Source organism: Ochotona princeps, chromosome 3 (assembly GCF_030435755.1).
Source record: "Ochotona princeps isolate mOchPri1 chromosome 3, mOchPri1.hap1, whole genome shotgun sequence".
In the NCBI taxonomy this organism is placed as follows: Eukaryota; Metazoa; Chordata; class Mammalia; order Lagomorpha; family Ochotonidae; genus Ochotona; species Ochotona princeps.
In genome coordinates this window covers 77,263,312-77,390,660 of record NC_080834.1, presented here as the reverse complement: position 1 = coordinate 77,390,660, position 127,349 = coordinate 77,263,312, and the positions used below count along the sequence as shown (strand labels likewise).

The 127,349-nt window shown below is 40.3% G+C and overlaps 2 protein-coding genes across 2 annotated transcripts; one reads left to right on the top strand and one right to left on the bottom strand.

Moving 5' to 3' along the window:
* Positions 1 to 15,343: 15,343 nt before the first annotated feature.
* On the bottom strand, positions 15,344 to 87,416 carry CD96 (CD96 molecule). Its single transcript, XM_058661337.1, has 14 exons — positions 87,122 to 87,416; positions 84,896 to 85,252; positions 78,782 to 78,903; positions 65,311 to 65,518; positions 59,930 to 59,985; positions 50,797 to 50,887; positions 48,353 to 48,541; positions 45,532 to 45,600; positions 27,130 to 27,189; positions 26,239 to 26,310; positions 20,395 to 20,460; positions 19,567 to 19,656; positions 17,397 to 17,520; positions 15,344 to 15,502 (listed from the first exon to the last, which is right to left on the bottom strand). The coding sequence occupies exons 1-14, from the start codon at positions 87,180 to 87,182 to the stop codon at positions 15,376 to 15,378; spliced, it is 1,692 nt and encodes a 563-aa protein (XP_058517320.1). The 5' UTR covers positions 87,183 to 87,416; the 3' UTR covers positions 15,344 to 15,375.
* On the top strand, positions 53,174 to 53,763 carry ZBED2 (zinc finger BED-type containing 2). Its single transcript, XM_058661152.1, is given in 3 exon segments — positions 53,174 to 53,329; positions 53,331 to 53,527; positions 53,529 to 53,763. Coding segments are annotated over 3 exon segments (588 nt in total).
* Positions 87,417 to 127,349: the final 39,933 nt, after the last annotated feature.

Below are 127,349 nucleotides of genomic sequence, written 5' to 3'. Positions count from 1 at the left end.
CCACGTGGGGAGCAGGAGTTCTTGGACCATCTGCTGCTGCTGCTTTCCTCAGGAACATTAGCAGGGAGTTGAGTTTGAAGTGGAGCAGCTGGGACACAAACTTTAGCTCATTTTGGATGCTGGAATTGCAAGCTGTTGCTGTACCCACTGTACCACAGAGCTGATTTTGTTTCAAGATTGATATTGTTAGGTAAACCACAAATTTGACCTTGTTATGTCCATCTAACAGTGTCATGGAGTAAATATCAAGGTAACTGAGAGTATATATTTTTTATTTTTTCTCAACTTTAAAAAAAAATACTTCATTTTATCTGAAGGCACAGAGACAGAGAAAAGGAGCAGAAAGAGATTTTTTAAATCCAAATGACTGCGATGGCTAGGTCTGAGCTAGACCAAGGCAAGGAACTGGAGCTAGCTGTTTCATGAGAGTCACGGGGAAGGATTCAAGTACTCGAAATATCACTTGTTCTCTTACAGCGTTCACCAGGAGGGCACCCTGGGCCAGAGATCCAGGAACTGAATCAGATACTCCAGTACAGCATGTATTCTGCTGGGCCAAACACCCATTTCCTACCCCGACATTTTATATGTTACCATATAAGTTTGTGCAAACAACTTTGAGATTTTTAAAATGAAGTGAGTTCATTTCAACGTACATGGACATGTTGAGTCATTAGTGTTAGGTTGTGGCCAATAGACACTAATGTATTGACTTTGCTGATTGTGGCTTTAAGGAATTTTGATGCTATGTCTCTGCAGCTAACCACCCAACCCAGCCACAAGGCCGGTGCTGTTGTTTCCCGAACTATGACAGCTTCTCAGGAAGGAAGTCATGGCTTGTCTCAGTGGCCTATTCGCACTCTCAACTTCCTCATCTTCTGAGTGGCGTAGGCAGAATCTGCAGCGGTCAGTGTAGGCAACATGATGAGGCAGAGCAGCAACTACGTCCCTGCTGCTGGAAGCGTTCAGGACAAGCAAGAGCAGTGCAGTAGCGGAGTAGGTGCTTTAGTGGAACACTGAACCAGATGGGCTCTGTGAGCTCCTCAACCGTACGGCTTTTCCCCTCGGCCTGCCGCACTCACGCTGTACCTCCACTTGGTTAAACATTTCTTTCCTTTCCTCACTCAACCCCGTGACTCCTTTTGTTGGGACTGAGAATATTAGAAGTACTTTGTATATATTAGAATATAATATATTCTATAAATATATAATACATAGAATATATATTAGAACATGTGCTCTATATATACACACATATGTGTATATATAAACATACGTAAATATATAAAATATATACGTATGCATATATAAATCTACGTGCACATATAAAGTATATACATATATATATAAATATATAGAGAGGTCTATTAATTTTTTTATTTGAAAAGCATATTTATATGGAGAAGAAGATAGAGGAAGAGAGATTTTCCATCTGGTGGTTTACTCCCTAAATGGCCACAATGGTTGGAACTGGACCAGTGCTAAATAAAGATTCAGAAGCTTCTTCTGAGTCTCCCAATGGGTGCGCGGGCTCAGGAACGTGGGCCTTTTTCTGCTGCTTTCCCAGACCATAAGCAGGGTGCTGGATTTGGAGTGGAGCAGCTGGGCCGTGAACTGGCCCCCAAAGAGGATGTCAGCATCACAGGCAAAGGCCTAATCTACCACGCCAGCCCTGAAGAGTTTCTGAAATATGAACATGGACCTGAGGGTGTAAGACGCTGCCACCGAAGTTTCTAGTAGATCCTTTTGCTGTTACACATTTTGGCTTCTGTGAACATCTTGCTGTTTTCTCTACCTTCCACCTCTACGCAGTACCCAGGCTGAGACCGTTTATCTTCCGGAATCTAGCCTGGGAGTGCAAATTATGAATGGATTGGAGACAGTCATGCTCAGCAAACCCCTCACTGGAGCCGAGTACATACATGTTATGCAGAGCTCAGTATGGCAAGCTTAGATCCCGTCATTTCCCTCAACAACTTGAAGGAGATTGTTGCATAAATGTCTTGTTTTTACAAAATCATTCGAATCTTGTTAGCTGTGTGAATGTGTGTGTTGCATAATAATACAACCACTGTCACCCGTGAGCATAATGATGTTCCAGATGTGCTTTCAGTCTTTGCACATAGCCATAATCTTTGGGTGTTTATGTGAAATATGTTGGTTAGGCATGAAAAAGTTCTCTTGGATCGCCCATGGTCTCACCAGTTACAGAAAGGTGAAAGACTGAAGGTGGGTTCAGATGAAGACTTGAGATAATATCCGTTTGCTCAAAAGAGGTGACAAGGGGCAACCGCAAGTGAGGAATGAAAGATACAAGAGAAAATTTCTCCCATCTGAAGCATAACCACCTGCTTGAACAGAGCAGAAGGTGCAGGAGTTTCCACTCAGGCTCCACCAGGAGGAAGTTTTAGCTGAGGGTTCTGTCTGTCCTTCTGGTACCACATGCACAATGTTACGGCTGGATCAGTGCACACGAGGAGGCAGAGCAGCAGAGGCCTGTGCTCTGGGTTCCTGACTCCTATGGCTTCTCTTTGGCCTACAAGACCTGCTGCTGCTCTTGGAGCTGCAGATCAGTTTCTTACCTGGCTGGACTTGTGCTCCGCATCTACTGACTTCAGTTCTCTCATGCCTTGGACCTGGCCGTTTCTCTGCCCCTCTGGATAGTTTCCTGATTCTACCGGTCCTTGCTAAACAGGGGAACTGATCCAGCGGCCTCTTCACTTCATACCAGCTGCCAAACCTCGTAGATTTAAGCCCCAGCCTTTCCTAGTCAGACTGGCTGCGGCAACGAGGACATTCTGAGGAACAAAATGGACATAGAATAGATGAATTGGTCAATGACATGAAGTCGGAAGATGCTTAACTCACTTGACTAGAGATTGTCACCTTTTTTTTTGTGATTAATGCTCTGTTCTGTGGTGTGTTTGCCTTGCTCTCTTTGCTCATCCTTCATCACACAGTGCCTAACCACTCACTTGTGCCAAGCCTTGCTCTCTCTGGGGGTGCTGATGTGTGAAAGACAACTTACCACCTTTAAGAACATTTGGGTCTCCAAGAGGAGTTCACAGATTACAACTTTTTATTTAAACAGATTCAAAGCAACAACAGCAAATGAAAAACTTTCCTTATTGTCATTTTATCTTTAACTGCTTATAGAACAAACAAATAGTCATGAAACCATGTGTAAGAAACATGAAGTTATGGATACATTGCTCCAGGAAAAGGGGAAAGGGTTAGGGGGTGTGCTGCCCCAGCTCTTGCTGTAAGCAGGAGTGCTAACTGGACCTCCGCATCTGCCAGCGCTGAGCGTGCAGGATCCCCCAAAGGGGCTGATGTGAACCTCCAGTTTCCACACTTTCTGCAGTAGTGGCAGCAAGTCACGCTGCCCAAGGGACTGGGGGAGGAACGGGAGGCTGCAGCTTGGCAAAGTCTGGGAAGACACAGCTTAGCTGCCTTTGGTAAGAAGTGGTTTACTAGTGAGAGGAAGTTCACCCTGGAGTTTTGAGAAAAGTATTCGTTTCCTTAAGACAAAAAAAAAGATTACAGTTTTGAAGGATTCCATCCAGTACCTAAGGCAAGACAAGATCTAGAAATAAAACAAAACAAAAAGTAAACTTGCAGGACAAATTCCCCTTTACTTCCTTCTGAAATGTCAGATTAAGCAATGCTCAGAGAAAAGAGAAGGAATGTTTGCTCCAAAGAAACAGATCCTGACATTTTGTCACAGCTAACGCTGCAATATTAATTAGTCTGGTTTTGAATCGGATTTATGATCTTTAAATAAGGCTTGCTTAAGCATTTTTTTTAAAAAAGATTTATTTTATATTTATTGTAAAGTCAGATATACAGAGAGGAGAAGAGACAGGGAGGAAGATCTTCCGTCCGATGATTCACTCCCCAAGCGGCAGCAATGGCTGGAGCTGAGCTGATCGGAAGCCAGGAGCCTCCGCAACTTCTCCCACGTGGGTGCAGGGTCCTAAGCCTTTGGGCCGTCCTCCACTGCTTTCCCAGGCCACAAACAGGGAGCTGGATGGGAAGTGGAGCCTCTAGGATTGGAACTGGTGCCCATATGGGATCTCAGCGCGTTCAATGTGAGAACGTTAGCCACTAGGCTATTGCACTAGGCCCGCTTAAGCATTTTTAATTTGAACTTCCAATTTGGAAATAATTTCAAACTCAGAAAGATTGAAAAAGTAAACAAACTTCCCATCCATTTCTTTTACCTAGACCCGTCTATTTTGAACAGTTCACCCTCTTTATCTTCTCCATCTCTATTTGTCTATTAGTGTGTGCACATATGTAAGTGTGTATAAATGATGAACAGATGACATCATGGGCTGACAGATGTGACGCCTGAGAAAGACGCTATCCTATTCCATGTGCATACATCTCACACACACACACACACACACACACATCTATTGAAGAAATCCCCAACATATATTCCTATTTTCAATTTGAATACATGCCAGCATTCTTTGCTGTCTTCCTTAATTCTGTACCTCTACAAGGGGTCTTGGATAAGTTCGTAGAGACAGTATATTATAAATAAGACGAGGCACAGGATTTTAAAAAAAATTTTTGTTCCCAAATAAACTTACCCTCTAATCCAATTTCCAACAAACTTTTCAAAGTGCTTTCATTTATCTTGGCCTTATATTGCTAAATATCTCCATTTATATTTCATAGGAATATTATGTAATACAAATGGGTTATCAACACTTTCATCAAGTCTTCTGCACACTCTTCAATGTTGTCAGAGGATCTAGTGATGTCCTGTATAGCATTTTTTCGCTTCCATTTCAGGGTCCAGTCTAGAGTCAGGCGTTGCGATTGATTGCATTGTCTCTTCAGCTTCCTTCAACCTAAAATAACTTTAGAGCTTTCTTTGTCTTTTAGTAGCTGTCATTGTGGGAAAATGCACTGCCTTTATTTTTTCTAATTTTTAATTTAATTTTATTTTTAATATTCTTTACATTGTTTAAAGGGTTCAGTTTTTTTTTTTTTTTTCTGTGTCTACTGGGGAGGAGAGGGCGGGGGCCTCTCCCTGCTGTCAAACTATATCAGCCGCTGGGAACCGGGGACAGTCATTTGATGAAGCCTTAGAGACACGAATGTGGAGAAGACTGTTCCAAGGTTGTTACGGGACTAGTTTTGTTACTTTTCAGAAGTGCTTGGTTATGTTGCTCCAGGGTTGAGAAAACGTTTCCAAGGTCAGCCGGTTGACGAAGTCCACCTTCGTGAATTCACAGAACCAGGAACATGCTTTGAAGCTTCGCCAGAATTGTCCAACTGTTCTGCTTTTCATCCTCTGAGGAGGCACTCGACATCTCCTGCTGGCCTAGAGGAGCAGGCTGTCCTATATCCCATGTGCGTCTGGGCAGCAAGTTGCTCATTGCACAGGCATCAGCGACTGAGCAGGCCTGGTCCCGATACATGCAATCCAAGGTAGGGCCATATATTTTGTGATTTTTCCCTGTGACCAGATTTTGAGTCTAGTAGCCTAGTAGTGCAGTCCCCCAAGAAACCTCTCCTGGGCAATCTCAGACTTGATTCTTGTGTGCCAGTCAGTGCAGGGTCAGGTTCAGGTTCTCACTTGCACCAGCTAACACATACGCTGGTGGATACACGCTGCTTAGTCGGTCCTGCCTCAGTCCCACATCCCATGTGAACCAGCATGTGCTGTGGCCCAGCTCATACAGCTTACCACAAACCCAATCGTCATGCTTACAAGTGGGTGCCAAGGCCTAGCCAGGGTGACCTCCAGTAACTCCACCAGACCTGCTCCTAGACCTGGCTTTTTATGCATCCCATCTGGTTCTCGTGCATACCCACAGACGCAGCGGCTTGGCTCAGTCTGACCGTCCCCCAGACCTGGGTTCCACATATGCCAACAGGTGCCACTGTCTTGTCCAGCCTGGTCCAACTCCGGCCCTGGTTTTCATGCTCACTAGTGGTAGGTACAGCTGAACATGAGCGTGCCCATAGTTCCCCTGCCAGGCATACTCCCAGCCCTGGATCTTGTACCTGCCAGAGGCTATTGCGGTCTAGCCTGACATAACTCACATTAGATTTGCCTGCACCTACCTTGTCTGGCCTGTACCCATTCTAGTTCTTGTGCATGCCAGTCTTCAGTATGATGATTAGAAATTAGTACCTTCTGAATGTCAGCCCTTTCTCCACACTCCCTTGTTTCCTGAGCATCCCTGCTTGCCCTGCTTCTCCTTTCTCTCCCTCTCCCTCAATGGTCTATCTACATACTTATGTATCTATCAGCTATTGCTGGTTAGGGCTCATGAACTCTTATTTTTTCTTGGTTGTTCCTATTTATAGTATTTGTATTGTATTGTTTCTATTTCTTTGTTGTACCAGTGATATTTGACATTCAAATTACAATAGATTTATCCAGTGGAAGTCTCTCTAAGCTGATTCTTGCATTTTTCAGACATACCTGCTGGACCACATGGCCTGTGTTCTTATTTTTCAGATGTAACAAGGTATACAAAGGTCATTTTAAAATATTTTTGCCCTTAACCAGGCATTTCTGAGAGAAGTTATGGTTCCTTTTGCCAGGGAATTGTGAGACTGACATCTGGACACTAGATGTATTCATTACCACTAGGAGATCTTTGCATCTTGATTCTTTGAAGATCCAGTTCTAGGCAACCCAGGCATATATATGTACAATGTAACATATACACATTCACACACACGTGTAGACTCACACAGAGAAGATAGAAATTCTAATCATCAGGGACAGATGAACATCATAGACGTCCAGATGTGGTACTTGAGAGGGATGCCACGTTAGCCCATGCATATGTACAGACACACACACACGCACACACGCACACACGCGTGCGCACACACACACACACACACGAGAAACCATGAGTTCACAGTGATATTTCTAGTAGGAATCCATCCCTGCATCCATTCAGGGTCATTCCTATAATCCAATATTCCACATTATTACAAAAGCTTTTCAGAAATGTCATTTAAAATATGTGCTGTGAAAAGACTGCATGAATTTCTTGGCACCAAAATAAATCACCTTTACTGCCATTTTTCTACCAATTTTTAAGCTCCTTCTTGCAGGGTGAGAGTAACTGGTATTTGTATAGGTAGGCATGCACAAATCAGGGATGCACAGGTACTTGAGAAAATATGCCATTTTCTCTGAAGTTTTTTTTTTTTTTTATAAGGAATATATTGTGTCAAAGAATCTTTGGAGGTTAATCTGCTTTTCCTTTTTTTTCCTGGCCTCATCACATAAACAATAAAATATTCTTCTACCACTGAATTTTTGCCTTCCTGGTGAAATCATTGTGCAAGGTTTCCCATTCACAGCACTGCATCTCAGACCCCAGGGGCTCGGCCGTGTGTCCTAGCCTTTCATGACAGCTCCCTTGCTGCAATCTTCTGAAGTAGTTCCTACACTCTCTCTTACATGATACCCTTAATAAAAAATTTATTTCTTTATTTTAAAGCCAGGGCGAGGAAGAGAGAAAGACAGAGAATCTTCTATCTTATGGCTCACTTTCCAGATGGCTACAATGGCCAGGACTGGGCCAGGCCAAAGCCAGGGGCCAGAAGCTTCATCCAGGTCTCCCATGTAGCTGGCAGGGAGCTGAATTGGAAATGGAGCAGCCAGGACAGGAATGGTGCCCGTAACAGGTGCTTGCATTGTGATAGCTTTTTTTTTTTTTTTTTTTAAAGATTTATTCATTTTATTACAGCCAGATATACAGAGAGGAGGAGAGACAGAGAGGAAGGTCTTCCGTCCGATGATTCACTCCCCAAGTGAGCCGCAACGGGCCGATGCGCGCCGATCCGTTGCCGGGAACCTGGAACCTCTTCCGGGTCTCCCAGGCGGGTGCAGTGTCCCAAAGCATTGGGCCGTCCTCAACTGCTTTCCCAGGCCACAAGCAGGGAGCTGGATGGGAAGTGGAGCTGCCGGGATTAGAACCGGCGCCCATATGGGATCCCGGGGCTTTCAAGGCGAGGACTTTAGCCGCTAGACCACGCCGCTGGGCCCGCATTGTGATAGCTTTAACCAATATACTATGCCAGCCCCAATACTCTGTTTCTAAAATTCTATTCTTTCTGTATATACTTTTGTCTTTATATGTATCACTCTAGTAGTTCTTAGATTTTTTTTAAAGCATCAATTGTTGAATGTGGTGTTTCAAACCTTAAACTGGTCACCCATAAAAGCGTTCAGTAAAAATGCTTTCTACAGTTCATACTTATGCTTATATAATTATATTAGATCCAGAACTAAAAGTCTTCAAAGCCAGTCCCACTGAATTAGTACAATAGCTGTGTGTATGGGAAAAATCCAATGTGACCAATTCCCTTTGAGAGCAGAATAATGCGTATTCCAAACCAGTGAGACAAAAATTCTTCTATCAGAGTTAAAATTCTCAAATCCCACTAACCTTTCCTTGTATATTTGTGTTTTATAGAAAGCGCAGAATATGTGCAAGTGCCATGGTTGAAATGGCGTTCCTTTACTTTCAAGTGCTGGCATATGCATGTAGATGCTGGTTCGTGTCCCAGCTGCTCCACTTCCCATCCAGCACCCTGCTACGGCTTGGGAGAGCAATGGAGGATGGCCAAAGTCCTGGGAACACTGTTACCACATGGAAGACCTGAGGAAGTTCCTTGCTTTGGATCAGCTCAGCTCTGTCTGTTTGAGGAGTGAAACAATAGGAAAATATTTCTCTCTATCTTAAATCTGCCTTCCAAATAAAATTAAATAGTTTTTTTTTTTTTTTTTTTTTTTAATTTTTAAGTAAGTAAATTCTGGTGCATGGGTCTTGGGTTCTCAGGTCCACTGAGTCCATTGCATTCATTTCTGTCTGCTGCGGACAGTGTATGAGAAACAGGGTGACAAAACTCTGAGCACACGGGAAGAGGTCCCTGTACATGGACCCGATCATGTTCTTTTCTTCATGATGTGAGGTGTCTTTCCTGTAGTCACAAGCTCACAAAGCCTTTGAGCAAACTTGAGGAGCCTGGCTGAGCAGGGCCAGCAAAGAAGATCAAAGAGACAGAAAGGTGTGAAATGCCAGCTGGGGAGAAATATTTTAGATGTTGCTTTTCCCATTTCTCTGGTGACACGTACCCAATGAATGTCAAGACTCGTCACTGACAAACCGGATCAGAATTAAGATTAATTCTGAAACTGTTCCTTGATGTTGACATTACCTAAGGTCTTGTTCTGCTCTCTGCTATGCTTTCCTGGGGGCAGTAGGCAGCTTGTAAGTAATCACCAAATCCGAGAGGACCGTCTCTTTGCAGATGACAGGGTCTAAGTTGCACTAACTCCCACCATGGCACCATGTGTTTCTGGCTAGAACAATAGTCCCTCTTTGTCAGTTAATGTGCTGAGTGTCCCTGGTGGTAGCTTTTGTTCACTGTTTCTGTATTTCCTGCTGGATACTCACCCTTTAACTTTTGGTATAACTTTAACTGTTATTGCTAAAACCTTCATCACACTCAATATTTTAGCCCTCATCTCAGAAAGAGCAAAGTGTCTGTGTCTCTGCAGATTGAACCACTGGGATCAAGCCAAACACACTCCCTACTTGCTGGTGCCAAGAGCAGTGCCTCAAGCACCTGCTACCCAGCCTCTGGGCACCCTTCTCTTCACTGCCTGCCCTTGTTACATTTTTCTGAATTTTATTGGCTGATTCTGAATTATCCCACTATTTTTTCATTTTATAGTCCTTTTTTCTCAACATTTTCTAGGTCATCATATCTCTAGGAGCCAGTCATTTCTACTTTTCTTTGTTTTCTGTCAAAATTTTTGGAAAGTACTATCTGGGCATTAAAAAAAATCAATACTTATTTAAATACATGTGAGGCAGCTCTTGTCTATAAAAAAAGCGACACTAAAGTAATTAGAGGGCCTGGTGCGGTAGCCTAGTGACTGAAGTCGTGACCTTGAATATGCCTAGATATCATATGGATGCCAGTTCTGATCCCGGCGGCCCCAGTTACCATCTAACTCCCTGCTTGCAGCCTGGGAAAGCAGTCTAGAATGGCCCAAATCTTGGAACCATAAATCCACATGGGAGACCCGGAAGAGGCTCCAGGCTCCTGGCTTCGGATTGGCTCAGCTACAGCTGTTGCTGCCACCTGGGGAGTGAATCATCGGATGGAAGATTTTCTTCTGTCTCACCTCCTCTCTTTATATGTGACTGTGCAATAAAAATAAATAAAATAAAAAAAGTAATTAGAGACTGATCACTCTCTAGACAGGAAGTCGGAAATTTTGGTTCTAGTGTAATTGTGCAATCTTGAGTAAATGAATTACATATCTTTAACTTATTATTCACAAAGTGATCTTTAATAGTATGATAAAACTCGAAGCACAAGTACATAGGTACAGGTTGGACACTGCTTTAATGATGTACAATGCGAAGTTAATTAATGAAGTCAATATCATTTTCAAGACAGACCAAAACAGGCATGCTGGATGAACAGTGAAGTCCCCAGATTTGGAAAAAAAAAGAGTAATGGAAATTAGATGCATTGAAATGGGGTTAGGATACCTGCTTGTTTACATACCAATTTGTTGCTGTGTGATGCATACCACAAACATACAGTCCTATATACACAGAGGCTAAGCTGAGAATGAACTCACTCTTAGCTCATACAATTTTATTTTACTTTTTAAAAGATTTATTTATTTTTATTGGAAAGTCAGATATACAGAGAGGAGGATAGACAGAGAGGAAGATCTTCCATCTGCTGATTCACTCCCCAAGCCTAAGTGGTTTGGATAGTTCTGAAATGCTGCTATTTTCAACTATTGTCACCCTCCCCATGTCCATTGGCTGACAGAGTAAACCTCAAGTCTCCATTCCCCAAGATTTTTACTGTCATCATTTGACAGGGGTAGTTGTCCAGTTTGTTCTGTTCTTCTTCTGCTATGGCATCAAATGAGTTGCCATATTCTCCTTTTATAACAGGGCCTGTGTCTACTGCTACATCTTTTTCATTAACTAAGACATGTTCTTGCAGGTGAGCCCAAGGATCCGGACTAGGCATCCCAAGCCTTGCTGGATCGCCCACCCCTGGGGCTTGTAAACCCGGCACCCACCTCACAGGCAGGCCTGATCCAGCTTTTTGCTACTGTGCGTGGGAAGCCAATGGAAAATGACTCAAGTATTGTACCTTTGCCATCTGTTTGGGAAACCAGGATAGAATTCCTAGTCTTGGCTCCAGCTGGGTTCAGACCTGAATTTGCTGTCATTTGGGAAAATGACCCAGCAGATAGAATGTTTCTCTTTCCCAGTCTCTTCCTCTCTCTCTTTCTCTGTGACTCTTTCAGATAAATATTTTTTAAAAGTCTTTAAGAGTAGCTTCCTCTTGGTGAAAATTCAAGTGGTGATGAAGACATATACAGTCTTCAGTAGCAGATTGATACTTATCTGCAGCACAATTTGATTCACTTCTAGAGAAGTTGCTGGTTTGAGACAGGCGCTATAAATTTTCTTGCACATAATTTAGGGTGCAGGTGACAGAGTTACCAAGTTCACAACATTTCCTGAACAGCATCTTAAATTCTTCTAATTTTTAGGTTTGTGATAAGTTGCTTGGAACAATTGACCAAGCAACTATATATAAGCAACTTTTCACTGTGTTCAAATGGTAGATGGCTTTGCAAATACTGAAGAAGAACTTACATAAGAACCTCACAAGACACTTGTCATGTGACAGATAAAAAATATTCAAAATTGAACCCAGCGGCGCGGCCTAGCAGCTAAAGTCCTAGCCTTGAATGCTCCGGGATCCCATATGGGCGCTGGTTCTAATCCCAGAAGTTCCACTTCCCATCCAGCTCCCTGCTTGTGGCCTGGGAAAGCAGTGGGTGATGGCCCAAAGCCTTGGGACCCTGCACCTGCTTGGGAGACTTGGAGGAAGCTCCTGGGTCCTGGCTACGGATTGGCGCAGCATCGGCTGTTGCGGTCACTTGGGGAGTGAATCATCAGATGAAAGTTCTTCCTCTCTGTCTCTCCTCCTCTCTGTATATCTGACTTTTCAATAAAAATAAAATAAATCTCTAAAAAATATGAAACTATCTAGTACTGCAACACTGTTTCTCCCTTTACTGAAATAATCTACACATCCCAAGTCTTTGTTTTTCCTTTCTACTTCTGATGATTCCATGTTGCCTAGTAGTACAGCAAAAATAATATCACAATGAGTGTTACACAAATTGCTGATAATTAAGCTATACTAAGTTAAAATAACCACACAAATGAAGCAATAGGGCCCGGCGGTGTGGCCTAGCAGCTAAAGTCCTCGCCTTGAAAGCCCCGGGATCCCATATGGGCGCTGGTTCTAATCCCGGCAGCTCCACTTCCCATCCAGCTCCCTGCTTGTGGCCTGGGAAAGCAGTCGAGGACGGCCCAATGCATTGGGACCCTGCACCCGCGTGGGAGACCTGGAAGAGGTTCCTGGTTCCCGGCTTTGGATCGGCGCACACCGGCCGTTGCGGCTCACTTGGGGAGTGAATCATCGGACGGAAGATCTTCCTCTCTGTCTCTCCTCCTCTGTGTATATCTGGCTGTAATAAAATGAATAAATCTTTAAAAAAAAAAAAAACAAATGAAGCAATAGTCATGTAATGTGAATCTAGTCTTTGAAGACTAATTAGAGTTAAGGCAAGTATCAGCTTTTTTGTTCATAAATTAAGTCGTATTAATTGTGTGTTGCTCTGTAACAAATGGTATACAGGTATGGTGGTATTAAAAAATAGGCATTTATTATCCATGGTGTCTGTGGGCTAAAAATTCAGAAGAGGTTTAGCTGGGAGGTTGTGGATCACGTGAGATCCCACCAATAGATCGATGGAAGTATGGTGGCCCAGTATGCAGGTGGATGACCTGCACTGCCAGCATCCCATATGGGCACTGGTTCTGTGTCCTGCTGGCTCCGCTTCTGATTCAGATCCCTGGTTATGACCTGGAAAGAGTAACAGAGATGGCCGGAGTTCTTGGGCCCCTGAATCCATGTGGTAGATCTGGACGAAGCTCCTGGCTTTGGATTGGCTCAGCTCTGGCTGTTGTGGCCATTTGGTGAGTAACCAGAGGATCTCTCTCTCTCTTTCTCTCTCTGTCTTTCCCTGTCTCTGTGATTGTGCCTCTCAAATCTTTCAAATAAAAACAAATAAATGGTTAAAAACACCTGTTCAACAGAGATCATGAGTATTTGAAGGCTCAGCAGGTGTTCCTTTTCCAAGATGGCACACTTACATGGCTGACTTTCACAGAAGGTGTCAGCTCCCTCAGTTGGATGTTTCATAGTACTGGTGGAATGTCTTCTTGATGGACGTCTAGCAGAGTCAGAGATCAGCCTGATCAAGGTGCAAACTGCAATGTATTTTGCCATCTTGGAAGTCAAATTCTGTTTATTTCTGCAATATTGGTTGAGACTGAGAGTGACAGTAGTTGTAAGTATGTGACTTTGTGAATATTTTCTTAAATTTTGCACCCTAGAGGCAGTGTTTGCTTGCCATAAGAATGGTTTTGGGTTATTCAAGTCAGTGTTGCAGGAAATAATATAGGTTATGCCTTTCAGAAAACAGGAATCACTTGGAGTCATGTTGGAAGTTCATCACTATAAGAGTTAAGTCCCTAAGATTCTGGTCAGTGAGTAGGGACTTCCACAGTGTCAGTAATTCTTATCTTCAATTGAACATGAGTCATCTGAGAGTGCTTATGTCTGTCTTATACCTTTGAGATTCTGACTGAATTGATCAAAAGAACAGCCATGGTAATTAAAAAATGTATTTAAACTTCTTCTCATGTACAGTCAGAAGGAGTTGTGTTACAAGTAAACTAAGGATTCTTTTGCAGACCGAAGTCCATGTAAAATTTGCCTATCATTTCCACTGCCCATAACATCTGTTTTCCCTTCCTATGGAAGAGTGTGTGGGGGATAGGGAGACAAGAGTGAGCAGTAATTTATTCACTGACAAACTATTGCTGAATAGAGAAAATCTAACTTTCTCTGTCATTTGTAAATTCTGCTTGAATTGCTTTGTGAAAAATCGGTTGGAGCAGGATTAATTTATCGGTGTTAGTCTCCTTTGAGTTTATTTGTTTAAAGAGAGACCAAATCAGGCATGCTGGATGAACAGTGAAGTCCTTAGATTTGGAAAAAAAAAAAAAGAGTAACGGAAATTAGATGCATTGAAATGGGGTTAGGATACCTGCTTGTTTACATACCAATTTGTTGCTAGTGTGATGCATACCACAAACATACAGTCCTATATACACAGAGGCTAAGCTGAGAATGAACTCACTCTTAGCTCATACAATTTTATTTTACTTTTTAAAAGATTTATTTATTTTTATTGGAAAGTCAGATATACAGAGAGGAGGATAGACAGAGAGGAAGATCTTCCATCTGCTGATTCACTCCCCAAGCAGCTGCAACGGTTGGGTTTCAGCCAATCCGAAGCCAGGAGCCAGGAGCTTCTTTTGGGTCTCCACGTGGGTGCAGGGTCCCAAGTCTTTGAGCCACCCCGACTGTTTTCCCAGACCACAAGCAGGGAGATGGAGGGGAAGCAGGGCTGCCAGGATTAGAAGTGGTGCCTATATGGGATCCTGAGCGTACAAGGTGAGGACCTTAAGCACTACGCTACTGTGCCAGGCCCAAGCTCATACAATGTTAGAAACCAGCAAAGTGTTGTATCTTCCAGGCTACTTTATTGTTGACTAGCTATCTCTTTTGCTCCTTCTTATTCTGGTCTGTGAGGCAGGAGACAGGACTGAGCACAATGGAAGAAAAAGTGAAAGGAGACTCAGAATGTGGTTCTTGTCTGATGTGTTCTATTTTCCTCTAGTGAAAATAAACAACAAAATCTCTGTTGAAATACTGACTGTACTGTTTCATTATTGTTAACTCTTGCTTGAAATTTCAGATTTTTTCTACTTGTAATTCTCTTGGAGAGTGCAACAAAGTTCCAAGATCATAATTTCACAATAATTGGGAATGCTAGAAGATGTTTGAGGAGGGTTGAGTAAAGCCATATAATTGGAACTATGATTGTTCCTTTAACTAGAAAAGTAAGTTAATCACTGCAGGCATTTTTAAATTGCAGCAGCCTAACATGCACCTTTTACAAAAGCAAGGAAATTCATACAGATGGCTTTGGGTGTGAACATGACAGAGCCGCTCAATCCTGTTGGAATTTCAGGCATACGCAGGTAAAAGAAGCTGAGTTGTTGGACAAACAGGTTATTCAGTTCTGAAATGCATTCCATCTGCAGCAGAGGCTTGGCTGGAGGGTGATTATTTTTATGTAGCATAAAATACACCTTCTCAGTAGGATTGCAGGAGAGATCCACAACTTCATGATGTCTCAAAGGACCAGAGCGGCTCCATCTCATGACAAGGCAGACCATAGCCAATGGACTCTTGAATGCAGGTGTACTTGACAGGAGGTGGAGGTGGCTTGAATGGAGGAGGTCTTTCTATGCTAGGAACAAAATATAGCTGTTTGAATGCTAAGTGAATTGAATATGAAGTGTTATTTATTTTCTAAAAGTAGGAGATTGGTGAAAAACAGATATCCTTCCTAGTTCTTGTAGAATTAAGCTTTACACTACAGTCCTACCAGCCATTTAAACATTCTTATCGTATCACCAATTGATACTGATACTGATTTTATGGTTTGAACATATTTATATAATACTTATTTTGCATTTGAAAATTGAGTATCACTGTCCTCATTCTACAGATAAAACTGAGGTTGAGCGGCAAAAACAACAAGTCTAAGAGAATCAGCCCAGCAATTGAAATCTCTCAACCTGTACCATTATTCTCCATGGAAGTTGCCTCCTAATATCAGATGTTTTTCTCTTATACAAGGAAATATTTGGTTTTCCTTAACAGATCAAATTTTAAAATTAAATTTAACTTAAGACCAAAGCTTTATAAATAACCCCTTTGCCAAACCTATCAGCAGCCTTGACCTACATGCTCGCTGTGTGCTTTGAGGAGCTGGTACAGGCAGGAAGTACAACTCTTCTGAATCTCCATTGAGTTGGTTGCTACTGGTGGGCTAAAACCAGAATCTCTTTTATCTGGATTAGTGAATATTCTCAAAATCATCATTGTATAAAATGCTGTTCTGTGTTAACACAGCTTATCTTTGTTGGATATACACTGAGCACACAAGTTAGTATTGAACTTAGCTGTACAAATGCTCCAGATGTCTTTTTCAAGGAGTACGATTTTATATGTGAGCATCTTACATCAATGACTCAAGCACCTATATGCCATGACAGTTCAAAGTATTAATTTTGACAGAGCAGAGAGAGAGAGAGAGAAAGAGAGAGAGAGAGATCTTCAGTTGGTATGTAGTACAGTTGACTACAGAACAATTTACAAACATCAATTCAGATAGTCAGATTCCCATTTGCCCATTTTAATTTAAAGACCCTCTAATCTTTATCACTTTGTTTTGATGCTTTATCAGAGATTGGATATAGGGCAAAATGTGGATGAAAGTCTGAGAATTTGCACTTTTGTCTTTCTTTTAGAGAAATAATGATTTTCATAAATGGTGACCAAAATGTAGTCCTTGGACAAGAATCCAGAATTTCCAATTTCTAACTTAGTGCTTTATTTACCAGAAACACTGTTATGGAGTCCTCAAGGATACGTTCTAAAAGGCAGAAGTATTACTGTACAAGGTTAAGTGTTGTCTTAGTAATATTAAGACACGGACAATCCTGTCTGTGTAATGTGGGCTCTCCTCTGCACATAGCATAATCTAGACTGATCCACAACAGAGAGTCAGAAAAGTGAGTTTAGCCTTACAAGCCATTTCTAAATGCTGAGTGGAGAAGAGTTTTGGAAAATAATTTAGTAAGACAAGCCGAATGGCGGTAAGTGAATGTTTAATTGCTTTACCTCTTATGGAAACAAAGGAAAAAAGTACAGCGAAAGACCACTTTGATGAATAATATGTTGGAAATCTCTTAAAATTACCTTTCTTACTCAATTTCACACTTGAGCATCTAAGCTCAGCTCAGGCAGAGCAGTTCAAAGATGCACAAAAATGAAAAAAATAATGAAGATTAAAAGAACAATTAGTTTTAGTTTTGAGGTAAGGTGAGGCTCAGTTCTCATTTCACACCTGCTGACTTGCTCCATATTGTGAGTATTACAGCTCAGGCAGCCCAGTGCAGGCAGGACTTGTGCATTGCATCCAGACTGTGTGATGTTGGGGAAGATAGATGACCTATCTGAGAGCCTTCTACGAGCATTGTTTTTAAGGACAGCATAACAGGATCTCACATTTTCTGCTCAGAAAATACTTTGTAATACAAATTATCAGTTCCTACATATCTTACTATTATACTCACATTTCTTTTTGGTATTGGCACCATTTTCTTATCCCAAGACCAAACAATGATATGCAGAAAAAGAGTAGAACTGCAACAATCGCTGGCCAGGACATCCCATCTTTAGGCCTATCAATCACAACGCCTGCAAAGGACATTAAGAGAGTGAGCTCAGGGTGGGCTGCTCATTGACCACCATCATGCTCTGAGGCTATGCATCAGCCTTGTCAACGAAGTGTCTCACCAGACATTTTTATAAATATAAGGCATCTAAATGTTTTGGGACCATTTTGTATCTATTTGCTTATAAATGGGAACGTACTATTGATGCTGCTTTGCTCCTGGCCTCTTCAAAAAAGAATTATTGGAATACTATCCACAGCAATGCCTACAGATTTACAGCATTTATTCAATAATTGGATAATTCCCTAATGGATCCACCATAGGTCCTTCAACTGGTCTTTTAACATTAAATGATTAAATCGTTTCCTAGACTTTGTCATTTCTAACTACACTCCAATGAAACCCCTAGGGCATTACAGACAAATCTGTAGATACTTAATTTACATAGACCATTTGGGCAAATTTTATTTGGATTATCTTCATCACTATGTTAAATGGTAAAGTTTGTATACGGAGAGACAAGGTTTTGATTCTCTTTTACTCAGTTGTAATTTATTATTATTAATTTTGCTTATTTATTTGGTGGAGTGAGAGTGAAAAACATACAGGAGAACAAACATTACAGTCTGTTGATTCACTCCTCACATGTCCTCACTGGCTGGGAAGCCAGAGCCTAGACCTGGGAGCTGAATCCACATCCAAGCATGTGTTAGCAGGAAACTGGAGTCAAGACATGGAGCTGGGGAGAAATCTCAGGCACTCTGATGTGGAATATGCTTAGAAGGTTATTTGTTAGACCAAATGCCCCGCCCTGCCCAATTTTTATTATATTATTTTTCATTACCAAAAAAATGAAAAGAAAGGAAGGTAAATAACTATTTTGGAATATGTCTGTTTTTCTCCTGGTTTGTGTGGTTTAGATTGTAGCTATTTCTGGTTAGTGAGTGCAGAGGATTTTTCCTTTACTACAACACACATCCAGGGATTCATGGCCATTTTGTGTGCTTATCCTAACCCACTTCTAAGTAGATATCCATATAAGTTCATGTGGTCCTATGTTACACAACCATATGCATTCTCATCAAAGCATGAGGCTAGAGCGTTTACAGCTCAAGCCTCTAGAGTAGCATATGATTACACACACATACATACACATATCACACAGATGGTCATTACAAGAGTAAGTTTTATTTTTGTCAAGCCAAAATTTTACTAGGCTCCACACTGCAAACGTGCTAAGATATAACATGTTGTCTCCAACACTTTAGAGAAAGTGAAGAAACAAAAGGTTTAAATTGATCTTGACTCAATGCCTTAATTGTCTTCCAATCAAATGAAGAAAGAGAAACATCGGCTTCTGGAATGTTCAACGGGAGAAGTATACATCCAGAGTTGCTTTCCCTCTAAACTGGACAGCTCTTTAATGCATGAGTATCTTAACTATGTTGGTAGGCCAATAGAGCATTGGTTTGCAACTCAGTTGTCAAGATGTGTGCACCAGAATGTCAGTGATCTGAAGCCTTTAACAGGTGGGAATTTCATCACCTGATAATGAGATTTCTACCCCTGAAATGAGAGCTAATTATGCCTGTAAGTTTATAATGCTGACCTGCATAACTTATCCAGTTCCTTGTTTTCTTATTATAAAAAACAAGGAACTACATTATGCATCAGCAAATTTTATTAGTTAAATCGTAGGAATATACTTTTTCCCAAACAGTAACTTCCTTGTTTTGCTGTGTGTTCTTGCTGCTTTTCACATGTCTAATTGCTATTTATTTTTCAGATTTTAATTTGAATAGCATATCCTCAGATAGTCCTTTCTCAGTCTTGAATTACAATCAAATATTTCTGTTTGACTGTCAACACCTTATCATAATGATAGTCAAAAATAAACTTAATTGTATGGTAATTTACAAGTAAATTTAACTATATGATGATTGACTTATCATTTATAGTAGATTATACTCTTCAGAAGGTCAATGTCTGGCAAGTGGTAGATACTCAATAAATAATTTTTGAGTGAGCAAAACATCACAGTTGCAAAAAAACCTAATAAGTAATTTACCAGTTATATGGGTGTGATTATTTTTAGTAGATCCACTGGCAGTTGTGGGAACTTCTGTAAATGGTCTGGTAGTGCTGGTGAAGATATCATCTGGGAATAGAAAGGGAATGGTTGAATGATCTGAAGAACATCTCACCTGATCTAATTGTATAAGGTGATGATTAGGTTTCCTGTGATGTTAGCAAGCTCTGTATTGGAATGGCTAGAGGGTGTCTAAGATGTATGTAAAATTTACTAAGGACAGGTTTATATCAAGGCTGGTAGATAACAGCAAGCTGAATGAAAGAAGTTTTGTATTAGTTTAGAGAAAAGAGAAGCTAAACAATGCAATTATATCGTTAAAGGATCTTCATGGTGCAGGACGATGCCGCAAGTTGGAGTAACTGAAACGTAAGGCTAATCTATTTTCTGCCAGAGTATCAGAGATACAGCTGAACAAAAACACCTGTTCTTCCTGTCTCAGTGTGTTTGATATGACCCATAAGGACTCCTTTGCAGTGTCAGATCAGACATATCTATGGTGACTAATCTCTCCATTTTCTAAGGGAAAACGAAGAATTGAAGTTTTTTTTTTACAGATGTAATGGTATAAAAAGTGCTATTTGTTACATTTCACTCTGAAAAAGAATAGAGAAAACTCTAAGACTTATTCTCTTTTTTCTTTGAATAACTGGGAAGAATTCTGATTTTATTGTCCTTTCCACCTTCAAGAAACACTTCTAAATACCCATCTGAGATTGAATTATCATTGATTATTGCTTTATTATCTGACCCAAATAGAAAAGATCACAGCTCTCAATGTCCCCAAATCTTACCCCAAGTACTCACCCTGAAGAGTGGATCCTGTGCTGGAGGAGGGTGAACTGTGTATTTCACTGGATAGCCAAGAAACTGCTAAAGGAGTAAGATAATGGAAGATTCAAACTATGTAACACTAGCTTTTTCATTTTGTCTTCATGATCCCAAGTTGACCCTAATAAGTATGAAGATATTAATAAAGGCTCACAGCAAGATCATCAACTCAACTGTATTGTGGCATACATTGGAATGTTCCACAAATGAGTGGTAGTAAAGGTGATACTGTGTTTCCAGATGTCTCTAACATGGAAGGTTTCTGAATATGCTATGATTTGAAGGTATCCCCTCTACAATTCTGATAGTTTTGAGAAGTAGTTCTTTGTAAGAGGTTATTAGAACAGAAGGACTCCTTTCATGAATGGTATGAAAGTTCCTACAGAGATTTATTTATTCTTATTAGAGAGGCAGATCAGATTTACAGAGAGAAGGAGAGACAGAGAAAGATCTTCCATCTACTGGTTCACTTCCCAAATGGCCACAACAGCTGGAGCTGTGCAGTTCTGATGCCAGGAGCATCTTCTGGCTCTCCCATGCAGGTGCAAGGTCCCAGGACACAAGCAAGATGCTGGAAGGGAAGTGGAGCAACTGGCATACAAACCAGCTGCCATATAGGATCCTATCACTTGCAATGTAGCCATTTGGGGAGTGAACCAGAAGATAGAGAACACATTCTCTGCTTCTCTATAACTTCACCTTTTAAATAAATAAGTATATATATATATATATATATATATATATATATATATATATATATAAAAGATAAAGCAAGGTGCTAATCAAACAAACATTTGCTATGGAGATGCCATGAAAAGAAGCACCTAGGGCTGCTCATCACAACAATAAAATAATGATACTGAAGACATTCTATATGTCGTCCAGGCTACGGGACACATCACAGACCCAAAATGGCAGGGCTTTAGCCCCAAGCATATTTCAGACTTCACATTGCTCCTTGGCAGCCCCAACTGTGACAACATTTGAAGTATTTGAATGCAAACATATATACTGTGAGAAGGACATGAATCTGTTCGCCAGGGTTGGAATCCTATAGCTTAAATACATCTCCTCTAAAATTCAGGTGCTGCTAATGGGATGGTGTCAGGAAGTGGGACCTTTGAAAGATTATCTGACCACTAGGGTTAAGAAGTGGAAGTCTTCACGGAGCATTTATGCATTCCTTTCTGCTTTCTGCTGTGTGAGCAGGCAGTAAGAATGCCTTCCCTAGATTCCAGGGCCTTGATATCAGCTCCAGAACTCTGAAAAAATAAATATCCATTCTTCACTGATGATACAAGTTGGGATATTCTCTTTTAGCACTAATGGACTAAGGAAGCCACTTGGAAACAAGAATGATTGGAAGACTAACACATAGAGACAGCATGTTCTGACTGTTCTCATGCATACCCCATAGATGAGCCAGAGGGATGGGCAGAATGAAGGCTCAGGTGTCTTATGGCAGGCTTGAGTTGAGAAAGACATACCAATAGCATTTGAAGCACTCGTTAGAATACCCATGAGAGGAAGGCAGTTCTACTTGTGGGTCAGTTGGCATTCTTGCTGGACTATGAATACTGAACTGTGTTTGCAGTGAATTATTAGAGCTCTGGGAAGCTGATGGGTTAATTTTTTTTGAAGCATTGGGAGGCAGATGTTGAATTGATGGTAACAAAGTCAAGCAATACATATGGCTTTCAAAAACAATCCTGTCAGCTTGCATATTGCCTTATTTCAGCAAGAAAGCCCCACTTCTTGGCAGGTCACACATATCTGTTTTTGATAACAGGCATCCAATGCAATGCAAAGCAATGTAATTCTAGTATTTGACAGCAATCAGAAGAACGACATCATGTTCTCTTATTTAAAACATTAGCATACATGATTTTCCTGCTGAGTACTTTCTTGATTTCTTGAGTGTCAAGACAAAAATGCAGGTGCAAAGCCAAAATGAAACACATACACACACACACACACACACACACACATTTAAAAAATCTCTTCTTTCTTGTTACATAATTCATTCAGGTTACCAAAGGGACAATAATTAAAAGTGTGTAAATTTTATCTTAAATTATTAAATTGTGCAAATTTAATAAGAAATAAAAATTCTATAATCCTTTCTTCAAACTTTTGTGGGACAAACGTTTGGTGCTGTGATTAAGACATTGATTGGAACGTGTGCATCCCACGTCAGAGAGCACAGGTTCAAGTTTCTGTTCTACTTCTGATTCAAATGCTTGTTAATGATTGTCAGGGTGAAATGTGTCCCAGGATGGCATTAACTTTATGCATTTTGAGTATTTATGTAGTGAGACTGAACACACCATTTCGAAGGTGATTAAATTAAATTAGCCTTTTGTGTCTTTCAGATTGTAGTGAACTCAGGAACCTGAATTAGGATGTAGATTCCAATATTCCTGAACCCTAGTCTAAATCTCAAATTGATACACAAAATGACAATGAAAGAATACACCAAAACATATGCTCATAAATGTAGAAAAACACAATACGTTCAGACCTATGCAGCAGTATACAGATATGTGTGAGGTATGCAAAATGCGTGCAGAAGCCAAATTTCATAGAACATACTCACAAATAGCAAGGGCCCTAGAAACACTGATGGTGGGTATGTGTCACCAGAAAACCATTACCATGTTTTTGCTGCCTCTGAATATTTCATAGCTATATAAAAAGACCAAGGGAAAATATCATTACCAATGCCTGTCACGTAGCTTGCCAAAAGCATCATCCAATATTGGGTGTCACGTTATAGACTAAGTCAACAAGTAGCAACATGTTTCAGAAACAATTTTAGAGTTAGCAGTTAATACTAACTTGTATCCTAATGTGTTTTTGTGAACCACTATAAATAGAATGATGAACTACCGGGGGGGTTTCTTCCACCAAGCTTGTGGATAAAAAGTGATGATGAGTTAATGAGCTCGTCTCATCCTTGCCTAAGCAAGCACTCGTGTCCACTCTGTGAAGGAAAAATCCTTTGTTGGGCTTAAGCCTCCTTTCTTAGATTTCACTATGTCTAAAGCTACTGTTACAATAAGGATGGTAGACATGTCTGAGTATAAGTGAAACTCTCACATGGCAAATGGAAGAAATGTGAAGGCTCACAGCCAATTTATTACATTCTGATGGTTATCAATAAAACCAAAGCCATTCTGTGTAAGTAATAAACCCAAACTCTTTCAGTTCCAGAATTTTGGCAAGAAAAATACTTTGAGTAATCTCAAAGCCCCCGTATTGACACACAGGATGGCAAACATTAATTTTGTCATTTGCAGTACAAATAACATTGAAATGTATACATAGTTTTTCATAATAAAAATGCCCATGAACTTTTTGAAGATCTCCACATGCATGGATTTCATTTTGATATGCACAAAATGAACATCCTTTAATTCTATTTTCCAATAATTTTTGAGGCATCCTTATGTTATAACATCAGTTTTTAATGAGATAGACAAGCCCAAAGTTCAAAAAAATTCCAACTAAACGTGCTGTTTTTTTCTCACTGTGTGAAATAGGACTCAAATTTAGACACCCCAATGTGGGGAATGGTTGTCCCACTGAGCCTTAATTGATAGGCAAATATCTGCTAGGATTATTTACCTATTTTAACTCAAAGCAATGATATCAAAATTCATTTATATACTTATGTGTGGTTGTTATCTACTCTTCGTTGCGCTACCTTATATTATCTTTTGAGCATACACAATTTATTCTCCTGAACATAGTCACTTTGATTATTTAGGAGCTTTTCTAAAATTCAGTGTTTTCCCCCAATATTTGTGCACATATCTTCTGTATGCATGCATTAACTTCTGATACATATATATGTGTGTGTGTGTGTGTGCGCGCGTGTGTGCGTGTGTATAATTTTTGAGCTCTAAGTTAGGTACAGATACAGCTTTACAGTATAACACAAAGTGATGGAAAGCATGGTAATAATTCTGACTCCCACCAGCATCATATAATACATCATATTGGTAGGATGATGAATAAATTCTACTCATCAGTTGCAAATACCAAAATGCTTACCTTTTGCTAATTGATTATGGGTAGAATGGCTTTCTGATTCTGGTCCCTATCTACAATTTATGATTAGAAGAGGGGCTGAACATGGATTTATTTTCTTATCAATTTACAGTTCATGTATTACTTTTGCACATTTCCTATTTTTTCATATTTTTGTTACAGATGTGTAGGAATTCCTTGTAAACTCCTGATTTGAGTATTTCTCAATTTCGTCTTCATTTCAAAATTTTTGTTGATATAAAGGAACAGATTTCATGTGCTTCATAGCTATAGTTCTAAGAAAATAACCATATTTCACTCCTTTCTCTTCTTATTCACTCAGTACTCCTCCTTCTTTCTTTTTGTTTTTATCTCTTTATTTTCTGTAAAAAACCAGAATTTCAATCCACTTTGTACTCACAGGATTAATTTACTACTAACTGTAGTATTCAAAAAGTAAAACCCAGGAAAGCCATAGTTCTGCAGCAATATAAACACAAATTATATGTGTGGCAAATATCTTCTTGTAGGTTTTAATTTCCTTTTAGTCTTTTCTTCAATATGTCTTTATAAGCACAGACATCTCAATTCTGTTTTAATTATTAAATCTTTTTGCTTGATGCTTGTGTCTCTGTTAAAATCTTTCCCTGTTCTAAATCCAGGATGAGATTCACCTTTATTTTATTAACATGTTTTGCTGTTTTCTTTTGATATAACAATCTTAAAATATATGGAGTTTATTTTTATATAATGTGCACGGTGAGGATGCATTTTAATGTATTTTTTCTTGTAAATAGCTAATATTTCCAGGTTTACTTTCCCAAAACTCCTTCAGCAACCTGCTGAACCACTTTCAATATACATTTTTGATCCATTAATGTATAATGAAAAAGTACATGACAAATTTAAGATTAAGATAAATTCAACCCTTTGTGCCTGAGTTCTACCAAAGAAATAAGATAAATAATGTCACAAGGAACAGTATTAGACATGTGTGTTTTCTCCATCTCCCAAGGACAGGTTCCCTGTGGTAAGATGACAAGGCCAGTAGGTATAAACTTTTTTTGATGGTCTTAAGTTTGTGACTGTGTGTGAGCTGTCCTTGCCAAAAGGACAGATGCATTTCTTTATGACAAAAGGCCTAGCTGTTAGATTCTAACATCTACACATTTGGCAGGAGGCATGTTGTGTCCTTTTTGCTACAAATTCATCACTGCTTATGCATCACACAGAGCATTTTCTCATTACCATGAACAGGCAGACTATTTTCTCTTCAGACCTTAGCCATTCCTGTGACCACAGTACCCATAGACCTGATGGCTAGTGGCTTAATCACAGCATCAACAAAACCATTTTTGTCTTCCATTGGGCTCCCTCTTCCCATTTTCATTACTGTTTTCACTTTATCCCCTCCACACTTATAGTTTACTCTTTGTGTTTCATTGCTTGTATCTTTACAGGAATGCTTGTCAGGAAGACTTTGAAAGACCATTCCATTTAAAATGGTGACCTACCCCCACCTTTGCTACCACCTACCTTCCCGGCTTTGCTTTCCCTCATCACTATTTGCCATTTGTTTGTCCTTTCTCCTCTAGCATTTGGAACTTGAATCTGTCGTGCCCAGAGTTTTGCACTCAGCATCTATATCAATGTTCCAAATATGATAGATGCTTCCTCAGTATCAGCCCATTTGAATGTGTAACAACACACATAGTGATTGTTCAGCACATGTGCTGAGTGAATGAAAGTGACGCAGAAGACTCTGTAGGGCCCACGGTTATACTTAACATTTCTTGGCATCTGTCCCACTGGAGGTCCAGGAGTAACTGATGTCTTGGGTAGTCACATGGGAATTGCTGGCTGAAAGACAAAATTATTTTCAGAAGCCAACTTTTTATACAGCTGTGATTTAACATTGCCTTGATGTGCTGAATTTTTAATCTATATGACTTTGGGGAAATCTGAAATTGAAAATGTCCTTCTCTAGCAGCAGTGCTCTGTGGCATATTAATATGGAGCAAAAACTCTGCAGTTTATGTTTAATGCCAGCTTGCTACCCCATTTGCTTTCTTTCTCTGTTCTTGTCACCATCTCAGATCATTGGGAATACTGTGAAAATTACTTTCTTATTACCTAAAAACCCCTTGACAAATGAATATTTGGTGTGCAATAACAAACCAGCAACTCTTATTTTTAAGATCACAGGAATTGTCATATCAATATGTAGTCACTATAAAGTAATTTAAAGCCAAAATATCAGCATAAAATGAGCAAATGCATCCTTTACCCAAATCTTAATATTGTAGAAAGTAAAGATTGTGCTTCTCTTTCATTTTTTACAAATATATTTTCATATTATTTGCAAAGGTGAAAGATTATTCACATGTTCATTCACTCCCCAAATGTCCACAACAGCAAGACGAGGAACGGCTCAAAGCCAGGAGTCTAAAGTTCCACTGGGGTCTCCCGCACGAGTGAATGAAAGCATGGGTTCCATTTTTGCTGGTTTTAGGAATGTGCCTCAGCAGGATGCTGGACTGGAACTCGAGGAGCTGGGAAATTGGACCAGGTGCTACAATATGGATGTGAGCATTCTCAACAGTGGCTTAATTTCTGAGCCACACAACTAGCCATGTTTTTCTTTGTTGAACCATGGGAAACAAGGTTTGTTATACTCACTATGAGAGATGGTAGATGCACTCATGTCTAATGGGGTCTTTGAAGATGTAGCTGGATATCCTATTTTAAAAATGAAATTGTTATAAGTATTTACATTCCCATGTTCATGCTATTAGATTCAACAGGAACATGAATGATTAGGGTTGGAAAGAATTTTAATGGATTTATAATATCATAGCATCATTTTATAACTGATGAAACTGAATCCAAAAGGTATATGCTTGTGATTACCTACCAATATTCAAGACTATTCCTTTGCTATTGATCTATTTCTCTTAACTCCTAATTTGTTGCAGTGGCACATTCATGCTTTTTTTTCCCAGTGTTCACCATGTGCCACCCTTTACATGTTGGAGATTTTGCAATAAACAAAGTCCTTGTCCTCATTAAACTTACCTCACAGTGAGCTAATAGTATAAAATAGACAGACACCAAATGCAGCTTTTCTTATTTACTTCTGTTCCTTCCCCTAGACATTTTTGTAGAGTCAGATAAAGAAATCATTTACCTGATGGTTCACTCGTCAAATGCCCACAACAGGCTAGTGTTGGCCAGGCCCAGGTCAGGTGCTATGAACTCAAATTGTGTATCCCATACGGGTCGTAGGGAGCCAACTGTCTGAGCAATAATCCACTGCCTTCCAGGGTTTACATTACCAGGAAGCTAGACTCAGAAGCAGAGCTGGGTCTCTGGTGTGCAGTGCAGATGTCCCCCAAAATGACTTAATTATTGTGCCAAATGCATGCCCCTACTTTTCAGCTTGTAACGTTATCTCTATCTTTATACTAGCCATAATTTTCCAGTCTCTACTTTTCCTTCTCCCACTCAAAACAAAATATAAGTTCATGTTCATTTGAAATTTTCCTGGAGATAAACCAAGTTAGATAATTAAGAAGAAAAATATACACCTACACTCATTGTTTGAGTCTCCTTAAATGGCCATTTTTGGGTATATTTTATCTATATGTTTCCTCTCCAAAGCACATTTAGGATTTCCTACATAAATATGCAGCATAATAATTTAAAGACACTGAGTAGAAAGGGGAAACAAGGACAAGAAAAATAATTGGAAAAATGCTGAGTCCTGTTGCAATTAAGTGGGGACAGTATATAAAATGCATTTGTTGATGTTCTTTATTTTTTCAGTGTGTATGGCCCCACATTTCTAGCAGTAAATACTGTGAAATAAGGAGTACATATTGTGTGTTTATGATCATCATAAAATAAAAACAGTCATTTTTCTTTTTTTCCTTTTTTATTGCTAAAGCAGTCATTTTTCAAACCTATTTTTGGTGTAATTAAAAGCAGTCTTTTCCTTTGTCTTCATAAAAGGAAGACTGTATGTATGTTCAATGTCCTCAACAATCTTGTTTGAGAGTGATAGGCATTATGCCTATTAATTTTCAAGTTTCAGTTAGTTCATGGTATCCCACCTTCCCCGGTTTCTGAATTCTTGGAAAAGGTATATCTTAAGTAGAAAGCACATGGTTAAAAAATGTCCTAAATACACATGCATGGTAAATAAGTGAATTGACATTGTGGTTTGTGCTTCCACAGGTAGTTTCCATCCAGAGACAGTCACAATCATTGCTTTAGCAAAGCAGCCCCGTAATGAACTCCAAAGAGACACTCTCTCTCCACCATGACTCCATGAGAAATGTCAGATGTGGAACATGTGTTAGAAGCTGCCTCATAAGATGTACAGGAGATATATAAATGATAGACAGCAGAGGGAAAGAAAAAAGAGAAGTTATGCACAGTGATATGCGTGAAGTCATTTATTCAACAAATATTTATTGAGCGCCTACTATAGACTAGTTGAAGAGCAACAGAAACTTTGCTCCTGCCTGCACAGAGTTTATAGTTTAGTGAGAATTAAGAGTCACTGTGGCAGATGACTGGCTGATCACCAAACCCATCCCATTCTGGCACAGATAAATGACCGTGTTCAGAATCAAATGCTACTAGGTGTGGTGTGTGCTGTGTTCTATTTAATGGAATGTGAGTGGGTGTGGTGGCTTTCATTTTATGCTCTGGCCATGAAACCTCCCTTAAGTGACCCTACCGGTTACTCTAGCAGGGACTGTCATGGTGGGTGATTGGAAAGTGACAGCTTGAAGATGACAATGCTTCTTGAATGACCAGATGGAACAGAGCAGTCACCCACTGGCCTGGTTTTGACTGGTTCTTTCATTTAAGGATAAATTAGATTATATCTAAGTGCGATGGACAAAATTAATCATTATTGTAGTCTGCTTTTATTTCCTTACAAACATTAAAAAGTATAATTACAGCACAAATGCCATGGTGGAGAAATTTGAAGTTTTGTGGCATTTCAAAGGAGGTGAGCTCAGCCAAGATACGGGAACTTCAGGAATGTTTTTCTGACAGAAATGACAGTCAAATAGTACCTGATTGATAATCAGATAAAGAAAAGTTGGGAGTGGAGAAAAGGAAGAGGGAAATAAACAGGGGGAATATAAAAGATGGAAGGAAACAGTAATCAATTCAGAGATTTCAGGCATGCTGAGGTAAGGAAAAGGACAATCGAAGGTGAGAAGTAAAGAGAAGTGCTATTCCATGGACTCTGTGGAGAAAATGCCACAGGTAAGGCAGGAGAGGGTCTGAACCTCGCTGAAAGCCATGGGAATGAACATATGCAAATAAGCCATTAAAATTATGAACTTAACAGGCGTACAGGATGGTCAGATTTGAAAAATAAGGTGGAAAGTGATTTCCAGTTTTCTGACTTGGGAGGCTTTTCAGAGAAAGGTAATATTGATAGGGAAAATAAACAGAGAGTAAGTTCTGGAAGGAGCTGGGAGAAACAAATTGACCTAAATAGACAGAATGGTTTTGGGGCATATGAGAATTCAACACAAACTTGACCATGGGAGTTTAAATCTTAGGAGTGCAAATTGGCCTCAAATACATGGTGTGAGGCAACAGAATGTAGGTGAAACTTACAGTAATTGACAGAACCATGGAATTTGGGTATAAGGAGAAGAGAAATGGTCACAAGATCAAAACAACCAAGAGCTACATTTCAGTGTAAGGAATGTGTGCAGACACAAGTCGAAAATGGCAAGCCAAGGAAGCAGGAAGATAACCAGGGGTATACGGTGTTATGAGGTCAAAGTGATTCAGGACAAGCCAGTCCAATTCAAAAAACACTTGCTGGTGAACGGTATGTGCTGTATGGTGGGTCAATGCGGTCCAACACTACCAAGGAGACATCTTCACATAGCTCTTGATGACTAGAAATCCACCTAATGAGTCCCGCCTGAAGCCAGTCTAGGGGACAGATTTCTAAACCACTTGAAGCTTTGCAAAAGCAATATAGCTTAGCTATTAAAAACATGGATTTCAGAGCCAGATTTCTTTTGTTTGAACTCTGGTTTATTAAATTTGCTGTGACATTGGTTGACATTTTCTCTTCCTCAAATTCCTCTTCAAAGACTTTTTTTTTTTTTTTACTAGTGTGATAGTGAAAAAGAGCCATATATTGAAAATATTTAGAAGACTGGCATGAGATAAATGCTAAAAAGACTATCTTAGAAGTTGCTAAAGAGGTCATCTGTAATTTAGGTCCATGTTGATAATGTAAGTACAAAAGGCAACTTGAATCTCATTTTTTCACATAAGTTATTGATAATTTATTTTTCAAACATTTAGAAGAAAAAAAACAATGATTAAGTACCTCTTTTTGGCTGGACACTGAGGAGAGCAGTATCAAAGACAAAGCCCCTGTCCACATGCAATTTACCCTTCATTAGGCAGACATTAAAGATGGAGCTCAGCCACAGAATGGCAGATGATGTATGTAATATGGAAAAATAACAGGATAGGGGAAAGAGAATGAAGCCTTGCTGGAGAACATTTTAAAGCTCAGTGCCAACCATGCTATGTGCACTGATGATTTTCACACTTAACTCCATTTCCCTTGGGTTTTGTAGAAGGAACTTGATGTAAAGTAACCAAATTCTCTTTCCTCAGGCTAGCCCATGTTGAGAACTACATTCAAAGATGCTCTACTGGAAAGAGGCTAATTGTCAGGAATGAGTTTAAAATAGCTTGCTGGTACCTTTGACATACTCTGGGATAGTTACTTCTTGCTGGCAGTCACCTATCAATCTCCTTTTTCACTTAAATGAGCCAATAATACCAGATTCGTATGAAATAATTGTAGCTTTCATCTTAATGTTTTTCACTACTCATCAAGGATTGCAGTAGAAACAAAGAAAAAAAAACTGCACTTGTAGATTAACAGAGTGTTGGTACCATATTCCTGCTTCTACAACCTTCAGCACTGCCTTTCCCCACTGGTGCACACTGCATTGCAGCCTTGTTGCCTGAATACTGGGGCAGCCACTCTCCACTTGGATGAGACTGTTGTTTGGGCTGTGCTCAACCACAGCCACAGAGGAAGATCCAGGTAGTCTCTGCACCAGAAGCAGCTGGATTTGGGGATGACCAGCTTATGTCACAAAACTGTTTGGATCATGGAAATGAATTTGACTTATGTCTCTCATTGAGATAGTTTTATTATTGTCTCTGTAGCAGTTTCTTCAGTTAAAATTTTTCTTGTTGCATATTTTAAGTTTTTTTTTAAGTTATCCACATTTGCTATTGAGATGAGACAAGGGGAAAAAAACCGTAGAAGAAAATAAACAACCTAATCATGAGCAATGTTCTGACACAGAGGCGCTAAGAGACATGACATGTTCATCACTGGTAGAGAGCCCGGGTTCTTTCCTCTTGCTTTTTCTTTCTGTGAACATCTTCACCGATATCTACTGGCTTAGGAAGTGAATGCAAGTAAGTGGTTTTAACAGCGCTGAGACGATAAGGATAGTCTTTGCCATAACAAAGAAAAATCTGGGAAACACATATGAGGACTTTGTGTTATTCACAAACTATAATACTGTGACCTAGGAGTCTCAGTCTCACAAGTGTCTGCCTTCTGAGATTTCTGTTAACTAGAAGCAGCAGATCCTTCCCTTGGCACTGCAGTCACTCACACTGGGTGCCAGCCCTCACTGGTACCGGGTGATTTAAGTCTGGCAGGAGTCACATGAATCCTGAGGAAATTATATATAATTTGGGCATTTCATTTGTGCTGAAACAATTGATTAAATGTTCTCTCTTGGAGGTCAGAGAAGAATGTGACATAAATCCTCCCTCAAGGTTTACTACAGGGGAAGCAGCATTCATTATTTGGTTCATTTACCATGTTGTTGAGGGACCCCGTAGGGGGCACACCTCATGCATGCATGCCTCCTTGTCTTGCTGTGTCTGTTCCCAGCTAGACATCTGTGCTGTGGTACCCGTCACCCCCTGGCAGGACTGTGCAGTATGCTGAGGGCTAAGAGCATGCCAGCTGCTGGCAACAAAAGGATCAATGACACCCAGTCCATCTCCAGAGAGTGCCAGGTTATTTTGATTTTATTGGACTATGGCTGAATTTTTTTTTTTAGGATTTGACTTAAGGGTCTGTACCAACTTACACAGGTTATTGCTAGAACGATTCCTGTACTATAGAACCTCATTCATCATGCAGAAAAGTTGAAGCCACTGAGAGAATTATTAGTTCTCAGGTAAATCAGATCCATCCTTGCCAGTCCCATGCCCCTTTTACCTTGTTTCAAGGTCAAGGCCCCTCCACATTCTATGGCCTGACCTCCAACAGTCTGTATCGTCATCTTTTGTGACTCCCTACATCTGTTATTTGCTTGGTAATTATTTGGGAGACTACGTTTTTCAGGTGTTGTGCTTGGCTCTGGGAATACTACTCTGCTGCAATTTCAGTTCATACAGACAATGGACATCAAGCACAGAACTGTATGTTCTGATCCAAATGTGAGAACATACACAAGGGAGGAAGGCTGCTTTGGAGTCCCAGGAAGACTTTGCAAGGGAGTGTAGTGGGAGAATGGGGGCAGGAGGGAAGAAGTGACAGCTGCCAGAAAGGGGACACTCCAAGAGCGAAGGACCTGAGTGTGACTGGAGTGGGTTAGAATGAGTCACGCTGGCAACTGTCCATTCCAGGGCTGGGCCTTTCTGAGTCCTGGGTGTTGAGCTGAGCTGGGTATGCTCTGTGGGGCGTTACCTGTCATGGTGAATTTCCATGACATCAGCAGTAACAGGAGAACAAGCGGGGATGAAACTGTGGTATGTTGGTGGCAGTAACATGGCTGTTTATTAAGGACCTTTTTTTTCTTTGTAAAAAGAATTCTTCCCTAGAACTTAACTGGAAGATTCTGAATCTGCAAGAGAACAAATCAGCCTGTCTCTTGATAACAAGTAGGGGATTTTAGAAGAATATTCTTTATATTTCTCTTATTTAAGCTTTTGAAATGTCAATACTGACCATATATTTCATCATGTTCATAAGAAATCTTGCTTTTTGTCTTTTTGGATTCAAGAATGTTTCTATTTTATAACACAGAAAAGTTTCTGCAATATTACCAGCTACTGTTACATCATGGGATACTGTTATACAGGCAAGTAACATACGCTAGATCCATTAGAGAAGTGCTTACTTTGTTTGCTAGTTGTTTGTTTCTTCATCAATTAAAGATTTTTGCAAGCATTATGTATAATGATCCTATATCCTAAAAAAATGGTTTAGGGTCAGTTGTTGTGGTGCAACAGGTTAAGCTGTCACCTAGTTTACTCTCCAGGTGGCTGCAATAGCTGGGGCTAGGTCAGGGCCAAGCCAGGAGCCAGAAGCTTCATCTGGGTCTCCATGTGGGTAACAGATTCAAGTTCTCAGGCTGTCTTCCACTGCTTTACCTGGGCTATTAGCAGGGAGCTCACTGGAAGCTGGGACTCAAACCAGCACCCATATGGAATGCTGGTATTTCAGGAAGTGGCTTTATCTACTATGCTGCAGCACTGGTCCCTAACACTAGTTATTAGATGAAGTTATAATTAAGCTGAATCAATCCTGACTTTATAAGGTAGGGAAGCAAAGATCTATATGAGCCAATTATGGTCGTCTGCACGAGACTGCTGATCAGAATAAAGCAGAATCAAGTCTCTCTCGCTCCTTTCTAAAGGCTTGTTTATTTTTATTTGAAAGGCAGATTTACAGAAAGGAGAGAAGAAGAAAAGGATAATAATAAGAAGAAGATTAAGGAGGAGGAGGAGGTAAAGAAGAAGGAGAACAATGGGGGAAGAGAGAGAAATCTTTCACCCACTGATTCACTTTCCATGTGACCCCAAAAAACCAGAGTTGAACTAATCTGAAGCCAGCAGCCAGGAGCTTCTTCTGGGTCTCCCATGTGGGAGCAGGGTTCCAAGGACTTGAGCCATTCTCTGCTGCTTTCCTAGGCCATAAGCTAGATGGGAAGAGGAACAGCCTAGACATGAACTGGTGCCCATATGGGATTCCAGCCTTTGGAGGTGGAGGATTGGCCTACTGAGGTATTGTTTCAGCCCCCAGAATCAGATATTTTAATTCACACTTTGCACATCCTCCCAGTAACTGTCTAGTTACATTGGCAGAGAGATAGAGTCAAAAGCAGAGCCAAAATCTGAATGGATCCGAACACAGGTGTCTTAACCACTGGGACAAATGCTCATCCTTTGGGTGTATCATGGCTTCGCAGATGCTTTTTATGAAATTTCACATTGGCTAAAAATCTTATGAAATAAATATTACTCCCATTTTTGTAAGATAAGGGAACAGTATTAGAGAAGTAACATAAACTTTTCTGAGTTATATTTCTAGTAGCTGGCAGAAAGAGATTCTGAACCCAAGCCTATTTATTCCTTTCTGGAAACCTGATAGAGTTAGCCTTGGTGCACTAGCATCTTCAGAACCAGAGGTAGCCATGAAACTAACAAGCAACCCACCCAAACAGAGGATATCTGATAGCCTCTGTGTCTGCTCTCCTCCTGTCATCTCATCTCAAGATTCCAGCTGCAAGACTATACAGCTAGGGAAAGAGTGTCATTGAGGAAGTACAACAAGAAACACAGCAGCCCCAAAAGCAGTTGACCTCCAGTAGCCAAGGCTGCAAAAGGGAAGTAAGAGGAAGATTGCTAGAGAGGTGTGGTTTGCATCAAAGAGACGGCAGCCCGGGGAGAGTCAGGGATCTCTGAGAACTCTGTCACCTGTCCCAGGAAGTCAAGGCAACCAATTGCATTTTCCTCATAAAGAGAGCGCCTAAGTCGATTTTACAGCCAACCTGTCAAGTGAGGTCACACCTCACCTGCCTCTCTCCTCTGCTTCCTACCACGTGCACCTCAAAAATGGCCCCAACAATCACTTGAGAGTGGAGGAGAGGATAACACCAGGCTGAGGAATCATTCTGATTTGCCGTTTCCTCTCCACTCTGCCCACCACTGCATTGCTTCCTTTAGACGTAGAACACAGAGCTTCACACGCCACAGCCATTTGAGATGAGACAGACCCACTTGTGGCTGGAGCGACATACAGGAAAGTTCTGAACTGAATTAACTTTTGTGAGTTACATTACATTTGACAAGCCTTTAAATTATTGACATAAGTCTGTTCCAGTGCCTAAAATAGACCAGACATTTATTATATGAAAATCACCCCAAATGTCAAGTAATCTGTCTGTAATTTCTTTTAGAGGCCAAGAAGAAACTATTCAATAGAGCTCATTTGAACAGGGCATGATGAGGAAAAGTAAAATTACTTTTTGCTGACCTTCCCAGTTCAGCTGATTTAATCAACTGAGTATGAAGGTAAAAGTCATTTGTAAGTTCAGGATGCTCTTTGAGTGATCTGGTTACCCATGCCTCATTATAGAAAACTGCCTTCTTCCCCTGTAAAATTGAGCCTGTTAATTTAGCTTGTTTTAGCAATATTTTCACTTGGCCTTCTGCTGTATCACTGTAGCATACATTGATTGGCTTATCTTATCAAGACTTATCTACTCACTCTCCTTGACAAATGTGAAATTGCTTTCCATCAACCCATTTGCACCATAAAAAATATTTAAAAGCTATAGTGAGGTGACAGCATTGTGGTATAGAGGGTAAACCTGCCACCTGCATTCCATATGAATGCTGATTTGTGTGATGTTTGATTCACTTCTAATCCAGCTCCCGGCTAATGCTCCTGGCAAGGTAGTGGAGTGTGACCTGTTTGGAGCTCTGTTACCTATGTGGGAGACCCAGGTGAAGCTTTTCATTTCCTCCTGACTCAGCCTTGGCCATTGTGACCATTTGGCAGTGAATCAGCAGATGGAAGATCTCTTTCTGTCTGTTTAACTCTTTCAAAATCAATCAATCAGTCTCAGAAAAACCTTGTGATGATGCTAACTGGAGTTGTACTTACAAGAGGAAAGACATGTGACTATTATCAGGCTCATCAATCCCATGTGTAGCATAAGCTAACGATGGACTTTTGACTCAGCATAAAAGAGCTACATGGTATAAAATCCTCCTCTGTTCAGGTGGGAGACAGATTGTTTTGGACCTATTCTGGCTGAATGGGTAAGAGAAGTGGGTTTCAGAGGGTTAGTGGTCCAGAAAATGTTTCAAGACTCTTGGGAATGAAGATCACAGTAAACAGAAGGTGGCTAATCATCCATCAAGCAACACATCTATAGACACATATTAATTATTACAGAAACTGAAAAATAACTCATCTGATACTTTTATCCATTATCCAGAGGTACCTCTTTCCCAAGGGGGGAAACTGAATAAACAAATGCCCAAAGTTAACTCATCCTCAAGAAGGCTACCGCTGATTTATGAATGATGGGATGGGATAAAATGAGAAATTCTTTCAGTGTGTAATTGTACGTTCCAGTTGAACATTTGTGGGCAAGCCATAAGGAACAAACTCTCCTGGGATTCAAAAACAGTACTGTTTTATATGACTTCTGTGGATTCCTATCTACACGGAGAATTATCATTTTGTTGATGGTGGGAATAGTAGTGAAGGAAGGAGTGTCCCTCTCTCTAGTGTACTTCCAGCTGAGGAAATGTGAGTCCTACTCTCAGTGGCTGCATTGCTCAGGAAAATACAGGTGGAGATAAGGAGGACATGAGCATGGTCAGTCTTTAACAGCTCGACACCAGCCCTGTGCTGGGAGGGATCTACTCAGTGTTTAAAGACATGGGGCACTAGCCTTACGTGCTCAAGGCAGCAGGATTTAAGGCTGCTTTGAAGGCAGTGGTGTGGGTTCCATTTGGTTCCTCTGCTTTGTGCATGACATTGGACAACCTGTTTGAGCATCTAGCCTCTTTGTGACTCAACATCTTTCTTTGTAAAATGAGAATCATAATAGTACCTATGGTATTGTGTTGTAGGGAGGACTGAATGAACTCATTTGAGTATAGTTACTAGTTTAGAACAGTTCCAGTTTCATGCACATTGAAGGGATTCACAAAATATTATTTTTATTATGTAGTACTATAGTACAATTATGACCGTTGGTAAAAATGTTAGGTAGTTGGTTGCCAGAAATGAACCTTGCAAAGCCCTTGTATAAAGACTTGTGTAAGTCTTCTATCTTTGCCCTATATTGAGACCAATATTGTTGGTGAGAATTATGAGGCATCTTCTCCACTTTTGTAAATTCATCAGATTGTCAACCACCTGGACCATTGAAAATTGCTCCCTGCTCTTACTGCTATCATCCAGCACACACAGGACCTTTATTTTATTCACTGAAAAAGCCTCAGTGGCTGTTTGTTTATTGATATTCAGACCACAGCTAAAATCCATTGTCATCATTTAAAAATAATTTTTACTTTTACTGGTTTATATTTTTGAAAGAACATGTTTTAATTTATGTAATAGTCAAAGGCTTAATCATTGTCCCTTAATCTGAGCTTATTTCTCCTATCCCCAATTCTGCTTTAGCCAGTCCACCTTGCAGTTGTCTCTCTAACAAGCACTGACACTACTCAACCTCCTTGTTTTCTCATGCCTTCTACTCTTTCTATTTCATCTTTGCTTAAGCAATAATCTGAGAATCCATCTCCCATCTCTCTTCCATCTGAGTTAGCATTTTTCCCCCAAATTCCCCGTGTAAACTTCCCTGATTCTATTCCCTTGATTCCAACACATGTTGACTTTTTTCCTTTTGCCTATCTGGATATGCATTTCAAAGGCAGAAAGTATGGCCAAGTAACTGAGCTGTCCTGTGGGCACCTGGAGACAGGCATGGTATAACCAGCAAGAGGATCAGAAGCTGCTGTCATCAACAAATCACCAGGGACTTTTCCTGGCTTTGCAGAATCTCTTTGGGCTCCCCCTCTTAACTCTAGAACCAAAAGTTCAGAGCTATCATTGATTTATGATTGGTTTATTCTCCACTTTCTCTAGGGACTTCTTCCAGATTGGCTTGCCACCCATTTCTGACTTACTTATTCATAAGACAAAAATTTTACTGTGTTCAAAGGGCAGTTGCTTCCTTTTCTTTGTCCCCTTCAGTGTCTGACTATCCACTTGCCAGGCATAAACTGTATTCAGCCAGGGAGAAGCCAAAGTTAGAGTCTTATAGGACCTGATGTTTTACTCGAAGTGTTCAGATGCATTCTAAATGCAACCAGTTTAACTATTAAAATAGTAAATCCTTGGATGATTATTATACTTAAGATTGGCATTTGTGAGGCCTGTTCTCTTAGGCTACATAACTAGCAGTCAACTCATAGTGAATTGAAAGGCTCAGGGCTCTCTAAGGGCAACTGCAGTACCACCCGAAATGTGTCAGGTGTCTGGTTGTTCCATGTGAACTTGTCTCATCTCACCACTGAGCATGTCAGCCTCCTGTCTTGTCTTAGAACAGTGCTGAGAATGCAGCTGGGACTCAGCAAACACTAATTGGTTCTGGTTGGTTTGAGCGAGGTCTCCCTGGATAACTCTTGGCAGTCTGTTATGAGTTACAAAGTTCTCCTCCTGTAGTTAAGGAATATTCATATGTCTTCCGTGACCATCTACACTTGTTTAAAAATATTCTTTCAGTAAGGATGAAAGAAAAATAATTTGATGCAGCAAGATATATAGTTTCATAGTTATGACTGAATAACCAACTTTTTGCATTCTAAAATTTGGAATGAAACCCTGGCCTTTTGAAGTTGGTTTCCATAACATGCTCCATCTAGCTTCCTTTAATAAAGAAACTTGCAAAAGTGAATGTTACCAGCTTCTCAGGAGGCAAGTCACTATGTTACTTCACAATTACCCTGTGGATTGCCTAGACAAAAATATGGATTTTTTTAGCAGCAATTCAGATAAACCATATTTAGACAAAAGCACCCATTTGGTAAGTACTGTTTCTTTTTTTTGAACATACAAAATCAGGCAAAGAATTGTCCCCAAAATGTAAGCTGCTGTGACCATCTTGACAGAGATTCAGATATGGTTTTTAAAGTGGAAATGGCACTTGATTGGAACAGGATTCAGCATAATTAACATTTTGGACCATAAAATTATTTGTTATCAGGACTGTCCTGTACTGTGCTATATGTTGTTTAGAAGCACCCTGACCCCACATCTGCTAGATGCCAGTGGGACCATCTAACCTTCATTGTGACAATAAAAAATGTCACCAGACATTGTCAAATGTCCCTAAGGAGGAATATATTACTCTGGGTGGAAACCTCTAACCTAAAAGATTCCTTAGGTTCAATGCAGCACCTTGTTTTAGAGTCTTGATTATTTCAGAAACTTCCAAATTGTATGATATGTATGTTAATGTGATGGCTGATTCAGTAGCATTTTCCTCCCTATTTTATGCATTTTATTTACTCAAATATGTTTTCTTTCTCATGTAATACTGGACCCATAGGAAGTTGTAAGCTCCTTCAGGGTGACAACTATACTTCCTGTTGCTTTGTGTTTCCCCACAGAAATAAGAAAGATGTTTGGTCTAATGGACAGGCTAGCTTCATAGGAAATTCAACCATGAGACATTTGTATTTGTTTCCAGTTAGCCGAATGTGTTCTTCATGAGGACATTTCCTCGCTTTTTTGTTCACCACTGATTCCAAGCATCTCCAAGAGCACCTGATACAAGTTTGTACCCAATAGATGGCTGCTGAATGAAAGTTATCACTTTGTTTCTAAAATCCTGTTCACTCGGGGTCCTGTCCCATAGCCAAAGGGTAACATAATAGTCCTCAGACATCCACACTTTCCAATATTAATCCCTTCCCTGATACAGTCCTACTTCTCAGAGCCAAATTTATCTATAATTGTTTTCTCAAATGCCCATGAGAAAATTGGTCTATGCACAAATGCTTGTTGTTTTTTTTGTTCAGCATTTTCTTGTCTCCCTTGAGCCAATGACCACATACACTCTCAAGATCAGACATCTCCTCTCTTTTAGGTAGCATTTTTTAACTTAACGAATCCATAAAGCCTTTCCTAATGCAAACTTTAACACTTTCTTATAACTACATCTCCTAGGGCATTGTAATTCTATAAGACATTCTACCTTTAGCATTACCATTTTGAATTGTTATATTTGATTACATGTTATCTCTTTCAAATAATCTGAAGTCGTTTGAAGGTAGGAAAAAACCTCATTGTCTTTTCATTCAATGCCATAGTGTAGATTAAATAACATCTACATAGTGAGGAAATATTGTCCCTATTCGTTTTTAAAAATCATGCATTTGTTCAGCTAATTTTTTTGACTACACACTTTGTGTTAAGCATTTGCTTGGAGGCAAAATAAATATGGCTTATGACATGTTTAGACAAGTTGAGAATATGTTATCTAGATCAGTGAAAACCAGATTTAGGGTCAGGGAACTTCAGTGTAAATGCTGACTTTGTACTTATTAGTTGTACAATAATTTAAGCTATTAGTGTCTCATCCAGAAAATGGAACTGGTAATGCTCTGTCTACTGCTCCTAACAAAGGAGATAAAAGCACATGATACTTTATTTGCAGACATCTCTAAATGAAGAAATATAGTGACTTAGTGACTTTAATTCATCTGCAAATTATTGTTCCTTTTCCTTTTAATGGATGAACTCTAATTCTCCTCCACTTGCAGATAAATAGGACCAAATGACATCACTAGTGAATAAAGCAGAAGTGCTGGCGTAGAGTTTTGGAAATTAAGTAATAAAAATGCACTGTGGCTTTCATCTTTGTCATTGTGCTTCTTTAATTGTTTGGAAAAAGCCACCTGTACATTCTACGCGAACTCAGCAAAAGCCCCAAATGGTGAGGAACTATGGAGCCCTTAAGGTCAGGAAAGATTCCTCATCTTGGGTCCAGTCTTCAGACAACTGAAGCTTCAGCCAAGAGCATGGCCTCCCCTATGAAAGAACCTGAGTTAATGCCACTCAGCTAAGCTATTCCTGAGATCCTAATCTCCAGAAGCCATATGATTCAGTGTGTATCTCAAATATTGCTAAGAGTTGATGCTATTTAATGAATTATGCAGAGTTCTTTAGAGATTTGACGTGTTTTCATAGAGCATGCTACTTGTTGAATGAAGAATGCCATATTGGGTCTAGGATGTGCCGGGCTTGGCTAGACCCCAACACCTACTGCTGCTCGTGAGGACCAGGGTAGGTGTATGATGGGCTAGGCTAGGTTTTTGCCCTTGCTGAGTTGAGTGTGAGTTGTGTCTGTGTGTGGACCAAGCTAGACTTGGCTATAGCACCCAACAAGAACCAGAATGGGTGAGGGCCAATCAGGAAAGGTCACTATTCCTGTGGGACAGGAGGTGGACTAAGTAGGGCTGGCCCATGGATGCACCGGTTTGGGCGAGATGTGGCACTGGGCGAGATCCTGATGGAGGAGCTTGGGTAACTTCTCTGACATGCTCTTTGCAGGTGAATGCAAGAACCAAGATGGGAGCAACCCAAGCCAGGCCAAAATATAGTACCCACCAGCATACATTTGCACAGGTCAGGGACAGGCCAAGCTGGTTCAGTTTATATCAGCTGCTTGTAAATCTGAGTGCCAGAATGGAGAATGGAGTGTGGGTCAGGACAAGTTGGGATGCAATACCAGCTAGTCCACATTAAGGTGGGGACTGGGGGCTGGTATTACTGGGCTAGGCTGTAGCCCCCACCAGTGTGAGCTGGAACTGGGGGTGGGCCTGGCCTGGACAGGCTAGAGCACCCATGGCAAATGCTGAGGTGAGGCAGGCTGTGCCAGACTGGGTGGCAGCACCCAACCAGCACATGTGAAACCCGGGGTGGGGGGCGGTGAAGATGAATCCAGTGGGTTGGCTGAGGGGACCCCTCTATTGTTCCACTACTCCCACTGGTGAGCATGAGAGCTGGGATGGGGGCAGACTAGGCCGGGTAGGGCTACAACATCTGATAGCCTACATGTGAGCTGGATCAGTGAAAGCCAGGCTGGGCTGACTGTGCTTTCTGGTGCATGTGTGAGCCAGAGTGGGTGAGGGCGGGTTAAGCTTTGCTGCAGCATCAGATGGCAGATGCTGGTATAGGGGGGGCAAATTCTGTCAGGCACAGGCATGGCTAGATTGATGGTGATACCTGCTGGCACCAGTGTGGACTGGATAGTGGGGCTGGCTGGGATGAACTTGGCTTCAATGCCCATTGACATGTACAAGAGCTGAATGGGATTTGGGACAGAACGGACCAGTCTGCTGTACATACTGGCAAGCACGAGAACCAGAGTAGGGGGTGGGCCTGGTAGGGGTTATTGCCGGTTGCTCCAAGTAGGCTGCTGCTCACACTCGTTTGCATGAAGGCTGAGTATGTGGTGGGCAGGATAGGGCTAGACTCCAACACCTTTTGGTTTGCATAAAACATGGTCCTGGAGGTAGAACTGACCCAGCAATTGCAAATACCAATGTGTGTATAGGCTGATTTGCTTGATGGACTGTGCCGGACTCTGTATTGATAAACACACACAAGAATCATATCTGGGATGGCCTCAGATGTGTTTTCTTTGGTGATTCCATACCAACTGAACTGCTGGACGCAGAACCTAACCATGGAGAGATTTGCAGCTTCCGTGGGCTGACCATGGAGTACATGTGTCAGAGCTGGGCCTCTTTAGTGGCTCAGATGGCGCAGTGGACAGTGTATCCAAATGTACACGGAAGATATGGCAGTACATTGGAGCCTCTAGAGGACACCTGGTACCATGGCAGAGGACGGAGGACAGAAAAAATTGATCAGCTACTCCAACCAAGCGTTGGCAGTGAATATCCAGGCAGACGGAGACTTTAAGGTGGACTATAGCAGCCAGTGGATTCAGGAGAGATTTCATTGTGACTGGAGTGGTGGAATAGACAATTCAGGACTGTTGAACTATCAAAACCTCTTGAGATTTTCATGGCGTTGTAAATGTCTATTTTTCTTCCTGCTGTGGATTCTGTTTTGTGGCTTTTCATTTAAGGATATGTGTGGTAACTGTGAAATGGAGACTATCATATCCAGATGTGAGGATGCAATGCAGTATGCATTTCTACTTCCAGATCAAAGAAGGACTACCAATGAAACTGTTAATTATATCTTGACAATAGGATGCTAGACTCTGCCATTTGTCCATGCCCGCAATGATGGACATCTGATTGTTTAGGAAGAACAATAATATAATAATAATATAGGGGAACTCAGGGGGAGGGAATTTGGGGTGTGGGTAAGGGAAATCCCATGGCCTATGGAACTGTATAATAAAATAATAATAGTAATAATAAATTAGTTAAAAAGGAATACCATAATCAGCTGTGGCTTATTGCTGAATGATGAATTAGAATAGCAGAAAAATACACTTCAGAAAAACAGCAGTTAAAGAAAAATTGCAAAACACTAACACCATGGTAAAATCAGGGGTATATAAAACTTGTGATGAGTGATTTCCCACCTTTGTGTGTGTGTTGTTGCCACTTGTCTTGTTTTCTGAGAGCTATTCACTTCTATCCACTTGTGACAGTGACTGCCAGGTAAACCCCAAAGGATACCTGCTGAAAGGAATTGCTCATCTCTACATACTTCTTTAGCTTTATTTCATTTTCATTTCCTATTTTGAGTTAAAATGGATGGTTTTAAGAAAATAAATGAAAACCACACTCTGCTGTACACAGAATGGAGAAATTTTATATTAGAGATGTCACCATGGTTCTTCAATAACACAAAGGCCATGGGCTGGGAATTTATGATTTGTTGGCATGAACACCAAGTTCTGAGAGCAGTGCTATTTCTTTGCCATAGCAACGCTAACCCAGGCTGAGCTCCATTATTAATGATGCCACAAATGAGAGGTTTGAATTCATCGTCCTTACCAGTCAACTTTGTCAAAATTAATTTGAGCCAGAGCTAATTTAAATTTAAAATGATCTAACTACATTTGGCACACAAGATCTCTACTTACAACTGATTTCTTAACCTCCCTAGTGAGAATATAGTTATAGAGGAAGACCGTCAATTCATTAAACTGTTTAATAATGGATATAGATTTTAAATTATTTACTGAATATTTACCCTGATTTTCCTAGTGTTTCAAGTGAAGGAATTCAGGTAGCTATAAAAATGGCACTTAATATGTTTATCTAAAATGTTATGGCAAAGAAAAGGGTAAATTTACTAAAAAAATAGTTATCTGCTTAGTTTGAAAGATTAATATCTCAGGAAAAGAAAAATGTTCAAAGCAGCATGTCCAAGACCCAAGGTTCTGCCTTTCGTTTCAACCCAGCAAGAGCAGAACTTCCAGCTCTGAAGTTTCTAGTTGTGCTTTCAGGGTACATCATCCCCACATTGCCTTTTTCCTTGTTGGTGATCAATCACGAGTTCTCAGAATTACTCTACTGGGGCCTCTCTGGGCCATTTGCATTAGCAAATCTCCTGTGCGCTCTGCCTCCTGGTATCTGTAGCAGAGTGGAAGATGTTGAGTGCCTCTTCCATGAGTTGTCAGAGGAGAGGTTCCAGGATACACACAGCATCTCTTGAAAATGCAGAATCAGTACATCAGCTGCATCCTCTTCCCAGATGCCCTGGAGTTATCTCAAGGTCAACGGGTCAAACCATGATACAAAGACACCACTGTAGCCCTGAAGAAGAACCTGAACCAGGCCTGTTATCATGCTCTGAATTCTGTTTGTTCAACCCCCATGTCTATGCCTTCCTGGAGAGCCACTCCACAAATGAAAGAACAAAACTCATCAAGAAGATGATAACTAACTGACTGTCCTCTGAACTAGTGGCCCCCAAGAGCAGCTGGATAAGTGCCTTTTGGGAAGGTTCACCCTATAGCCTGATTAGGGATTGACAGAACCCAGTGTCTTTAAGTGGGTGTTGAATGGCAGTTCTGAACTTTCAGATATCAATTTTCTGCCTGAGTTGCTCACTCCAGCTACTTGACAGCTTTTTTAACTATCCTGGAGCCTTCTCCCAAAACTTGCAATGGAAATAAAGGTATTTGTAGCAGCAGGGAAACACGGATAGAAAAATCAATATGGAAACATTCTTACCTGTAGGAGCTATGCTGTTGGTAGATTCTGTAACACTGAATGTAGTATCTGCTGGGGAAGTTGTGGAATCTAAAAGAAAAGCACATTTACAGTGAATTAAAAACTGTAATAGAAAGATACTGAATTAGTTTCTTACTTTAACTTATACATCATCAAATTCCTGTTATGGTCAAGGCAGTGGAAAAGGATGGTGAATTAGACAGACATGGGCTTTCTGTAAAGACATAGGTCAGAGTGTGACCACATTGTGAGCTATAAATTATGGTAACCAAACCTTTCAACATATATTTTTAATATTTCTTCATAAATAATAAAAATATGCTTGGCAGTTTAAAATTAATCAGCTGCTCAGATCTTAAAGTATGAAGGGGTTTCCTATAAAATTATGTGATAGACAAAATATTTGAAAATAAGAGGAAATCCTATGATTTGATTAGGAGTTTCCTTTTAAACTCATGCAGATATCAAAGTTTAAGCCCAAAAGTAGTGAGCCAATAGCACTAACAAGGTGTAACTGGGATGTGCCTTCAGAACAGTTTTCATGAGCATCAGTTATGAGTTGGACTCACTGCTCTGTTCTCTCTTCCCGGCGTCCCTTAAAATATTTGGGCATTGGGCCTAGCGGCGTGGCCTAGCGGCTAAAGTCCTCGCCTTGAAAGCCCTGGGATCCCATATGGGTGCCGTTTCTAATCCCGGCAGATCCACTTCCCATCCAGCTCCCTGCTTGTGGCCTGGGAAGGCGGTCGAGGACAGCCCAAAGCTTTGGAACCCTGCACCCACGTGGGAGACCTGGAGGAGGTTCCTGGTCCCAGCATCGGATTGGCGCGCACCGTCCCGTTGCAGCTCACTTGGGGAGTGAATCATCGGATGGAAGATCTTCCTCTCTGTCTCTCCTCCTCTCTGTATATCTGGCTTTCCAATAATAATAATAAAAAATCTTTGAAAAAAAAATATTTGGGCATTGCACCATCCTTCACCAGACATGGATGTTTGATCTCAGACTATGAATCTCCAAAACCAAGAGCTCAAGCTTTTCCTCATTTTTGCAATGATAGCTTGTAATAGGTATTTTGTTATAGTAATCAAAATCTAACACACACAGTGGTCCGAGAGGTTGATTGCCCCATGAAGCTGTAATACTGCCTTGCAAATCTATTTAAACTTTATAAGATTATTATACAATTATTAAATATGCAGTATAGATTTCTTTTTGTGAGTATGCAGTCACTATGTTTGTTGAAAGATTTCTTCTGATATTGTTAGTAAATCTCCATTATTTGATCTGGTTGTAGACCATCACTATTCTGATTAGTCAAATGTTGTAATAACCAGATTGATCTTATATATCAATTTTTAATTCATAAAAATTTATGTGCCAGATATAGTGATTCAAGCTAGGAGTACTGATACCATTAAGATATAGCCCCCATAATTATGATATTTATATTGCATACATAATTTAGCCATTTAAAAAAGAATTACTTGAAAGGCAGAGTGACACAAAGAGAAAGTTAGAAAACTTTCCATTCTGATTCATTCCCCAAATGGCTGCGGTGACTGGGGCTGGGTCAGGCTAAAGCCCAGGGGTCATAACTCCATCCAGGTCTCTCCTGTGGTTGGTATTTTACACTGCTTTTCCAGGCACATTAGCAGGAAGTTGTACAGGAAATGGATTGGCAAGGAATTGAGTTGGCACTCTGTTACAGAATGCTGGCACTGCAAAAAGTGGCTTAATTCAGTTTGGTACAGTGCTTGCTCTTATCCATTTTTAAAAAAGGATTTATTTATTTTTATTGGAAAGGAAAATTTACAGAGAATAAGAGACAAAGATTTTCCATCCACTGGTTCACTCCCCAAGTGGCCACAATAGCCAGAGCTCTGCTGATTCAAGGCCAGAAGTCAGGAGTTTCTTCTGGATCTCCCATATGGATGCAGGGTCCCAAGGCTTTGGGCCATCCTCTACTAGTTTCCCAAGCCACAAGCAAGTAGTTGGAAGGAAAGTGGAGCATCCAGGACATGAACTGGTACCCATATGGGATCCCGACACATGCAAAGTAAGAACTTTAGTCACTAGGTTACCGCGCTGGGCCCTCTCATTCATTTTTAAGTATTACAATGATGCATTCTCTATATAATTTAATATTTTTAATGAACCCAAAGAGATTTTAAGTTAATTTTAATCTCTTGGTTATCAGTGTTAAGTGCCATTAGGTGATAGATGAGCAAAACCATTAGTTAATTAAGAGTTAGGGAGGAAGCATTTGGTGCAGTGACTGTCACACCGTTTAGAATGCTTACATCTCATCTCAGATTCCCTTGGCCAAGTAGTGGCTCTGCTTTCAATTCCAGTTTCCTGTTAGTGTGTATCCATGGGAGGCAGCAGATGATGGGTTAACAACATGGGTCACTCCTGTGGAAGACTTTGATGGATTCCCGGCTACTGGCTTCAGCCTACTCCAACTCTAGTTATTGTGAGCACTTGTGGGAGTGAAGTATTGTATGAAAGATGTTGTTCTCTTTGTTTCTGTCTGTCTTTCAAATATCTAAGATGAAAAATTAATGGAACTTGAAAAGCTTACTTTGTTCAACAGAAATTCTCTGTAGAAACAGGAATCATCTGCTTGTTATTGAAGAAATCGTTTTCAGTAGAGTCATAATTTGTCAAAAATATTGGATCTTTTGAGGTTTACAAATTTTGGGTGAAGTACAGAATTTTCTAAATTAAAACACTGTAGCAGTAATGGGTGCTTTCTAAGATGTGTTTTGAATGTATGACAAGTTTCGCAAAAACTTTGTTGACATTTTTAAACAGAGAACTCACCCCAGGAAAAAGTAATCTTTTCTGAAGAGAGGTTGTATACATTATTGTCAGGGGCTGAAGACAGAGCTTCACACCAAATGGTCAGGTTGTTGGCCTGGGCTGATTGGTTACCATGCATAATTTTTAAAATAGACGTTAGTTCTAAAAGTTTATCTTTGCCTTTTCCCTCTTCATTAGTGATGTATATTCCTACAAGACAGAGAAGAACATGAGTAGTCATCAACATTTATGGTCAAACTATGAAACAAACTGATTAATCATGCTACTTTGTGCAAAAGGTTTTGGTGCAGATGGTCTCATTTCCTCAGCTTTGTTTATTGATAGGAGTGAAGAGTGACAATTCACACCATGTCTGAGTTTGACTCTGGGAAGTCTCTTCTGGGGACTTTGGTTAAGTATGTCCAATGTCCTTAAATGACACAAAATATCAAACAACCTTGATCAATGTACATGTGGGGCTTCCTACCTGTGAGTCTCCCTGTGCACATACTGGTGGTTCCTAATCTGAAAGACAACATCCAATTGTACATGGACCTCACAAAGGGAGGACAAGGGCACCTCATTTGACTTCTCAGTACTCCTCGCCATAAGTGTAATATATAAAATGTTATTTTATTTATGCTGCTACATTGTATCTTTTCCTGGAATTAGCAATAGATTTGTAAACATTGTCATTGAAGTTTTGTGACTTTTTAGACATCGGATCCTGTCTAGTTGTCATTGTTAGTAAAATCTACAAACCACATATGTGACATCAGATGATTAATGTAAAACCTTCTACCAGCATAAGCCAGAACCTTCTGAATTCTATAAGTTTCTTCACATTCAGGGTCATTGGGGCTGGCATTATGGCTCAGCCAGTAAGCCTACTGCCTGTGAAGTTGGCATCCTGTATTAAAGCTGAATGAATGCTTGTTGCTCCACTTCCAATCCAGCTCCCTGCTGTTGCTCTTGGGAGAGCTGCGAAAGATGGTTCAGGCACTTGTACCCCTGTTTCCCATACTGGAGACCTGCATGGCGTTCCAGGTTACTGGCTTGAGCCTGGTAAGCTGTAGCTGTTGTGGACATTTGGGGAGTGAACATGTACATGAAAATTTCTCCCTCTCTCTTCAATTCTTTCAAATAAGTAAATCTTAAAAAAAAAACCCTCAAGGCTATTTTTTGCATTTCTGTCTTGCTAATGTATTATCCATAGTTATGTTCTAGTGGAATTCTGAACTCTGTGTCTGACTTATTGGTTGGGAGTGCAAAGGGGGCATTCAATTTGGGTGCTTCAGCCCAGCACTGTTTATTTGTCCAGAGAATACATTTGTAATACATTTAATAGAGAGTTGAGATCTGGACTGTGTCACTGTTGTAGAAAAATGTTTTTTTTTTTAAGTGAACCAGTAACAAGACCAATAAACAAAACCATCAGGTGATTATTACAATCATTCTTCAATATAAGCTTTTAATTATAACAATTAAAAATAGTCTTGCAGCAAGAACTGTCTAACTCGGTCATTGTTGGAAATTAACTGATTCAGGAGAAAAGCTCTTGTTCTGGCAGCTGATCACTGCAATTTTCCTGCAGAAGCTGTCATGGTTACCACCTGTGAAAAACATGGCTTTGTGAGTTATCAGCTGAGCGGTGTGCTTTGATTCTCCTGGTGAGTATGTCTTATATTAACGAGCCAAGTTATTCACAACCACTTCCTCCAGGGTTCCTCTCCACACTTGCCCCCCATTTTTTTAACCAAAAAGATAGGAATCTCTTAAAGACTGATTTAAAGCAGAGATGCTAACTTAACTGATCACATTATAGTGAAATAAGAGAGCAATGGGAGAATAGTTACATTCCAAAATCCTGGATGTTAGTAATTGTATATTGAATTAAACATTTTTACTTTCATTTAAAATATCTATGTAAGTTTTAAAAAATTTGTTTCAGAGTCAGAGAGAATGACAGGAAGAGATTGCCCACCTAATGACTCGTTTCTTAAGTTTCCAGGATAACCTAAGAGTAGGGAAGAAGCAGCAGTCCAGGCAGATGTGGAAGGAACCCAGTTATCTGAGTTCTTGCCAACTGTCTCTCAGGATCTGCATTAGCAGGAACTAGAAACAGAATCCAAGCCAGAACTGGAGCCAGATATCGAACTCACATTGCCCAGGTACATAGCTATGATCATCTTAACCATTAGCCCACTCCAGGATACCTGCTTTCACAAGCAACAAAATGAAAGTGTGTGGTTTGATGAAGTCAACTTTATTCTTTCATTCTGAGAATTGTTATCCTTTATTCCCTTGCAGGAGTCAGATAAAGTATTAGAAACTGGCACCTCATGGGTAAGATGATATTTTTCTTGGAATGAGAAGTGTTCTCAACTGCAAAGATCAATCTGGAAGATGATAATTGCCCAAGTTCTTTCTTTGTTAAACCAGTTTCCATTGATTTGTTTTCTTACCTTCTTTTTCAGCTTCCAGAGATCTTCCATCTATAAACCATGTGAGATTTGCTTTGGGAAATACATTCTTTAGCAAGCAGGTAAATGTTCTCTGAAGTAAATCAGATAGGGAAAGAATTATTTTAAAATTTGAAAGAAATTAATATATTTCTTTTTCATCACTATTCAGAAGAAAAATTGACAAAATTAATTTATCCACTTGAGTGAATAATGCACGTGTTTATTGAAAGACAGAGACTCACAGAGAGCAGAGAGAGGAAGGGAGGAAGGAACAGATGGAGAGAGAAGGAGAGGGCAAGGGAGGGAGGAAGAGAGAGAGAAGGAGAGAGAGTTGGCTTCTGATTGGCTTCTGAAATGCCCATGATAATAGCTGCTGAGCCAGGCTAAATGTAGGAGATGTGAACTTAATCTGGAGCTCTCCAAAGATATTTATTTATAGACATAAAGCTGAAATTGGAAGCAGAGCCTAAACTCAAAATCTAGCACTGTGATTTGGGATGCAAGGATTTCAAATGCTGCCTTGACCTCTGCGCCAAACTCCCTGTCAAACAGGATATCTTCAAGGTTTACCTCCAAGAGAGGTTATGTTCACATGTGGATTATAAATGTGTCATCTGCTCTAGAGATGCTGAGAGTGTATGGCTAGAATCCTAGATTAATAATTTAGGACTATATTGGTACTAAAATGTAGATCCTCAGCTATAGAAAAGGAAAACTGTAACTCCTTGTAGTTTGAATAAAAGAGTACTGTGAAAACAAAAGAAAAAAATAGAAAGAAGGCATCAAAGATGGTGGAGTGTAGAGGAGAATACTTGTTTAGATTAAATGCTGAAAGAAACCCACACATGAGTTCTTCCTCAAATGATGCTAAATACTACTTGTAAAAACAACCATGGAAACTACTTAGTATAAATACACCACTCCAGTTATTTAGTTTTTATCATCTTATTCCTATAGAAAAGACACAACGTGACATTTTGTTATGCCTTATTGTTGTTTCTTGACAACTAGAAAAATCGAGGTAGTAAGCAGCTAAAGAAATGAAAAATAGTTAATGACACAATTAGGAACTCTGTCTCCTCAATCCTAGTCCAAGATATTTTCTGATAAAAACACATTGTTCTGAAATAAAAAAGAATTGAAAGAACAGGTATAAGTACTGAGATATTTGTACAGAGTTGGTTATTATTTTGTTTTTAAATCAGGATACCAACCACCCCACAGTTATATTTTATTTCTATATATACATTATATATTGAAGTGCAAGTGTCCTTGAGGCCTGTGATTTCCTTTTTGTATTTCAGTCTTTCGCTCTCTAAATATCTTTGTTTAAGAGGACAGCTAATCTAGTCATGAGGCTTGACAGATTTTTTTGGTTGCATGGCATTTGCAAGGAATATTTTTTGGACTATGGAAGGGATGAGGGAATGATTTACATCTGTGTCTAAGTATTGCAGAAAAACCCAACAGAGGCGCACCCACTCGGAGAGGAACTCTTCTGGAAGTAAGAGGAAACAGGGACTGGAGACGTCCTCTGCTGCAGTTAGAAGCCAATGAATAGCCTCCAAGGATGTGTGCTGCAGCTTATTCAGTCTGCAGCAGAAGGATCAAAAACAAGTTCAGAGCCTTGCTTGCCTGTAAACACTCATTTGTGGCTAGGGGATAATTTTCTAACTGTTCGGGGTTGCAAAGCTTGATGGATAAAGTGTTCATTGACTGAATAACTGATGTTAGAAGGAGGGAAAACTGGCTTTTTAAAAAATATGCAGGGTAATTGTCCATTTGCATGTTTGGAACAAATAAGCCACAAATCTGTCCTTAAACTGCTTTAGCAAGATTGCCTTGGTTCTTGGCTTTACAGGTGGTTGTGCCTGGAAGGTGGTATACGGTGAACTGTCTGCTGAGCACAAAGCAGCAACACTAGGCCTGCTGCTAGGATTTCTTAGAAGGCCAGTTTTAAAGGGACCACTCTGCATATAAAGTGACCTCCTGTTGGCCACCGGGCTCCTGGCAGCTTTTATAGCATCTGGACTGTTCTTGGGAAGCAAGATTGTTTCCTGCATAAGCATCTCTGCACTCGCTTTTCATTATTCTCAGGAAGACCTAGTGAGGTCCAGCCTGAAAGCCTGAACCTTGAGACTGTTTCTCCTTTCTCCAAAGCAAGACGCACAGAAACAATGGGATCGGGCAGGAGGAGAGTTGCAGGAGCCTCTAAAAAGTTCAGTATTCGAAAATGCATGTTGTGCTGACTGATGTCAGGGGCATTGAGTTCACTAAGGAGCTTTGCAATTGCTGAACATAGAAGATTGTTGCTACAGAAACGGCATGCGTTTTTCTTTCTGGCCTTGTCAGACCGGGATCAATATATAGCTGGAGCATGCCCCAAAACAAGGGGTCCAGGTTTTCTGAATCATGGGAGTAGTTCCACCTGGCCCCTGCTCAAACTGGGCACTATACTAACTGATACGCTACCTGTCATCTGTGTAGCAGGTAGGTGAGCCGTGGTCCTGGAGTCAATGGGGGCACAATGACCCTTGGGGAAGCACCTGAAAAGCATGCACAGAGAAGAGCTAGAAAGGAGTGGGCAAGGGCAGACTGGGCAGTTCCAGGATTCAAAGCCCCAAGTGTCTCAGCTCCATATGGTCATTGAGGGTGACTGGGCTGGGGCAGGCTTCTGGAGCAGGTGGGGAAGCCTGAGGGAAAAGGAGGTGCTTAGGAAAGAGAGAGCAGCTGCAAGAGGAGAGGAGGGAGTTAACTCTGGGTGAGGCGGAAACAGCCATCCTGGAGATGAAATGGAAGGTGAGGGCTGGGAATGAGATACACTATAAGGACAAAAACATACCAAGCTTGTTCTATGGGACTGCACTGGAAAGACACAGAAGCTTGGGACAGAGAGACTTAGATGCCTTTCCACATGCATTGGTTGCTCCTAGTGCTGCAGTATTGTATCATATATGCTTAGATTAAAATTATTTCATCAGTGGAACCCACCAGAGTTCTGTGAATTTGTTCACCTAATGAAGGCCATGTGAAATTAGCAAAGGGAAAGTTAAAGATTTAGATTCAATTGGTTTAATCTTCAAGAAATGGAACTATCGGTGGTCATTTAGATTAATTGTTAGGATGCTGGTTAAGATATACATAGCCTATGTCAGAAAGCTTGGGTCCATTTCCTAGCGCTTCTGACTCAGGCTTGCTGCTAATTCAGACTGTGTGAGGCAGCAGTAATGGCTCAGGTGATTGGGTTCCTAACACTACATGGAAAACCTGGTTTGCATTCCTAGCTTGGAGCTTTGGTCATTGCCCGGCCCCAGCATTTGCAGGACAGTGAATCACCAGACAGAAGTTCTGCCTTTCTGTCTCATGCCTTTTTGCTGCCTTAATTAAAGAAAAACAATAAATAATACAAGAAACTTGAACTTTAAAAAAAGTCTAAGTTCATATGGAGATCTGACTTGGGATAAGGGAGTTAGTGCAAAAACGATGCATAAAACCCAGCCAAAGTAAAGTAAAAAGATGAGGGTGAGTTAGGGAAGACTAGAGATGAGGAAGTAAAAGAGAGAGAAAAAGGATGAGATCTGTGAAGGCGGGGAAGAGAGACTGTGCCTTAGGAGGGAGGAGGTCATAATCGTCTGTGAGTGAAGACCAAAGAATGATTTCTTAGAGCTGGAGGTCAGTTTTAAATGAGTGAAGCTGGATTTGTTTTGTAGCCTCAAATGAGCAGTAGGCTGCAGATTTTACTTCTGCCTCGAAATGCTAACTGCAGGAAATCCATTGTTCTCTGATTTTTTTTTTAAACTATCCATCTTAATATGTACAGGGATGCTTTTAAGAATGAGAGCCTAATAGTCTATAGGGAGAGGAAACTTTTCAAGACATCTGAGGTTATTTTAAAATGTCAAAGAATGGAACAAAATCTAACTAGAAATATCTCTGGCCTATGTATGCACTGGCACTGACTTATATTCAGGGACATTGCTCTAGAATCTTTGGCTTTGTTTTTAGCTGAATTGAGAGTGGGTATGTGAGAGGGTCAGGAGGAGATAAAAACAGCCTTCCATATCTTAAGGATTACCCCTGCACCTTATGAGTGCCTGCCTCCCTTCAAGTTGACCCCATCCTGATGTAATAATGGCATCCGGTTCCTTTACGCCTCACCGCTGTGGCTCAGTGTCACTGCTTCTTAGTCACGACAGGCAGTGATCCCCGTCAGACTGCTCTCCTCTGTAGGCTCTTGTGAAACGACATTTGAGAAACCTCAAGCTACGCTGCCGTGCCGCGTGTTCTCTTAGAAGTCTGCTGCCTATTGATGTTTTTACTCCCCTTGTTCCTCCCTGCAGGGATATGCTAGCTTTTAGATGCCTCTCCATTCGTCGTGAAGACACAGGTGCTCACCAGCATAAGTGATGATGGCTTACTTGGGGTCACAGAGTTACACCTTTGGAGTCAGGGCCTTCTTGTGCCACAAAAGATGCTTTAACGAAAAAGGATGTAAAGTTTAATACAACATAAAACTAAAAACAAAAACTCACAAAAACGCACATCTTTGAAAGGGGAATGAAGAAAGTCAGAGAATCCACAAGAGTTCAAACTTTGCAAAATCCGAATCAAAGAACTTCAGGTAACTTAACTGTGCAAAAAGTTACCAGAACTTTGCTGTCAGCCTCCGATGCTAACCACACTGTGGTTTTTAGATTAAGGTGTCTGTTAAATGGTTCTTATTATTATACTCTCTTCCTCCTTAGGTATCTTAACCTCAAACCAATTTGTCTACCATGTTTCATTTTAGTTAGTTGTCTTTAGCTTTTATTTTTGATGTCGTCGTTGTCGTTGTTGATGTTCTAAATTTTGTCAAACATAATAAAAGCAGAGAGTGACAAGGATATTCAAGAAGATTATTAGGGTATAGCACAAAGCACATGGGTGAAATAGAGATGCTTGTGTAAAGGCTGAACTGTTGAATCCACTTTGAAGTTTTTTTTTTCTCTGTGCCTTTGTTATATTATTAGCTGTGAACGAGATGCGCTTTGGGCCAGCATCATTTGCTCTAAAACAATAGTCTCATCTGGGGAGAATGTTTAGGTCATTGTCCAGCCCTAGCCTGAATGTTTAGGTCAAAGACTCCCCACCCATCTTAGCTGCAGGAGTGAAACTGTACTGTGGTGGAGTCTTCGTGAAGTCTTACCCTGACAAATGCACATAAACATGACATGTGCAGGTGTGACACTCTCTTTCTGTGACTTCGGATGTGAAGTTTGAGAGGCATCATTATTAGAACAAACTATTTTCCAGAAAATCTAAGTCAGCCATATAAAAAAAGCTAAGAGGCCAGAAAGACAGAGCTTGAAATTGACCATGTTCTCAGACCAGTGAAGGCTGCCAGTGATGCAAATAAGTAGCAGAGGGGAAGGAAGGGAGGCCAGGGCTGGACCTGTGCGGTTGCCAGGTAGTAGGTACCGTGATGCATTTACTTATTTTATCCTCACATAACTCTGGTGTGGTTGAAATTCCTGACCCCACTCACAGTGAGAAATATTAGGAACTGAAGACTCAGGTGCCTGTGAGAATTCAAATCTAGTTCTGTCAGAACCCATATTCTGCTCTGGTTTTTTCATTATCACATACTGGCTCCAGAATCTGTGACATGGTAGATTCATGAATGTGTATATAGAGGAAGCAAGGGGTGAAACATTGTGGGTGAATGATAAAAATAGAGGAAAGAAAGAAATACCCTTAAGATGTCTAACTGTGTGTCAGAGGCTCCAGTACAATGAAAAAAATTAATTCTAAAAGCCCTGCGATATATTTATTTTCATCCCAGTTTTAGAGATGAATTAGCTGGGACTGGTGGAAGTCAGCTACTTGATGATAATATAGAATTAGCAAGTGGTCAAATTAGGACTCGCCACTGCTGCTCTCTGATCCCAAAGTAGGGTTGCCATCTGCCATACCCTCCTGCCTGGTTAGTGGCCACACAAATTATTAGAGATTCTCCAGGCTGCATTTCCTCATCTGTAAGTGCCAGGTGCTGCACCTATTTCCAAGGCTCATTGAGAATGCCACAAGATAAAACTGTGAAAGAGCTTTGAAGAGTCAGTAAATTATTAAACATAGAAAGGATTACAAGGATGTCAAAGTGAAGAGTCGCTGACATTTGGCAACATCTTAAAAAACTCAAAACCAAGTTGTGTCCTGCAGCTGCTAGTGCTCATCCAGAAGGGGACTATTTACTAATTCCTCTGGAAGGAAAGTTCTCTGATTTTCCTAGATGGTACTTATGCAGGCATAGGTAGGAAAAAAGAAATTTTATGGCACTTCAAGCAAAATACTTTTAAAAATGGGAATTCTTGGGTCCCATGTGTGTTTCTACATATGGATTAAGCCTATTTTACCTGCAAACATTGGCACCAAGAATCTATAAGAATCTGTAAGTAATCCTTTTAGGAAATAAAAGCATTGGCCAGAAGTTGTATGATCAGATTTTTTAAAATTTAAACTATTAAAACCAAGTAATAAACTTGGAAGCCCAATTTATGAGAAAAATTTTAAAATCTCTTTTGCATACTCATAATAAAAACAATGGTTACTTAAGAGACCGATAAATGAAATTAGTAAGACAGAAATATTTGGGCAACAACTATACACTGGAATCAAAAAAATCATCCCACAGATCTGAGCTGTGATTTGTATGCATCTGTCATATTATATGACTGATATTCAGCAGGGCCAGAAACTATAGGTTGCTTTATGCTCTTGGGGTGAAAAGAAACTAAAATAAAATCACCTCTTACCGCATGTAACAAGATATATTTATGAACTAATAGGATATTTATTTTATGTGGGATTCTGAAACGGTTGGGTAAAGTCATAAGGCTCTCAGCTGATTAAAAAATATAACAGTAATAACCAAAGCAGCAACAGTGATGTTTATTGATACTTAATATATGCCTTACACTGTACTAAGAACTTTAGTACTTCCATTTAAACAATAATGATATGCAGCTACAATTACCCCCTTCACATAGACAAACTGCTGCAATGATGTGAAGTAATTTTCCCAAAGTCAAGCCAGGGATTGAGAGCGGGTCTTGATGTCCTGGTGACCACCTACAAGAAGCTAAAGCAGAAGACTCTATTTTTTTCTCGTTCTTCTCCTGCTTTTCCTTCCACTGACAAAAATAGCCAGTGTGCTCCAGGAACACAAGAGGGCACCTTTTCTCTTGTCACTTTGAAGCAAAAACAATAGGAGACCAGATAGGAGAAATGGATTTGTGTGCATTAAACTTCAGCCAACCTAAAGCTTCAGTCCTGCACCAGGACTCACACTACTTCCTGCCCTACTTTCTCTCACCATTCATCTCAAATTTTTATTAAAGATGAGTTTAAATAATTGGAACTTGTTTTTTGCAGGAATTTAGGCACTGCGGATGCAGTACGCACATTCTGAGAGTATAAATCTGAAAGTAAGGATTCCCATCGGGGTTCCACAATCAACTCAGCTTTCTTTTTTCCCTATAATCAATTCATTGGCTAAGGACCAAGGATTAAGGCTCTTTGAGGGAAGAATCTTGGTGCTAGGCAGCAACACAGCTTGCATTGTAGAATCTTTTTTTTTTTTTTTTGAGCTGATTTACATTGCTTTATTTTTTTTAAAAAAATAAAGCAAACATTTATTAAACTGTAATAAAAACATTCCATCAAATTACAAAAAACTGAGCAAGAAAAACAAACGGCACATGCTTAACTGTAGTTGACATTCAAATAAAATTTGCATTCTCAAAATATTATACAGTAATTAGAAAATACCAGCCAAAGTAATATTAGGATACTTTTACGTGCGATCTCAACAAATTTGAACAGAAGCAAATTTTAACAAAGGTAAATTTTACAGTGAAACATAGCAGTAGATTAAGGATCTTAACATGTTTATTTTTCTGCTATTTGACACTACGATACAAAAATAAGAGGATTTACTTGACATTTTTAATAAATATCTCATGGGCTGTTGAGTGCCTTACTGGTGAAAAGATTTAACTGGCTAATCTCCTCAATCCATTTTGTACATTTAGTAAGCATCAACTCTGCCCTACATAACTCTTAATGCAATTCACAGCACACAAATGGTTATCATATTAAATACATAATCAACTTGGACTTCTCAACAACGAGGAAATTAGTAAACCATCAAATGGACTGCTTACCATACACTTTCCTCATAACTAAATAAACCCTGTAGCAAAAGGGGCAAAGGAAATGAACAGACGTTTCTCAAAAGAACAGATACAAAGAGCTAATAAACATATGAAAAGATGCTCAGGCTCTCTAGCCATCAGAGAGATACAAATGAAAACCACCTTGAGGTACCACCTAACTCCTGTGAGACTGGCCTACATTCAGAATTCGAAAAACAACACATGCTGGCATGGATGTGGGGAAAAAGGTACCCTCCTTCACTGCTGTTGGGAGTGTAGGCTAGTACAATAATTGTGGAAATCCATATGGAGAGTGCTTGGAAAATTGCAAATAAACCTGCCATATGACCCAGCAATCCCGCTCTTAGGAATATACCCAACAGAAGTGAAATCTGCATACGAGAAGGGGATCTGTAATCCTATATTCACAGCAGCACAATCCACAATAGCAATGTCATGGAAACAAACCAGATGTGCGTCTAAGGAAGAATGGTTAAAAAAATTGTGGTACATCTATTCAATGGAATATTATTCAGCTGTCAAGAAGAACGATATTATTCTATTCAAAACCAGGTGGTCCCAACTAGAAACTATTATGCTCAGCGAAATGAGTCAATCACAAAAGAATAAATACCATATATTCTCTCTCATATAAGGAAGTCAACATGGAAAGGTGGAGTTCATCAAGTGCCCATGGAGTTCTGATCTAAATATAGATTGCTGCAAGTCAGGTCCCACGGCAAGAGAAGGTGAAAATTCTCTGTCCTAGGCATGTAGGCATTCCATGGATGACGTAGCAGCAGAGTATATTTAGCATGTTGTGAACATGAATATGGCAAATTGGCAGTTTCCGTCAGTTGCTGGCAATAGTTTAGAGTGATGACAAATATTATTTTGATTTTTTTGTATTGTAGAATCTTAAAGGATTTATAGCGACTCACCTCTCTCCAAAAGCTCAAGGAGTTGTTTTCCATGATCACAGGCTTTTCTGGCTTAGCTTAAAGGCAAATAGAACAGTTAACAGCACTGAACACCATCCTGCTTGGCCATTAACAAGTGTGAGTATACTCAGGTGCATGTGTGTAAAAGATGTATCATTCATTTAATGTTTGTCATTAAATACTAGACACATAGGAAATAAAGGTGGGCAAATCATATTCACTGTCTTGAAGAAATTTTCTGTGTCATTGAAAGTAAACAACTAGGGCCCGGTGGTGTGGCCTAGCGGCTAAAGTCCTCGCCTTGAACGCCCCGGGATCCCATATGGGTGCCTGTTCTAATCCCAGCAGCTCCACTTCCCATCCAGCTCCCTGCTTGTGGCCTGGGAAAGCAGTCGAGGACGACCCAATGCTTTGGGACCCTGCACCCGCGTGGGAGACCCGGAAGAGGTTCCTGGTTCCCGGCATTGGATTGGCGCGCATCGGCCTGTTGCGGCTCACTTGGGGAGTGAAACATCGGATGGAAGATCTTCCTCTCTGTCTCTCCTCCTCGCTGTATATCCAGCTTTCCAATAATAATAAAATCTTTAAAAAAAAAAAGAAAGTAAACAACTAGAAGTTATAATACACTCAATGACGTTTTTGGAAAAATGTGATGTGTATGTGCTGCCTGAGTGATGATCTGTGCTGAGCCAAGTGATACTGGGGTTGTGAAAGAGTGGAGGGGGAGGTGGTAGGGAGAGAGATAGTAAGTGTGTTGTGCATGGCCTTATAAACAGGCCATTATGTTCAGGCCCCCGAAGGAGACCAGAGAAATAGTTGCTACTCATTTGATTGTTTAGCAGTAGAAAATATCAAGCGCTATTTTCTTGCTAGATTGTAAGTGCCTCAAAGCCAGAGTATGCGGTCCTTCCCGTTACATTTCCAGCAGTGCTCTGAACAAAGCAGACATTACGTTCACTGAAACAAATTAGCTTCATCACAATCTTCAATTTTTCTCTATACTATTAATATAAAGAGAACAGATTCTATGTATTTAAGTTACAGTGCTAAGATATATCTCCCTCCTCCAAATTCCCCTTTTTCCTCTTATTATTTAATTATTTTTCACATACATAATTTTAAACCCACTCTTTAATCACAGTCTTAATTTATCGTTAATCATAATCGTCAACAAATAAAAAGTGTGAATATCACATTTCCGTGGGAGTATAAACAATGGGGCTGGTGACATGGCGGCAAAGGTTGGGACCCATATGTGCTTCAGTTGGTGTCCTGGCAGCTATACTTCCCTTCCAGCTCTCTGTTTATGGCATATGAAGGCCATAGGATGGCCCAAGAGCTTTGGGATCTTGCACCTATATGGGGGACCCATAAGAGAATCCTGGCTTTGCATCAGCTCAGATCTCTCCATTGTGGCCATTTGGGGAGTAAACCAACAGATGAATGACTTTTCCCTCTCTGTCTTTCCTTTTCTCTGTAAATCTGCCTTTCCTATAAAAATAAATCTTAAAAAAATAGTCTAAAAAAGGGCTACAACCAACAACCATATCAGGAGATGTCTGTTTCCATAAGACTTCTTGTCCTGAGGCGAGTGCTGTGGCATGGGGGTTTGCAATAATGGCTTCTTGTGCCAGATTGTGGGTTTGAGTCCCTGTTATGCTGCTTGTGACCCAGCATCCTTGCTAAGGTTTTTATGTTTCTCACATGGCAGAATGACTAGATGAAAAATCTTTGTTTTTCCCTTTCTGTTGCTCTGCCATTCAAACAAGCAAACAGTAGACCATCTTTGAAAGAGGACTGTCTGTCCCATATGATGCCATTTTCTGTTACATCCTCTTGGTCTCTACCTCTATACACAGAAGGATTACTGTTTTACTGGAATGGGAGTACACACAATCCAAAAGTAGGAAAAAATTGGAAGTCCCTGGGAGTTAATGATGATGACAGAGGGGTACTTGGTGGATGAACACCAGGCTTCCTTGCTCTTCGTTTGGAATAGTTTTGACCAGTATGTGTTCTTTCCCAGTTGAGACTGAGCTCTGTGTCCACATAGTGGTAACTGTTAAGTTTTCTTCTTTGAATCACTGTCCCACTCCTCTCCTCAAGTTTCATCGGATGGCCACTCAAATAAATCGATTTACTCAAATCCTTACATCTCTCTTTTATTTTATGGGAATTCAAACCAAGATTCAACCTGACATACTAAAGGGGTGAGGAATATTTTGAGCTCTACCTAATATATACTGGTAGAAAGAAGGACATTAGAGAGGGAACAATCATGAGAAGTCCCAGGGGTGAGAGAGAGACAGATTTTCAGTGTGGCTCAGGACAAATTCAGATTACAGTTTTGGAGTGGGAGAACAAAATTTGGATGGATGAGTGTCTCTCTGCCACAGAGTAAAAGTAAAAGGAGACCAGAGAAGGACAAACAGGATGTAGCCATGATGCGTGTGTAACCTCTGTTGGAGGATGAAGATCTCGGCAGACAGGCAATTTGGGAATAAAAAACTGTTGTGAGGCTGGTGCGATTATTCAATTGACTAATTCTCTGCCTGCAAGTGCTGGCATCCCATATGAGTATCAGTTCATGTCCCTGCTGCTCCATTTCCCATCCATCTCCCTGCTTGTGACCTGGGAAAGCAAAGGAGGACCGATCAAGAGCTTTGGGATCCTGCAACTGTATGGGAGACGTGGAGAAAATTCCTGGCTCTTGGCTTCTGATTGGCTCAGTTCTGGCCACCTCAGCCATTTGGGAGTGAAGCAGTGGATGGAAGGTCATTCTCTCTCTGTCTCTCTTTCTCTCTATAGATCTTTCTTTTCAATAAAGAAAATCTTTAAAAACTGCTTTAGAGCTTGTAGAATGGAGCTATAGTACATCTGGGTATTTATTATAAGGCTTTCATGTTTTGTTCTTTGCCATTCCTGTATGCAGAACAACAACAGTATGCAAAGTGAATACTTGTAAATTAGGAATTTTATCTTGTGTCAGGGTCACTGTAAAATATGTCTGGGGAAACACCTAAAAATAGACTAAAGACTGAATGAGACAAACCAAGCACAACCCACTCCATTTATGAACTGGAAAATCCAAGAGGCAGCGAAAATATAATTCAATGAATAATCAGGCAGATAATCTTATTTTTAAGCATCTATTGGCAGATTTCAAAGCAGAAGCAAGAGAGATATAAAGACAGGATGATGTAGAATCAGATAAGGTGATAAGAGTGAAAACTAAATGAGTAAAAAACATCCAAGAGCAAGATGAAGATGTTCTAATTCAGCAAAGAAACCCAGTGCACAGTTTCAATGTTGACAGGGCAATTAGATCATGTTATAGTACAAGCAAAGCTGGCTAAACTGGGACACAACTTGCCTAATGTAAAAGTGATATTTATTTCCACATTCTGGATGGCTATCTCTGTTGATCTGTCAAGAATCAGAAGAGGCAGTTTCATGTTTATGCTAGGATAGTCACACTCTGCTCAATGAGCAGAGGAGATGAAATCTATGTCCAAATCTTCATAGGACAGAATTGAAACTCAGTAATGAACTTGATGTGTGTGTTGGGTGTTATTAAAACCCAGTCCATCCCTGAGGAGACAGGGAGGTGGGTGGAGGGGAGGAAGGAGAGAGATATTAAGTACCACGAGTCCAGTTCAGGGAGATCTGCGGGGGAAAGCTGTGAGCGTGAGACTTTGATTTTAGTCAATTTTGGTTGTAGCTGTTGAGATAGATGCTTATAACAGAGGGAAAAAATGGGGTGCGAACTCACAGACAAATGTATTTATTAAAGAAGATTAACTTCATCAGGGACAGGCAACCGCTGGTGTGCAGACAGAGAAGACATATGGCAGTGGCTAGTTCCTCCAGCACACTGAGTCTTATGTATGTTAGAGCATTGGGGGCTTTGGATTAGTGGAGGAGTGGTACAAGGTGAGGTAGATTTTCCAAGGCTTTTCAAACTAAGTGTGGCTTCCTCTATTGGCTGGGTGGGGGAGCAGGGAAGAGGGGATGGAGGGATAGGTAACTGGAAAGGAATGAAGAGTATTATGTAGGGAGTAATGCAAGGCAAGGGTTAGACTGGTCTTTTGAAATGCAGGGCTAGGATCTCTGTGGAAACTGGGTCTGTTAACAGTCTGGGAGCTGTAATAGCTAGGAACTAGAATGGCTCTTTACAAACAACTTGGTGATTTCTTCAATTTTTGACCTCTCATAATGATGTGGTAAGATTCTAAATAAAAACATATTTTTGTTTGTTCTGCTATTCAGAGAACTGAGGAACAATCTAGATGTTTGTACCCTCAGGTTTTATGAAGCAATTTTCATTTTGTATATCTCATTTGCAGATACAACTTATTGCTCATATATCACTGCTTTTTAGATTTGCCCTTCTTGAAGCATAACCCTGTTATAAATGCTGGTCTTGGTTACACACCGCTCCTCACCCCCGCATCCTAGCCATAGCTGGAGGACTCTGTTCATTGATATTTCCTTGTACTGAGGCAAAACAGAATGTCTATATTTTCACCCTGAATTTGCATACTGCAGAGGCTCTGCATTTTGAATGAAGCCATAGTTGACTTTCCAACTCAGCTTTGCGCACTGTGCAGAACGCTGGTCACAGAGCTAGCCCTGCAGGCTGCTTTGCTAGAGGCAGGATATCTCTCACTCCAGCTGGCCTGGCAGGAAGGAGGGGAGCTCCTGCAGTTTCTCTGGGGCTTAGTTTATCACCTTCAGCACTCACACTGGCCTTATTCAACCTTGTCTAAGAAAGATAATTAGACAATGAGGCAATTAGATTTTGGCAGTTTTAACTAAAGTTATTAAAATTGTGAAAAGGTAGTGGTCACTAGGAAACTGACCCATGTATGATCTTAGTATACTTTAGCCTATTCAGCATTGAATCATCATTCCTTTTCTTCCTCTTGCTCTCCTCCCTTAATAAGAATGACAAATATTAAAATAAACAGACTTCCAGAATATTTTCTTTTTAACTTGAGAGTTAGAAAAAATATAGACAAGAGGATAGGGGAGAGAGATTTCATCTGTTGGTTCATTTTGCACATGCCCACAAGGACTAGGACCTTGCTAAGCTGAAGCTGGGAGCCAGGAACTCCAGTTGGGTCTCTCACACGGGTGGCAGAGTCCCAGGTACTATAGAACTACATTAACAGGAAATTGGAATAGACAGGTGAGCTGGGACTCAAACCCAGGTACTCTGTCATTGGGTATAAGCATCTTAATCCCAAGCCCAGTTTCTAGAATATTTGGCCTTCTGTGGTTCCTCACCCCCTGCATAAAAGGGGAGCTTCTTTTCTGGGGAGAGTGAAGCAAAAACAGTGATGAGAAGATCACGGAATTCATAGAGCAAAAATCCTTACCAAAAACTTTGACTGTGGTGGAGCTCGTTGCCATTTTGCCGGAACTGAGTCTAACTTGGCAAGAGAATTTTCGGTCATCATCTTGGATTTGGACTGGAGAGAGGTAGAGTCCGTGGTCTGCGTGTAGCTTGACTCTGTCTTTGAATAATGCAGACGTGCTGTTGGGACGTTCTTGGGAGATAAGAGTTTCCTGAGTCCCATTAACTTCCTGGTAAGAAGGAAAAGAGTTCCAGGTTATGAAGCATTTGACTGTGCCAGCCCTGGACTATGTGCTTCACAAGCATTAGTTCATTAATTTCTGGTAAAATAGAGAGGAAGAATGAAGAAATGGAAATTAGAGGTGTTAAGCATGTTATCAGAGAAATAATCATTGCCTTTGATGTTCTGTTAAAACCATAGAAAAAGGCTAGTGCTAGCACTCAGCTCTCACTTGGGAAGTTCTGATATATCCCTGCTAAGACTCCTCCCAGGCTATCTTAGAAAAGGATTCCTTGTGCAACGGAGACTATCAAGTCCAGATGTGAAGATGCAGTGCAGTGTGAATCTCTACTCCAGACCAAAGATAGACTAGTAATGAAACTATTAGCTGTATCTTGACAATGGGAGGCTAGACTCCGCCATTGTCCATGCCTGCAATGATGAACATGTGACTGTTTATGAAGAGATATGTTATAGTAATTATGTAGGGGAATTCAGTGGGAAGAGGGGATTTTGGGAGGAAACAGGGGAAATAAAAATAAATAAGTAAGCAAATTTAAAAAAAGAAAAATAAATGAAAAATAAATAAAGTTAAAAAAAAGAAAAGAAAAGGCTTCCTCTATTATGAGTTGACCAAATCTTTCACAGAAATGAGTTGGAGGCCAAGGCATCTGTATTTACCAGCCAAAACTGCCAAAAGTGGCAGCCACGCAGCGAGATGGTGATAAACTACTGCTCTGAGCTTCCAAAGTGAAGGGTTTTTAAAAGATCAAACCACAAGCTGGGTAATAAGAAAACCAGATAAGGCAGTAAAAAACAAGACACTGTAAATCAGATAAGAGCACAAAAGGCACAGGTGGGAGCCATAAGCAGTTTACAGAAACAAAAATAGTATTATCAGGGTGTTGGGGTTACAACCAAAAACAGTCTCTTAACCAGAACAAACATGAATCATGGGTCATTATATCTGGGACTTATCCTTTTTTTTTTTTTTTTTTTTTAAGATTTATTGTATTTTTATTGCAAAGTCAGATACACAGCGAGGAGGAGAGACAGCGAGGAAGGTCTTCTGTCCTATGATTTACTCCATAAGTGACCACAATGGCTGGAGTTGATTTGATCCAAAGCCAGGAGCCAGGAACTTCCTCTGGTTCTCCCACAAGGGTACAGGATCCCAAGGCCTTGGGCTGTCCTTGACTGCCTTCCCAGGTCCCAAGCAGGGAGCTGGATGCAAAGCGGGACTGTAGAGACCAGGACTAGTGCCCATATGGGATCCCAGTGTGTTCAAAGCAAGGACCTTAGCTACTAGGCTACCACATCGGGCCTGGACTTGTCCTTCTTTAAGGTCTTGTTCAAGCGGAAAATCTGGGGATTAAGATGGAGTCACAGTTGTTTACAGTTCATTAATGTCCTCTAATGGGGTGGGGTAGGTATAGGAGTTCAGAGAGGTGGTCCATGACAGTTGCTCCCTTCACAGGGAGGGTACGATGAGGGAAGGAGGCACAATGCATACAAAATTCAAGGACGCACTCCCTCTCGTGATCTTTGCAAGGGACATCAGCATCTGAGAGTGAGGACCTCCCTCAGTTTCATGCCTCACATAACCCCTCGCCTCTATCTTATCTTAATGCTGGTTCTGACACTTCTTGCCTTGCTTCTGTGTTTGCACCAACTACATAGAGGACACATGAAAAGCAGGTTGTAAATGTGAAGTTGGGTAAAAGATGAAATTTCAACTCGAGATTCCTCTACTTCATATCCTTCCTTGGGTCTGTGAAGCACAGCCTCTATTACTGGTGCAGTGTGTCCATGAATAAGCTCACTGGAATGTAACAGTACTGATTGTGTCAGCGAATGTGCTGACCATGAACACAGCCAGGGGAGGGTTGCTGGGGCACACGCGAGTGGAGGAGCAGTCTTACATTCCTACATCCCTCTGTAGTGTAATTCATATTCTCAGTCGAGTTGCTCTGAGAATGCTCTGCTGCACATGCTTCTTCTCCAGAGAGCCTAATCTGACTGATTGCTCTATTTGATTGCAACGTGTGCAGGAGATCCAAGGCTGAGAAATACCAGGTTAACCATAAGTACCAGCTGGATCATTGTGTGGGTTTAAATGGAGGGAGTGAAAAGTAAGAAGGGTCCACCAGAATGCATTTGATGGGGAAAGTCACAGAATGATGAAAACAAACATTTGTGACCATTTGTGAATGAGACAGATTCGAGGCAGAAGAAAGGCAGGTAAATGGATGAATGCTAAGAGGCAGACACACAAAAGCAGACTTTTTTTTTTTTTAAGATTTATTTTATTTTCATTACAAAGTCAGATATACTGAGAGGAGGAGAGATAGAGAGAAAGTGGAGCTGCCGGGACTAGAACCAGCAGCCACATGGGATCAAGGCGAGGACCTTAACCACTAGGCCACGCTGCCGAGCCCAAAAAGCAGACTTTTAAAATAGTTTATACAGGGCCCGGCGGCGTGGCCTAGTGGCTAAAGTCCTCGCCTTTAAAGCCCTGGGATTCCATATGGGCACCGGTTCTAATCCCAGCAGCTCCACTTCCCATCCAGCTCCCTGCCTGTGGCCTGGGAAAGCAGTCGAGGACGGCCCAAAGATTTGGGACCCTGCACCCGCGTGGGAGACCCGGAGGAGGTTCCTGGTTCCCGGCATCGGATTGGTGCGTACCGGCCTGTTGCGGCTCACTTGGGGAGTGAAACATTGGATGAAAGATCTTCCTTTCTGTCTCTCCTCCTCTCTGTATATCCGGCTTTCCAATAATAATAATAAAGTCTTTAAAAAAAATAGTTTATACAGACATGTAGACATATATGTCACGGAGAGTTCCAGAAAATACTTAGCAGCACGTTCTCTGTAGGACACAGTTCTATAACTTCCTCTGTGTAGGCTCTGAGTCAGCTGCACATAAAGATGGTGGAGCGCATGCAAAGAATCATACTCTGCTCAACTCTCACCCCAGGGACAATATACCCCCCAAAAGCTATAAAGGTAAGTAAGAGTCTGTGCTATTGTCAGTCTAGTAAAACAGAGCATCAGAAAACCAAAGGAAGAAAAATTGTCTACCCGAGACAGGGCTCCAAGAGGAGCCTTGAGGACTGGGTGGCTTAGGGAGAAAGAGCTGGGATTTGTTTCTCCCATCCTGGTGGACTTGGAGGCCATAGTTTGCGAAGCAGTCTCCCCCTTCAGGTCCTTCAGCACAACATCACACACCTGACAGCCTTGTGTGCAAATTTTGTGAGGCTTTTGGAGGCCAAATTTGCCTTGGTCATTTAGTAAATGATTGTCATTTGAACTACTACCATCTCTTAATTTGTTGTGGGAAGAAGGGCAATCCTTGGCACAGGTTTGAAACTGGTGAAACTGCTTTTACCTTGTTAAGTAACAGGAAGTGTCTGGCCCAGCAGTTTAATTGATAGAGGAAAAGACACATTTTCCCCATTCCTTTCTCCAAACTTGATCAAAGGTTTTATGTTACTGTTTCTGCACAATTGATTATTGCAGAGAATAGAAGCTTTTCCTTCATCAAGAAAGGTGGGAATCAACCGCAAGGAGGACCCTCGAGGCCACAGCATGAGAGTTCCTAGAGTCCAGGGACAGATGCAGATGGCTATGTATGAAGGGATCCATGAACTGGCTGTTGCAGGTGACAGAACGAACTGGATCCAATAGTGGCTGGCACACAAGAGTCAGGTCTGAAGTCACCCCAGGCAAGGTTTCTTGGGAGACTTCGCAACTAGACGGCTGGACTCAAATTCTGGCCACAAGGAAATCATAAGAAATGTGGTCAGTCATGGAATGCATATGTCAGGACTGGGCCTCCTCAAGTTCTGATGCCTGTGCAATGGGCCGCATGACCAGATGCGCACTGGGAACATGGCAGCTAGCTCATCTAGGACAGCTGAGGATACGGAGTGCCTTATCAAAACACGGAAATCAGACTAGGTTGAATGACTTGCCTGTCCAAGCTTTGCAGCATGTTCCTGGGTTCTGTGGATGCACTGTGGTGGACTTGGTTAGCCAACAGACCTTGGAAAGATTTTCTTAACCTTGGTGCCGTGAAGTCAACAACTTCTAAGAACTATCAAAACCACTCAAGTAACACCCTCAGAACACTCATCCCTACTTCGGGTCTCCAAGGTGTCGTCAATGAATATCCCACATCCCCAGGTGCTGACGTAGTTTGACCGTAGGAGTGGCCTCCTCCCCATCACTCCTTGCAGATACAGGAGAGAAAAAAGAAACAGTGTCCCACCCACCTACCTTCCTCTATACCTCAATCCTCCCCACCCTAATTAAGGTTCACATGGGTATACATTCCACTCAGCGATGCGAACAATATTAAAAATTAAAAAAATTAAAAAAAAATAAAAGGAACCATGGCAAGAACCTGCATGTGAATGGCTGCCCTCACAAAACAAAATTAAGCAGAGAAGGAACAGATTCCCAAATGTAAACAATGAAAAATCTAGCAGCTGGAGAGGGAGAAATACTACCAATATGCTATAACCACTTAAAATTTTATGTTCTCATTAGTTACAGCTTAAATTTGTTCAGCACCTACTATTTTGTAGGCATTGTACAAAGTTCTTTCAAGTGTTATTTACTCCTTACAATAATTTGGAATTAACTCAGGGCCATACAAAGTAAGTTTAAATGAGAATATAAAAAGTAAGGCTGCTCAGAACCATGGGCAGATAAACACCAGAGATTACTTGCGCTAGTAAAAACCAAATCAGTAAAAAAAAGTAATAAAGCAGCTTTCTGGCTTTCTGGTATGAAACATTTAAAAGTTTGAGAAATCCAAAAATCTCCACAGAAGTTGTGGATTGCAGTGGTGTGGGCAGCTTTCTGGTTGAAAGCTTTTAGATATATTGATCCTCTCAACAACAAGAGCCATAGAGCATCCTTCAATTCCTTCCTGATGATAATGATGTTAGTTAACTTGGTCTACAGGCAACAGATAGGGTTCCTGTACAAAGCATTTGTTTCTACTTATGTTGCTCTTCTTATTTTCAAACTAACTTTTAGTATTTCTAAAACGTTTTGTAACATTCAAGGCATCACCTTGGAAGCAGGGAGATTAATCTTGTCCCCAGGATTTAAAACTTCTCAGATTCCAGAATTACTGAAAGCATAATTTTCTGTGATTTATAACCACTCTCAAGCATTCTGGACACAGAATGGACTAAGTCAGTGATAAAAACCATGCGTTAGTCAACCTGGTCTCCTATTGCTCTCAACTTGTGTATACTTCACTTTTGGTGTCACCACAGCTAATGAAGGATCCTAGGGTGACTGGAAAATACTGTTCCTAGAAAAATACAAATAAAGCAAGATCTCAAAATAAATAGCACCCTGTCTTTACATCCTTGTCTTTATATAATATTTTGATATTTGGGGAGGGGTTTTAGATTTTTCCTAAAATTTTAATTTAAAATATTTTATTAAAATATTCACTTTGGGGGCTGTCATTGTGTAATATAATAAATTGAGCCACTGTCTGTAGCACCACACAGTGTTCTGGTTCATGTCCCAGATGTTCGAGGTCCCTGGTAAGAGTCTGGAAAAAGCAGGAGCAGATGGCCCAACTACTTGATTCACTACATTTACAGGGAAAACTCGAAGAGGCTCCTGGATCATGCTTCGGCCTGGCCCAATGCTGGTCATTGTGGTCATTTGGGTTGTGAACCTGGCATGGAAGACCCCACTCTACCTCCCCCTCTCTCTGTGTAGATCTTTCAAATAAATAATTAAATTCACACTTAAATAGCCACAGGCAATTAGTGGTTGCTGTATCAGACAATATAACAATATAACATTTGCAAAAACAAAACTATTGATTACTCATTTTTCTGATGCTCCCCCAAATTTTGCTTTCAAAGTTGAGGATCTTATTGACCTCACTCTAATCCCAGCATTGGGTCATAGAGCTACTAAGTGGTAGTGTCAGGATTTAAATCAATAATTTTATCTGAAAATCATGCTGTTAATGACTTTGGTATATACAAATACTGCCTTCCAAAGTAGTAGATGAAATTCTCTGTCTATTCTGCTTACAGTCTACTTGAGAAGAGCAAATGTAGAAGAAACACAAATACAGAAAAATCAGAATTATAGAAGAGAAACAAATGCATGATTCACAAAAGCTTTTAGGTAAGAGTTTGATAATTAGTATTATGCAGGCTTAATGACATCACTTTGATCTTGGAAAGCTGCTGATCAATGACCTTTGCAGACCTGAGAATCCTAAAATCCTTTATTGAGGCTAACTTTGTATCAGAATCAGAATTTCAGTCCAGAAGAATGAGGTTGATACTACTTGATTTAGTGATATTCTCTCATTTCTGACTGATTAAGCTGCTTGGAGCACAGCTCCATGTGTGAGCTGGCTGAATTGACCCTACCACATGGTGGGGTTGACCGTAGCATGTGCAGGAGTACAGGTCACTCAAGAGCTGCTGTTGAACACATTGATTGCTACTTCTCTATCTGCACGTTGCTTCCTCTCTTCATGTTTCCTTCATTTGCTCGCTAGCCAGCCTGTGCTGTCAAAACTGGCTGCCCGTGCAGCTTCCATGTCCATTTCCATTACCAACTCTTACTTGTTTTGGTGAAGACTGTCAGTTTTCCCCTGACTTTGGGACTGATATTTCCTGAACAGCTTCCCCAATCCATGCTGCCAACTCATGGGTTTCAATGTCTTGGTGCAGTATATGCCTGTCTTCTGCCACACAAAATGTTCTTTCACTATCCAAACATGATCTTTTCTAATAAAGTTTCCTACATCTACCTAGTCAGAATGAAACTATTTTCCTTCTATAGTAACATTTTGTGCATTGTAATTTAAGGTAGGTTGGCTGTTGCCAGCTAAAAGGTTGCAGTTTTGTTTTCTCCATGTGTATAAGCATTGGAAACCAGCACTGAATCAGAATTTTCATTTTCCTTTGCTTCTTAATTGAGGAATAGCACAATATTAAAAAGAGATTATTGAAAAAAATATGTAGATACATAAGCACTTAAAGATATGCAAGTAGTAGAATTTAGCTATGTGCCCTTCTCACTAACATTGATTTGTTAAAATTGGTAATATTCTTTTCATTCTCCTCATGATTTATGTCTTCGAGACAGATATTTCCACAGCACCTTCCCCAGTTCATATTGCTGACTTGTACTAATGGTTTCAGTGTCTTGGTTGTGCGCCTACCTGTCTTTCGTCATCCAAAGCGTTCTTTCATTATCCAAATGTAACCTTTCCTAGTAAGCTTTCCTAGATCTAACTAGTGAGAATAAAATAATTTTACTTGTATGCCAGTATTTTCACATTTTAACTAAAGGTAGGAAATGTGTCCTGGAGAGTATGAACCTTTGCACAACCTAGCATTCAAAATGCATCCATTTACTGCAGAACCACCTGCAAAGAGCATAATCTGGGAGTGGGAGTGGCCCAGTAGGGAAAAAGTGGGCACCTCCCTCTTGAGTTGGGTTGAACTGGGCTTCAATGCCCATTAACATGTATGAGAGCTGAATGGGATGTGGGACAGACTGGACAAGTCTGCTGTACATTTGGCATGCATGGGAACCAGGGTAGGGGCTAGGCGTGGTGGGATTATTGGGAGTCGCCCCGACTAGGCTACAGCTCCCACTTGTTTGCAAGAGGGCCATGTGTATGCTGGGCAGAATCAGGCTTGACTGCAATACCCATTGGTTCATGTGGAAGACAGGGCTAGAAACAGACCTGATCCAGCAAATGCAACCACCAACATATGCATAAGCTGATTGGGGCAAGAGACTGTGCCAGACCCTGCACTGGCATTCACAAACAAGAATCTGGTCTGGGATAACCTCAGACAAAGTTTCTTTGGGGATCCCTCCAATTGAACTGCTGACCTCAGGACTCTAATCATAAAGAGAATTGCAGGTTCTGTGTTCTGACCATGGAGTGCATGTATCAAAGCTGAGCCTCCTCAGAGGCTCAGATGGAACAGTGGACAGCATATCCAGGTGCACATGGATGATATGGTGGTCCATCAGAGCCTGCAGAGAACACCTGGTACCACAACAAAGGATGGAGACAGAACAAATCGATCATCTGCCCCAGCCATGTGTTGGCAGTGAAAATCTGGCCAAATGGAGACTCTAAAGTGGACTATGTCAGTCAGTGGATTCTGGAGAGATTTCATCGTGCTTGGAATGGCGAGATTGGCAGCAATTCAGAACTGTTGAACTATCAAAACTACTTGAGCAGTGTCCTTGGAGCATGCCCCACATCGGGGACCTGGGATGGGGCGGAAGGTCGGGTGGGGCTTCTCCTGTTATCTCCCTCCTTACCCTAGACACACACACACACACACACACACACACAATGTGGAAACAATGATCTTATCCACTTTCCTGTAATCCTTGACCCTTTGTGCCCTAATCAACTATGTAAAGATTTTCAAAATAAAAGAAAAAAAATGCATCCATTTATGCTATTGGATGGCACTGAAATTTAGACTAAGGGATTAAATGATAATTGGGAGGGAAAATTCAATGTTAGAATGTGTTTTAAAGCCCTCAAAGCAATACTGCAGATTTTCCTTGATTATCTAGGACATTTAATGGGAAAACTGTCACTTGATCTTATCTATCAACTGCATCTCATCTAAACATATTTACTCTATGATTTCTTTTACATCACCACATTATTCATGTAGACCCTGACTTCCCACAGAACAGTTACCTGTTTGTTTAGTTAGTCATCTCCCTTGCCAGATAAATTTCACATACACTTCCCAATTCTATATACTTCAATGTGGTCACAATCCTGAAATGGCTCATCTTTGAAGACAAAGGATTAGTTCCATCAGTGTATGTTACACTAATAGGAATAAGGTATAGGTAATGAAAGGGTTAATTATAAAGGTGACTGTACTCCTGGAAGTCTGGAATCTCCAAAGAGACACCTGCATCCTGTTACCAGCAAAGCTCCTATTTCCTGAAAGACCAGGAGGCAGACAGGAGAAAGGGAGAATCTTGGAGTTTTTGGATTTACAGAAAAGACAGCTGCCCTCGAGGCATGCTGATTTATTACTGTCTGCATTGAAGTGACATGATCAGGACTCCTAATCTATACATTGTAAATTCCTATCTCATGCTTTGTGTTTTGTGTCACTGTTACCCCCAATCATGTACTTGCTCACTGTCATGTAGCTTTTGATTCTCTTACTATAAAACCCCATGATTATTTTGTTCAGGGTATTTCTTGCTTATGGCAAGAGCTTGCCCCCTGGACCAGAAATTAAAATCATGTCACTTGCCTTGGAGTCTTGCTAGGATTCATTGAACCCCAACAAGGTAACAAAAGTTTTTTTCTGGATACTGAAAGTCCCAATAGAATTTTTTATGAGAGTCATAATTGAACAAATTTGGATATGAATTATATTTTATAATATTATGCTTATATAAAAATATTATTATTGTCTCCAATGACCATAGAAGTTTAGTTTGTAAAATTGTTTTCAGGATTTAATGATGCTCTTGGGATTGGAGGCTTTTGTAGGTTCCCAGAATTACTGAAAGCTTAACACATCAGGCTTCTGTCCTCCATCGTTTCTACTTTTTAATCATTTTCTGTAGTCCACATTATAGTATCTGTAGGAATAATTAATGTAACATTATAGTTACTATTTTTGTATAATGAGGAGTTGAAGATATAATATAGAGATTATAGTAAATATTTCTGTGTTCTGCACACATGTAAAAGTTGTAAGAAGGTCTGTAGTATTTTTTTTCTTAATAAAAAGACATTAGATGATTTCTCATCAGACTGGCTTAATCCCAGGACCGTCCAAAGTGTAGACGTAAACCAAAGAAACAAGTAAATTTTGACATGTGAAAAGCAAATGCACATTAGGAATTTAATTATGACAGTTGCCAACACAATATTGGTTCCTTTTGAGGAGCGCTTCCTTTCAGAATGACTCCTCAAGTTGTCTGTACCATGATGTATTCTGAAAGTGACAGTGTGGCTTGAGATTCTAGCAGCTCCTTAGGCTCAACCTCTCGCTATGTGACCTGTTGTATATTGTGGATCTCTTTAATCTTAAATTTCCTTTCTGTTTTCAAAGATGTAGTCTTTTTCTTTTCTCCTTTTTTTTAAGGAAGTTACCACGTAACTGGTACCTTATCAATCATTTAATCTTTAATACCTAATAACCTACCAGTCATCATCCGATGAAACAGCATAAATTTAGCAACTGTTAATGAAATATAAGGACAGTGGAAAAGAGGACATATTGAATATATCCATCAATTTCCAACCACGTGTTTATTGTCTATGCTCTAGACACCACGTATGCTACATGCCAGTCACATAGTTCTGATGCCAGTCATGGAGTTTCTTTTTTTTTTTTTCTCTGTAGGAGAGTCATGTAAAAGACTCTTTTAAAAGACTCATGTAAAAGGCTGAAGCTATATATATGCTTGGAAAAACAGATTACATATTTGTATCACTATGGATTAACTTATTGGCCAGCTAAATCTCTATGGTAAGGTGTTAGTAAAACACTTGCCACGGATAATGAGATTATGATAATTAGGATAGGAACATTATGTTCTCTCGGTAAAAACACTGACAGCATAAGCAGAGCATAAACTTTCCAATTCTGTGATGTTTGCCAGATTTCTGCTCTCCCAGCGTGATCACCACCTTAGCCTTTTTCTAAGAACCGAATTTTGTCACGTTTAAGAAATTGATTTACATACAATTGTATCATGTTTAAGAGATTACACATTAATAGACATCATGTCCACGATGCCTGTGTTTTGGAAACCAGATCCTTTAAAGGTGAAACGCATTTTGTGACAAGTGACAAAGAGACCTTGTAGATTACAAAAAAAGAAAGTTTGAGAAAATTATCTTAAGGCTTATTTTAAATTTTATGTTATTTGCTATTTCAAAAAAGATTTAGACAGTGAAAAATTATCAAGAGGTTTTCTGTTAAAGTGCACTTAGCTTGGATTTAGCACAACCCACAGAAATCTTTCTCAGCGTAGAATTCAGTTTCCAGGACAGTCCACAAATATCCAGGTAACTTCAAAAAAAAAAAAAAAAAAAAGAAAGAAAAAGAAACTTGCTTATGGGCCTGGCGCGATGGCGTAGTGGTTAAGGTCCTCGCCTTGCACGCGCCAGGATCCCATATGGGTGCTGGTTCTAATCCCGGCAGCCCCATTTCCCATCCAGCTCCCTGCCTGTGGCTGGGAAAGCATTCGAGGATGGCCCAAAGCCTTGGGACCCTGCACCAGCGTGGGTGACCAGGACGAGGTTCCTGGTTCCCAGCTTCGGATTGGCTCAGCTCTAGCCATTGCGGCCGCTTGGGGAGTGAATCATCGGATGGAAGATCTTCCTTTCTGTCTCTCCTCTCTGTATATCTGCCTTTCCAATAAAAATAAATAAATCTTAAAAAAAACTTACTAATTTTTATTGGAAAGTCAGATATATAGAGAGGAGCTGATTTTTACTCCCCAGGAAGCTGCAACGGCTGAAGCTGCGCAGATCCGAAGCCAGAAACTCCCACGTGGTCGCAGGGTCCCAAAGCTTTGGGCCATCCTCCACTGCTTTGCCAGGACACAGGCAGGGAACTGGATGGAAACCGGGGCTGCCAGAATTAGAACCTGCACCATATGGGACCCCGGCGCATTCAAGGCGAGGACTTTAGCCGCTAGGCCACCACACCAGGCCCTACGACATTTTTTAAATTAGAACATTTTTCATAAAATTCTCGGCTTATGAATGTAGATAAAATTTAGGAGGTTGGGCAGCTATAGGCCTGAGATTACTTGCAAAATGGGTAGAATTGAGTGGTAATGATGTCTTTTGCAAGTCCTGCTTTCTTCGTATATATTTGCTATTTGATTTCTACGAGCCTTAAAGTTAGTGTTTATCAGTCTTAACGTTGTGGAGCTGGTTCCATGGCTTAGATGTAAAGCCACTGCCTGTGGTGCCAGCATCCCATACGGATGTGCCTTCTTGTCCTGGCTGCTCCACTCTGATCTAGCTCCCTGCTAACTCACCAGGGAAAGCAATGGGAGATGGCTCACCTGCTTGTGTCCCTGTACCCATGGATAAGATCCAGAAGAAGCTCTGGCCTGGTGATTTACAGAGTGAGCCAGCTTTGTCTCTGTAGCTCTGACTTTCAACTATATAAACAGATCTTTAAAAATCAGTGTTGTTTGTTGTGTATTTCCCAGGAAACAGTCTCAAGGTTTTGGTTTTTTTTTTTTTCTTTTTTTGGAAAAGGAGTGTATAACTCTGCCTATGTTGTTTTTAAGACAAATATTTTTGGGAAGGATGCTTTGCTGGAAATGAGGCCTCTCATGGGCAACATCTCACTTTCTTTGTATTTAAAAGAATTTCTTTTACTAAAAATAATTGCATACATCTATGAGTTACCATATGATATTGAGTACATGTATAGAATACATCAAATCAACAATCTCCTAAAAATTTTTATGGTAAAAAGGAATTTCATTAATTTTTATATACAGTTTTTTTTTAAAAATAAAAATTGATGTATTTCTATTTGAAAGTCAGACATACAGAGAGAGGAGAGACAGAGAGGAAGATGATCCACTTGCTGATTTACCCTCTCCCGCAAGTGATCACTATGGCCAGAACTGCACCGATCCAAAGCCAGGTACCAGGAGCCTCACCCAGGCCTCCCATGCAGGGGCAGGACCCCAATGCCTCGGGCAGTCCCCGACTGCCCTCCCAGGCCACAAGCAGGGAGCTGGGAAGAAAGTGGGACTGCAGGGACCAGAACCAGCGCCCATACGGGATCCCAGCACACTCAAGGTGAGAACTTTGCCACTACGCCACTGCGCCAGGCTCTGTATACAGTTTTAAGAGCATAATGATACTTCCCACCCTTCCTTCTATTCCTCCTTATTCCCATCCTGTCTCTTTGTTACAATGGCATACTTCTATTTTTTGGCATTAATTTATAGTTGGAATCTTAGAGTTTTTTTATTTGCTTGGAAACTAGGTAACAGATCATTATGAATTATAGTCACCACAATCTGGTACATATTTCAATGCAGATTGCATCATTGACCTGCCCAGTAAGAAGGAAGCTTCCTGTGCCTTGTTTCCTCTGCTTTCCCCCTCCCTCCACCTCATCCAGGATGCTCCTTGTCCTAGTTTTACATGTTTGTCATTTTACTTCAACAATATTTAAGGATCACTGGGCTATGGACTGAAAAGGGCAGCACTTACCACTGACCAGGCAACGGCGAGTTCAGAAGTTTCTGCAGAGATGTTTTGAAAACATGGTATTTTCAGAGTCTGATTCAAGTTTATTTCTATTGTATGGCTGCTCCTCCATTCTTCCTGTGCAACTATTTCAAAACAAAGAGGGCAAATATGTGTATGTTGAATTAGATCATAAGGCGCTTTAATCAAAAGGACAAGAACCCCTTTTGTACAGAGATCTGTCCTCAGAGTCCACTTATAAAGAGAAGAGCCAGAGTCTTTCAGTTGTTCTCCGTGCATAAATGGCAAAGCTTAGCCACTTCTACTCATTACTGAAAAATTACAGGGAAGTTCCTTGAATAGGATGTAACTTATAATTTGACATGTGCTTCTGCTTTTGTCCTGGATCGACAGCCTTGATCTTCAGGTAACATTTCCTTGATAAAATAGAATATAATAATTTATAATCTAGTCTCAATTATCCTCCTTTTAAATTTTTTATTTTACAGACTGATTTTAGAATAGCATTGGATTCATAGCAAAATTGACTATTGGGTTACAGACAGCCCATGTACTTACAGCCCTATCCTACCCACCTCGAGCGTCTCTCCCTGTTAGTATTCAGCACCAGGGCAACTCGTTTGGTACAACTTGTGAACCTACACTGATGTATCTTCCAAAGTCCACAGTTCATATCAGAGTTTATTCTTTGCATGGTGCTTTTTGTTGGATTTCACAAGTGTGTTATAGCCAGTAGCCATCACTGAGGTAGTACAGAGTGGTTTCCTGGCCCTAAAGTCCTGTGACATTGCTACTCATCCCTCCTGTCCACAACTCATGGTTATATTTTTAGAGATTATAAACTATATTCCAACAAGTGAATGATATGGAAAGCACATAAAGAAATCTGAGTTAGCATTATTAGTGAATTATTCTGGTCACTGAGGTCACATGAGATAAATGTGTATATTACAGGCTCTTCCTTTCAGAAAGTTCTACATATACATAGACATTTGTGAATAAACTATAATGACATCAAAGCTTGATTTATAAGTGGAAAGCAACTTTATCATTCTAACATGGTAAAGATTTGATATATTTTCTCTTTATTCATGCATATTTGTTTGTATATTTATAGTTTTTATAAAATTCTATTTACCAATAAATATTAAATATATTCTTATGCAGAAATATTTGATCACTCCTAAGATTTTTTTTTAATTTCTGGAGAGTTAATGTAATTCCATCATAAAAAAACATAGTAATAGTTTTGCTCATTTCTTACTCATTTATTTATTTTTATATTTTTCATGATTTAGTTCCATAGCACAGGGATTTGCCCTTTCAGCCCATCTGTGTCCAGCCTCCCATTGTTTCACTCCTTTCTAATTATTAAATTGTCCACTCTTTTAGTTTTTTCTTCAAAGTTTTTAAACTTTTCAATGCCATAGCAATGTTCATACTTATGATAAGTTTAATTCCTCTTAAAATCCCTGACATAGGGCCTGGCACAGTAGCCTAGTAGGTAAAGTGGACGCACCAGGATCCCATATGGGAACCAGTTTGTGTCCCAGCGGCCACGCTTCCCATTCAGCTCCCTGCTTGTGGCCTGGGAAAGCAGTCTAGGATGGCCCAAAGTCTTGGGACCCTGCACCTGCGTGGGAGACCCGGAAGAGGCTCCCAGCTTCTGGCTTCAGATCATCTTAGCTCTGACCATTGTAGCCAGTTGTTGAGTGGATCAGAGGATGGAAGATCTTCTCTCTGTCTTTACTCTCTCTGTATATATGATTTTCATAAAAAAATCCCCGACATAGTACCATAACTTTGCAGTTATGGTATATCATAATCCCCTCTTAATCTCATAGCCTTTGTACATCCACTTTCTTATTGTAAAATTCTGCCCTTTTTCATGTTCACTGGTCACCTCTCTCTCCCTTTATTAAATATATGTTTGTTTTAATTTTTTTTCTGTTTTCTGGTTACCTCTTGACTGAGCAGTACTTTTGTAAGAAATTGTTTCTGATTTTCCTCTGATGTCTCCTGCCTCATCATCACTGCAATGTGGCATTTATTTGTTTATTTGATTGATGTCTGTTTATTCTTATTAGAGTTCATGAGGACAGAACATGCCCATATTCACAATACTGTGTCCTTGGTGCCTGACTTTGTAAGAACTTAAAAAAAATGTTGTCAGATGAAGAGTAACCACAAGAATTGAAGGACAGCCAAAGCTCAGATCCAATAACAAGCTGGTCTCCAGACAGTGTATTTGCGTGTCTTCGTATGAGATTATCACCCTTATATTATCTAGAGTATATATCTAGTGTTATTATTGTTTGTAATAATTACAAACAATACAAATTTCTTATGATAATTACAAGTAATACACGTTTCTTGTAATAATTGCAAGAAATAATTACTGTTATTTATCTTCCTAGTACTCCCAGTAGTAATACTATTTCCAACTATTAACAACTCTCTAAGGCTCTTGATGTAATTTGGCAAGTTAAAGCCTTGTAATATCCTTTTTCCCTGATTTTTCTGTATCTAACATAATATTTTAAAGTGGTTTTACTTATGTATAAGGTGAACAAGCTTCAACTATTTCATATATAATTTGGAAACATAATGATACTTCTCACCCTTCTGTTCCTTTCCCCTGGATTTTCACTGTCCCTTTTTCCTGTAGTTTTTCTTTGAATTTTTAAAATGGCATAATTTCAGTAAACAATTATATACCTAATCCTCCACTAAGTAAAGAATTCAGCAAATACTTAGGGACAACCAAGGTGCCTGAAGAGTATAGATAAGAGCTGTAAGCAATAATTAAATCTCAAAATGTCCATTTTGTTTATATACATTATGTTTTTTTGTCATCTATTATCACAAATCAGGACATGTTTTACTTTTAAAGCTGAGCTTAATAGCTACAGATATCTAAATGCATCAAAATCTTACAGCCTTTGGGTGATCCTTTCTTTGGCATAATGGTTAACTTGCATCTTGAGATGCCTGAATTCCATATTAGAGTGACTGGTACAAGCCCTGGCTCCTCTTTCTTTTCCAACTTCCTGATTATGTGTTCTCTAGGATTGAGTAGGAGATAGTTTAGATACTGTGGAACTCTGACACTCATATTGGAGACCCAAATTTAGTTCTGAACTTCTGGCTTTGTTCCAGTCCAGTCTTCAATGTTGTTGGTATTTAGAGAATAAATCATCAGATGAGGTCTTTATCTCTCTTTCAGATACAGAATCATTCTAAAAAAAAATAGATACTTTACAGTAGCATGCAAATTATAGAAAGGTAATATACAAAGCTAATTCAGAGAAAGGCATTTGATAGAATGAAAATCTCCTAAACCAAGAGGGAAATCTGTCAACTAAAATGAAAAAGAAATAAGCAGCAACTTGTTTATATATGGCATTCTCACCCATAACTTCAGTGTGTTAAGGCAAACAAGGTCGAAACACTGGAATGAGAACAGAATGCGCTCTCAGCGAGTCCCTGAGAAAAATGGAAGCAAGATTTAGACACACACTGCTTTGTGAGTAGAGAGAGGAGAATGATTCAGATGACAACAGAAATAGGAATAGGTGATTCACCCAACGGCCTCTGGTCCTTATTATTTCATGTTGAGATTCTCAATCTTCAATTTGCATTTGTGCATGTACTTCCTAAGTGTTTGTACTGCATTCATGATTTGCTTGCCCAATAGCTCATAAACTTAAAGACAACAGGGGCATAAGAGGGAGTCTAATGCAAGTGAGTGGGGGAAACTGGTAGAGAACAGGAAGACGTGACTGGGGGTGACTCAGAAGGACTCTAACATGGCAGTGGACTTCCATGGGTTAAGTGGTGCTATACTTGATTTACATTTTTGGTTATTCAGTGGTGAAGATTCTTTCCTCTTTATGTGTTGCTGCTTTCTATTCCTCCCCCCCCCCCCCGCCCCGTATCCAGATACACAATATTAGAACCATCTCTGTACCACTGAGGCTATTGTTTCTCATTTTTCCAGCTCAACAACAGCACAATTCTCACCAGAACACATGGAATTTTCCAACAACAAAGGATACACTTTCCTTGAAGGAAATACCACCCTTCTTTATGAAGAATATGTTACCTTCTCTTCATTGCTATCTTACTTTTGAATGATCATATCTTTTACTTCATATAGAATACAGCAATCCTTGTGTCAAATTTTCAGTGGAGAAACAGTGGGCTGTCAAATATGTAATAGTATAATATACTGATACAGACAAAAAGTACAGGGTGCATATCGAAAGCCAAGGCCATATGTACTTATATTAATGTATAAAAATATCATATTGGATTCTAAATTAGACCGCAATGCAAAAAGAGGGGTCATTTTTAGTAAGAAATGAGAAACACAATTCACTCAGTATTGTCATTACTACTCTTAATGAAAGCTACCACTTTTCATACTGTTAACTTTTCGAAAATTGTACTAAGAGATCTACACAGATGATTTCATTTAATCTTCTAAATAAAACACTGCACTTAAAGGAGGTTTTATGTAAGAAAATGAAAGCTTAGAGACTTGAAATGACTTGGCAACAGCAGTATACAAACAGAGCAAGTGACAGAGTCAATGTTCAAATCCAGGCTACTTGACAAAGTTTCTACAGTTAGACATTGCTCTACAGAAATGTACATTCCTTTGCTTCAACTTTACTCCACTATATTACCAATTAAAGGGAAGTTCTGTTTTGCTTTTCAGAAAACAACAAAACAAATGAAAAACAACAAGAGCAACAAACCCAGAGCTTTGTCAACTAGTAGTTTATGGGATCCTGGCGCATAGGTGGACTGTTATAGTCAAATAGATAAGGAACATAACAACACCTGTTGCTTATCCTGAGTTGCTCCATGCCTCCCCTGGCATGGCTTCACGAATTAGTTTCTGTTGGTTTTTCTTATATTGCCAGGTCACTTTGCCTCTGAGCTTAAAATATCCCATTTCTGGTGTATTCACCATTTGTTGACTTTCATTTTCATTCTATGCCATTAGTAAAAATGGAAATAATTTACTCTAGCATCAAGTAATTTAGGGCCAGCATCATTATCATAATTTTCCAAATGGGCTCAGAGAATTTATACAACAGGACATAAATCAAATTCATTTCTAGCCACAAAGCAGCTAGGACCTAACTGCAGGATCCTGCTTCAAATGCATGCTTCTGAACTGTGTGTAATGTGAATGCCCCATGTGTAGCAAGCTCCTTGACTCCTTTGCCTTTCCTGCACAAAATACATCCATACCACTTTTTATCAGTTCATCCACAAAACGAATGTACTTTGTGTTGTCTCAGCGAATGACATCATGATATAGGTATGCAGGCTAGCTATGTGGATGCCACCTTCAGTTTTTATTTCTTCTACTCCTATATCCAGTCTATAACCAAATCATATCTATTTTATGCTGTATATAAAATTTGTCATTTTCCTTCTATGCCTACCCAAACTACCTTCTCTACTCTGGACTACTGAGATGACCTAACTTCCACCTACCTCCTCCTTACTTACTTTCAACTCATGATCATCCTAAATTCAACATACCTTTTTGATAACATAATCAGGCTACGAAATGCAATGCCATGCTTTTGTTTCAATTGTTCAATATCTTTCCATGGCTCCTAAATAAAAATTAACCCTCTGAACATGACTGGAGGTGGAGCAAGATCTGCTGCTTGCCTTATCTCCAGCCTTATCCATTCATCTCTACTACAACTCCATCAGTATTTTCCCGTTTCCTCAATTACTACACATCCAGTTGTTCCCTCCCACTGGATCGCCCACAACTCCCACCCCAAATGTATTAATGTCTACTCAGACTTCAATCAAGTATTATTTTTTCAGGGACAAATTTTCTGGCCTCTGTTACATGCCTGTTATAATCCTTATGATTAATGCTTGTTGTTACAACGGGTCTATTTTACATTTAATTGTGGAATTACTTGATCAATTTCCATCTCCCTTATCAAATGATACCTCTTTCTTTGTGTGCTTGGCACCATGCCTGGCACACGACTGGTTCATAAAGTGTATTTATTGGATGAGGGAAAGCTGAATGGAAGCATGTGTTTTATCCTTCTGCCAGTTATGCTTACTTACCATGTCTCTGAATGACAAGGTTGTAGATTTTCGTCTTAATGCCCTCTGGAAACATTGTAAAGCTACACTCGTAATTTCCACTGAACGAGGAAGAGATATTTCTTAAGAACAGTGTCCAATTGGTCACATTTCCAGGAGCCTCTGTGAAAGCCACAAGAGATTCAGGGGATCTGCCTTGGGGACAGTAGAAACCATGTTCTGGGTGATAGACGGCAATAAGGTCCTCCTCATCAGTGACCTTGGACCACTGTGCCTGCACCAGGTGGTCTGTCTTTGGAATTTGGCATGTCAAGTTGGCATCAGAGCCAGGCAGAGCATAAACGACTTGTCTTGCATTGTATTTTTCTTCCCATATCCCTGAAAAGGAAAGAGAGGAGCTATCAGTTTGCATAGTTCACATGGAGCTGACTAGTAATTTGAAACCCTGATCACTTCAGTGAGAAAGGGAGTAAGTGATGCAATTTCCCTCTGGCTGCCTTAGGGATAGCAGAGAGCTGTGTATTATCAAGATAGAAGCATAGACTCAATGTACATGAGGAGGCATTTACTTAGGGAAACCAGAGGAAATTACTGATTTCTGAATAATTACATTTCTGTTCCAAAATTGAAATGATTTCAGCATTTTGACTGTGAATAAAGTCAAGCCTATTCAAACTGAAGCACATGGGCAAACTTAGTATGACAAGTATTCTTATTCTTACTATAATGTGCTTTTTTGGTTATATATCAACAGCTGCATATAGTATCTAAGTAATGGTTTCTAAAACTGCAACAATAATGAATATGTGTGCAGTAGGTTAAAAATACATAATTTATATGATACTTTTGCATGTTATATTGTTTAAGAGTGATGGGGTTAAGCCTCTTTAGAGACAGAAATTGAGTTAGAGATCTAGCACTTGCTGAAAGTCACACACCAAGTAAAGAAAGATGAATTTGGTTGTTAGAAGTCTGTAATCTCTCTCTAGTCTAGATAACCTTCAAAGTGCCTCCCGCATTGAATAGTTGATGAGGGCAAGAAATTTGACTTTCTGTATATGAGGATTCTAAAGACTTTCATTTCTATGCAATTAGATCTTTGGGATGAGAGGAAAGGAAACACTTGGGTTGAGGTTCCACTCACTATCTCTCCATTAACACTCTGAAATACTAGACACAAAGGATGTGATTCCTGCTCCCCTCCGTAACTGACCCGGTGGTAAAAGGCCGCTTCTACTCTGACAAGCATCATGCCTTTGGCATGGATCCCATAGTGTTGGCCTCAGCTTTAGAATTAACACGGAACACTGCTACAGAAATGATATATTGTTGTAACAAATAGCAGTCAAGTTCACAAAAAGAAAAGATTAGTGATGAAGAATAACTGAGTAGAAACAAGGCTTTCCAGAACACTTGACAAATGGGGATTATTACACTTCTGTGGATGCCAAAATTCATGTAGATAGCAGTTAGTACGCTGCAACTTCCTGTGGGAGTTCTCATTTCCTTGATAATATGCCTTTGCTACTACCTAAAGAATTACACTTCAATGTCTTCTTTCTCTCAAAAAGCCTTCTTAGAATCTGTGTGGCTATACCAAGGACTTATGGTTAGCTATTAAGACACTCAAGCTCACTCATGGTGGTATTTGTCATGCTACGGAGTGCTGAACTAATCTTTCTTCCTTCTATTTTTAAGTAGGCACTGTAGGTCTGGGTTCCCATTGTCATTAGAAACCCACTTTCTCTCTCACATTTGTACCTACATGCCTCATTAAAATTCAACATACGTTCAGCTCCCAAGAACCTTGATATTGGGGGGAGAAATACTTGATATATCCAAAATTAAAAGGATATTTGAGGCAAAAAAATAGTTAAGAAAAGAATCTCTGAGCACTCAGTTTTATTTTTTCAGTTTCCGGAACCATTCTGTCTTTTGGAGAGCTTTTCATTTCCAAGAAGAACAATTTCCCAACTACTCCAGAGATCCTCTTTGGGAGGAAAAGGGCGGAAAAGCCTCAGTGCAGTGGCCCCAACCATTCATTCCCTTCTTGTTTGCTTTTTGCCCTTAGTCATCCCGACCAACTGGAACATCTCTGCAATAGCTGCCACTTACATATGTAATTGAAAACCTTAGTCATGACTTGCCCTTTGGTGATCAATTTCAATAGCAGTCACATGGCATTTTAAAGGAACACAGGCCCTGAAAGCAGCAAACCTGATGAAAAAGGACAACCGAAAGGCTTACCACTGACAAAATGAATCTGAATGATGGAATACACCGCACAGAATGTCCATTTTTTCTCCATTGTCTCCTGAAAACCTCACGCCAGCATATTCATAGTCATCACAGAAGTCAATTGATGTCTTAAAGCAAACTCCAGTCACCTTATTCGTGCTAAAAAACAAATAACACAACAACTCCCCCCTCCAAAAAAACCAAAACAAAATAAAAACCCAAACCAGAAATTCACCACATGCCTGTGTCTGTTTATCACTTGGCAAGCCCCCAGGAAATGATACACAGACAGGAAAACATTGTGGTTCAGGGCTAAGAATAACCTTCAACAGAACAATGTTGAGCTGTTCTCTGAAATCTTGTGTATCACCTTTAAAAGACTTTTCAGCATCCAAAGAGTCTCTCATTCAGAATTTCTTTGTCAGTCAAGCTGCTTCTAAAATCCAAACAAAGGAAATCACGCAGAGCAGTTTCCAATGTGCTTTTTATATATTTTGTCTCAAGAGTGTAAAGTCATCTAACAAATCCACACTTGGTGTTTTTCCATAACAGTTCTTTTCTGTTCTGTCTGAAGATACCTTTTCTTTTCAGAGTTTCTGTGGTGAATGAACAAAAAGAATCGACACCTTTACTTTTTACTAAAAAGTAACAAGGAATAAGTGTAGTCTGCAATCCAGCCGCCCTTATGATCTCTCCTGCCTTTGTGGGGTAATGCACAGTTCCTGGGAGTGGAGAAGTGAGGACTCCTTTTCTACCCCTAGCTTGGGATGGGTTGGTGTCAGAAGGGGAAGTCTTCCATCACACTGGCAGGAGTCCTTTTAACTTGCCAGAAGGCTTCATCTGTGCTTATGCCAAAAACTGTACGCAGCAAAGTGACAACAGTGAAAATCCAAACACAGAGTCTCTCAGCACAGCTAGCTACCAGCCTGTTGCACCTGCTGGGATACCTCCTCTTACGAAGGACTGCCATTTGTATTTCAGGGAAGTGATCAATGGTAAAACCTTCTTGTTATACATGCAAGCACGAGGTATTTCTTACTGGTCAGTTCCCAGCGTGAGGTACAGAAGGCTACCCTCGCTACTCTAATATTAAGAAAATATTCCTGTCATATCTAGTAACATGTCATTTAACTTCATGACATTGTAAATTTCAATTTTTCTCTCTATTGTTGATTTTGTGTTATGACTTTTCATTTAAGGGGATGTACAGTAGCTGTGAAATGGAGACTAACACATCCAGATGTGAGGATACAATGTGGTGTGCATTTCTACTTCCAGACAAAGATGGACTTACAACGAAACTGTTTTCTATTATCTTGACAATAGGATGCTGGACTCTCTGCCTTGGTCCATGCCCACAATGATGGACATATGACTGTGTATGAAGAACTATACTTCAGTAATGATATACAGGAACTAGGTGGGGAGAGGAGGGAAATTGGGGAGAGAATAAGGGAAATGCCAGGAGCCTATGTATCATAAAATGATAATAATAATAATAATAATTTTTATATGCAAAAATAAAAATAAATAAAAAAATTTTAATGTAAAAAAAGAAAATATTCAACAAATTGAAAACTGCAGGATAAATCTAAAGGAAAAAGGAAGACAATGAATCGGTAAGTGTCAGTGCAACCATGTGAACAACAGGGGACATGCTCTGTGGTCCTAATCTTATTGTGAGAACACTCCACCACCCAGGAACTCTGGAGACAAAGAGACAGGTTGAACTGTGTTTCCAGGAAACATGGTTTGAAGTAGATTGTTACTCTACATGTGCAGGTCTCTTCTATGCTTGCGATGAGTAGGGGTAGTACAAAGACAACAAGAATCAACCTTTGCCTTCTGGACCGTAGACTCTACCTGGGGGAAGAGAGATTTGTACAGGATTAAACAAGGGCTGCTCTCTTCCAGGGTGTTGAGGCTGTTTCCTCACATCATCTCTGCAAATATTTGCTGTGATAAATATATCTATTCCTTGCCACTCAGCTAATTCTAATTTTTCCAAGTCTTTGTTGCCACCATTCTCTGTAAACGTCTTGGGTCACTGAGATGTGCAGCCAGGTTGCGTCTGACAATGATGTTTCCAAGAAGGCAAAGGGTTTAGAATCCTTCACTGAAGAACAGAAAAGGACACAACTGTTCTGGATGCCTTCGTTTCTTCCCTTTCCCCTTTAAAGTCCCTCTAAATTACAATGCCGAAAGAGGCAGCGATGGGTAGTATGAGAACCTTAGTCTGTAAATTGGTTTTTCTATTAAATAGAGATATATTACAAGCTAGGAAACGGGGTTCTGTCACTCCATTTCATTTGGGATATTAGGAAGAATTTACCTAAGAAGAAAAATCTAAATATATTGGGTAATGCTAGCTTTGGACTGTTTAGAGGTCCTCTATATTTTATTATGTGAAAGCAAAGTGAATATTTACAAAAGAAAGCCTTCGCACTCATTGTCATTTATTTGCCAGAGTTGTACACACATTTTCAAACAGAACACTTAACCTGATGCACCAAAAACCCTTGCCTCAGAATCCTTGCTTCTTTTTTTTTTTTTCTTTAATATTCATTTATTCATTAATTACATTGCATTACATGACTGGGATTCCCCCCCCTTCACCCCAAACCATTCCCCCATCATGAATTCCTTCACCTTGATGCATAACCACAGCTCAAGTTCCGTTGAGATTCCCTAATTAAAAGTTTACACCATACAGAGTCCAGCATCCCACTTGTCCAGTTCAAGTTCAACGGCCTCCCAGGGAGGCCCTCTCAGGTTTGTAGGCAGAGCCAGCAGAGCGTCACCTCGATCAATTAGAAGCTCCAACATATCATCAGCAACAGTCCAGGTATGATGAGGCTGGTGCAGAGTCCACTGATTGACATAGTCCGTCTTAGGGTTTCCCCTTGTCCAGTTTTCCGCTGCAAGCATAAAGCTGAGGTGGTTGATTCATCTACTCCATTTTCCATCTTTTTTTGATTAATGCTTTGATTCCTCCATTTTGTTCAGGGGAATCCCCCTAAAAAAAACTTTGAGGCATTCCCAGTCCAGGCTCCTCCATGTACTACTAGTAAGCACAGTGCCCGCCACCGTCCATCACTCCGATCACCTGATGGTTTTAACCCCTGGGTTGGTTCTCTTCTGAGCCCCGACCTCTATTGGAACCAATGAGAATCCTTGCTTCTTTTGAAGTTCAATGTTCCTGTGTTCTAGATAGGTGGCTACTCAGGAAATCTGTCCTGCCTCCCTGTTTGGGTGTCACCATGAAGGAGTCGGAGGGAGGAACCTGAACAGATCCTCTGACAGGACACTGACTCTGCAAATAAACGCAAGAAGCATGGAGGTAAATAACCCAGAAGAGGCTTTGGAATGTGACCCACTGGAATACACTTGGCTCGGGTGGGGCAGACCAGGCTGAGTCGGTTCACGTCATCCACTGGCAAGTCCAAGTGCTGAAACTGTGTGGGGGCCTGGCCGTGTTTGGTTGCGATAAAAAAAAAAAAAAAAAAAAAAAAAAAAAAAAAAAAAAACAGTACAAAACACAAAATGCCAAGGTGAAATGGCCTGTGCTAGCAGGGAATGCAACACCTGACCAGCACTCCTCCCACTGGTTTAGGTGAGGGACAAGAGTGTGATGGGCAGAGCCGGGGAGAGATGCGATACTCATTGGTTCCAATAGAGGTCGGGGCTCAGAAGAGAACCAACCCAGGGGTTAAAACCATCAGGTGATCGGAGTGATGGACGGTGGCGGGCACTGTGCTTACTAGTAGTACATGGAGGAGCCTGGACTGGGAATGCCTCAAAGTTTTTTTTAGGGGGATTCCCCTGAACAAAATGGAGGAATCAAAGCATTAATCAAAAAAAGATGGAAAATGGAGTAGATGAATCAACCACCTCAGCTTTATGCTTGCAGCGGAAAACTGGACAAGGGGAAACCCTAAGACGGACTATGTCAATCAGTGGACTCTGCACCAGCCTCATCATACCTGGACTGTTGCTGATGATATGTTGGTGCTTCTAATTGATCGAGGTGACGCTCTGCTGGCTCTGCCTACAAACCTGAGAGGGCCTCCCTAAGAGGCGGTTGAACTTGAACTGGACAAGTGGGATGCTGGACTCTGTATGGTGTAAACTTTTAATTAGGGAATCTCAACGGAACTTGAGCTGTGGTTATGCATCAAGGTGAAGGAATTCATGATGGGGGAATGGTTTGGGGTGAAGGGGGGGGAATCCCAGTACCTATGAAATTGTGTCATGTAATGCAATGTAATTAATGAATAAATGAATATTTAAAAAAAAAAAAAAAAAAGAAATGTATATGGCCCAAAGACATCAGATTCGACAAACTTTTCTTTGCTTTCTGCTCAGACTGTGAGAAGAAAAATTTCATACAACCACAAAATGTTATGTGAAGATACGGAGCCAGGAGGCAGCCACGCCATACTGCTTGCATGCAGCAGGTGGCAGCAGTGCCCTGCAGACCAGCACACTGCAGGCGATGGCACTTGCTCCCATTGTTTTTCAATCCCAGTAGTATTTTCTAAAGGTCCTTTTAGCTTGGGATAGGCATTGTCTATACTTAAAAATAATTCTTCTGTGGAAGTCATGTCAATCTCTTCTGTTATCCTTCCTGTTCACCAACTCCCAATTGCACATTTCTTTGCCTTAGAATAATCTAAGACTATAAAGAGTGCTGCATATAAAGAAAAAAACAGAAGCAATTGATTTCACACACACACAAAAAAATCCTGAACTTCTTAAACTTCAGAGACAAATTCAATTCATTACAAAGGGAAGCAGGAACACACATTTTTGCTACAAAGCAAGCCATTGTTGTATGTTTTGGACCATTTTTTTTAGATATCTAAACACAATTAATGAGAAAAAGACATTTTCAAACATTGGAATTTGAAACAAAAACTCACTCACTTTTGTGGTTTTGAGTGATTAACTCAGACATTACTGATTTTTTTCTTGGAATTTATTCTTTACATATATTAAAAAGTAAGAGTGTGAAGTATTATATGTTTGCTTGACTTCACAAGAATGCTTAAGAAACATGATGCCTAATGTTTCAAGCAATTAAAAAAATGTATGTTGAGAGACACCTCTCAAGGAGTAGTTTTAGAAGACTTGAAAGTCATAGGATAAAATGGCCTGTGCTTTGAAGTTCATCTTTGGAGATACCATTCATGTGCCTCAAAAAAGGTCAAGTAACACACAGAAGACCGCAAGTGGGCAGGCAACTGACCTTCAGAAAGGGGAGATGTCTCAGGGAGCAGGTGGGTCAGGGCTATCCAAAGTGTAGAATCTCCACTTGGCCTTGCCTTATAGAAGGCCTGCTGGTGCAAGCCACAGTGTAAGTTATCCCAGCTAAAGAACATGGAAAGAGACAACTCCTGGATATGTTGAAGTTCAAGGCCATTGCCCTGGGTATGTTTTTATATGATGGAGAACAAGATATTGATAGAAAAAACTGTTCAAATTGTAAACTGAGATTATGGAAACCTTTGAATTCCAGGCAAAAGAGTACACAGATTTTTCTTCCTATCAGAGAGAGATACTATAGTTTTTCGGTATTAGAGTAATAGAATATTTCTCAGCATAAAGTAACATGTTAGGGGCCCAGCAGCGTGGCCTAGTGGCTAAAGTCCTCGCCTTGAATACCCTGGGATCCCATATGGGTGCCGGTTCTAATCCCGGCAGCTCCACTTCCCATCCAGCTCCCTGCTTGTGGCCTGGGAAAGCAGTCGAGCATGGCCCAAAGATTTGGGACCCTGCACCTGCGTGGGAGACCTGGAAGAGGTTCCTGGTTCCCGGCATTGGATCGGCGCGTACCGGCCCGTAGCGGCTCACTTGGGGAGTGAAACATCGGATGGAAGATCTTCCTCTGTGTCTCTCCTCCTCTCTGTATATCCTGCTTTCCAATAATAATAAATCTTTAAAAAAAATAAATAAAGTAACATGTTAAAAGGGTGAGTTGGCCCCCCACGGGAGGGCACAAAAATTAGGGCAGGGGCTGGGGTGGCTAGACAGACACCCAACAACATCCGTGAGGGCTGGATAGTTGAGCTGGTTAGATGGAACAAGGTTTTAATACCCATTGACATGTATGAGAGCAGAAGGGGATGTGGGACAGACTGGACTAGTCTGCCACACATACTGACAAACCAGGGTAGGGGGCGGTCCTGGTGGGGGTTATTGTGGGTTGCTCCGACTAGGCTGCAGCCCACATTGGTTTATGTGAGGGTAAAGTATGTGCTGGGCAGAACCAGGTTGGACTGGAAACACCCATTGGTTCCAGTGGAAGACAGGGATGGAAACAGAACCAACTCAGCAATTGCAACTACCAGCTGATCAGGGCGATGGACTGTGCAGGGCCCTGTGCTTGCTAGTACATACAAGAATCTGGTCTGGGAACACCTCAGACAAACTTTCTTTGGGGATCCTCCCAATCGAGCTTCTGGACTCAGAACCCTAACCATCAAATGACAGAGGACAGAACAAGTCAATCAACCACCTCAGCTATATGTTGGCAACAAAAATACTGGGCAAATGGAGACTCTATGATGGACTATATCAATCAGTGGATTCTCCAACGACCTCATTGTGCTTGGAGTGGTGAGAGTGGCAGTGATTCATAACTGGTGAACTATCAAAACCACCTGAGCAAGACCCTCGGAGCATACCCCCCCATCAGGGACCGGGGCGGGTGGGAGACTGGGGGGGGACTTCTCCCTTAAAATCCCCTTTTACACCAGATACATTAAGGAAACAATACGGAACTAATTGTTTTGCCCATCTTTTGTAGTGCTTGAAAATTTTTACCCTAATTATGTAAAAAAAAATAAATTTTTAAAAAGGGTGAGTTGGGTGGACATGTGTAGTTCAACTAATAGGGAAAAAGAGAGACAGAAGACCTGCTAGGAGTTGGATGTTTCTTTAGGCACCTGAGGAGAAGAGTCGGCTGATTGGAAGTGATTATGATAAAGCATGGTGGGGGCAGGGACTTGAACAAAAGTGAAGGGTAGACGCAGAATCAAATCTTCTCTTAAAGTAGCTGGTTATTCTATAGTTGAAAGTCCCTGCTGCATGCATAGAGAATTTCTCCTTTATGTATTCACTGGGATTTTATGATTTTAATAAATAACCATGGTATGAAAAAGAAAGAATTCCATGAAACTTTGGCGTAACAATCTGTTTTATTACTGCATTTTCCTACTATGCTCAGTTCCATCCACAGAAGGCTATTTTAGTCTAAAATACTTTCCCAATTACAACATGATAGTTGCTTATTAGAAGAACACATTTTAAAAGGATAACTAAGAAAATAGAAATAAGCTGGAGTTCCAACCATCCAAAGACTATCAGGAAATATCGTATACATGACTGTTTGAAGACAGCTTATTTGTAAAATGTGAACACTAACCTGAACTTCCTTCATAATATGTTGTAGATGTGCACACATGCTATTAAGCAAAATCAATTTCTACCTATTAAAATAGCTGCATAACAGTGGGCATAAAGGAAAATAATTTTAACTAAGACAAACATAAGACAAGCATATGTGGGCATAAAGGAAAATAATTTTAACTAAGATAAACATAAAATTTCCACCAGATATTTCACTTTGAAAAATAGAAACTTCAGTTGAATAATTGTAAGAAGTAATTTTGGATATTTCTTCTAGTGGTAAACTGAAACAAAGGAGGAGAGATAAAAAAGATAAGAGGATAGAAAGTTGGAGAGAAGCAGGAAGAAAACCAGTCTTGGGAATGTACTACTGATTTAACAATAATATTAATATGGACTTTTCCAGAAATAAATTTAAGAAATCATTAATATCTCTGAAGATATCATGATCACAGTTAGAATAAATATTCCCAAACTGAGAGTCTACCTGGCTTCAAAACATTGAAATTCATTTAAGTTGTCTCATTTTATGGAGGAAAAAAAAAGTAACTTGAGAAACTCAAGAAGTGCTGCTTTGATTTTAGAGCTTAAAATGTGTGGGGCTGGCATAGTAGCTTAGTGGCTAAAGTTCTGTCTTGCACACGCTGGGATCACATATGGGCACTGATTAGTGCCCCTCCTGTTCCACTTCCCATCCAGCCCCCTGCTATGACCTGGGAAAGCAGTCAAGGACGTCCCAAAGCCTTGGGATCCTGTACCACTGTGGGAAACCCGGAAGAAGCTCCTGGCTCCTGGCTTTGGATCAATTTAGCTATGGCAGTTGCAGCCATAGCTAAATTTGGGGAATCAACAGACAGAAGATTTTCCTCTCTGTCTCTCCTCTCTGTAAATCTGATCTGTCTTTCCAATAAAAATAAATAAATCTTAAAATGAAAAAAAAAGATGATGTGGAAACAAAATTATATACTGTCATTTTTTTTGTAGATTACTAGAATAATGTTCTTAAAGATAGTATTTTTTTTTACAACTGTAAGTCATATAGAGATAAAATGTTTTTATATGCAGTGAAAGCAATAGACTAATAGGTAATGTCTACTGGGGATTGAATCCAGCCTTTTGCCAGCAATCCCAACTATTTTTTTTTCCCCACCAACAATTCTTTTTAAATGAAATCTTGATTTTCAAAATGACAAAGAGCAAGAACACACTTTGGAATTTGTTCATTTTAATTGTAACTGAATACAACTTCAGCTCAGTAGTGTTAATAGGGAACAGGAAGCTTTAATTATCAGGATTTTATAGTTAACTAACACAAATTCTTTTATGTATAGAGGAGGGATAGTAATAGGGACAAGAAATAAATAGTATGGACAATTAATTCTTGCTTCTGGAAATTCTTTAAAATGTATTGCTTCTCATCTCTAGTTTAATGGAAGCCGTACAGTGAACATTGTTTAATTTAATGTGTTTAATGATTCAGGATCTTAGAGAGGCCAGGAGCAATGTTCTAATCTGTCCCAGGTGGATCATGAGGCTGTAGTAGAGAGGTCGGTGTAAGAGACAATCTCCTCCACACAGAAGTCTAACTTTTTAAACGATTTTCCATTTCTGTGAAAACACCAGAAAGTGGGCATGTCATGTATGCTGCTTCCTACTAAAATCTGTTGAATCTTGGCATTAGAAGAAAGTGTAACTGATCACTGGTCATTTTGACCCAAAGAGTCACTGAGACCATGAGATACGAGTGTCTTGCCTAAGATGAAAGGCTTTGTTACAGAGAATCCTTGCAGGCTGAGGCTTATTTTACATTATTTAGCAATTCATTCAGCTATGCAACAAATTCTTAATGGCGATCAAACATTTAAAAAATTAAAACAAAAATGGTCTTCATATACTCCAAGTTTAATCTAGAAGATACGCACTTACAATTTTTTGTGACATTTATCTTTCTCTAAACTGACCTGTAACTTTGAGTCACGGAAGATGCAATATTTAAGAGTTTTATATATATATTCAAGCTTATTTGCATACACCCATTATATATGTGTGTGTGTGTATGAGTATGCATTTGTTTGAGAAGATTCTCCATTTATTCTCTTACCTTTTATGAATTTTAAGTTCCTGGAGGAATTCCTAATATGGATGAAAAAAGATGCGCTGTTTTACAAAAGGCACAGGGACTGAGAACCTTCCATCTGGTGGTTCACTCCTCAAATGGCCACAAAGGCCAGGCTGAAGGCTGGACCCAGGAACTCAGTCATGGTGGCAAGGTATGAAGCGCTTGAGTTCTCCTTTGCTGCCTTCCCGGGAAGTACATTAGCAAGAGATCGGGTTGCCAGTGCGGCTGGAGCTTGAACCAGGCACTCCACTATGGAATGCAGGCATCTGAAGTAACAACTTAACCACTGGCCCACACACCTAGCCTGGCATGCTACTTTTAATTAAAAATATGAAGTTAGCCTCCCTCCATGTTTTATAACTCAGTATCAATTTTAATTTACTTTCACTGTTATTTTGCCATGTGTTGTGTATTTTCCCTTTTGTTTTGCTCAGCAAACATACTGTTGGTCTCCTAAAATATTTATATCTCCATACGATTTTCTATTTGTGTTCTGTATATCCGCAGTTCACATAAGCAGTGGCTTAATGGGAAAGCTGCCCTAATCACCCAACACCCACCTGGGAAGGCTGCATTAGGGTACTTAGACAATGATAGAAACAAAGGAACAATGGCAAACAAAGTGTATGGAATCTTAAGTAATCTGGGGATTCTTCTTTATAAATACCAAATCACAGTGAATCTACTGGGCATTTGTTGTATTTGCATCAGTTTCCATTAGAGCTATAATTACAGAGCCATGGAGCCATGGAAGAGTCAATGCTTTTATTTGTAAATGAGGACTCTATTGTCCCAAAATAGGACCTAATGATCCTGACATTACAGAGTTGTTTAATACAAAAAATGGAATGTAAGTCTTTGGCTACATCTTTGACTTGTTTTTTTCTCCCCCTCAATAAAGGAAAGGAAGATTAATTATTTCAACTGTGTACATGACTGTGAGTAAAAGATGGTAAAAGGCAAGTTAAATTGTGAATTAGGTCCACTCACCATTAGAATGGTTCACTAACACACATGACTCAGATACGTGACTTGGTAAAATAAAATGTCAAAGCACAGTGAGTCAGAGATCTTGATGGTTATTCAAGAGAGGTACAAACTTTAGGTGTCAGCTCTGTAAGTGTCCATGCTCTGCCTTTCTGGTGTTCTTATGTGCCCCTTCCTCCAAGATTCAATGTTCTCCCACCTTCATCATCCTGTCCTTCTGCTTCCTGTTCCTTAGATTTTTTGTGTTTGTAAAACCCCAGGGTTTTTGCGTAGCTGTGCCTGGAATACTCTCGTTATGCTCCTTGGTTCTCTGATCCTGAGGCTGTTACGATACTCACGCTGCATGGAGGCTTTTCTCAGTTCCGGTGACTGTCTGAAGAAACCTAACCATGGGTTTCTACCACTTCAATAGCTGTAATTTCTTCATAGAATTTATCATCAAGCAAAATTATTTATTTTCTTGTAGGTATGTGGTCAGTTTATATTAAATGTAATGTGGGAAGCATAGAGCTTTATGCATTAGTCATCTTTTCTGTCTTGCCAAATATCCTCTCAATAAAACTAGGAAAAAACCAAAGACTTTCTTACTCTTGTTTGAAGTCACTCAGTGCATCACACCAGACACCAGATGTCTGGGTATTTTCCCCAGGCATTCTTCAGTTCTCCACTGAGTACCAGCTGGGTGTCCTGCAATGTAATTCAGCTCTGACATTACCAAGAGATAACGTTAAATCTCACAGGGCAAGGAGCCAATCTACTGAGACCATCTCCCCTTTCAGATGTGACCTAGTCCTCTAATCTGCTAAAAATTGGATTTCCACATGGCCCATTCCTTGCAGTCTATCAGTTTGCTGGAACAGTTCACAGTACCCAGGGAAACACAGTACATTTACCCATTTATTGTAAAATTATTGCAAGTAGTACAAATGAACAGCTAGATGGAAAAGATGCACACATAGCAAGAGAGCATAGAAGAGCCCAGTTTCCTCCAGGGACATTCATGTGGTCAGTAACCTATGGGATACGTGGACCCTGTCCTGCTGGGGTTTTACTGAGGCTAAAATGTGTAAGCATGATTGATTGAATCATTGGCCGTTGGTGACACTCCATCCTTCAGTCACATCTTCTCCTTCCAGCTTTGGGAATTAAGATTAAATGTCCAAATCCTCTAATCACCTGGTTGGTTCTTCTGATCATTAGCCCTAAGATGCTAGTTACCTCATCAGCATATGCCAAGAAACTTACAACATGAGAGAGCTATGTACCAAGAGCCAGGCCAGAGGCAAAGCATGCATTTATGTCACAGTACCAACACTACCTTCTCACATCAAAACGGAATAGAGGCAGCAGGTTGCTCACATGTACAGTCTCAGAGGACCTACCTCTGCTTGCTTTCCTGAAGTTCTACTTTTCGTCTTGGCCATCTCTGCCTTCAACATAGGTGGCCTCATCCAAGCAGCAACATGCATGACCCCCAGCAGTGCAGAACTTTGTACTCCCACGGGGCAAAATTACCCAATGTAGAGTAGGAGACGCTGAATAAAGCTGTCATTTTCTGTCACTTGTTCAGTTGGAATCATTGATGGCATATTTTACAGGACAATTAGGAGGGCACTCACAGGACACAGACACAGCTAATGCCACAAGCTTTCTGACAAAGCACCCTTGGGTTGACTTCCCTCTCTATTTCTACTTATTTCTGTATCCACTACTGTTCCAGGAAATTCTATTCCAAAATAATTATAGGCAGGGTCTTATTTTTAGGGGATATGAATGTTAATACTACATGCTTCCTCATTGCCATATCTCCTAGCCCCCAGAATGGTATTACGCACATAACAAATATTACATGAATAATTTTTGGTGAAAATCTCATAAGTAATACTATTTCCTGTGATATGACATGGCAGGATGTTTTTACAGGATTCACCGAATTGATAAAAACTAGTAAAAGAGTCCTTGAAAACAAGATGTAGCCTTCATTTTTTGAATTTGTCAAGAAACATAGCTTTACTCAGCTGTTAGGCACCAGAATTGTTCTATGTTGGAAATAAAGATAAAGGGTTATTCTTTCTTCTTACCTGCTGTTAATTCAGCATTATCTGAGAGAGGCTCCCACTGCAACATCTATGAACAGTTCTAGGATTCCTATTGGATCTGTTCTCAATTATCAACCATCTAATCTGCTGCTGAGGATGTCAGATGAAGAAAATTGCCTCATAATAGAGCAGATACTGTGTATCTTGGCAAAGAGGTCAAACTGTAAAACATTGCAGGACTATCATTTGAAGTATTAAAATACACTGTAGAAAAGAAAGAAATGCTCATTCCATGAAAAATAGAGTTTAATAATCATATTTAAGGCAGCCAGAAATGGGGTGACAAGCCTATTCCTACCACTGACCTGATCTTCGAAAATTGGAGTGTTAGAGGGCTTAATTCTGTAACTGTGACAAAATGAGCATTGTAGAACTTAGGTTTCTTACATATAGGCACCAAAAATTTTAAAATAACTGAGAAACGGGGTAATACAACTTTGTACCTCACTAGGGGATGAGTATTCACTAAAATTACAGCTCACTAGGAGGCAAATTATTCCCTCTTAGGCCAAGCTGTCCTAGCAGAAAAGGGAGACATACTCCAAACTGATCATGGAGTCAAGCTTAGTATCAAGCTTATTTATAAAACTAGAGTAAGGTTTGTGAGACACAATAAGGCTGAACTAGTTCTCAGGAGCTGGCAGCATTGGAAGCCATTTCCTCCCACACAATGAAAGGAACGAGAGCCAGCCAGAGAGAGTCAGGAAGGCATTTTGCAGACAGGAAGCATGACCTTCACTCTGGGAATGAAGCTAGCCTTACCAACCTCGGAGGTAGAAAATGGATATAACAAATATCTTCCAAAAATTATTTTATTTATCTGAAATACAGGGTGAAAGAGAGACAGAGAGAGGTCTCTAACTTTTAAGATTTTATTTTATTTATTTATTGTTGGCTGCCAACCACATGTGAAAAAATATTTGTAAACTAGGAAATAATAGAGGATAAATATCCAGGAGCTTCAAAGAGCTCAAGAATCTCAGCAGTAATCAACAAGCAGTCCAGTAAAGAAATGGGCACAGGATGTGAACAGGCATTTCTCAAACAATAAAATTCAAAAGGACAACAGACACATGAAAAAGATTCTCATTATTGAAATCCAAATGAAAAGCACAATAAGGTTTCATCATACCCCAGTTGAATGGTTATAATCTGAAAATCAAAATTTGTAAGTGCTGATGAGCATATGGGGAAAAAGTATTCTATTTTAATGTTGATGTGAATGCAAATGTAAAAATATTCAGGCTGGAGAGGCTGAAATCAGGATCCTGGAACTCCATCTGGGTCTCCCACATTGATTACAGGAGTCCAGCACTTGGACCAAATTTTTCTGTCTTCTCAGGCACATTTGCAGATCCAGAAGCATGGCAATGAGGACTCAAACCACTTCTTAAATGTGGGATGATAGCATAGAAGGTGCTGGCTTAACTCACTGCATCCAAATGCTGACACCTAAATATTTTGATTCATTCTCTTTCCTAGCATGTGTTTTAAAAACCCTTATGTAGGGCCAGGTGTGGTGGCCTAGCGGCTAAGGTCCTCGCCTCGAACCTGCTGGGATTCCATATGGACGTGCTTCTAATCCTAGTGGCCTCACTTCCCATCCAGCAGCCTGTTTCTGTCTTGGGAAAGCAGTCCAGGACGGCCCAAAGCCTTGGCACCCTGCACCCACATAGGAGACCTGGAGGAGGCTCCTGGCTCCTGGCTTCAGATTGGCTCAGCTTCAGCTATTGCGGTCACCTGGGGAGTGAAGCATCGGACAGGGGAATCTTCCTCTCTGTCTCTTCTACTTTTTGTGTATCTGACTTTGCAATAAAAATGAAATAAGTCTTAAAAAAAAAACCCCTTAAGTAGGAATCCAACAGTGTAAACATTGGCTTGGCAGGTTGCCTCCAAAAACACTGGGAGCCAGTCTGTCTCTTGGTACCTCCAGTTTCTGGGGCTCTTTGCTCTGCTTCAGTCTTCAAATGGCTTTCTCCTCCTTTCCCTGTGCCATTTCCTCGTGTGCTTCTTAGAAAGACATTACTCATTGGATTCAGAGCCCAGTCTTTTAATTCAGGATGATCTCATCTTACAATACTTAATGTAATTACAATCATAAAGACTCCATTTTTTCCAAATTAGATCACATTTACGCATACTGAGAGTTGCACATATCTTTTGAGGGTCCACCATTCAACCAATTCAAGACACCATAATGCAAAACAACTTCAGAAAAATCTAGCCTACAGTCAGCACTGAGAAAATCGGAGCCTTTTAGTAGCTGTTATGGTGTGCTGCCCAACTCCTCCTTTTAAGACTGACACAATCTTTTCTCTTGCTTCTGATAGTCTTCCGAACTGCGGGCTCATAGCTGAGTCACTCTCCAAGAATTTCCTTCATCTAGAGAGAGCTGCCTCCCCAAGTTCATGCTTCCTCCCTGAGAACTGCTCCACATGTAATGAGTGGTTGACTAAGGAGAAAGTAGAAGGCCCTGATTACTTGCTTCAATTCTGGGTAACACCAAGGGTCATCTGAACTCCAGAGTGCCCCTGTGGAATGGGCTGAGATCTCTGTTGTGACTTCATTGCAATTTAATTTCTTCTGCTTCATATTGTTTACTTCCCTCTCTTGAAGGGTTAGGGTTGTTCCTGACAGCACTCCCCAATAAGCCTCCTGTAGGCAAATCTCATCACAGTGTCTGGTTTTCAGGAACCTTTAACCTAAGACACGCCCTGGCATAGATACTTTAAATAGCTCAGAGAGAGGTTTCTGGAATGTCATCATCCCAATGGGCTGGAAGCTCTATTTGGGTAATCAAAGGAAATCATAAGCAAAACCAGTCTGTACTTGGGCCTTCTGTATTTGTCTTCTTTCTGTTGCTATAATGGAATGCCTAAGGAAAGCTGCTTTTTCTTTCTTTCTTTCTTTCTTTCTTTCTTTCTTTCTTTCTTTCTTTCTTTCTTTCTTTCTTTCTTTCTCTTTCTTTCTTTCTTTCTTTCTTTCTTTCTTTCTTTCTTTCTTTCTTTCTTTCCTTCCTTCCTTCCTTCCTTCCTTCCTTCCTTCCTTCCTTCCTTTCTTCCTTCCTTCCTTCCTTCCTTCCATCTCTCTCTTTCAGATTTATTTATTTTTTTACTGGAAAGTTAGATTCACAGAGAGGAGAGACAGAAAGATTTTCCACTTCCTGCTGTACTCTCCAAATGCCCCCAACAGCCAGAGCTGAGCTGATCTGAAACCAGAAGCCAGGAGTTCTTTGGGGTCTACCATGTAGGATCCCAAGGCTTTGGGCCATTCTTTTCCAGACTACAAGCAGGGAGCTGAAAGGGAAGTGGAGCAGCTAAGACATGAACCAGCTCTCAAGTGGCATCCCAGTGCATGTAAGGTGAGAACTTTAACCCCGAGGCTACTGTGCCAGACCCAACTATCTTTATTTTTAAAAAGCAGGGTAATTTTGGTGATAGCTTTAGAGGTTCAGGGATATAGTACCAGAGTCAGCTGAGCTCTGCTGAAGCCCTCAACTCAGAATGGCATCATAGTAATGAGAGGTACATGGAAACAAGACCACGTTGTCAGACAGGAAGTCAGAATGAGGAGAGAAGGTGGGCTTGATGTTTAGTATTATTCTTTTTGTAAGATCAAACTCAGATTTTCATGAGAACTACCTTAATCGTTTCCAAAGGAGTGCTCCAATGACCTACTAGGCACACCTCAGTTTCTGCCACCTCTGATACAGCCACACCAGGGACCAGACTTCTAACACATAACCCTTTGTGGAATGAATCACATAAAAATCACGCTTCTGTTACATGTTGGCTCTCTGCCATATTGTTCTCTCTCTACCTTATTGTTGCTGTGATTAGATAGATGACGTAACAAGTACAATACAGAAATCAAGATTAGAAACTTTAAAAAAATATTTACTTATTTTTATGCAAAAGGCTGATTTTTACAAAGACAGGAGAGATAGAGATATGTCTTCCATTTCCTGATTCACTCTCCAAATGACCACAATGGCCAGTGCTGGGCTGAGCTGAAGCTGGAAACCAGGAGCCTCCTAGCTTTTGATGTGGGTGGAAGACCTCAAGGCGTTGGCACATCCTCTGCTGTTTCCCAGGTCGTAAGTAGAGAGCTGGATGGGAAGTGGAGCAACCAGGAAACAATTGGCACCCATATGGGATTCTGGCACTTGTAGGCAGAGGATTAGCCTGCTATGCCATTGTGGTGGCCCTAAGATCAGAAATTTTTAAAAGTAGAATTTAAAAAAAAATTAATTATAAGTGGATATTAAATAGGAGTAAGAAATTAAACCAAGATCTTATGTAAAATGTTAGGGCATGTGTTTCTTCATTGAGAGGCTGAGTGATAGAAAGAAACACAGAAAAAGAGAATGATCCATTCTCTTTTACACCTCAGATACTGAAATAGCCAGTGCTAGGCCAGATTGAAAGCTGGAATCTGAGAGCTCAATCCAGGTTTTTCAAAGAGGTATTAGTAATCGAATCAGTTGAACCATGTGATGCATCGGATCTGCATTAACAGGAAACCGGAGTCAGAGGCTAGAGAACTAAACCCAGGTACTTATGTATAGGATGGAGGCCGATTAATTTCTAGGCTAGGCATTTGCCCCAGGAAATGTACTTTTTAAAAAAAATTATTTATTTTTATTGGAAAGGCAGATATACAGAGAGGAGGAGGGATAGAGAGGAAGATCTCCCATCCAATGGTTCACTCCCCAAGTGGCCACAACGCCTGGAGCTGAGCCGAGCCGAAACCAGGAGCCAGGAGCTCTTCTGGGTTTCCCACCCGAGTGCAGGGTCCCAAGGCTTTGGGCCGTTCTCAACTGCTGTCCCAGGCCATAAGCAGGGATGTGGGTGGGAAGCAGGTCAGCCAGGATTAGAACCGGCGGCTGTATGGGATCTCAGCGCGTGCAAGGCGAGTACTTTAACCACTATGCTATTGCGCTGGATCCCTGGAAATGTACTTTTTAAACAATAAACGAATGGAAAACAACATGGATATTGGGAACAGTGAATAAGAAAAATTTCTAATTGTGTGTGTGTATGTTTAAACTGAAAGTGAACAGATATTGATAGTCCATAGTACACATGATACAATAGGTTTTCCAGGGATGAGTTCTGCATTATTACAACAGTAATCTGCAGAGTAGGTCCTTTCTCCTTGGAGGTTTGCCTCAACCACACCCAACCTTTCCAAAGGCTCGGGTTCTCCACACTGACCACTGAGCACAGAAGACTGAATAGCATCCTGCCTGGCCTCTAGGCATTTCTGGACTGTTCTTGTAGGGGCGGTTGGGTGGTTGGTAGAAGTTCACCAGAAACCTTGCTGCATGAGATTGGCTGACTATGTTGGAATCTGAAATTGCTTGTGAAAGCCACACTTGAATCTGTGCAGATATAAGGAAAAATATTTTTATGTAGCACATCAAATTGGGCTATTCAGCCTAGATTAAGGCCATTTAGTGTAGAATATGGAGTCCCTGGAGAATTAGAACTGCTTTGATTCTTGGCTCTGTTGCTTCCCAGCAGTGACCTCACACAAGGCATTTAACTTCTCTGATCCACTGTGTTCTACCATCTGCAAAATGGGGTGGGAGTGAAGATTGATGGCTTGTAAAGTGTCTGGCACTAAAGTCAGCCAACTGAAAAGCTAGCTATCATTAAAAACAGAAGGCTTAAGACTGTTCTATACTAATTCTTTTCCAGAGGTGAGTTCACATTTATTGCTTGATTCTTTCATTGATGAACCTAAGTTTGAATTTATTTTCTCCCTGTCAACTGTACACATTCAAAAGAGCTTGGAAGCAGTGGCTTGTATCCTGATTATTATCACTCATTCTTATGAAGTTTCCATTTCCAGGTGAAACTTTACCCAACAGTGGTGCATGGAACAAAAGGTGATCAAAGTGTGGGGTCATACAAGGGTTTGAGCCCAGCACATGAACATAAAGGAAAATCACTCATTGCCCTTAGAGATAAGTTGAGAAAGTGGGACAGGTAAAATGGAACATTGTCGTATTATATTTCTAAGAGCTGTTTTGTATAACATTCTGCAGGAGTTTAGGGTGTGAAGGGAAACATACTTTATTTGAAAATCTAGCGGTTCACCCAGGTATTAGTTGAATTATATTGGTTGAGTAACAATGTCTTTAAACCTTCCTTTTTTTTCTTTACTTTTAAAATAAGGACAATGGCAATGCCTAAGTGGTTGCTGGGAAAATTCAATAAGATCATGTATGAGAACACTTGGTGTTGAATTTGGACCACAGAATAATTAATGAAGACAAGATATAGTGTCTAGAAGTAGAAAACAAGTTGGAGGAGTTAAGAGAGGGAAAGTCTCTGGATATAACTTCTCAACTCAGCAACGTTTGACAGATGGGTCATTGAACTTCTCTGGGTTTATATTTCTTCATTAGTACTACAGTAAACTGCTAAAGATTATACAAATGGAGATGGCTTTCCAGTTCATTGACTCAAGACAGACTTAATGGTCATTATTAAATGACTTGGCCTGCCATTAAGTTATAAAATATAAGATTTCTATGAAATATACAGAAGGTGATAGGTCATGTAAAACACAGAAAATTGCCATAAACTTTATTGGTGAATATGTTAATTCTGGCACTGAAGTCCATAATACCGTAATGTTCCTTTTTCCCACTGAAATAAGGAGGGATTTTTTTGTTCCTGGTCCTTCAAAATTGATGCTACAGTAAATCAATCACAGCCTGCTGCAGTGGTCGCATTCATGGGAAGATATTGCTGGTGCTTACATTAGAGCCTAGAGTAAAGAGCTACCCAATAGATGCAAAAGCAACGCAGATGACATTTGAAATGAATTAATTGTATTTGTTTTCTAATTTTATTTATTTTTATTTTAAAAGTGTTTCTTTCAAAGGCCGAGTTACCCCCCCACCACACACACAATCTTCCATTCACTAGCTCACTTCTAAAATAGCTACAATGGCCAAGTTTTGATAGGCTGAAAGCCAGTAGCCAGGAGCTTCTTGCTGTTTTCCCACATGGGTGCAAGGATCCAAACACTTGGGTTACCTCCTGCTGCTTTCCAAGGCACATTAGCAGGGAACTGGATCAGAAGTTGGGCAATCAGGACTTGAACTGGAGTCCATGGGATGCTTACACTGCAGACAGTTGCTTTACCTGCTATACCACAACACTGGCCCTATATCTGCTTTTCATGTATTTATATATATTTTTGAAAAACCTAAGAAGTTACTAGAAGTAGAGGTTATTTCTAATATTATACATGCTTTTTACTTTTTAAAATTTTTGTTTAAATCTAATTTAAGTTTTAATAAGAAACATATATTCCATAGAAGTTGTAGACCAGGGGTTCCACGATGTGGCATACCAGATAAAGCCTCTGCCTGCAACCCACATAGGTGCCTGTTTGGGTCCTGACTGCTCCATTTCTGACTTAGCTTCCTGATAATGTGATTGGGAAAGCAGTGGAGGATGACCCATATGCTTGTGCCCCTGCACTCGGGTGGGAGGCCAAAGGCAGCTCCTGGTTTCTGGCTTTGGCCTGTGCCAGCTCCACTTATCCTGGGAATTTGGGGAGAGAATCAACAGAAGAAGATTTCTCTTGCTGTGTCTCTCTGTCTCTCTCCCCTTCCTTTTCTCTGTAACTCTGCCTTTTAAACAAACACAAATAAATAAAGCTTGAACAGAAAAAAAAAAGGTTATAGGCAAGTTAACCAACACACCTTTCTCAGTTACTTCCCAGAGGGAGGGATCTTGGGATTAGATTTTTACATGTAGATCAGATGGATATGAACATTCCCACAGAACTCACTTAGGAATTTAAATAAGTCGCGTTGGGATGTGTTTGGCATAGTTGTTAGTCTGTCTTTGGGAAGCTTGTATCCTATATCAGAATGCCTTGTCCTAGTCCCACATCCTCTGTGTTTGGTTCAGCTTCCTGCTGACATATATCCTGGGAGGCAGTGGAGGGTGTCTGACTATGTGTTACCTGTTCTCCCTATGCAATACCTGGCTGAAACTCTGGGCTCCTGGCTTTGGCCTGGCCCAGTAATGACTGTCGTGTTCAATTGTTGAAAGACCTCTGTCTATAATCCATCTGTGTTTTAAGTTAATAGTATATAAAATAAAAAGAGCAATTGAAAAATAAATTGGCCTCAGATCATTCAACAGTTTGAGTCTTCTGGACTTCCACCAGGGTGGAAAGGAAGAAACTCTCTCTCTAATTTACACGATTTGAAATGTTTGATATAGTTTAGGGAATGATGAGGCAATGAGTACTGAGAAGGTGCCGAACTGTGCTTATTTATCATGGGCTTCATTTTCCCTATGATGCAGGTGACAAAATGAGAGTAAAACAGAATGAATCCATTCTTATTAGATTGGGTCCACAGTCTCATATTGGGTTTAGTTATTGGGTTTGCTGCCAGCTTCCTGTATTGTCTACTTACTGCTTTTAAGGGAACCAGCAGTGGCCTGGGATAACAGTGTGTCTGTGGGATGAGACATCTTAAATGGATGACAAAATTTCCCTGGGCTCTGCTGTCAGCAGAGTTCCCTAAGCAAGTTAGTGTTTATATGTCAGTGCTGCTTTGAGACTTGTTGAAGATCAGACAGGACTGAACCTTACCTAGAATAATAGTATTATAAAATAAAGTGGGAACACCAAGATGAATATTCTCACAGACAAAATTTGCTCAGGGATGTATTGTGATTCTGAGGGGACATTATTTTCTTTTACTGAGGAAGACTCACTGCTTCTTTCTGTGATTTTACCTCTCATTTCCTGTTAGGTTGTTGCTGAGAACACCTGGTTATGCTGATTCATGTATATCCAATCATGTGACATTCTTTCTCACACAAAATGAGACATGCACCACCCGCCCCACCTCCAAATCCACATGTTGCACAGTTGGTCCTATGACATTTTCTGACAAATTTGGTTTGTCTGGCTCAAGGCTTCAATGTGACTAAACAGTAAATATTGAAATATATTGAAATATATGTGAACCTTGGAAATACACTTCAAGCCTTTCTTCTTAAAAATTAAGTTTGATAATAGCTGCTGAAATTTGCTGATAGATTGAAAACCAGGAATATTTTCTACTAACTAAAAAAAAAAAAAAAAAGACACTATCTGAAATAGGTGCAAAAGAGCAGACATTTAAATCAAAACAAAACCTGGAGATTAGGAGTGCTTTGTTAGATCTGACAATCCTGGAGGTAAGATGTAGATGTGTGATTGGAAAGAGGTAGAGAGTGGGTCACCATATCATACAAACAGGAGATTCCTTCATTCTTTAACAGCTCCATTCAGGACTGTTGAACTCCTGGGCAGCTGACCTATCCCCACAAAGTCAGTTCTGGGTCTCTCGTTCTTTCCTTCAGCAACACATCTTGTGAACTGACCAGGGTAAAGGCTGGAATGCCCATTGGTTGTGCCTTTGTTCAAAGTGTGGGGCTCCTATCCACCTTGTTCTGGTTGCCGCGGACAAATCTTAGGCAGTGCTTTTCAGTACTCTCTTGTTCACCCACATCCTTGCTTTTGTAGCTTAGACCTCTTTTATATTACTTGTGGACTATTCAATATTCCTAATCTTCAATATTATTCTTTCAACAGTTCTGCTTTTATCTACATTTCTTCTCTGTCTACAACTTTGTCTTACCTTACCACTAATAAATTCCAATGGGCAGTGCCAGAGGAACTCTGCACAAAAGGTAAATTTCAAGTTAAAGAAAAAATTCTTTTGAAAGGAAAAAAGACAACTCGAAGATCAAGCAATTCAGTATTTTTAGGATAGAATTTTTGGATAAGATAGCATTCACGTCAGACTTTGGGGAGGCAAAGGATAAAGAAGAAAGTAAAAATTCAAGAGAAGAACAATTCACATGAAAGTGCTAGGCTATTAAGATGACAGAGTTCTTGCGCGTGGCAGAGTGAGATGGTAACACATGTCTTCAGCATGACAGAGGGTCATCTACAAACAGGAAGTGGGCAATTTGCAAAAATTAGTGAGGAAAGAGCCCCGAGGAGAATGGAGCAGAGAGTTTGGACTAGTGACTTGGGGATGGTAACAAGTGTTCAAAAGACACAGACAAGATTTCTGAGTAGTGGCGACAATGTAGCTGCAGATATTGGCTTCACCCTAGACAGGAATTAACTGTGCTTGGTGCCAGGGAGAAGGGCAGCAGAATGTTTGAAAGAGGTGGCTGAGAAAAGAAGACAATAGGAATGTTGGAAGCGACAACAGAAATAAAGGAGGAGGACATGTTTTTAGCCAATGATTGTTTATCAGTCTCTACTCTACATGGTTTTTATTTTAGCCTAATTTAATTAGTATATTTTAAAAAATGACCACTTGTGTGAGTGAACTGATTTTGTAGGTGACTTGATTGCATGAATCATATGCAATTTAAAATTCAGCTACTCCCTCTACCAACAGTAATTGTCCTAACTAGTAACATACCAGGGAGATTGTGTATGGGGATTGTGCATTCGTCTGCCTTCCAGAGAGCGTAGTAGCATCCATAGCCTAAAAATAAAAATTAGGGAACACAGGCCCGGGACTTACCATTCTGGGGATGGTGATGGCCTTTTGGGGAAGAAAGTACAAGGAATAACCTGGAGTCTGCCATTTTTGTCATGTTGTTTCACAGGTGTCTAAGTTGAAATGAAGAACAAAAAATTATGGAATTTTGGTTAACCTCTGACTCAGGATCATATTACTTAAATCAGGACCCATGGACTCATGGGATGGAAATTGCCTGCTCACCCCAAGACAGATCTCCACGTTCAGACAGAAATAGTGCCAGCTCTTAGTCGACTCTTTTGTCTTTAGATAGCTGCCAAGTTGCATGTCAAGAGGACTTTATTTTCTTTCAAGAGACCAAAAATCAATTGCTTAATTCTTGATGAGGTTAAGGTGGAAGATTAAAATGGATTAGAGCTGCTCATAAACACAATCTTTTTGCCACGCTTCCTGGGGACCAACGGAATTCCATCAGACCCCCTCATTAAGACAATTATTCTCCCAAGGCAGTGACATGGAAATTCATTTTCTACTGACCAAACTTCAATCTGCATTTAAAACAAACTGGAGAAACTAAGAATACAAGCAAGAAATAAAGCAGCTGAGGGATGTGTTAGATCTGCCTTGACCCTACTCACAATCAATCTGCCACCTATGTATATGTGGGTGTATATTTATTTTAGATCACGACTGGTGAGTTCTATTAGCTCCTGCCACTTAGCAATGTAGATGTAAATATTACAACCATTCTCTGAATTAGAAGATCTGAAGGCAATGGTAAGAGGTGAAAAAAAAAAAAAAAGAATTGTAGTTAAATGAGAAAATACAATGGCCACTGAGACAGCTAAGGCTAGAGATTATAGCTGGTTGGATCACTGTTGTGCTAGAGCAGGTAACGTCACCTGTGATGCCAGCATTATGAATGGGTGCTAGTTCTTGCCTTGATTGTTCCACTGTGGACTCTGCTCCCTGATGGTGGCCTGGGAAAAGCAGCAGAAGATGGTGCAAGTGTTTGGATGCTCGCCACCCAGGCACCGTGGCGTGGCTATCCAAATGAAGCTCTTGGCTCCTGGATTTGGCCTGGCCCAGCTATGGCTGTGTGATCATCTGAAGAGCAAGCCAGAATGGAAGATTTCACTCTCTCTTTCTCCCCTGGTTTTCAAGAAAATGCATGATTTTTTAAGAAAATAAAAAAATAAATCATGGCTACTACCTTTTCCACATCACTAGCAAATGCTTAGCTTTGGTGTTTGGTGAATATTACATCTGCACAGCTGGCTCCTTCACTCATAAAAGACACTTCTGTTGTTCAAAGGAATTGCTCCATGGGTCATACACATGTGATATAACTACTTGCCAGTGCGAATTGTGGATGTTTGATAAGCTCAAGTCCTTCCTGTGTGTTCTCAGAGCCATTCCAAGCTGTCGCTGCACTTTTCAGGAATGTTAATGAGTCATTAATACCTTTAAGTAATTTTTAAAACATTTTAAGTCCGTGAGTGTTCAGGGTTGGGATACAAGCCTGCTCCTGTCCCCATGCTCCACTCTGGGGTCCCCTCCTGCTCTGTGCATATGACCTCCTGTTAAGAGATTGTCAGGACCGCTCTTAATTCCCCTTATATGTCTTTGTAGTTTAACTATTGTCTAATGCTGATTCGCGTCTGTTGTCTATGAGTTACCAGTTATGATCCTGGTAGGTTATGTTTTGCATCTTCCTTACATATTCTAGGGAGACGGAAGATTTCTCTGCTCTCCCTCCCCACCAAGTACCATCAGTACGAGCACCAAGGACTACATCCCAACTGCTAAGGAGACCACGGGGAATTGGAGTGCCTTCGGAGGCCAAGAACTCTGAGGTCATCCACTCCCGCTTGGATCCACCACATGGGATGAAAGAAATCCAAATCTTTCCTTGCAGGATCCAAGGGCATCAGAACAACAGCCAGGAGCCCTGAGCAGTCCGCAGAAACAGAATAACAGTAAACTTCCTTCAAGACTAGGGAGAGGAGCTTTCTCTGGTCCTTGCCTGGTTCCAACTTTGGGTCCCCACCCTCTCTCACAATGACCATCAGGATCGCTCCAGGAACCCCTCAAAACAAACAAACAAACAAACAAACAAACAAAACTCTAGAATAGATAGAGAACAACAAGGAAAGCTTGGAATCAGACAGGAAACAGTCAGCATGGATTCACTTATACCTTCCTAGGTGGGACACAAAGATTAGTTACTCCTCATTAGGGTATTGAGGATTTCTCTGCACACCCCTCCTAAAACTGTTCTGCACCTCAATTGTTGACATATGTCTTGTTAGAGTTATAAGCCAGTCTAGACTACCCCCCCAAAAAAAAGAGAGGGAAAAAAAAGCCAAGTTCAGCAAAATTATGCTTTAACGTTATATAATGCTAAATACTATAATGAAAATAGACACGAGACAGCTGAATAGTAATCTATAGCCATTTTAAGGTGTATAGAACCTGGTCGTGCATAAACTAAAATTAAAAGTCAACGAAGGAGTCACAGGATGTGGTAAAGAACTTGCATTTTTTTTAGCATGTTGGTTATACTCAATACTATGTCAATTAATTCCATAACATTATAAATTGTTGCCGATGTTATATGAGGGCTTTTAATTCATAGGGATGATACTCTGCTGGCTCTACTTTGAGACCAGAGATGGTCTCCCCAAGAAACCGTTGAATTTATCTGTACAATAAGATGCTGGACTTTATGCTTGGTATATGCTCACAATGAAAGAATCTCAACTGAATTTGAACTGTGGTAATGCAACAAGGTGGAGGAATCCAACATGCGGGGAGGGTTTGGGAAGGGGTGGGGGGAATCCCAGTACCTATAACTATAAAACTGTGTCACATAATGCAATGTAATTAATAAAAAATTTTTTTTAAGTCCATATAATGCTGCTTCATTTTAATAAAAATTATAAAATGTAGTTAATTTTAAGTTCAGTTAATGCAATGTCAAAATTGTAATTTTAATAACACCAAAAAGAAATGTAAAGTCATGACTCCCTATGCTACTACAGTCCAATAGCTAGAGAATGCTTAAGATATTTTTATTTGCATGTAGAGTACTAGTTCCATTTTTGAAGATACAAAGAAGTCTGCTGCATTTGGAGATTTTAAATGAGATTTTTGTTGGTATTTGTATGAATAACAACACAGTATTAATTTTGCCTAAATACTTAGATGTGCTTTTTAATTTCTTCTCTTTCAAAAAGAATTAATGAGGACAGAAAATGAACAGGAACATTTCTTTGGTAACTTAAACTGTGTTGCTAATGTGAGAGTCATGGAAGCCTTTAAGGAAAGCATGAAATGAAGGGTAAATAGCAACGCTGCCTTGTGCTATTACCCAGTTGTTCTCCACTGAGTGGACCAGCCAGTTAATTTTCAGAGAAAATCCCACCCACAGGATTGTAACTGAATTTGAGCTGCCAAAAGCATTGGAGTTAGAAACTCTAAACCTGAATTTGAGCCCTAGCTCTATCAATTACTAGTTCTGTGAATGTAAGCAGGTTATTATACTCTATGAGTCAGCTTCCTTATCTGAAATGAGAATTTTCCAGGGCCGTCTTGACCAGGAGAGGAATTTTCCTGGGCTTTTAGGGGATAAATAAACTCACAAAAGAAGAAACACTCCACACAGTGCCTGCTGTACAGTGGATGTTGAATAAATATTAGGTTAATGTTTCTTTTTCCTTTTTAGTTAATAAGGAATGGTTTCTGAAACATTGTTCTGGAAGTTACGTTTCCAGGCAGAGATGAGCATTTTGTAAAGATTTCCAAAGCACCATCATTGTGCTATCCCATTGGACAGCACAGCCTTCTAGTTCAGTTCCCTCATTTTATAGACAAGGGAAGGGACCCAGAGAAGTCAGGCAAGACAGTGAAAGTAACACAGATTCATGTCAGCACATTCAGGACTGGAAGGCGGAGCCCTGCCTGAAGTCAAGCACATCCTCCATTTTCCATGCTGATATTATCCTAGCTGCGCGGAAGAAGTATATGTAGCCAGAGAAAAATGTCTGAAGGTCCAAGCGTACTTGCGAAGTTTCCGCAAGTTCATTGGTTTGGGAAAGTGGCTGATCCTGGCATATACTCAAATACCAATGGAGACGGGAGCGCTCAGTCCGACTCTCAATAAAGTACTCCAGGAATTTTAGTAGTAGTGAAGAGCTAACCTTGAGGCTGACTTAGATGTGCCACCATACACTTATCATCCGGCCCACAGTGGTCTTATTGACTGTGTCCTAAATAGCTCTATCTAATGGTGGCAGATGAAAGTCTAGACGTGACCAATGGGATTGAAATAGACTTGGGAGACTTCCAAGTTTAGCACACACCAGCTTTCCCACAGGCATCTCTTCAGCTTGGGCACACTGCCGAATCTTTAAAAGCAAATAATGTCATGTGGCACACTTCAGGGAATACTCACCCAGCCCATTGATGGCTTGGATAGGATTTTTATTTAAGGCATTTGGAGTATGGTGGAATACTCACCCAGCCCATTGATGGCTTGGATAGGATTTTTATTTAAGGCATTTGGAGTATGGTTTTAAGAGGGCAGTCTGGAGCCTGGCTAACTGAACATCTAGGCAAGCCTCTGCGAAGAGAGCTTCATCAGGCCCTTACTCCTGAGACCCAGTTCAATAAGACAGTGCATGAGGTCTGAGGTCCATGGGTGCGTGTGAGGTTTCAATCATCACAGATCTGGGCAAGTGACTAAACTTGGCAGTATTCAAGTCACAACAGAAAATGGTGCATTCAATCGTTCTACTTGAGCATCTACATTTTTTGGAAGTATCTTGAATATTTTGATGTATCATCATTACACTCCACTGAGAGTGGAAAAGATTGGGAGGAGAACAGAAAGGACTGGTACAACTGGCGAGTGTGAGAGTTTTCAAGCCAAAAGCCTTCTTTCATGATGCATGGAATTGTGGTGATGTGAAAGAGGCTGGTTAAGTATCCTTACCTGATACTGCTTCGCCATAAATGACACATCCCTTCACAGAGAGGCTTAATTGCTCACCAACCAGAATTCAGGTGTATATCTTGAGTACTCGATTTCACTCTGTTGTGTAGGGGTATCTTCTGTTTCCTTTACTAGGAAGGAGCTCCTTGAATTGGCAATGGAAGCTTATATATACCTTTCAATGACCCCTTTATTTACTGCTATGCCTAGCACATGGTATGAATGCAACTGAAAATGTAAATTTGGCAAAGGGAAGTGGCACTATCTCAGCTAAGCATTTAAGAGAAAGAGAAGTCAGCATGTGGGGAGAACCTCAAGTCACTGCTAACTCAGATTTATTTTCCCAGGGAACTTGTAGACTCAGTCCTTGAGCTCAATTTCCATGAGATAAATTCTAACTTGATGATCGATGTGAAAACTCACAGTGTCACTTCAGTAGATGAGCCATGTAGCCCCTGGGCCTTCCATGTGGCTCCCATGATTTTCAGAGTGATTCAGCCAATGACTGTTAAACAAACACAGATGCTGATCTGGGAAGCAAAATGAAGTTAAAAGCTGGTGAACCCACAAGTATACAATAAATCAGCTTCTAATTCAACTGGGATACTTTGGGAAGCATGTAATCTTCTGAACAGATTAATTTTCAACTGTATTGAATTAATTTTTGGATTTATAAAATTGGAGTGTCACGATAAGGAAACAATAAAAGCATCATCTTATACTGACACCCAAAGAACTCAAATGTATGAGCAAGAGTTATTGGCCAAGATCCAAGAGATGAGTCTGCTTTTCATTGAAAGTGAGAAGACGGGCAGTCCTGTCAGTGGAGATGCCTTCAATAGAGGTTCTTCTCTTTATACAAGAAAGAAGTCAGGTGTGAGTCAGAGGGCAGTGGTACGTAAGGTATCAAGGTTTAGCAGCATAGGACTGCTAGGAGAATGGATTTGAGCTTCTGTGGACAGAATCTTGGACAGAGCACTGAGACATTCAGATTGGAGTAATTGAAGTTGCATTGTTTAATGGGGAAAATACTTTTGACAGGCCAGGTGGGCATCTCAGCAAAGGACTGGGAGCTGAGGGAAATACATCTGATAGGCCAGGTAAGTGTCTGTGGAAAGAGCTGAGTATGCACAGCGCACATTCAGACTGGGGCTTATAACGAAATGAGGCCCAGTCTTTCCTGCCATTTCTTCTTCTCCCTAGCCTCTTCTCCTAGACAAAGGGTTTGCTTGATATGAAACAGGTGAAATTCATACTGTGTTTATTTTTTTTCTTTTTTTATACTTCTTTATCAGACTATTATCACTAGTATCAGACTGGATAGCTCGTGGCTTGGTGCTGGGCACAGATAATTCTCTCGGGGCTCATTCCTTGGAAGGAAGGCTGGGGGTACCCATAATGTTACCAGAAGTGTAGGTAGGACTTTGTAGTGTAAAATACTGTGCGGCTTCCAAGGCTGCTGGAGGCTGCAACACTCATTTGTTTTAACCAGCCCGCTCTCTTTCCTACCTAAAGAATTCCAGTAGAGAATAAACTCTGCTTTGTCTTAACTGTGGCTCAGGCAAGATGGGGCCATGTCAGCAGACCCAAGAGTGGATATGTTAGAAGTTTATGGGGCTAAGCGTGGTCTTGGGGAGCATTTCTGTAGGCGTGAGGAAGATAATGAGCCATTGATTTGGAGTGAAGCCTGAGACATAGGAAGCAGTGGGGATTCTGTACACATCTTAATGTCTTTTCTTCATCTTTGTGTCTTGAACTGGTCCTTATGAATTCATGTCAATCTATGGAGGCAAGGGAGTGGGATGGGATGTAGTGGCCTGCAGTACATAACTCAAATACCTACATAATGTGTATTTAATTTCTCAAACTTCCTGTGAGCAGAAAGACTTAACAAAGGGCATTTTTATGAAAACCTGTTGTTCTTTCCAATTTCCCAGATGTCTGGAAACCCCTCTGACTTGTATTCTAACAGAATTCTCCCATCCAATGGTCTTCTCCTCACTCTCTGGTCGATTAGCTCCCCTCTCCCAGAGCACTGAAAACAAGCACCTGTCATAGTATATTCACCTAACCCTAGACGGATCTATGTCTCCAATTGGGGATGTGGCTGTTTTTTTTTTTTCATTGCTTTATGCAGACAAATACATTTACTTACACTTTGCCCGTGATCTTTTCTTAGAGGAGGAAGAAAAAAACACTAAAATGGAGGAAAAAGAAAGGAATAAACTTGTTTACACTTTATTTCATTGCATTTATTTCAGTGAAGACCCTGTAGAGTTTGGAAGCCAAACAGCACCTATAGATCCCTCACTAAATGGAGGAGCAGAGTGTGGAAACAAGTGGTCTGTACCGGTTTCACAGAACCTCTTGGGGCTTCGGGCAAGGCTCCTTTAGTGTTTCTGTATGGAAACAGCCCCAGTGTGGGTAGCGGGGAAGTGGCAGTAGTATTTGGAGGTGACAGTGACAGCCTGTAGTTGAAGTACCTGACAGCACTCTCTAAATGATGAGTGACCATGTGCATGGCAGCAGTGCCCTGTGGAGAAGACAGTGATGAGTAGGCAAGCAGCAGCACCAGCATGAGACAGAGTTCCTGTGGGTTCTGTCACAGTGTGCAGAGCACCTTCACATGGTCAGCACACACTGGCGGCTGTGGCAGCAGCCACCCTGGAGCCTGTGTGCAGCAGAAGCAAAAGGAAAGGACACATTCCTCATGGCTACAAAAGAAATGTGTTAAAGACAGGCGTGGGAACTGATACTAGAAAACAGAAGACAACATGAGCCGGTGCAAACGATTTTTAAATGTCATTGCATTTCACCTGTTCTGCATTTTTCTAGTGTGTAACACAAATTCAGTAGTGAAACTATAGATTGAAGACACACAGATCCTTTAGGACAAAAAGTAGCATTATATGTAAACATCTGGTGTTCTGTTATTTAGAGTTTCATAGCAAGTTATAGGCAGGAAGTTCCTCTTTTTAAACAGACTTATTTTTGGAAGTCCCCACAGATCTGTAATCAGATACTGTGTATTGTGTATATTTCCATTACTTGGCTTAGTATTCTTTTAAATGTAAGAGCTGGAATGCAAGTCCTTGAAACACCTGCTTTTAGTTTTTAGACTTTGAATACCAGGGAATTTGACAGATTTGTGGTTTTCATGGAACAAGTTTATGTAACCATAAATTGGCTTCTGATATCAGTCAATATTTCTTTAGCTAAAGAGTGATGGATGATTAGATGAATGGATGGTTGCAAAATAATGAAATTAAGTGCTAAACAGGATCTTTATAGTAGCTAATAACATATAGCTACTGGTTTACCCTATATTATTACAATAGTATAGTTCTTCATCAACAGGCGTAAGTCCATCGTTGTGGGCATGGACAATAGCAGAGAGTCCAGCAACCTATTGTCAAGATATAATTAACAGTTTTATTGGAGTCCATCTTTGATCTGGAAGTAAAGATGCATACTGCAACCCCAGATACACACACACACAAAATGTGAAAACAATAGTCTTATCCACTTTCCTGTAACCCCTAACCCTTTGTGCCCTAATCAACTATGTAAAGATTATCAAAATGAAAGAATTTTAAAAAGATGTATACGGCATTGTATCTTCGTATCTAAATATGACAGTCTCCATTACACCATTGCTATACATCCCTGTAAATGAAAAGCCACAAAAGAAAATCAATTAACATGAAGAAAAAAGAAATTAACAACACCATGAATTTAAATAATATGTTCCTGAATGACGAACGTGTCACTGAAGAAATGAAAAAGAAAATCAAGAAAGAACCTTCTTGAAGAAAATGATGCTACTCTATGATCTATGAGTCAGTGAAGAATATGAGAAAAAACCCATTTTTAAGAAATGAAAATTAAAAAAATCAAAATCCATGAGACATAGTTTCCACTCAGCTTTGGTGGTGAGATGGTTCTTCTGCAGGGAACAGATAGATGGGTTTTGTTTTTTTTAATCCAGTCTATCACTCTAAGCCATTTATACTCAGTGTTAATATGAATAGTTGGTATTTTGGTCCTGTCCATTTTAGCAATGGGTTGTTTATTGTTTGATTTAGTCTTGGGTTGTTATTTTACTGGGATGTTCTTCACATTTGCCTTCAGTTTTTTTGGGTGCTATTCCTCTTCTCTGTCAAGAGAACATCTATAATTTTCATTTGTAAGGCAGGTCTGGAAGAGGCATGGAGTGCTTTCTCTGAGTCTCTCCTCTCTGAGAATCTGCCTTTCCAATAAATAAAAAGAAATAAATCTTTAAAAAGAAAGATAAAAAAGAGGAGATGAGAAATGGGAGGTGAGTGTCCTAAGCAGCACCTTCCTGGTTTCCCAAAGGCTCACCCAAGTTGCATGCATGTTCCTGGTTAGCTTGGGAACGATCCAGAAAGCGCATCATTATTTCAGAGACAGTCTATAGGAGAGGAGAAGGGAGAAATTCCATAAAAATCACAGTTTTATTTCCTCTGTGATTTCAAGACCAAATTCGATAAAAGTTATATGTCAAATCCACGTTCCTTGAAAAATGAAGACACAAGGAGAGGAACATCCCTGGAGGAGTTTTGCGCAGATAACTTTAACTCAAATTCAGGGGAGGGAAAAAATGTATTTTAAATGTCATCAAGTAGCATGATGCAATGACACACCAATAACAAGTGTCTGTGGTCACATTTAAAAATGATGACTTGGAATTTGTCTGCATTGCCCTCTTCCTTTGCTTTCAAAATAAACGGCAAGTAAGGTTGAGTGAGAAATGTCATTAATGTTTTCCCCATTCTTCTATCTAATTCAGAAATGAAAATAATGCTGGTGCTTTATTTTGGTAACCTTTGGTTAGAAGTCTAATTTCAATCTGTCATGTCTTCTAAAAGTATTAGCAATTCTTTTGGCCTAGTAACAGTGAGTTCCAACTTGACTTGTTGATGGGCTAAGTGATAGACCGTGCTACGTTTCAGCGATTTAAGGTAAAGCGTGTTCTTGACATAATTCTGATGGATGGTAATAAAACACACAATGGGAGAGAGGAGAAAGAACGCAAATTCTCCACCCTCCTTTCTCATCTTGCTGCACACAGGAGAATAATGTGTCAGAGAGACCTTCACCATGAAATTTGTAATTGTTCCTTTATTTAGCACAGCTCAAGGCTGTAATTGACTGTACCACCAGGGACTCTGCAGGAAAACTTGTGGAAATAGTCAGTGAAAATGAAGAATAAGAACAGAGGGAACAAAGGTGAAATCACCATGATATCCTCTCTCGCTTCTTCCCTTTATGTCACTCTGTCTTTCAAGTTAGTGCAAAACATAAAATTTAAATTAATATATCTTTTTCTAAGAATAAATTTGCTGCAGGGGTAGGATGAGTCAATTGAGTCATTGCGTAAATTGCCTTTCCAATGGAAGTAAATCTTATAAAAAGTATTTAAAAGAATCAATTTGCAGCATCTCTCTTGACTATTGTTTTACCTTTTTAGCATGTCTTGTAAATGTTGGTGATAGTCACATATGATGTATAGCTGAGAAGAACTCACATAATAAACATTCAGTGTGCTATTTTATGTTTATCTGTGTTAGACTGCATTTGTTGCTTTTGTAGCTGTAGATGTCAGTAGCTAAACTTTTCACCTTTACCTCATGTCCGTGTCTCCTATTATCGTTAGATTTCTCTTAAATAATAAGTAAGGCTTCTGGTTTTCTAGCTGTAATTTTATGACACTCCTATTGATTTGATGCTAACTTTTGAGAGCCACACGGAATTTTTAAATGTTTTGCCTCATTCTCAGTCTTTTAGTGAACTTGTGTCTGTGACTGTTAATATTGGTAAGAGCTTATCAGTGTCCTTTTTCTCCACTTACGTGATACAAGACAAAGAGTTGGTGTTATTGCTGAGTATCTCCAAGTCAGTAGGCTCTAGCAATATCCAAGTAGATTATCCTCTGGGGAAACGGTTTTCCTCGATGGCAGGCAATTTAATGGAGACACTCATCTGTTCCTGTGCTGAATTTCCAGATGTGTCTATGTTTAATGCCATTAGTCTTCATGCCTACTTATACGTGAGCATCATTGTTTTTTTATGATGGAGGACTTGGAGCATGTTTTAATTTCTGGTTGAACTAATCCTACCTTACTGCTTTGTTTAATCTTCTCCTTTATTCCTTTATTTTTTTCACTTTAATATTGAATAGCTCCAGAAAACAACTCAGTATTTTATAAATCTGCACCTGTAAGCCAACAATTATATGAGATTTAATCATCTTATTAAAGGACAGAACACAACTTTCTACTCCCTCCGATCTTTTTTGTGTATTTCAAGATTGTCAGATTTGCTTTCTATAGTTTTTGTTTATGTGCTTTTTAAAAATTGTATGAAATTACAATCAAAATGTCATAAATATTTGAAGTGTACAGTTTTCACAAGTTTGACATGTGGAAGCCTGTGAAACAAGACTGTAATCTAAGTTTAAAATGTTTAAATGTTTAAAATATGATTAAGTTTTAAATGTTTCCACCAACATGCAAAAACTTTTTCTTCTTTGTAAACCACCATCCTGGTACCCTGGAAACCACTCACTTCTGTCTCTACAGCTTCTGTCTCTAAAGATATACTTGCCTTAAAAAAAAAAACTATAATGAATTAAATATGATAGTATGTATTGTTTTCCTTGATTATTTTACATATTTTAAAGTTTACTCATATATAAATAGCTTGTCATTTTTACTATTAGGTAGCATTTCATTGTTCAAATAAAATAAGTTTGTTTATTAGTTTACCTGTGAATTAATAATTGGGTTTTTCGGTTACTATTAAAAATAAAAATGCTATAAAGAAATATTCACAACTTTGTAAGGATGTGTTTTCATGTTTGTTTTCCTGAGCAAATATTTATAAATGGAATGACTGGGCCTTATTCTAGGTGTGGGTTTAATATTTTTGTAATTTCACAGATTATCACACTGTTTTCCAAAGTAGTTTTACTATTTTACATTCTTGTTAGTGCTGTGTAAGATTTCTAATTTCTTTACATTCCTGACAGCTTTTGACATGGACAATTTTGTTAACTTTCATTATTTTAATAGGTGTGCAATAGAATCTTATAGTTTTAACTTTTAAAATAATTTCAGTGATGGCTAATGCTATGTGATATGTGTTGCCCATTTGAGGGGAGGGCTATCTGTGTTCATATTAAGTTACCTGAGTTTTTACATATTCAAATACACACACCTTCTGAATCTAATATTTTACATGTGACTTGATTATATTTCCCCTTTATGATTTTCAATTTTGAAGTTATCCAAATTACCTTCTACAGCTTCTTATTTCATGTTCTATTAAGAATTCTTTTCCTACACTAAAACTGCAAAGAATTTCTACTCATTTTTCTGCAGAGTTTTATAAGTTTGACTTTCATATTTAGATCTACAAGACATGCTTAGCTATTTTGCCGTGTGATGGGAAGATTTTATTTTGCAAGTAAATAACTGATAAGGGACGAAAATATGAACGGAGGTTTCTTTCTCAATAGAGTTCTTATAGCACTTTAATGTAAACCAAATGACCATAATTCCTTGTTTTTAGCAAAGACAAGTTTTCTTTACAGTGACCTTTGAAATCGGATGTGGGCACTAACAAATTTTATTGTTCTCTTCTTAAATGTGGTTATTCTTTTTTTAAATTTTTTTTAATAATCTTACATAGTTGATTAGGGTACAAAGGGTCAAGGGCTACAGGGTGAAAGTGGATAATACCATTGTTTCCACATTAATATTATCATTTTTTCCTGTATCTGGGGTCAGGGGAGAAACAAAGGGAAAAGCCCCACCCAGCCTCCCACCCATCCCAGGTCCCCAAAGAGAGGCACACTCAGAGGGTTCTGCTCAAGTAGTTTTGATAGTTCAACTGTTCTGAATTGCTGCCAATCTCACCATTCCAATCGTGATGAAACCTATTCAGAATCCACTGGCTGACATAGTCTCTTCATGGTTGGGGTTCTGAGATCAGCAGCTCAGTTGGAGGTATCTCCTAAGAAACTTTATCTGTGATGATCCCAGACCTGATTCTTGCGTGAGTTTGCAAGTACAGGGTCCAACACCGTCCTTCGTGCCAAACAGCTTATGCACATGCTGGTTGTTGCAATTGCTGGGTCAGTTCTGTTTCCAGCCCTGTCTTCCACTTGAACCAATGAGTGTTGTAGTCCAGCTCGAGCCTACCCATTTCATACTCAGTCCTCATGCAAACCAGTGGGAGCTGCAGCCTTGTTGGGGTGACTACCCATCGCCCCCACCAGTTCTACCCCCTACCCTGGTTCCCATGCTTGTCAGTATGTACCACCGTCTTGTCCAGTCTGTCTCACATCCCATTAGCTTTCATCCATGTCAATGGGCATTGAAGCCTAGTTCAACCCAACCAACCTACTATCCAGCCCACACACATACTAGCAGGTGCCTTTCTGTCTAGCCACCCCTGCCCCTGTCCTGGTTTTCGTGCTGTCCAGTGAGAGTGGTAACCCTAAGGGAGGTGCCCACTATCTCCCTACTAGGCCACTCCCACTCCCACTCCCAAATTATGCACTCTCCAGGTGGTTCTGGCATTTGACTTGGCAGAATTAGCTCCCAGTGCCAGCCTCTGCCAGCTACTGTTGCGGCTAAGCCCAACCAACCCTCACCCACTCTAATTTTTGCTTGCACCAGTTGAAACAGTCAGCCCACTGTGGCCCCTCCCTTATGTATCTCACATGAGGCCCACAGGAGTTATAGCCCTGTCTAGTCTGCCCCCATTCCAATTCATGCTTTCCAATGGAAGTAGTTTTCCAGCAGGGGAGCCCACCTTCCCCTGTTGGCTTTGCCTCCTCCCCCCGATTTTCACATGTGCTGTTTGGGCGCTGTGACCACAACTGGTATGGCTCATCTCACCTTGGCATTCCTTATTGTGTACTGGTATGTGTCGGAACCAAACCTGGCTTGACCCGCACTCTGTTCTGGTGCTCGTATTCGCCAATGGGTGATGTGAACAGATTCAGCTTGGTCTGCCCCCAACCCATGCCAAGTGCAAAATGTGGTTATTCTTTACCCAGTATATTTACAAATACATTTTTAAATCTGCCTTCAATTTCTAAAAAAAGAAAAAGCCTGTTAGAATTTTTGATGGAGATTTGAATACAGATCATCTTGGGAATAATTATTAGTTAAACAATTTTAAGTTTTCTTCTCCATGAACATTTCTTTAGGACTTTAAATAGTATTTTTTGGTTTTTAGTGTAGAGGTTTTGCAAGTATTTTAATAAATCTACTTTTGCATACTCTAAGTTTTATGATATTTTCATAGGACTATTTTGATTGAGTATTCCTAGAACATAAACGAATGTTTAATTTTACAAATAAATCTTGTGTAGTCATGTCAAAATAGAATTACCATTTTCTGATATTTTACACATTTTCTGAAGAAATAATCATATCCTTGAATAGAGGTTGTTTCACTATGTGATCTTTATGCCTTTTCTCCTCTTACTACTATTTTTTTTTTTTTTTACAATGGTTAGGCCTTGGGTACATTATTGGAAGGATAGGGTAAATTTTTTTGTCTTTTCCTTGTTTCATCTCAGGTGACATAGTTATGATTTACCATCAAGTATGATATTTGCTCTCCAGTTTTTATAATAGCCCTTTATACACCTAAGGAAGTAACTAGAAATATTCTTCTAGATTTTCTTTTAATCAATAATAGGTTGTTGAACTTTGTCAAGTGCTTTCTCAGCATCCACTCAAATGACCATTTTTCCCCTTTATTCTGTTAACATGGTGAATTACATTTATTGATATCTTAATGTTAAATCAGCCTTGTGTTCCTGGGATAAGTCAAATTGAGCATGATCTTTCACATGCTGATTTCATTTCTCTAAGGTAAATTCCTAAGAGCGGGATGGCTGAATCATGTGCCAAATTTACTTCCAGTTTTCTTTTTTTTTTTTTTTTTTATAATCTATTTTATTGTGTTGTTGTTGACAATCTTTACATAGTTAATTACAGTTAAAGGAAGAAAAAGAAAGAAAAAAAAAGGGTTCAGGGGGATAGGGAAGTGGGCAATACTATTATGTCCATATTGTTTCCATCTTGTATCTGAGGTAAAGGAGGATATTGAGGGAGAAGCCCCACCCGGTTTCCCGCCCACCCCGAGTCCAGGATGTGGGGCATGCTCTGAGATATGTGCTTGAGTGGTGTTAATAGTTCTCCAGTTATGAATTGCTGCCAGTTTCGCTCAATGAGGTCGTCCACTGATTGATATGGTCCATCATAAAGTCTCCGTTTGCCCCATTTTTCGCTGCTAACATGTAGCTGAGATGAATGATTGATCTGCTCTGTCTTCTGTCTTTTCTTGATTAGAGTTCTGAGTCCAGCAGTTCGACTGGGGAGATCTCCAAAGAAACTTTGAGGTATTCCCAGACTAGTTTCTTGTATGTTCTAGCAAGCACAGGGCCCGGCACAGTCCATCACCCCGATCAGCTGGTGGTTGCAATTGCTGGGTTGGTTCTGTTTTCAGTCCAGAGTTGCACTGGAACCAATGGGTGCTGCAGTCCAGTCTGGTTCTGCCCAGCACGTACTCGGCCCTCACACAAACCAGTGGGAGCTGCAGCCTAATTGGGGCGACCCACAATAACCCCCACCAGGCCCGCCCCCTACCCTGGTTTGCCAGTATGTGTAGCAGAAGACCAGTCTGTCCCCCATCCCGTTTGACTCTGGCACTTGTCAATGGGTATTAAAGCTTAGTTCTATCTAACCAACTCAACCATCCAGCCCTCATGGGTGTTGTTGAGTGCCTCTCTATCTAGCCATCCCAGCCCCCATCCTAGTTTTCATGCCCTCCCACGGGACTAGTGACCCAAGAAGGGGGAACCCACTTTTTCCCTCCCAGGTCTCTCTGTCCCGGTTTATGCACTCTTTAGGTGGTTCTGTGATTTGACTTGACAGAATTAGTCCCCAGTGCCAGCTTCTGCGGCTATGCCCAAACATCCCTCACCCACTCTAATTTATGCTTGCACCAGCAGGAATAATCAGCCCAGCCTGGCTTTTCCCTGATCTATTCCACATGCAGCGCACAGGTGTTGTAGCCTTGCATAGTCTAGTCTGTCTCTATCCCAGCCCACGCTCTCCATTGGGAGTAGCTGTCTGGCGAGGGAACCAGCCCCTTAATCCCCCCGCCAGTTCTGCCCCTCCCTTCCTTCCTGGATCTCACATGTGCTGGTTGGGTGCTGCATTCATATCCAGTACAGGCAACCATGCCCTGGCATTCCATAATGTGTACTGGTTTTGTCGCGACCAAACCCGGCTCATCCCACACTCTGATCTGGTGTTCGGATTTGCCAGTGGGTGATATGGACTGATTCAGCCTGGTCTGCTCCTGACTCATGCTGAATGTGTGCCAGTGGGAAACTTCCCATGGCCTATTCTGGACTGTTTCCTATCATGCTTCTTGCGCTTACCTGCAGGAAATGTGTCCTGCCAGAGGAGTTGCCCAGGCTCCTCCATCAGAACCTCTCCCAATGGCAGGTTTTGCGCATGCCAGGGGGTCCTTGAGCCAACCCAACTCAGTTCACGTCCTGTCCTAGCAGGGACAGTGGTTTTTCCTGGCTGGCTTTCACCCCATTCTGGTTCTTGTTGTTGGATGTTCCAGCCCAGCCATGGCTCGTCCATACCCACATACAGCTCACGCATGGCTCAGTAGGAGGTTGAGACCCAGCCTAGTCAGTCCCACATCTATCCCCTGGTTCTCCATGCCACCAGATGGTGTTGGGGTCTGAACTGGCCTGGTGCATCCAATCCCAGCCCACACTAGTGCCTCGGGTGACTGCAACTGTTTCCTAGATAGAACGCAGCTCCAATTCTAGCACATACGCCCCTTGGTGGGAACCTCAACCTAGTTAGGGTGTCCCGTTACCTCCCCGATTGGGCTTGTTCCTAGCTGTAAATCATGCACCTGCCCGTGGTTGTTCTGAGGAGCAGTAGGTGCAAGAGCCTAGCTCGGTATGACCTGTGTTCCATGCTGGTTTCCAGTTTTGCTTGTAAACAAAGGTTTGCTCAGTCCTG

Excerpts from the sequence above, each read along its gene's own strand:
- CD96 (XM_058661337.1), bottom strand. The coding sequence starts at position 87,182 with ATGGAGAAAAAATGGACATTCTGTGCGGTGTATTCCATCATTCAGATT. Across the intron at positions 85,253-87,121 it reads TCAGATTCATTTTGTCAGTG|GGATATGGGAAGAAAAATAC; the intron begins GTAAGCCTTTCG and ends TTTCCTTTTCAG. Across the intron at positions 59,986-65,310 it reads CACCACAGTCAAAGTTTTTG|CTAAGCCAGAAAAGCCTGTG; the intron begins GTAAGGATTTTT and ends TTTGCCTTTAAG.